The sequence below is a fragment of the Corythoichthys intestinalis genome, chromosome 5 (genome assembly GCF_030265065.1).
Source record: "Corythoichthys intestinalis isolate RoL2023-P3 chromosome 5, ASM3026506v1, whole genome shotgun sequence".
Lineage (NCBI taxonomy): Eukaryota > Metazoa > Chordata > Actinopteri > Syngnathiformes > Syngnathidae > Corythoichthys > Corythoichthys intestinalis.
In genome coordinates, this window is record NC_080399.1 from 6,223,967 (window position 1) to 6,368,145 (window position 144,179).

The following is a 144,179-nucleotide window of genomic DNA, read 5'->3' on the forward strand; positions in this document are numbered from 1 at the left end:
ATGTTTTCCTTCTACAAAATAACATAAACAACAAGACAAATAGAGCTTTTGATAGCAAAGTAACAATTTATTTACACATAACTAAACTATTGAAATAAGAGATGACGCTGTTGTGACCGCGACAGCCGGGGTAAACTTTTCCCTCATCACCAACTGTCTCATCAAAATGGATTTTTTTGAGTATTTCTTTGTGGTGACCAATGCCTCGTGGCGGAGTTCGCCTGGGGAACTCGTGTTCCTGGAGGGGAACTGGTTTGGTTTCGTTTCCAGCTGAGTCGCAGGACACGGGACGCGAGCGGCCAAGCACGGCGGCGCGGGATCTGGTCGACGAGCAGCACTGACTCAACGGTATCGTCCGCTGCACTGGTGGTCCTGGTCGTTTTGCTCGGTCGTCCAGCGCCTGGCATTCCCGGACGTTCTCCCAGTTGTTCTGCTCGGTCGTCCGCCACCTGGCATCCTGGACGTCCATTTGGTCATCTTCCGCTGGCGCCCCGGCCGTTCATTCCGTTGAATTGGGTTGCACGTCTTACCAAATGCCCTACTGCCCTCCAGTGGCCAATTTTATGCTTTAAAATTGATTTTCAGCATTGTGCTTTGGAGCTAATTTGCATCAGAAACTAGAGATGTCTCTTGTGAAAAAAAAAAAACGTAAAAGACGTATAAATGCGTCTTTGGGACACTGAAACAATTAAAAATTGAACGTATTTGTCCGTTTTTGGGAGCAGATTAGTTAAAGTGCGTATGACAGGATAAAAAAAGTCTTAAATAACATTATTATGTGAATTACAATCATATTTTGAGACGATTTGACTATATACAACAATTTGGCAAAGCGCAGATGATGAGAAATTAGTCTTTTAATCCGCTGTTTAGCCACGCCTACCATTAAAGGTCGGCCGAGTGGCATTTTTGGTGGACAATCAGCCACAAAATGCAAGCCACCTCCGTATTAAAACATGTGCCATGATCCCAGTATTTGACATAATACAAAACACGATGTTTACTCACTTCTTCGTAAGTCCAATAGTCCCACAGTAGTAGGGCTTGTTTTGACCAATATCCGCAGTGAACGAGAACCTTTTGAAACCCAAAAATGCTCCCACGCCTTTCCCTGGTGCAGCAACAATTTTCAGCTGGCTTGATGCAAAAAAAACAAAAAACGAATTAATCCACAAAATCAGTTGAATCCGCAGTCCTTCTGCATGCTATAAAGCAATGATGTATTGTGAGATGCTGACATGGGTGACATCACATTTGCATTCGTCCTAAACCCGAGACTGAAGCCGGATGTCACTCATTTTCATAGTGCGGAATTCAAAAATTGAATATACCGTATTGGCTCGAATATAAGACGGCCCTGATTATAAGACGACCCTCTTTTTTCAAGACTCAAGTTTGAAAAAAGACTTTTTGAACACTAATTTTTATACATAAAATGATTACAGTACATCTATAACAAATGATTATAACAATATATTTGAGAGAAAAAGCATGTTATTTTGCCTCATTCAAATCTTAATATCTGAACATTTAAATATGTAAACTAAAGTGCAATCACATTCGTAAATGAATGGCTTCTGGTTTTTGAAATGTAAATAAACCAATCTATTGTGATAAAACAACAAAATTGCAATAACTGCATTAACCATCCAAGTGAAGTCTAACTGTAACTGTAGTCTTGAAACAAATTTGAATAAGGAAAAACATTGCAATAAAATAATGCAAACTGGTTAAACTTGAGAGTAGCTGAGCTCTGTCATGACAGAATATCGCTTCAATGATATCCGGCGCCATCTAGCGTTGTGAATGGGTATAATGTCTATACCGCGAATATAAGACGACCCCCACTTTTTCAGTCTGATTTCAATGCAAAAAAAAAAAAAAAAAAAACGTCTTATATTTGAGCTAATACGGTATAAAGCGATCGCTTCCACACGCATCCAAGCGGTCCATTTCATTCAGGAGCATAAAACACCGCGTGAAATATGAAATAATCATGCTTTTTGGTGCCATACGCACTTTAATGTGCGTATTTCACAAATATGGCAGGAAGCCACGCTACCCGGAGAGAGGCCAAGCTAGGCCACTATAAAATCAGCTTGGAAAAATTAAGGACAAAATTACCCATTTAAAATTTACGTTAGTAATGCTGTAGCATGTCTTTTTAATGTGTGTAATTATATGTTAAGCCCAAGATTCATACTGGGGAAAACACTTGAGGTTTTTTAGCAACTAAATTAAACCATCCATGACTGTAGACAAGCTCATTTTCCCCAACTACAAACATCCATATTTTAAGCCACTCATAAATCCAGTAAAGAGGGCAACCCAGACAGTGAGAAGTTGAGTAGTCGTTTCACAGCTTTCAAGTATCTGCAAAAGCCACTCGTGAAGAATGCATCGTATAAATATTTCATTGAGGAACATTAAAATGTTATACCAGCCTTATTGTTCAAGTCATTTGGGGGAAAAGTCTCAGTTTTTTTATACTGGATAATAGAAACGTCTCTAAGAAAATATTTGAAGGTAATTATGTTCACAATTACACATACAACAAGCAGCAGTGTAACTGCGGTTGTGATGCAATTACCAAACTGAAGCAGTCAACATGTTTTCAAGTACAACATAATTACTGTTTTATTTCCTCCAATTGTCCTGTAAAGTCACATCACGACAGTTTTGACATTTTGCAAGTCAATATAGACTCTGAAAATAACATAAAGAAGACCTATGAGTCACCGTGGTTGCACCCTGTAAAGTTAAAAAGCCAGCGGTTTGTATTGATTCGACACTTTATTATTCTGTTTTTGTACTCTTTTTGTTTGCTGACCGCCCAGAAGTAACCACAATGAGGGATACATTGTGAGTCCTGTCACGAATTACTATAGAGTAAATGTTGATTACCATGTGGGATTTTAAACAATGATATTATGCAAGTTTTTTTTTTTTTTTTTGGGGGGGGTTTGGCGGGCAAAAATTGGCAGTATAGTTGACTAATCGAGGCATGAGCTAGCGATTGGTCAATACCATCTGTTTCCAGTTGTTGCTTAACGTGCCTGTGACAGCATTAACAAATCTTAAATAGCATTATTATGTGAATTAGAATCATATTTTGAGACGATTCGACGATATACAACAATTTGGCAAAGCGTAGATGACGAGAAATTAGTCTTTTAATCTGCGTTTTACACTCGCCTGTCATTATAGCGCTTTAGCATCCCCAGCTGGATGATGACGTCGGGCAGGGTCACGATTTCATCTGATTTTGAATTCAGCCCGTTGATGGGGGAAGATTCAGAACGAGGAAAATACGACAGAGAGGAGCAAAATGTCATGAATGTTTCAATCTCTCTCTCACAGTGGGTATGAGGTGCTTTTCAGCATGCGCATCTTTCGTGGCACGCCAGACCCACTGTGAAGTATGGGGGTGGGTCAGTGATGCTGTGGGGCTGTTTCGCTTCCAAAGGCCCTGGGAACCTTGTTAGGGTGCATGGCATCATGAATGCTTTGAAATACCAGGACATTTTCAATCAAAATCTGTTGCCCGAAAGCTGAAGATGGGTCGTCACTGGGTCTTTCAGCAAGACAATGACCCTAAACATATGGCCAAATCTACACAGAAATGGTTCACCAGACACAAAATCAAGCTCCTCCCAAGGCCATCTCAGTCCCCAGACCTTGTTTTGTTGGCAAAAGGGGGTTGTACAAAGTATTAACACCAGGGGTGTGACATACATTATTTGATGTCAAATCATTTTTTCTTTATGTGGGATTTTTTCCCCACTGAATGAATGCACTTGTATTGAAGGTTGGATTTGTCTCTTTTTTTCCATTAAGGTCCCATATTATTTGAATTAAAAAAAATATATATATATATTAGAAGCTAAAAAACACATCTTTTTCAGGGGTGCCAATAATTATGGAGGGCACTGTAACATACTTTAATATAAAACACATAGTTTACTCCCCTCACAATGGTCCCACAGTTGTCGGACTTGTTTAGGCCGTTATCAGTTATGAATAGGCACTTTTTGAAACCAAAAAAGGCTCACACGCCTCTCCCTGGTGCAGCAACAAAAGCCTGCAGCACACTGGGCTGGGGTGATGCAAAAAATTAAGCTAGCGCGAGTCATTGGTGCCTACTTAGCATATCAACAATAAACAAAATATGCACTTATGATAATCATCGATGACCCATGCAAACAATAGTGTTGGCTATGTTTTCAGGATAAAGTTATTTCAATTTAACATTGCGTGTCAATAATTTGTGTATTACGAGCAACATTTGTAGGGAACAAGCTGTTTAGGCAAGCAGGGTGGAGTAAACTTAAAATGAATAAAAACATAAATACACTCTGGGTGATGGCCTGCAAAAACACTGTAAAGTTGACTTTTGTTTTTTAAATGTCATAGTATTTAACTCATTGCCTGCCATTAACAACATCCAATTCATTTCTAGTGGGAGGACTGGCTGTGAATTCTCATCTTTCAATGCCCTTGACGTCAATGGCAGTTAAAAAACGGTTAATCTGTGTGGAAACTGCACTTCATAATACCGGGACAAAATTGTATTGATTGTCTCTGAGTATTGATTCTTGCATGACAGATGGAATAGGTCAGGCATGAAGTTGAGCCGATTCGTTTCCGCTTATCAAACCGCTTAGCGAGTTCATTTTGCATCCATCTTGGCTCTAAGACCTGTGAGAACGAGTCACTACACAATGTTGTAGTTTTTCACGTCACGATATTATGAAATTTCCTGCAGTGTCATACTTAGTATCAATTTGTTTGTCGACACTTTGCAACAGAATCCCTGCCAACTGAAAACAATTAGGGCTGTCAAATGATTAAAATTTTTAATCGAGTTAATCACAGCTTAAAAATTGATTAATCGTAATTAATCGCAATTCAAACCATCTATAAAATATGCCATATTTTTCTGTGAATTATTGTTGGAATGGAAAGATAAGACGCAAGACGGATATATACAGTACATTCAACATACTGTACATAAGTACTGTATTTGTTTATTATGACAATAAATCAACACGATGGCATTAATATTAACATTCTGTTAAAGCGATCCATGGATAGAAAGACTTGTCGTTCTTAAAAGATAAATGTTAGTACAAGTTATAGAAATGTTATATTAAAACCCCTCAATGTTTTCATTTTCATAAAATTTGTAAAATTTTCAATCAAAAAATAAACTAGTAGCTCGCCATTGTTGATGTCAATAATTACACAATTCTCATGGTGCTGAACCCATAAAATCGCACCCAAGCGTCAGCAGAGGGCGACAAAACTCCCAAAAACACAAGTAACTGTCACGCCTGGGTGAGGGTTGTCATGTGCTGGTATTTTCTCTTCCTGCCTTATTTTGAAGAATCACTCACCCTTCCTGCCGTCTCACCTGTCACTGATTATGATTACCTATTGTTCCCACCTGTGCCCCATTCCTCATGTGCTTAAATTGTTTGTCACTCCCTAGTCTTGTGCCAAAGTGTCTTCGTCCTTCGTCTTCACTACAGCCCATATTCATAGTCCAAGACATTCTACGTTGTGAGTTTATTCATAGTATTCAACAGTTTGTTTTTTATGCTTAATGCAAAGTTCTTTGTTATAGTATTCTACTCCAGTGCATTTTTTGCCTGGCTCTCTTGTTTCCCGTTTGTACCATTTTATTTCATAGCTTGTTATTTCCTCCTTCTGGAGCGCCCTCAGTTTGTTATTGCTTCTGATTATTTGTGTTCATTAAAAGACTGAATTCTGCACTTGAGTCCACTCCATTCCGTCCAAGTGTGACAGTAACAAGTGCATATGACCTTGTGCTGTCATTTTAATCTGTTTCAGCGGGGCATGTGCGTTATTTGCGTCAAATATTTTAACGTGATTAATTTAAAAAATTAATCACCGCCCGTTAATGCAATAATTTTGTCAGCCCTAAAAACAATTTAACCCTGAGTAACAGTAGGCGGTTAAATCATACGTCAGAGGTTTTTGCGCAAAGGTTCCACTGTACTACTAAAGGATGGGCTCACACACGCTTGTTATTTCTCACCAAGCTAATGGAGCGAAGGTGTCATGGGTCAATCTTAAGAGTGCATGTCAGACATGTTTGGTCTGTCAGGGAGGTGTTTGGCTGCCCTCCGGGTCCCTCAGCTGTTGGGCTAAATGGAATAACGCTAAACATTTGTGTTTGATTCGCATTCGATCCTTTGAGATGGAAAACGTGAACATGAAAACAACGCAGAAGACATTAATTACTTGGAATAACCCAATAAATGTCCTGTTTTGGGCAATGATTCAAGGTTGGGGAAACCCTCAGCTTAGCCAATGTGTTTTGTCTTTCTGGATATGACCTGGAGGAACGCAAGTGAGCACATGTCTTTAGTAGAAGAGCTGGTGTGACTTTAAGGTAACAAAAGAGTTAAATGACTTTAACTTATTGTCTGCCTTTGACGGTGATGAATGTCCAATTCAGTTGAAGTGGGAGGTCGGCAGCACATTTAAACACACAGAATGATTTCAGTGGGGAACCTTCGTGTTGCTCTACTCTCAGCATGTGCCGGTATAAGATTTTGACATGGACAACCTTAAGCAAAAATATTGCTTTTTCACAGTATTGCATTAACACCTCTAAAATGTGTTATTTGAGTTGTATGGGTTAAAAAAAAAAAAAAAAATCAAAAAACTTTTCTGTTGAAAACAGGATTTTTAAAAATATTTCACAGCATATTTGCTAATTGGAACATTGACATGAATATAATGTTAAATGAATACAAAAAGCAAAAATTAAAAACTGAATTTTAAATAAAATTGAAATAAACAGATGTTATAGACTAAACCCACAGCCACAGCTCAAGTTGCTCAACATTAGAACAAGTACAAAAATAAGTAAATAAAAGTGGACTTTTCCTGTTGAAAATTCATGTGAATAAATGCTTAAATCCCTGACTTCTTTATAGATATGGATGTAAAAGAGTCTCGATTCTTGGTAAAAAGCCAAAAAAAAAAAAAAAAAAGTGCAGACAGCATGTTTTTTACGTATATATTTCGAACTATGAGGCTAGTCAGTACGGAATTAGCTGCATATGTTAACAAAGAGCTTTTTCCGTTTAAAACCCTTGGGTATAAATGCTTAAATCAGGGGTCCCCAAACTACGGCCCGCGGGCCGGATACAGCCCGCCTCCACATTTGGTCCGGACCCCTGAACAATGTTTTTTTTTTTCTTCCCAATAGTGTTATTTATTTCCTGGCTTTTTTCTGTGAAGAACCCAGAGAGGGTTATTTGGTTATTATCTATTTAATTAAAAGTGTTATTATATTATGTTATATTATATTATATTTTGGGCTGTCAAACGATTAACATTTTTAATTGAGTTAATCACAGCTTAAAAATTAATTAATCGTAATTAATCGCAATTCAAACCATCTATAAAATATGCCATATTTTTCTGTAAATTATTGTTGGAATGGAAAGATAAGACACAAGACGGATATATACATTCAACATACTGTACATAAGTACTGTTTTTGTTTATCATAACAATAAATCAACAAAATGGCATTAACATGTTTAACATTCTGTTAAAGCGATCCATGGATAGAAAGACTTGTAGTTCTTAAAAGATAAATGTTTGTACAAGTTATAGAAATTTTATATTAAAACCCCTCTTAATGTTTTCGTTTTAATTAGTGTTGCACCGATACCATTTTTCGGGCCCGATACCAATACAGATACCTGGCTGTGCAGTATCGGCCGATACCGATACCATTTCGATACCACTCTGTTTGCAAAAAAAAAAATATATGGACTTACAAGGGATACAATGATACAGTTAAGTCACGGTTCGGTACGATTTTCGATACAATTCAATACATTTAATGCTCTGAAACAGAAAGTACAACTGTTATTATTATCATTTTTTTTATTTGCTAACAAGCAAAAATAACAGTGCCATCATATAAACAAGCATTTTAGTGCATAATATTTATGTGCTTACTTCTTACTGAGCTGAAGAAATTTTGTATATAAGTGCTGAGAACAATTTTTACTGTTTGTAAAGTAGGGCACACTGTTGATTGCTGCAGCTCTCTAAGCAGCTATATTTACCATATAAGCAAAACATCCTATTTGTGGTCCGAGTCCATCTGTAACATGTACTGAATTAACAGTATTTGCAGCATTATCTATAGTCACTGGTATGGATTGATTTGGCCTGCTTAACTTCCATTCAGTCATGGCGGTTTCTAATTCGTCAATGTAGTATATGGACTACGCGTCGCTCTGGGCTCACGCAGCTAATGGCATGGGATCTAATGTTGCACATCTAGGTGTTTATTTGATGATATCTAGTGTGTACGTGCGAGAGTTGGCATGGGATCTAACATAGGACATCTAGGTTGCTATTTGACGATATCTAGTGTGCGCGCTGCGCCGCTAGAGTGTTTTCTGGCCATAGAAGTCACTCCTTTCATTACTGCACAACACCAGCATATTACAATCGACTTTCATAAACAGAACGAGTTTGAAGTACGGCGCTCTTAATTTGCCACTCATTGTTCATCATGAAACCATGAGTTTGCTTAGTCTCCCATGGTCTTAACCTTTCTGATCCCATCGGCGCTACAACAACAGGCGTTAGCTTACGCATGCTACTCGTTTGTGAATGCCATGTTAAATGAGCAGCGTAACATCGTGAATATGCATAGTAGTTAACATCCTTAATATTGAAGATGAAGGTGTTAATTTCGTATGGTAATTTCGAGACAAAGAAATACAAATGTCATGCATCGGGATTTGGGAAGTGGGGAGGACAGTACATTTGCGTTCAAGTGATGCCAGTAGATGGTATCGGCGCCCTAAATGTTGGTACTCGTCGATACCGATACCACCAATTCGGGCCGGATCGGCACCTCCTGCCGATACTGGTATCGGTATCGGTGCAACTTTAGTTTTAATAAAATTTGTAAAATTTTCAAACAAAAACTAAACTAGTAGCTCGCCATTGTTGATGTCAATAATTACACAATGCTCATGGTGCTGAAACCCATAAAATCAGTCGCACCCAAGCACCAGCAGAGGGTGACAAAACACCAAAAAACAGAAGTCACAAATGGACATGACACAGTGCTGTCATTTTAATCTGTTTGAACGGGGCATGTGCATTAAATGCATCAAATATTTTAACGTGATTAATTTAAACAAATTAATTACTGCCCGTTAACGCAATAATTTTGACAGCTATATATGTTATATTATATTATATTATATTATATTATATATATATATATTTTTATTTTATTTACTTTTGTTCCTTGAAGAATTCAGAAAGAGTTATTTGATTGTGGCTTTCTGAAAAACAATACATTTTTTCATTTAGGCACTCTTGCAATTGTCACACTTTTTCTGTTACAAACTGACCCGGCCCCTCATCAGAAAAGGAAAAAGTTATGTGGCCCTCACAGGAAAAGGTTTGGGGCCCCCTAGGCCATATAGATTATCTTTTGTCAGGGACTGTATGTTCCACAAAACCAATGTTCTCTATGCTTGATGTTCGTAAAAAAAAAAAAAAAAAAAAAAAAAAGAGGTCGTTTTATTAAATCGTTGAGTCTCAAGTATGATATGGTGGGTTGCAGTTGTGTCTAATTCATTATGCTTGCTACGTCGATGTATTGTTTTGGCAGTGATAGCGGAGTTGAAGGCCTACTTGTAATGCTCACAGTTTGCCACTAAAGTTTTCACTGTTGAAATGGATTAATCCATTCCGCTAAATTTATATCCAGTGAATAATTTTTGAGTGATGGCGTTATGAAGAGCTCAAATGTGAATTTTCTGGACATGGTTGACAGTGCATCTGGAACCAATTTGATGACATTAGCAGCTCAAAATGGAGACAGACTTCAATATCTTTCCATTTTTGGAAAGTTGTCTGGTTACTCGCGACCAAGAGGTATATTTTATATGGTTATATTTTTTAATACTTTTTGGGGTGGGGGGCACAACCTCGGAGTTTTTCACTGCTCGCGGCGGGTTCTGGTCCCCAATCAATAACGAAAAACAAGGGATCACTGTATCGAGCACAACTAATCTCCCAGTATCCCCCGACCGCATCATCCACCCAAAATTTATTTGTATAGCACAATTCAACAAAAGGGAGTTCTAAGTGCTTTACATCACATGAAGGTCATAAAAATCCCATTAAATCAAAACAACGTTAAAACAAAGGCAATCGAAACATGAAATACAACTATACATGTAAATAACTTTAAATTGAAATCAAAAATGAAAATTAAGCAAAAAAAGCAAATAGGTTGAAATTTGAATTATGTAGACAGTTATGGACATGCTGTGATAAACAAAGGCGTTTTTAACTCTGATTTAAAGGAGCGTCAGACCTTCAGGTAATTTGTTCCAGAGGTGAGGAGCAAGATAACTAAACGCTGCCTCACCCTGCTTGGTTCTTGGAACATACAAACCGGTTCCAGACTACCTTAGGGGCCTAGATGTTTCACAGGGATTCAAGAAATCAAGCATGTATTTTGGTCCAAGGTCATTAAGTGTCTATTCTTTGACTCACTTGAAGCCAGTGTAACGATTTCAAAATCAATGTAATGTGGTCCAATTTCCTTGTATTTGTAAGGACTCTGGCAGCAGCATTCTGTAGTAGCTGCTGCTTCCTGACTGATTTTTTATCAAGACCTGTAAATATACTGTTGCAATAGTCCAATCTACTGAAAATGAATGCATGTATAAGTTTTTCTTAGGGCTGTCAAATTTGTCGCGTTACCGGGCGGTAATTAATTTTTTAAAATTAATCACATTAAAATATTTAACCCACTCACGCATTGCCGCAAACAGACTACAATGGCACCGTTTAATGTACATTGAGAGTTAAGAGGCAGAGACAAGCGAGTGGAGTGGACACAAGCATTCATTTTGACCGTGCTATTTATTGGCAAAAGCTTTAGCATCTCTTTCACAACAATTATATCTATTGTGGCGAGTGTCGTGGGGCAGAATGACAGGAGATGATCTTTTTCTTAACACACTGTCTTGAACACAACGCAGAGAAGATATACCATTTGCAGCCACCACTGACAGTCATGCTTGCCCAACTTCCCATCATGCATTTGGGCAGAACAGTTAAGTCGCTACAGTATCATTTACTGAAAGCACAACAAAAATAATATTCCTATCTCTCTCAAAAAAAAAAAAAAATGTTCACAAAAAGAAAAGTGCTCAATGCAAAGAGAACTAGCATTCCCAATCAAAATAGCTATGCAAAATAATACTCAGACTTTGGTAAAACTCTATTCAAACATTTTGTTTAGCTCAACAAATACACTAGATGGCAATATTTAGTCACAATATACAAACTTCCATTTATCCATTAAGAATTACATGTCTTTCTATCCGTGGATCCCTTTCACAGAAAGAATGTTAATAATATTAACCATTAGATGCACAAGTTACTGGACCCTACACTCTTCCATAAGTGGGTCAAAAATGACTCATATTAGAACCAATGTGTTTTTATGCCATTTTGGTGAAGAATAATCACTTGTATATTAATTCGTATTATATTTAGGGCCACACAAGAATGATTTCATGCTTGAAATATCTTTATGAATCAATTAACATTATTTGAAAAAAAAGAAGAAGAAAAAAACAGCAAAAGACTTTATCCTTCCTTGTATTTTATCATCAGTGATGAAGAGCTCCCATGCATCTTTTTGGTGAGACAGCGGTGCTAAGCCATTGTGGAGGCACTGACCGATTTCTGAGGATATTGTGGTTCCGTGTTCTGCCCTGGGTAGGAGGTAATTCTCTCTAGTAAGAGCCCTACCAACTCTTCCTGTTGGCCATGATTTGGACACTTTCTTCTTCAGAGGACACATAAGTGGAATCTTATGAGTCAGATTGATCCTGTTCAGTTGGATTTCCAGGTGGACAACTGCCACTGCCACCTGAAAAATAGTCTGGGTCCTCATTATTAGAAATTTTGTACACTTGAGTCCAACCCCGTCACTGCCTCTCCATCATCCAACATCTGTTGGACCATTTCAGCTGTAAATCTAGCAGCTATGACATTTTGGATAAGGAAACATAATAGTAGTGTTTTCAATAGATCATTATGTAGCTGTATAAATAAATACACACACACACACACTATATGTATACAATAATGTTAGCTAACCTAGGCTAGGTTCGAATCCGATTTTTTCGTGTTTTTCCGACTCGACTGAACAGGAAAAGTCGCATAAAAGTGGACCATTTTAAATTCGATCAAGGTCACTTTCCTATGTGGTTAAAATCCCATCCGGGCCACATTTTTACGGCAAAAAAAAAATAGATATGACCAAAAAAATCGGAATTGTGCATTAGGATCTGCGGTATGAACCTAGCCTTAGTTAGCTAGCTAGTTATGAAGTAGGTTAATTTGTTGATAAATAATAATAAAAAGAGTCATGAAAGACACACACACAAAATAGTATATGGACATAATACTTACAGTACATGTATCAGCTCTTGCCGTGTAAAATAATCTTCTTAAGGGATGTCACTTTTTACATACCTAGTCTGTGTGGTCCATGGTAAATTTATTCCTGACAGCCAAAGTTGATAAGAATGAAAGATTCCCATTGAATTCCATAGAAAATGCATGTGGATCATTTTTGACCCACTTGTGGAAGCTTAGGGTAGTAATACAAAAATGACAATTGCTTTAAATGTATTTTAAAAAATCATCGAAAATTTGAATGGCATTATATCAAAAACATGTTTTTTGAGGAATACCTGGAATATGAATTGATAACAATTTTTCATTCCGAAGATATTTTGAGAAAACAACCTCACCAGGTAATTTTTGACCCACTTGTGCATCTAAAGGTTAATGCCATCTTGCGGATTTATTGTTATAATAAACAAATACAGTACTTATGTGCAGTATGTTGAATGTATATAGCCGTCCTATCTTTCCATTCCAACAATAATTTACAGAAAAATATGGCATATTTTAGAGATGGTTTGAATTGCGATTAATTACGATTAATTATTTTTTAAGCTCTGATTAACTCAATTAAAATTTTTAATCGTTTGGCAGCCCTAGTTTTTCTATGTCTTGTATAGTCAGAAGCCCCTAAATTCTGGCTATACGTTTTAGATGGTAATAAGCAGATTTAGTGACGGCTATCAATTTTTTTTCAATAATTACGCCAAGATCTGACTTGATTTGTAGCTGTGGGTGATATTGTGCTAAGGTGCACGCATATCTTTGACCTTTCCGTTTTTGGCCCAAAAATGATCACTTCTGTCTTCACCACATTTAGCTGGAGAAAATTCTGGGACATCCATTCATTGATTTGATGAATGCATTTACTCAGGGAGACTAAGGGACTATAATCATGTGGGGACAAAGAAATGTACAGTTGTGTGTCATCTGCATAGGTGTGATAGGAGCTGTCATACTGTTCCATAATCTGAGCTAGGGGAAGCATAAAAATGTTAAATAAGAGTGGTCCAAGAATTGACCCTTGAGGGACTCCACACATGAATTTGGTTTGTTCTGACTGATGTTTTTTGATTGACTCAAAGAAATCCCTATCATGTAATTAAGATGTGAAGCACTGAAGAACAGTGTCAGTGAGCCCTACCCACTGTTCCAATCTGCTGAGTAGTATGTTGTGATCAACCGTGTCGAATGCGGCACTGCGATCCAATAGTAGCAGAAAAGATTTGCCTGCATCTGTATTCCGACTGAAATCAGTTAAAAAGATTGTTTTGCATCGTAAAAACCTGGATCTGTTCGAACACAACCCTCTCGATAATTTTCCCCAGGAATGTCAAAGATGATATTTGCCTATAACTACTAATGGTTGAGGCATCTAGATTAGGTTGGTTTTTTTTTTTTAGAAGAGGTTTTATTACTGCAGTTTTTAAAGTCTCTCCTGTTTGGAGAGAACTATTTATAATCTGAAGTATGTCTGGGGCTATGCAATTAACAACAATTTTGAAAAAGTTTGAAGGAAGGATGTCAAGGCGGGATGTTGTGGGCTTTAATTTTGACATAACTTGTGTTAAAGTGGCATAGTCCAAGAGGGTAAACTGTCCAAGATTGGCGTGGGGGACAGTTTGGGAGGCATTTGGTGTAACAATTGTTAATCTGGAGTTGCACAAAGTCTGTCTAATCTTTAGTACTTTGTGTTTAAAGCATGCTGCAAAATCATTACAGGATACTTCAGATCCCAATTCCTGTGGTACTGATTCTTGTGGGTTTGTCAGTTTGTCAACAACAGAAAATAGTGTGCGCGTATTACGGTAGTGGCCCGAATATAAGACGGCCCTGATTATAAGACGACCCCCTCTTCTTCAAGACTCAAGTTTGAAAAAAGTCTTTTTGAACACCAAATTATTTTTTATACAGAGAATAATTACAGTACATCCGAAACAAATGATTATAACATAACAATATCTTTGAGAGAAAAAGCATGTTATTTTGCCTCATTCAAATCTTAATATCTGAACATTTAAATATGTCAACTAAAGTGCAATCACACTCGTAAATGAATGGCTTCTGGTTTTTGAAATGTAAACAAACCAATCTATTGTGATAAAACAACAAAATTGCAATAACTGCATTCACCATCAACGTGAAGTGTAACTGTAGCTGTAGTCTTGAGACAAATCTGAATAAGGAAAAACATTGCAATAAAATAATGCAATGCAATGATACAGCTGAGATCTGTCATGACAGAACATGGCTTCAATGATATCTGGCGCCATCTGGCGTCGTGAATGGTATAACGTCTAGACCGCGAATATAAGACGACCCCCACTTTTTCAGTCTTATTTCAATGCAAAAACACTTTCTTATATTCGGGCCAATACGGTATTAATGTTTATACTAATGATCTCTGAAAAATATGACTGTCTTGCATTTTTCAGTTCCTAGTCGTATTTGTGAAGACTCCCTTTGTAGATATCATAATAAACCTGGAGTCGTTTTTTTTTTTTCACCACCAGCGTTCTGCTCGTCTGCAATCTTGCTTTACAACGTGCCAACATAAGATCCGCCGGTGAATTCTGTTATAACTCGTTACACGGTAATACTTCACTCTGATTGGTCGAATGATTTCGTCTGTGTTAAATTATGCTTTTTTCACTCTTAATAAAGCACAGAATTTAGTTTCTTGAACTCATTTGAGTCAACGCTTATTGCAGCTCCGCAACTCGGACCATATCAAACGTAACAACACAGACTTCCTTTGTCCGTCAACTATCTCTGTCCATCGGGAAACTCAAACCCAAATAACAACTCTTGTTAGTCTACAGCGATGCGTGCTTTCGGTTTTCCGACTTCTAGCCTCACTTTTATTTTACCTTATCTATCCATGGAAGAAACATTTATTCATCATGATGAAATGAGCAAGTTATACAGCAGCCTTTAAAATTATGCCACATCTGTTTTGTTTTCTCCTGGATTCTGGTAAGTTGGAGAAGTTGTCAAATCATATTACTACCGTATATATTGTCAGTTTACGGTAATGTTTTGAACTACCAATGTGCTATGTTTCACCAGTCAGTAAAATGACATTTCTGTATCTGTACACGAGCTCTGTTTTCTTGTATTCTTCTATTTATAAGTGCTAAAATTAGGGTGCGCGTTATATATGGGTACAATAATTTTCCCTAGATTTTACAAGTAAATTTGGGGTGCGCGTTATACATAGGGTTGGCAATCTCTCACATGAAGCCGATTCGATATGTATCTAGATACACAGTTTACGATTCGATTAAAAAACAATACATTTTTAAGGCCGAGCGATTCGATACGATTTGATACAGTTTAAGAACGATACGGTCTGATACAGAGTGAAAACGATACGATAGTAAACATTTGCTGTGTGTGTTCGTACAGTATTTTAAACATGTGAAAAAGACCACATTTCTGATAGCGGAATTAAGCAACAAAATTTCATACCAATGTTATGTTTTATTTTTTTAATGAAAAAAAAAGGCTTACTATATGACCGTCATTTTGTTGGATGGGATTGATTTAAAAATAAAACTCCAGTGACAGACAACAATAAAGTGCAGTAATTCAATTACGGTATTTCCTGGTGTTTTTTTTAATACAAAAGGTAAGTCATTTAAGTGCAAACTTTCAACGTAAACATCTTACAAACAAAAAATATTAATTATTTGCAGCAGCTCTAGAAAAAAAAACAATTTAACCTGCTAGTGTTATCATAAATAAATAATAAATTATGCTTTACCACTGGTATAAGTGGGGGAATAAAAACATGGCATTTTAGACAGACAGGTCAATAATCATTACTTTAACCTTATACACAGCAAAGTCATTCCCTTATGCCTGTGCTTCCACATTTTTTATTCCTCATCACTGTCCATATCTTTTTTTGAAGGGCAGATTTTTCTTGAGGAAGATCAACTAATCCACATGTTCATGTTTAAGTAGACTGCGTTTCGTGGAAACAATATCTACAGCAGGTCGTGCCATTGTAGTGGGTTATTAATCAGGGTTAAAAACTCACAATCTCTGTACCGCTCCACACTTCACACGAGCTCTGACCCATGCGAACAGATCTGGCTGCCTTCATCACTTCAAAGTCCGACTTTTGTTTTCCTGGGTGCGTTGAAAATCAATCGCTGCACGTCGCTGGCGTCGGTGCTCAGACTGTCCATTGTTTTAGCATGTTGCTTCCTTGCCACTTCTAGTTTCTAGTGCGTTATAGTGGTTTTGTTAGCTCTCGCGTTGTTATGACATGCCCGTGACGATCGGGTAATGACGGCGACTAGTAGCGGTTCTGCCGAAATGCATGGGAAGTTGAGGCAACTACGACTGTGAGTAGTGCTTCTCCATATTATATCATGCGTGTGGTCTCAATCTAAGTGCGCTGTGTGGTGAATGACACAAGCGCAGCATGTAAAGTAAAAGCTAAATGATTATCCTATTAACTAGGCAAAAGAAGCCGAATCTTGTGCTCGTGATAGCCGAATTCTATCTCTTCTATCAGTTCATTGAATATTTAATGGCTACTTACTGTCGAATGGTAACTTTACTATCGATACAGCCAGAGGCGTCGCGTCCCATTAGGCAAACCAGGCAATTGCCTAGGGCCCCCAGCCAGCAGGGGCCCCCAGAGGGGCAACAGATTTAGCACATGCAGCTTTACTGCACTGTCGCAGCGACAGTGTAGGGAGTGTTTCAATACTAAGGAATCATTTGGCAGATTATCTAACAATTCTGTTTTCAATCCCAACCAGCACTAATCATGTCTCATAGATTATACATGTTTAAATCCAATCAGCTATTAAGAGCTCATGATTATTTAAAGAGTGACTCACCAAGTACTCTCTGGAAAGTCCTTGCTGAGTTGTTCTACGTTGATTTTCACAGGCCACCTCATTATTCATGTGACTACTTAAAGAAATGGGGATTTTTCCCAAAAAGTCTGTTAATGGGTCTATCGTATTCCTCGTCGAATAATCTATAAGAAAAATATAACATATATGCATCTATAATAATCCTAAACAATTTCATTAGAAAATTTAATAAAATTTGGTCATTTGGTCATTTTGGTTTTGGTTGATTTACTCATTTTGGTCGGTAGTCCACCAATTAGTGGTTTTTACGGAATAATTTGAATTTGGTGGGTCGTAGGGCCAATCTGACTACTGATTTCACACAGAGATATATACCTCAGCATCAGATGGTGGTATTTTTGTGTTGCTACTCTTTTTTCTATTGCTCCAAGTCCAACTGTCCCCCTTACTTTCACACGCTCGAAGGGCCCCATGTTGCTTGTTGCCTGGGGCCCCCGGGGACCCTTGCTACGCCTTTGGATACAGCTGTATCTCTCACTTGTAAAACCGGATATCCGGTCGTATCGGTTTTTCGTTCTCAAGCTTAGTTATACACGGGTGCGCCTTATATTCGGGACACTACGGTATTTGGGCCTACAATTCTTTATGCCAGTTGATCCCTTTAAAATTGGTTTATCTAATGGCTCAACAGCGAACTCTTTCAATCTTGTGGCTATAAATAGTATCACAAGTACCACCAATTGAAGTGGATTGGAGTCTATCACCGTCATAGACAGCCAAAGGGTTACCTAAGGATTTTTGTGCTTGCTGAATTGCTGTCTAATATCCTGCCTGATTAAGTGTATTCGTGTTAATGGAAGCAAATTAATCCTACCTTGTGATATCCATGCCGGATCAGCGACAAATATTGCTTTGTACTTGTAGAGGCGTCACTAACATCACATGCAGAATTCAGTTTTTTTCCCCCCATTAGTGACTCACACATGGCACAGTCAAGGATTCTTTGTTTTTATAAGCCTTTTCTAATGTGTTACCCAGCACTCCACCATACAAACATCGTCAAGATCCTGCATGAGTATCATAGCAATAACATAAATAAGAATGTCAGGGACTAATTCCTAATCTTGGAATGTGAATCACTTGTTCCACTGGTATTCGAGTTCACTCATCCATTTTTTCCCCCATTCTGCATTTAGAGGTGTGGCACACTGTTATTGACCACTAGAGTGCGGTTGTGTTATGCGGTACTAAAAATCAATCTTGCACAAAAATAAACGGACTTGTACTGCTCCATAACAACCACTAGAGAGCGATATTGCAGCATAGTGGAAGCGTATTCTTCATGATTAACTAGGCGCTGATGCAGTGGTTTATTGCGCACTTTTGAACTGTTTGGTTCTTTGTGATAAAGAGTGAAAAAGAAAAAAAAAATACGTACATGCTTTTTTTTTTGTCTTGTCTTACGTATAAACATACAGTCGTGTGTCTTCTACCTAGTACATTTTTTTGTTGTCCACATTTAGAGAACTTGTAAATATATGATTTATGGTAGGATCAAGCATATTTTGATGACACTGTAAATCACAAGTGTCAAACTAGCAGGGCGGTGACCAGATCTGACCCGCAATATCATTTTGTGTGGCCCAGGAACAAGGGCGTAGGTTTGGTCCCAACATTGGTAGGGATGATGTAACATCATAACCTGCATGTACACTTTTTGCTGGGGAAGGGACATAAATAAGATCAAACAGATTGGGTGAACAGGGGTCAAGGATACATTTTTCACGAATATGAACCTAATTGATTGATAGGCTAAATGATCACTATAAAATAAATCTGTATTGACTTATACTTACGTTCATATGTATTAGTCCAAGTGATACATTTTTTTATTCAAACCTTTGTTTTCAAAAAACTACCAAAGAAACATTTCGAAAACTTCCAGAATAAATGACTGGATTTTTTTTTTGTTTAGCAAATTTAAATTGCAATATTTGAAGAGAATTTAAATTATATTAACATACACAATAATCTCGAACTATCCAGGAATGCAAAAATAGACAATTGTCTTAAGACCACTCAACATTGTCTAAATAAAGAAATTAAATACAACTGAAAAACACTTAGTTTGGGAATACAAAAAAATATATAAAAATTGAACCTTCCTTCAGCTTAAACAATACTGCTTTTTAGTGGCGCCACCAGGGGCCACCCCTATAAATTGGTTGGCCACCCCACTGGCCACAGGAGCAGCGGGAGGAGGGGTGGGCCACGTTCACTCCCCCTCCAATTGGTTGGGATGGTGCCGGGGCTCTGGGGCTCGGCACTGGGGCTCTGGCGCCACCCACCCGCACAGCCTTTCTCTTTTTCTGGAGGACCTTCACATTTCTGAGTGGGTTCACACATGGCTGGGTGCAATTAGACACACTCAGGTAGAAAGACTTTCGGTGCCAGGATTAGCGATCACACAGCATAGAATAGGATGTCAATTTATCCACACTAACATGTGATTTACATAATACTGGGTTTCCAACCTCACATTGCTTAAGTGTGTATGCTTCACCCGACCTAATCACGTATCCTTTAGACTCACCTCCCCTCTTTCTCTTCGGTTATGAGTCACCCCACATGGTGTCCACTGGTAAATATAATTAACAAATGATAGCACTACTACAGTGGTATGAAAAAGTATCTGAACCTTTTAGAATTTCTTACATTTCTGCATAAAATCGCAATCAAATGTGATCAAATCTTTGTCAAAATCACACAGATGAAAAAACAGTGTCTGCTTTAATTAAAACCACCCAAACATTCATAGGTTTTGAATGAATGAAATGTTTATTGTCATCATCATCGGTATCATTGACAGTTACAAATGTGGAATAATTTGCCCAAAGAAAGAAATCTTTGACAGTCACATAATGTGGAATAATTTGCCCTGAGAAAGAAAGGAAACCGAAGACAGATAAAGGCAGACGGGAAAAGCATATGCTTATCAATACCCATCCCCCTACAGCCAGGGACGCACAGTCAAACATGGTAGAGTTGCATACATCGCATTACATGAGCTATTCTTTTTCGGTTTTTTTTGTTTGTTTTTGTCCTTTTTCACTTATATAATCTTCCCAAAAGTTATTGATTTCCATGCCACTTGCAATATTGTCGATAGGAGTAGGTTACATGGCCGTTGGTTTGGTGTAGGTCGCATTGTAGAGAAGATTCTGTCCAATGAGCTTAGCGTCCAGTCAAGCAGCTCCATTTCGAGCAAATGTTAAAAGCACACAGCGGGCACTTACACTTGCAGATTTGTAATCTGAGTTTGCTACAGGGCATATCTTCAGGGCGTACAATGTTATGTCTTAGTCTCTGTCCCTGACATTCAATCATCTTTTTGTTGTGGGAACATTTTGTTGTGGATGTGTGTGTGCCAGTGGAGTTATGTATTATTTTGGTTCGAGTAGCGACTCAGAAGGGATTCCTTATAGATCTTTTTGAAGTAACTAAATGATTCTATACTCGTAAGCGCTGCATCACATGTATTCCATAGGCGAGCCCCAATGTTCGTAATCGAGAAAGATTTTAAGGTTCTCCTAATTGTCCGATAGGAAAACAATCTGATTCCTCTTAGGTCGTGATTTGGTTCCCTCAGTTGGAATCGAGCTTGTAGGTTAGGCGGGAGAGAGTTTGCGTGGGCCTTGTACTGTATATCATTTGAACAGTTTTGAAGTTTATCAGGTCATAAAATTTTAATAGCTTGGATTTGATATAGAGCTCATTTGTGTGTGCTCTGAATGGTGCGTTGTGAATGATCCGAATTGCTTTTTTTTGAAGAATAAAAAGAGGATAAAGGTGAGTAGTGTGTGTGTGTGTCCAAATTTCCGAACAGTAACTAAGGTGCGGCAAGACAAGTGCACTGTAAAGAGTTTGGAGAGCTTTCTCATCTAGCATATTTTGGGCTCTAAAGAGAATGGAAATGCTCCTGGCTTTCCTGGTTTTCATGTTTTAATGGGAATAGTATGCAAACAATGACAGAAGGGGGGAAAATAAGTAAGTTAACCATCACATTTAATATTTTGTGGCCCCTCCTTTAGCAGCAATAACTTCAACCAGATGTTTCCTGTCGCTCCAAACCAGTTTGGCACATCGATCAGGACTAATCTTGGCCCATTCTTCTCTACAAAACTGCTGTTCAGTCAGATTCCTGGGATGTCTAGCATGATTCGCTGTCTTTAGGTCATGCCACAGCATATCAATGGGGTTCAAGTCTAAACTTTGACTTGGCCACTCTAGAACGTGTATTTCGTTTTACTGAAACCATTCTGAAGTTGATTTACTTCTGTGGTTTTCATTGTCTTGTTGAAGCATCCATCCTCTTTTTAGCTTCAACTGTCTGACATCTGGCCTCAGGTTTTCCTGCAAAACATCTTTTGAATTCATTCTTCCATTAATGATTGCAAGTCGTCCAGGCCCTGATGTTGCAAAACAGCCCCAAACCATGATGCTCCCTCCACCATGCTTCATGGTGGGGATGAGGTGTTGATGTTGGTGAGGTGGTCTATTTTTCCTCCACACATGACATTGTGTGTTACTCCCAAACAATTCAACTTTGGTTTCAGCAGTCCACAAAATATTTTGCCAAAACTTCTTTGGAGTGTAAAAGTGCCTTTTTGTGAACATGAAACTTTTTTTTTTTTTTTTTGAAACAGTATTGGCTTCTTCCGTGGAGTCCTACCATGAACACCTTTCTTGGCCATAGTTTTACATATATTTGACGTGTGCACAGAGATATTAGAGTGTGCTAGTGATTTCTGTAAGTCTTTAGCAGACACTCTAGGCTTCTTGTTTTACTTCTCTGAGTATTCTGCGCTGAACTCTTTGCGTCATCTTTGGTGGACGACTCCTTGGAGAGAAGCGACAGTGCCAAAACTCTCTCCATTTGTAGACAACTTCTCTGAATGTCAATTGATGAACATCCAGACTTTTAGAGATGGCTTTGTGTCCTTTCCCAGCTTTATACAAATCAACAATCCTTCAGACAGCTCTTTTGACCGAGCCATGACGTACATCAAAAAATGCTTCTAATCAAGACATTTCTTACTAGGTGTGTGTTTTATAGTGGGCAGGGCAGCTTTAAACCACTCATCAGTGATTGGACACACACCATACTTAAAATGTGTGATTTCAATTGCCCTTTAAGTCTCCTTAGGCAGAGGGTTCACTTCCTTATTTTTCCCCTTTCTCTCATTGTTTGCATGCTATCCTCATTCAAATATGAAAACCTATAACTGTTTCGGTGGTTTTGGTTAAAGCAGACACTGTATTTTCATCTCTGTGATTTTGACAAAGATCAGATCACATTTGATGGTGATTTCATGCAGAAATGTGAAAAATTCCAAAAGGTTCAGATACTTTTTCATATCACTGTATGTTCATAGGTAGCATAGGCTTGAAGCAATGTATTTCTTGTTGTTGTTTGTACTTCTCCTCTTCTGTCTGCTTCCTTCCCTTCTGTCCCCACATAACCCATTCCTGCTCACTGCTTTCTCAATAAACAAAACATAATGAAAAACCACAACGGGAGTACAAATTCTCATGTGATACATTAAAGCTGTTCAGACCATAAGGACACTCAGATTCCTATTCTGTGCGTCTAAGTAGCTAAACAGGACAGGTAAAAATTAAAAAATATTTGTATGAAAATCATAACTATGATGTGGCTCGAAACAAAGATGAGTTTGACACCCCCTGCTGTAAATAATAATAATAATAATGATAATAAAAACACACTTACACATTAACAGCTTTATTTTATGAAGAGACATTTATCGGAACAGTACAATACATTACCATGCCAAAACAGCAGCAGAGCTTGATTTCCATACTTGGAAACATATATTACCTCTTTATGAACATTATTTTACCCCATTGGCAGAACTGTAATTAGTTACATTGCTAATGTTGTTTCTCATCTGACATGGCTACTATAAAGCTTAGCAATACTCCAAAGATGGAATACTGAGGTGTTGCACTTGAGTTCCTCACATTGTTGTGTGTCATGATGTGTGTATAGTCAGCTAATTACACACTCAAGAAATTGTATTTACATCGTTAACGTGTACTGTGAAATGGGAAAAGTACAATAGTAGTCACATGCACTAGCATGTTTTGTCATCAAATGGCGTCTGTATTTACATCATGTTCACAGCTACATTCCAGTTTATGTGTGTGCTTCGTAGAAACAGAAGATATTTAATTAAGCGATACATAGGAAGGGATATTGCTATTGCTCAGTGCGTCCTCGTTGACTGATATCTCCTTTGTTTCCAGTTCCGAAGTACAGTATTTTCAGTAATACGCTTGGTCCAATAAAACAAAGCCTGTTGTTGTAATATAAAAGCATTTCCACAATGCACATAGGAGTATAAGCAATAAATACTCAGGTAGCAGAAGGATATATTAAATGTTGATATAACTTGTCGCGTTTCATGCACGGAGACGACGTGTTGGAAGAATCTTAAAGAACGCTGGCAAGAATCTGCTGAGATTGACAAAACACAAGTACAGGGAGTCCTCGGGTTACGATGTCCTCGACTTACGACGTTTCGTTGTTACGATGGATGTCCCCAGCGTCATTTTCTGCTTTGCTACTGCATTAGTACTTGTCTGTTTTTGTGCGTCAGCAGTAGGCATGTGCCAGTTATCGGTTTCAAGGTTTACCGTGGTATGAAAACATCACGGTTTCAAAACCACTAACATTTTCCGTCAAACCGTAATACGGTATTACGTATTTTTTATGTCCCAAAATAGCAGCGGGAAATCCGTGGCTTGAAGCGGCAGCGCTCACCCCTCCCCCTCCGGTTGTTGCTCTGTACCGTCTCTTTCGGTGACACTACACCTGAGCTTTTTCCCCCTCAAAAAAGACAAAGTCGTTAGTATGGGAATACTTCGGCTACAGAAAAGAAACAGATGGCCGCAGTTTAGAGGAGGAAGGACAGCAGGACCTCCAACATGATTTCACATTTACGTGACCATCATCCGTCACGTTACACAAAATTTAATGTAAGTAAACCCTGTCATGGGTGTTTCCCACAGGATATGAGAGTTGACTCCATTGTGTTTAGTGTGTCTAGCGATGGTAAAACAAATACTATAATGTAAGCTAGTTATCGGGGCAGATAAAGTGGCTAGTTAATGCATTTATTTTTTGTTATTTTATTTATTTTAACATTATATTCATGTTGATGTTCCAATTAGCAAATAGGTTGTAAATAATATTTAAAAAAAACACACACTCACTTATTACTAGGCAGTGTTGGGCACGTTACTTTAAAAAAGTAATTAGTTACATTACTCACTACTTCTTCCAAAATGTAACTGAGTTAGTAACTGAATTACTCTATAGTAAAAGTAACTAGTTACCAGGGAACGTAACTATTTCCGTTACTTTAAAAAGAACTTGTTGTGTGTCAAAGAATTTGAAATTTTCTGAGCAGTATTGTGCGTCACCTTTGGAATAGAGAAGAGCAGACAGGTAGTTAACTTGTTAGGTGCTTCAGCAGATTTGAATTGCTTACCACAGATGTCGACAAAAGCTTTGCCCCGGGACATAAATTACATAAATTGTCCCTACTTAGCAATAGTAGCTAATGTCATGAATATTAATGAGCGGAAGTGACGTGTTGCTTGCGGTACGCATAGGAACAGAACTCATTCGTAACTCGAAGACTCCCTGTGTACAACATGTCCTTTGCTTGTGAAGCTTATCTATGGCACAGACACAGACTAGTACAAAATGACCTCTTAAATAAATCTCTATCAGAGGAAACGACATGGAAAAAATGTGAAACACTCCCTTTTAGCATGTCATACAATATTTACATATTTTTTAGCTACATGTTTGCGGTGTCGTTGCGTCGCTCCCGATGCCGTTCAGTGCTCGGTCTGACATCTTGTGCTCTGTCGGTTTAGTCGCAACGGTGAATTATCAGTTTTGTAAACCCACAAAACCACCGGGTGTCTATGAGGCGGGTTTGTGCGGTTACTTTTTGTGCTATTTGATACTGTCCCAATGCAGCTGCGATAACACCCCACCGACAGTCCGCCGTGACACAACTTGGCAGATCCGCTGGTGTATGCCATGTAGCAGAAGGCGTTTTGGGGAGGAAGAAATACGCATTTGAGAAATAAGGAGTCTGTAGCTCAGTTCACGCGAACAGCCATGAGGGAGAATGAGATTCTGGGATGTGCTTTTAGACAGTGTTTTCGGGTCAGACACTGCGGGGGGCCCGCTCCAGCTCGTGGGTCCTGCGGTTACGCCCCTTTTGCCGTTCTTGCAGGTGTTTCCACTTGACCGACAGGCCTTGATTGTGCGGGTGGTTGTGGACGTTCAGCGTCGATTTCTGCTGTACCAAGTGAGCTTTCTGTTTCTTGTGCTTGCGCTCCCGCTTCCAAACCTGCTCGCAGAACTCGTCCACACTGTTCAGAGTCGGGTGGTTAACCAAAGATAAGAAGTCTCGGTACCAAAGTTTGGGATTGGCCCCGTCCCGGAGCGGTAGGAGTTCCTGGACCGATGCGTTGGCGGCGGTTTCGTCGTCGCCGTGCAGCAGATTTTCCAGGCGCTCAGCGTCGATCACGTCTAAAGTCACTTTCAGGAGTGTCTGCATGAAGCCGTGCTCCACCGCCTGGCATAGATAAATGCCAGAATCTTTTTTGTTGAGCGTGCGGATCAGAAGACCTTGCTCTGTGCGGACAAAACGGTCTTCTGATTTCATCTGAGAATGAAAAAAAAAGCACGTTTAAACTAGAAAATGCGGTTGCCGGAGAAATTGCAGATGCTAGTTTGGCTGTGATGGTTGGTATATCTGTCATTTTTGTTGATCTTAGGATATTTTGGAAACACTTCCTGTTCATAATAATAATAATAATCACTTGGTACTGATTGGACATTTCATGTCAATTTCTATTTATATCTGTTCACTTTATTTGAGGGATTTTGGGGTCACGTTCTATTATTATTGGGTCATTTCCTGTGTTGTCCGGGGTCATTTTAGAGTCACTTCCTCTTGGTATCGGGTCACTTTCTGCTGATTTTTGGGCATTTTGGGAGTCACTTCCTGTTGTAATGAGTCATGTACATGGCCAGTGTAGCTACACAATCCATAGGAACCATAAAGAGACAAACTAATTTTAAAATATACTCAGCAACATGTTAAAGCCTTTCATGCATGAAGTCTTAAAGGGTATTAAAACTCTAAGGAGTTGTGAGATATCAATAGAACCGTTATGTGGCAAGAGAACAAATATTAATAAAATTAACAAAAAAAATAAATCGCATTCATGAGCAATTATCCAAAATAAATCGAAAATTACGAACATTTCCGAAAGTATTCCAGAAACAGCCAAATGGGGCGGAGATGTCATAACAAGCAAACGAAAGGTCGAGGCAGGTGCAATCATTGTTTATCGACGAGAGAGTTGCATTCGTGTTTTATCAAAAAATCGCTAAAATGGTTCAAACCTGCCATGCTATGTGGTCTACAAATAGCCATTTGTCGCAATGTAGTACCCATGAGTTCCCGAACGTGAGAAAAAGAGCTGGACTACGCAGACAATGAGTAAAGTTCGTCCGTGCTAAGAGGGCTAATTTTGCAGACCCAGCCTCCGGCACAGTTTTGTGTGGTGCGCTTTTTACACCTGAAAGCTATTCGAACTATGGACAAATGAAATCAGGTTTTGCTAAGAAATTGCTGATGAAAGCAGCCACCAAACACGCGCAGCCACCTAAATGTCCCGAGATATCAAGAAAGAGGACGACTGGCTGTGATGAGACCACCCCAGGCTAACCAAAGGAGCGGAGCAGCCAAGCTCGAAATGGCCAGAGTGAGTACTCTTTTATAATGAAAACATATCACTCATTGGATATAGTACTGGACACGTGTATAAATTATCGCTCGTAAAATATATAGAACAAATCCTCGAATCCCATTCATATTTGTGTCTGTTGGCAGACCGAAAACCTATGATAGCACACAATAAATGATAATTATGCTATACATTACATTATTTTGCGGTCACGGTGTATCAGCTTCACAAAAAGAAACGCAAAACAAACCATTCGGTGTTTCCCATACGATGTTGCCGGTGTTTCATCAGTGTGATTGCTCCTCTCAATGATCCTTTCATTAGGCTGCATTGGCTTTCGTTTGGGCTCAAATTGATAACCCAAAACACCAAAGAAAGGTTCATAACTCTCCTCGTCACCATTAAAAGAATGTTCGTTACGTCGGATTCGTCGCTGCAACTAGAAACGAAACTGTCCGCTATCATCGCCGCCATTCAGTACTAAGCACTGAGCCGGTTGTTTCCTTGTCGTGACGTCACGCACACAATATGCTAGATTTCCGGGATCTCGTGGGCGGGTCCTTTTAGCTTGACAATCGATCCAAATTTCTATCATTTTCTTGGTGTTGCGATGTGTGTAATTACACGAAGTGGCATGATATGAATCCAAAAGGCATGCGTTTATGGATAAATGATGGAATATTAGCATTTCCCCAGGTGTTGTCATACCCTTTAAGGTGTTTGACAATGTCAACAAAATAAAAAGACAAAAGATAATGTTCAATTTAAAAAAAGGTGACAGATAGACAAACAAGACAGCCATTGCTTTAAAAGTTATTAGCCAGAAAAATAAGTCTGTCCACAGTATCAAGCTTTAATGCCTCTACAAAAAAAACAAAAACCTTTAAGCCCTCTCAGAGCTAGCGTTTTTAGCGTTTACGTCGCAACAGCGTCCCCCTTCTCGGTGTTCGAGTGGTGTAATTACGTTTTAAATTTCTGTTGACGAAAGTTATATGATGATAATTATTGTTATTATTTTTATCGCCCAGGGTTAACCTAAACTGTCATTAGAAAGGCCATTGATAGGTGTCAATGGCATGGCCAGTTGAACGTCAATGGTTTTATTGGAAAGTTTTTGATCAAAAATGACAAGCAGAAAAGGATTGCAATTACAAATGCTTTGGTAGGAATATCTTCATTTATTTAGTTTGCAATGAAAAAACACAACAGAGAATGGGAATTAAAAAAAAAAAAAAAATCATTATTAGGGCTGTTAAACGATTAAAATTTTTAATCGAGCTTAAAAATTATTTATTCGTAATTAATCGCAATTCAAACCATCTATAAAATATGCCATATTTTTCTGTAAATTATTGTTGGAATGGAAAGATAAGACACAAGACGGATATATACATTCAACATACTGTACATAAGCAGGGGTGAAAGTGGGCCAGAACGGTCAGGAACGCAGTTCCGGTATAAGATTCAGGGCAGGAACGCAGTTCTGGTATAAGAGTCAGGGCCTGAATGCTGTACAAGGTCCTTTGATTCCAAAAATATGACGGCAACTATCAAAACGCTATGTAAAAAAAAAATGCTAAGCTGCCAGACATGCATTTCATCTACCTACTAACATCAGATTTACATACAAAAGTGTTAACAACAAGCATAGTAAAGTGCTTGTGTCGCGTAATCCGTTTCCACCAATATTTATTATTTACTTTATTCCACGGACGGCATGGAGGTTTCCCCAGCTGCTTCAGTTATCAGAGTCGGAGGATGATCAGTCACGTCAAAATGCCAATGCACGCAGCAAACGCCTGGACTAATTTATCCGTTCAATTGGCTGACATACTGACATGTAATCAGCAGAGATAGTTAGCTCTGATTGGTTCAAAAGTGCATGTTTTCTGGAACAGCAAAAAAAAAAAAAAAAAGTTGAATTGATGCGACAAAAAAAGGGCAAGGCAACAGAAAATAGATCAAATCTTTAAGAGCAAGGAAAGAGTTGAGGAGGCTTATCATATTTAGTTTTATTTGCTATGATGGGGAGGTTCTGAACATCTTAGCTGTCAATGTGCACTTTGGACTTTTATTTGTTCATTTATGTTAGGGTACTTATTCATTTCCTTATGATTTAAAAAAGTCAATGTTTGCGCGATCTTCAAAATATATTCCAATTCACTCTGCATGATATAAGTCATTTGTACTTATTTTTTTGAATGTATGTTACCTATATCTTTCTTTTTTTAATAATAATAATAATAAAGTAAAAGTAAATGTTTACATTAACTTCAATTTTAATATACTAGTACATCCTATGTTCTTAAGTAGTTAAAATTGAGATTTGGCATTTAGTATGTGAGGAAAAGAGGGAAAATAAAAATTAGGAGATGGAGGTTGGGGTTGTTGCTGTTTTTGTTTAGTTTGCAAATCATTGAAAAAATACAATTTTGAATGAAAATCAGTTTTTGTATGTGTTATAGAAATAACTGTGCCAAAACAGTTTTCTTTGCATTTCAGCTCCGTGGCGACCTTCACGTCGAGGAGTTCCGGCAAGAAATTCTAGCCACCTTCACCCCTGTACATAAGTACTGTATTTGTTATTAAGACAATACATCAACAAGATGGCATTAACATTAACATTCTGTTCAAGCGATCCATGGATAGAAAGACTTGTAGTTCTTAAAAGATAAATGTTAGTACAAGTTATAGAAATTTTATAGTAAAACCCCTCTTAATGTTTTCGTTTTAATAAAATTTGTAAAAATTTTCAATCAAAAAATAAACTAGTAGGTCGCCATTGTTGATGTCAATAATTACTTACACAATGCTCATGGATGCTGAAGTCTATAAAATCAGTCGCACCCAAGCTCCAACAGAGGGCAACAAAACACCAAAAAACAAAAGTAACAAGTTGACATTACAGTGTGCTGTCATTTTAATCTGTTTGAGCGGGGTATGTGCGTTAATTGCGTCAAATATTTTAACGTGATTAATTTAAAACATTAATTACCGCCCGTTAACGTGATAATTTTGACAGCCCTATATATTATATTATATTATTATTTTTATTTCATTTACTTTTGTTCCTTGAAGAATCCAGAATGGGTGATTTGATTGTGGCTTTCTGAAAAACAATCATTTTTTACATTTAGGCACTCCTGCAATCGTCACACTTTTTCAGTTACAAACTGACCCCGGCCCCTCATCATAGAGGGGAAAAGTTATGTGGCCCTCACACGAAAAAGTTTGGGGACCCCTGCTTTGGATATTGGAAATGAATGATTTGTTTTTTGGCAAATTTTCCCCAAATTGGGGGTAAATAGGAAATATTGTAAATTGTAGCTTTTGCATGACATGCAAAGCTACCGATAATAAGCAACGGCAGTATCATTTGACTCTAAATTCCAAATTACTCACCTCCTGTTTTCGCTCATCAGAAGAGCGCTGAAACTGCCAGTAAGTTAACGCTCGCTGCGACTTGGGGCTGCACTCCAGGAAGGTGCTGCTGTTCTCCACGCCGTAGACGCTCTTGTCTTCCAGGGTTTTCTGCTCGCTAAGTTCATCTGAGACAAATAAACATAGCGTGTACTGTAAGTCACGCATGTTTAGACTTCACTTAGTAGCTCGTAACTCACTCGACTGACAGGCGTGGAAATGTATGAAGACATTCAAGCTAATGATGGAAATGTACTCCGATTTAGTACAATAGGAACCATGTGTTGCAGGGTCAATTAATCTCTTGTGATGTAATCAGCTCATCCAATCAAGCTAATTTGGTGTTAAAACAAGCTAACAAGGGTTCTTTAACTTGTTCGATCTGTACAAAATTGACCAGATCAGACCTCCAACAATCGACTCAATTGTTGATTCTCTTTGACAGTTTTGGGTTTTCCAAAAAAAGCATTTTTGACATACCGTGCTGTTGCAGATCTGAACATTGTGTAAGAGGGTCTCCGTTCCTGATATCTTGTCTCCTGGTTCTCCTATTGAAACACAAAGCGCAGTCAGCAGTGACCTTTACGCTCGCGCTGCTTACAAATCCCGAGGTCGGTGCTTGACTTGGCTTCGTTAGTAACGAAGACAGATTTTTCAACCTCACAGGGCTTTGCGTGGGAGTAAAACTTACAAAAGAAACAGTTTTCCACTTCACACTGACCCCAAACATCACTCACATTGGGTATTGTAAACACTCAGCACCAGACTGCATTGTAAATCTATTTTTGCAATATAAAGCTATGAAAATAACGATGCTGGAATTCTCATTACTGCATCTCTAATTAAATCGTTCTCATTAAATTCTTCACCGTGATCAAAACAAAGCCGTTGCAGTTGCTTCTGGGCAAAAATAAACCTTCCATCTGGTAGTTACGAACTAATATAAAGATAAACATTCTGAATATCTTGGCAGAGGATGTTGTAGCGACCTGGGCGGTACTAACTAAACTCCCTACAGTGTTAATGAAATAAATATAATAACATTGTGATTGATTATTTTAATTGACCAGGAAGCAAAAGCTATGACTTGTGCCTGAAAATGTGCTTTGTCTTAATGTCTTAATCATCGTTAAATGGTACAGAGTCTAAAATGTGTTGTGGCAACTCATTGTGTAAGTGAGATGTTGTTCTCTGTGCCATGAGCTTCAGAGCAAAAAAAAAAAAAATACATATATATACAGTGCTGCTCGAAAGTTTGTGAACCCCACAGCGATGGTCAGATTTTTTGTAAAAAAAACTAAAATAACCTTATTAAATGTTAAGTTATACCCAAATCCACAATACTGACATTCCAAATAATGGACTGAAACAAAAGAAATAGTTATATTGTCATTCTTTATTTAACAAAAGTGGTTGATTTAAGAAAAACTCAGATATCATGTGTGCAAAAGTATGTGAACTCCTTCAGTTAATAGGATATTGCGCCTCCTTTTGCAGAGATTACCTCAACCAAACGGTTTCTGTAGTGACTAATCAGCCTCTCACATCTACTTTGGGGGATTTTTGCCCATTCTTCCTTGCAGAACGCAGTCAGTTGAGAGAGGTTTGATGGGCGTCTGGCATGAACTGCTCGCTTCAGGTCCCGCCACAGCATTTCAATGGGATTTAGGTCAGGACTTTGACTGGGCCAGTCCAGAACACGAATCTTCTTCTTTTTCAGCCATTCCTTGGTTGTATTGCTGGAATGCTTTGGATCATTATCATGTTGCATGATCCACCTTCTGCCAAGCTTTAACTTCAAAACAGATGGCGTCAGGTTATGTTCTAGGATTTGACAATATTCCTCAGAATTCATGATTCCCTGGACTATGTGGAGTTGTCCAGGTCCTGAGGATGAAAAGCAAGCCCAGATCTTGACATTCCCACCTCCATGCTTCACTGTTGGGAGAAGGTTCTTTTGGTGGTATGCAGTGTTGACTTTTCGCCAGACATGGCGGTTTTGGTTGTGACCAAACAGTTCAATTTTGCACCTACATCAGTTGATGAAAACTCTTTTTAATTTAGTCTCGACAACACAACTGTTAAAAAAACAAAAAAAAAACTACTGAATTGATTGATTAGGAAATCAGGTTGAAATAATAGAAAATTCCAAAATGTTGAGGGGGTTCACAAACTTTTGAGCAGCACTGTATATATATATATATATATTAAAAAATTAAGTAACGCCCGTTAACGCGATAATTTTGACAGCCCTTATATATATGTATATATTTTTGTATTGGATTGGGACTCAGTATCGGTAGACTCTCAAAATCAGATGACTTGGGTGCAAAAATATGCAATCGGGACAACCCTAGTATTCTTATAATACCGCTTAATCCAGGCTAAAGAGGTTTATCTGTGAATGATGAAAATTGGTGTATATAAAAGGGATCCATCCATATTGCTGCTTTAATGAAGAAAAACAAAAGTTTATATTATTAGAAAAATAAAAAAACAATCGCACATCCTGCAATGCGACTATTGTACATGTGCATAATGCAATGGCGATGGCGGGCCTATCATTTACTAAATTGGGGGTGGCTGGGTAAACTCCTAAACGGTGTCCATATTAGAGGTTGACCGATATAGTATTTTCAAAGGCTGATAAAAGTTTTTTTTTTTTTTTTAAAGTCAGACGATTGCTAAAGTCTAAAGCCAATTTTGTCGGCACATAGATGATAAAAGGCAATTATAACACTTATTAAATTAATGTACATACAGTTTTAGAATTTTTCTTCTGTTACGTTCTTTTGTGACACTGGCCACTCGGTGGTGCGAAATCACAAAGTGACCATAACAGTTTGTTAACTGCTTAGTAGTGAAGGTGAGAGGCTGTACGAGCATAAAGCAGAAAGACATAAAGCCTGAGCCTTTTCACACAATTCCGATCCTCTGAGAAATTGCGCGATTAGCCCGATTTCCGATGATGTGATCAGATCGGGACATCTGTAATGAATACAATGTGGTCATAGTAAGTCAGCTAAAGTTTTCCCAAACAGAGCTACAGTGCCTTGCAAAAGTATTCGGCCCCCTTGAATCTTGCAACCTTTCGCCACATTTCAGGCTTCAAACATAAAGATATGAAATTTAATTTTTTTGTCAAGGATCAACAACAAGTGGGACACAATCGTGAAGTGGAACAACATTTATTGCATAATTTAAACTTTTTTAACAAATAAAAAACTGAAAAGTGGGGCGTGCAATATTATTCGGCCCTTTTACTTTCAGTGCAGCAAACTCACTCCAGAAGTTCAGTGAGGATCTCTGAATGATCCAATGTTGTCCTAAATGACCGATGATGATAAATAGAATCCACCCGTGTGTAATCAAGTCTCCGTATAAATGTGGCCGTCCTTCCAAACTTTCTTCTCAAACAAGGAGAAAAATGATCAGAGATGCAGCCAAGAGGCCCATGATCACTCTGGATGAACTGCAGAGATCTACAGCTGAGGTGGGAGAGTCTGTCCATTGGACAACAATCAGTTGTACACTGCACAAATCTGGCCTTTATGGAAGAGTGGCAAGAAGAAAGCCATTTCTCAAAGATATCCATAAAAAGTCTCGTTTAAAGTTTGCCACAAGCCACCTGGGAGACACACCAAACATGTGGAAGAAGTTGCTCTGGTCAGATGAAATCAAAATTGAACTTTTTGGCCACAATGCAAAACGATATGTTTGGCGTAAAAGCAACACAGCTCATCACCCTGAACACACCATCCCCACTGTCAAACATGGTGGTGGCAGCATCATGGTTTGGGCCTGCTCTTCTTCAGCAGGGACAGGGAAGATGGTTAGAATTGACGGGAAGATGGATGCAGCCAAATACAGGAACATTCTGGAAGAAAACCTGTTGGTATCTGCACAAGACCTGAGACTGGGACGGAGATTTATCTTCCAACAGGACAATGATCCAAAACATAAAGCCAAATCTACAATGGAATTGTTCAAAAATAAACGTATCCAGGTGTTAGAATGGCCAAGTCAAAGTCCAGACCTGAATCCAATCGAGAATCTGTGGAAAGAGCTGAAGACTGCTGTTCACAAACACTCTCCATCCAACCTCACTGAGCTCGAGCTGTTTTGCAAGGAAGAATGGGCAAGAATGTCAGTCTCTTGATGTGCAAAACTAATAGAAACATACCCCAAGCGACTTGCAGCTGTAATTGAAGCAAAAAGTGGCGCTACAAAGTATTAACGCAAGGGGGCCGAATAATATTGCACGCCCCACTTTTCAGTTTTTTTATTTGTTAAAAAAGTTTAAATTATCCAATAAATTTTGTTCCACTTCACGATTGTGTCCCACTTGTCGTTGATTCTTGACAAAAAAGATTTTTAAAATTTTATATCTTTATGTTTGAAGCCTGAAATGTGGCGAAAGGTTGCAAGGTTCAAGGGGGCCGAATACTTTTGCAAGGCACTGTATTTAAGTCATCTAGTGAAAAATTTTCTAGTTTTAATACGCAATATATCACGAACCCCCAAAAAGTCGCAATGTGAGTTTTTTCCAGTATTGTTCAGCCCTAGTAGATGATCACAAATGGCTTGTCCAGTACCTTTTTGCCATGGGAAAATATCTGGAGCACTCGGTACCATCCCATGCACAGTAGGGGTCCCTTGCTAGACAGCATTCAGCGCAGGCCTTTCCATAAACCTCACAGCGATGCAAAGGCATCTGGGACACACCCATGTCTGAGCCCAGGTACAATTGTTGCTGCACAGATAGATGATGGGATACACTTATTTTATATAAATATTTTGTTTCCAGAGCAAAAAACAAACAAACAAAGTGACGAATGGTTCGTTTAAAGGTCTGTTCATTACTCATCGATGGCAAACAATTCTGACCTTTATGTGGAAGCAGTTTAGCTCTAGGCATCCAAACTGCTGATGGGTTTAATGCTAACTGGTCCAATGAATAAAAGGCTTAGTCAAATGTTTTGACTACTCCTACAAAAGTGCATGTTTTCTGAATGCATTATAAAGTGAAACGGCTTATTAGAATCCAATGACACGAATAATTCCCTGACATCTTAGCTCCCTTTGTAGCATGCTCTTTTCCAAATAATGGACCGTTTGTTTAGAAAACCTCTGTGTGGCATGATTATCTCTCAGTTGATCAAGAAAAATACCTGTTTTGTTGAAAGCTCCATCACTGTAATGGCTGTTGGCTTCTGCAAAACACAGTACTAAACTCTTAGAACACAGTGATAATGGTAATAAAAGTCACAAGAGAACATCTTACCCTGAAGACAGTCATTTCCTCCAGAAGAACTTCTTCCAGGTCATGCCACGAGCCTCTTGGGATGGCTACCACTTTCAGAATCGTTCCTATATCTGAGACATAACAACAGTAAACAGTACATTACTTTGAGTCTATCCATAAACCTCCCCCTGAAACCTCCCCCTGAACTCAGTAGGTTGTCATACCGGTTCCAATGAACATGACGTCATACTGGCCATCTTCTGCTTCGACTTTATCCACCACAATCTGAGTAAACTGATAGTCCACGTCGGTTCGAACTATGATCGGTCTGTTGTTAATCGGGTAGACGGGATTAAACATGGCCGGGTGGCTTCGGGCAAAGACTACAACTTCATCGGGAAGGTCTTTGGTTGTGCCGAATCCTCCGAACGTTTTGCTGGGACACTGCGAACAAAGGGAGTCATTATCACAAATGCCGTTAATAAAAGTGCAATTATTTTATTCGGATGAACTTACTGTGCCTGGCCGTGGATAAGGCACTCGCCCCTGGTAGGGCACCCACTGATAGTTAGGTCCGTCTCTATGAGCGTAAGGACCCAGAAAGACTCTGCGGATGTCAGTCATGCTGTACATGCATACAGCGGAACCTTTGAAGATGTTGCTAATGGTAAGGAAAGAATATGTTCAGCTGTGAAATCAGTAATTAGAGCCATAATCCATTTGATTCCACAGTCAGACAAGAGTACCTGGATGTGGTGAAAACCGCATAGATGATTGGGCTCTTGGGATCCTTGGTGCTGATGAGAAAAACATCCTCTGAAATCCAAAATGAGAGCAGCATATTGTCAGACTGCACGGAATGCTGCATTTTTTTTTAGCTAGTTAGCGGTAACTCACGTAGTTCATCGAAATGTGTCTCAATCCCATTATTTCCTGGCACTGAGCAGACGAGACGAGCCTTTAAGAAGGTGGTCCACTTATTTACCAGACTCCTGTGCCCCCCGAGGTCATTCTGGGTAATTAAGAACAGTATTTCAAATGTCATCCCCAGGTGCTAGTGGATGTACTGTACTTGGACTCTGCGCTTCGGATCTCTGCATAATAAAGCCCAATCTACCTTATTATCTAAATATAACTGTTTCCAGATTCCAAACAATTGCTTTGTTTCCATGGTAATCATTCATAGGGTTGCTTCATCTTCGTATCTCATGTGACAAATGCAACGTATCCTGAGCTTAGTCAATGTAGCGTCATGGTAGGTCGTGTACTGTACACTAAGGAAGTTAGTCTGGTAGATGCCAGTAACGCGATTCGACCCCCTCGACCAGGTCAGAACACGGCGTGGCATAGAATGACAACCACTAGGATAAAGGCCCAGGTTAGCAGCTCCAGCGTGTTCTTTTGATGGCATCGGGAGGGAGTTTCCTCGGCATACAACGCACCTACTTGCACCCGTTACACTCACATCCCAAAACCTTCACTGCCGATCCGGGTCACGGCACCACTGTTACCCGGTCTGACCCCTTGACCAGATCAGGACTCGAACCTGCTCCGCCAGTGCAGCAGAAGAGCATAATAACCTCGAGGCCAGTGGTTCTTAACCTCGGTTCCATCGAACCCTATGCGAGTTGGTCTTAGGGGTTTGGTAGAGCCTCTGCCACTGAGTTCAAGACACACCGACTCATCATGTCTACACGCGATGGCATGCCCCGCTTGGCCATCACTGGCTGCAGATGATCACGTGACATTGCTTGGCCAATCAGTGCTGCGAGGAAATTAGTGCACTTTGGAGTGATCCAAAGTGTGAATATCATCGAAGTACGTTGTGCAATTACTTTCTTCATATTTTAATCCAAACTATGTCGCATGAAAAAAGAAAGTGGTCGGATGAATATGTACAATATGGATTCTCATGTATCCTGGAACGGGATGGGAATCAGCGTCCTATCGGCAAGATTTGCAATGCCAACTTGAGCAACAGTCTCGCACCGGCAAAATTAAAGGAACACTTCAAGAAACTGCATGGAGATGCTGAATATAAGAACACAACACTTTCTGAATTCAAGGTGAAGAGAGTCAGATTCGATGATCAGGCCACTCTGCCTGCTCTTGGATTTGTATCCATTAACAAACCGATCCTCACAGCATCATATGAAGTTGCGTACCTGATCGCAAAGCAGGCCAAGCCACACACCATTGGTGAAACAATTATAATTCCAGCTGCGATGACTTGGCGAATCTGATACTCGGAATACGATGTTGATTTTGTTCTGCAGGGTTAATTTTGTGCCCTAATAGAAAAAGTATGTCTTGAATTTGATTGATTGATTTAAAAAATCATATTTTCATTTACGCTAAAATAGGGTTCAGTGGATGCGCATAATAAACTGGTGGGGCTTGGTAGCTCCAACAAGGTTAAGAACTACTGCTCTAGGCTAAAAGCCTATGCTAGCTAACTAAAAAAGACTGGAGACAAAATGATTAGACGAGACTCGTAAAGTCGAAATCGCGTAAGTTGAGTACGTCGTAACCCGGGGTTTACCTGTATTTCAAGTTTGCTTGATGTGTATTGCCACCGTTAATGTGCAATTAAGCTAATGCACTTATTGTTTAGTAGTTGCACTCATCTGCTGTTCAAACTAAACTCTCCAGCTAACAACCCCTGAGAGAAGCCATTTTGCAAAACCTCTCAGAAACCAGTCAAGTGTTCCCCTCCCCACCGGCTCCTACATACAATATGATGTAGTATGTTGTAGAACGATTGTTCATACTTTGCACAGCTGGCCAATTCGAGCGTGTGTGGCTTTCCCGGCGTGCTCTCCATCAATGGCGTTCTCTCTGAAGAACAGGTAGATTTTATCGTCCTCGGGGTTGTCGCTCTCTGGAATCAGATGGACACCTACGAACCTGGGATCTACCCAGCATGAAGAGAGACACATTAAGCCCATACATATTGGTACTGCAACGGTTAATCGAGTAACTGGAGTAGTTCGATTAAAAAAGAAGCTTCAAATCAAATTTTGCTGCTTTGGTTTTCCGTTTGATTTGAGTGGCGTGGTAATGGTTTGTTTTGAAAGTGTTTGCATTTAGTGATCTGGGTGGTTAAACTGCCATCTAGTGGCAACAGTGAACATGACATAACTCATGTAACGTAGCTGAATCCAGCTGTTCCCTGTTAAGACCAACATATTAATTAATAATATTTTTTTAATGCATTCCTAATTTAGTTTAGAGATAGATTTTTTTTTTTTTTTTTTTGTGGGAATATGAGTTTGAACCATTTATTAACTCATTCACTCCCAGCCATTTTCACCGGTGCAACCCCCTTCGCTCCTGGCTGTTTTACTGGACTTTGACTGATTTTGCAAGGCCCACAGAAAATTCTGTTCTATTGCTATATATAAACATGGAACCCACCAAAAGAAATATTAGACTGTCTTCTTTCAGCAGGAAAAAATAGTTTATATATTTTTCCATTCTTTAGAAATCGGCACTAGAAAATAGCTACAGATAACAGAGAAATTGAGCTTTTGGTAAACACATACATTTCAAACATAAGTTTGACTTTAACACAGCTATTTTTTGCTTTAATTACATCTGAATAATGTTTTCCTTTTTGCAAAATAACATAAACAACAAGACAAATAGAGCTTTTGATAGCAAAGTAACAATTTATTTACACATAACTAACTGAGAGATGACGCTGTTGTGGCCGCGACAGCCGGGGTAAACTTGTCCCTCATCGCTGCCTGTCTCATAAAGATGGATTTTTTTTAGTCTTTCTTTTGTGGTGACCACTGCCTCGTGGCTGGGGAACTTGTGTTCCTGGGGGGGAACTAATTCGGCTGTGCGCGTTTCCGTGTGGGACACTGGAGGGTGCGGGGGATGCCAGCGGCCTAGCACGGCGGCGCGGGCTCTGCTCAGCGAGCAGCACGGACTCAACGGCATCATCCGCTGCACTGGTGGTCCCGGTTGTTCTGCTCGGTCGTCCAGCGCCTGGCATCCTCCCGGTTGTTCTGCTCAGTCGTCCGCTGCCTGGCATCCTGGACGTCCATTCGGTCATCTTCCGCCGGCGCCCCAGCCGTGCTACCCAGCCGTTCTTTCCGTTAAATCGGGTTGGGAGTCTTATCAAATGCGCTACTGCCCTCCAGTGGCCAATTTTATTGCTTTAAAATGGATTTTCAGCACTGTGCTTTGGAGCTAGTTTGAATCAGAACCTAGAGATGTCTCTTGTGAAAAAACGTAAAAGACGTATAAATACATCTTTGAGACACTGAAACAATTAAAAATAGAACATATTTATACATTTTTTGGAACAAATGAGTTAAGAGCATGTTAAAAAAAAAAAAGTTTATAGCATTTAAGCTACCAGACTTTTGCTATGCAAGTTAGCCAATTGTTCTTTTGTTGTACTTGGATCGCCATGTATTTATTATTTAATTTATTTATTTCTACCATTTGAGGTTAAGATCATGTATTTTATTTTTAAATAAAAGTGCAATTCTGCATAGTGTGAAGAAACGCATTAAATGTTCCTAATCCTATTATTCGAAGTAATTAGTTGATAGATTAATCGACTACTAAAATAATTGATAACTGCAGCCCAAATACCCAGTTTTATTGCGTTGAAATGAATTTTCAGCATTGTGCTTTGGAGCAAGGTTGAAACAGAACCTAGAGATGTCTCTTGTGAAAAAAAAACAACAACGTAAAAGACGTATAAATACGTCTTTGGGACACTGAAACAATTAAAAATAGAACATATTTATATATTTTTGGGAGCAAATGAGTTAAGAGCATGTAAAGAAAAAAAGTTTATAGCATTTAAGCTAGCAGACTTTTGCTATGCAAGTTAGCCAATTGTTCTTTTGTGGTACTTAGATCACCATTTATTTATTATTTTTAGGGCTGTCAAACGATTAAAATTTTTAATCGAGTTAATTACAGCTTAAACATTAATTAATCGTAATTAATCGCAGTTCAACACATCGATAAAATATGCCATATTTTTCTGTAAATTATTGTCGGAATGGAAAGATAAGACACAAGACGGATATATACATTCAACATGCGGTATATAAGTACTGTATTTGTTTATTATAACAATAATTCTACAAGATGGCATTAACATTATTAACATTTTCTTAAAGCGATCCATGGATAGAGAGACTTGTCGTTCTTAAAAGATAAATGTTAGTACAAAATGTAAAAATTTTATATTAAAACCCCTCTTAATGTTTTCGTTTTATTGAAATGTGTAAAATTTTCAATCAAAAAATAAACTAGTAGCTCGCCATTGTTGATGTCAATAATTACACCATGGTAATGGTACTCATGGCTCATGGTACTAACCTATAAAATCAATTGGACCCAAGTGCCAGCAGAGGGCGCCTAACACCAAAAAACAAGTAACAAGCGGAGATTACACTGTACTGTCATTTTAATCTGTTTGAGCGGGGCATGTGTGTTAATTGCATCAAATATTTTAATGTGATTAATTTAAAAAATTGATTACCACCCGTTAACGCGATAATTTTGACATCCCTAATTATTTTATTTATTTATTTATTTCCATCATATGAAGTTAAGATCATGTATTTTATTTTATTTTTAAATGAAAGTGTAATTCTGCATAGTTCTAAGAAACACATTAAATGTTCCTAATCCGATTATTAGAACTATTTAGTTGATAGATTACTCAACTACTAAAATAATTGATAGCTGCAGCCCAAATACCTATAACTAACAACACTAAAGTACCCTTTTACTCAGCAAGACATTTGAACGATTCTCGCTTCTTAGGTTGTGGGAAAATCCAAGGGAAGATAACATTCTGTTGCAGCATGATCGTTCACAAATTAACTTCAACAGGGAACTTTTGTGTCTCACCATTGAGCCAGCGGGAATCATGCTGCTCTGTCCTGATTGGATGATGTTTTCCAAGGGTGCGGAATATGGCAAAGTCACGTCCCATGAAATCAGCCGATGTACCGGCGTACAATTCCCCATCTGAATGTCCAGAAAAACAAGTGCATGTCAACACGGTCTTCTCTTTGAAGGTGACGTTTTACTTCAAGAGATGTTATATTGACATTGGAGGGACAAGAACAGTGTCCTTAATCAGGCAGTACAAAAGTAGAGATGACAGGCCGTCATTTTTCAAGTGAAATGGTGTGATGTCGCAACCAGTGACAGGCAATCACTGGCGACAGATTGCTGCCTGGCTCTTCTTTTCACGAAAGATTGACCACTTATCACAAGACAATATCTGTGAATGTCATCTGTAACACACAACCTTCTCTTAAAACGAGACATATAGATTGAAATCATTTGCAGTTCTGCCAATGATGGGTTCTCAGTCACTCAATAACAACTACAAAGCATATCTACTCAGAGTGAATGAAAGACTAGTCTTGTACAGTGGGGCAAATAAGTATTTAGTCAACCACTAATTGTGCAAGTTCTCCCACTTGAAAATATTAGAGAGGGACAGAATGTGAAAAAAAAACAGAAAATGACATTGTTTGATTTTTAAAGAAATCCTGGTGGTATTTGCTCAATACCAAAAGTTCATCTCAATACTTTGTTGGCAATAACGGAAGCCAAACGTTTTGTGTAGCTCTTCACAAGCCTTTCACACAGTTGCTGGTATTTTGGCCCATTCCTCCATGCAGATCTCCTCTAGAGAGTGATGTTTTGGGGCTGTCGTTGGGCAACACGGACTTTCAACTCCCTCCACAGATTTTCAATGGGGTTGAGATCTGGAGACTGGTGAGGCCACTCCAGCACCTTGAAATGCTTCTTACGAAGCCACTCTTTTGTTTCCCTGGCTGTGTGTTTGGGATCATTGTCATGCTGAAAGACCCAGCCACGTCTCATGTTCAATGCCCTTGCTGATGGAAAGAGATTTTTACTCATAATCTCTCGATACATGGCCCCATTCATTCTTTCCTTTACACAGATCAGTCGTCCTAGTCCCTTGGCAGAAAAACAGCCCCATAGAATGATGTTTCCAACCCCATGCTTCACAGTGGGTATGGTGTTCTTCGGATAAAATTCAGTGTTCTTTCTCCTCCAAACACGAGAACCTGTGTTTTTACCAAAAAGTTCTATTTTGGTTTCATCTGACCATAACACATTCTCCTAGTCCTCTTCTGGATCATCCAAATGCTCTCTAGCGAACCGCAGACGGGCCTGGACATGTACTGGCTTCAGCAGGGGGACACGTCTGGCGGTGCAGGATTTGAGTCCCTGGCGGCGCATTGTGGTACTGATAGTAGCCTTTGTTACTGTGGTCCCAGCTCTCTGTAGGTCATTCACTAGGTCCCTCCGTGTGGTTCTGGGATTTTTGCTCACCATTCTTGTTATCATTTTGACGCCACGGTGTGAGATCTTGCATGGAGCCCCAGATCGACGGAGATTATCTGTGTTCTTGTATGTCTTCCATTTTCTAATATTTGCTCCAACGTTGATTTCTTTACACCAAGCATTTTACCTATTGCAGATTCAGTCTTCCCTGCCTGGTGCAGGTCTACAATATTGTCTCTGGTGTCCTTCAACAGCTCTTTGATCTTGGCCATAGTGGAGTTTGGAGCGTGACTGACTGAGGGTGTGGACAGGTGTCTTTTATACCGATAATGAGTGCCATTAATACAGGTAACAAGTGGAGCCTAGTTAGAAGACGTTAGACCTCTTTGACAGCCAGAAATCTTGCTTGTTTGTAGGTGACCAAATACTTATTTTCCACTCTAATTTGGAAATAAATTCTTTAAAAATCAAACAATGTGATTTTCTGGTTTTTCCACATTCTGTCTCTCATGGTTGAGGTTTACCCATGTTGACAATTACAGGCCTCTCTAATCTTTTCAGATAGGAGAACTTGCACATTTGGTGGTTGACTAAATACTTATTTGCCCCACTGTATGTTCATTCTTAACATCTGTGAAAAAGAAGAGTAGAGGGTGCTTGAGGACTCCCATGTTTTTGTAGGAGTCAAAGGAACTCACCAATCAGCATGGACGCGGTGAGCAGCTTTGGATCGTAAGGACTTTTTCCTCTACCGTTCTCAGTGTGAGGCAGGAGTCTGAAAATGTTGTCCTGAGAGAAGAAAAGGTTGAAATGTTTATTATCTTACTCGTGCAATTATTGGGAGTTAACCTGGCACGCCAAATTGATTGTTCCATATCTCTGTTATAAAATTACATGTATCAATCTGGGCAAGATCAAATTGAGACGTTTTTCATGGGAGCAACCTTATGGAGATGGATTAGATGTCTTTATCAGGGTCTCTGCAGGGTTCAACAAGCCAAATTTAAGACTTTTAAAGACTTTTTAAAGACCAAAATGAATCATATCTAAGACCCATTCCACATCGATTCCGGCACAAAACGTACAAAAGATTGTTATGACCTTTCAAAATTGTATTTAAGACCTTTATTAAGATTCTAGGAGAATTTTTGTCAACTACCTTGCGTAGAACAACAACATTTGGCCATGGCTAATCGTCTGTCATCTTGCCATTGTTGATTTTGAACAGTGTCCACGCAGCACTTCCACTTCTAAGGAAGCCCTGTGTGTAGCGTCACCAATAACACTCAACAGCTGGTTAACAGCATTTGCTAACGAAAAAAAATTGTAATCGATTGGTGACACCACAAGCGATGATGAGGAATGTTTTTTTACGGAGTGTGAAGCTTTTGGTTTGCGGTTTAGCGAACGTACCTCTGGTGAACATTTTAAAATAAAAGCACGTCATGTTCATCATATAAATAACGATTTCTGGTGTTATTCGCACATACTTCAGAATTAATATTATAATATGTTGAGTAAATAATACAGAATACAGATTCTACACTAAGAATACCTTTCAAATAACACTCTTTATGACACATATGATTGACAATGAATAATTATTATAATTATTATACTACTATTATGTATAGTAGTATACTATAATAATAATGCTAGAATTTTTTTTAAAGAATTGTTTTGAATAATGTTGGAAAGGCAAAGTCAGAGTTCTGAATCAGTTTACTTTCCATTCTTTTGCACTAGTAAATGCTATCAGCATTTAACCTCATTGTTTATTTGTGATTAATTATTGTTATTTACTTGATTATCTGTACTTTAATAAATAATTTAAGTGTTCCAAAATGGTTTTGTGAATTAATGAGCGTCAACAAAAAATTCTTTGCTAAATTAGTAAAAAGAAAGAAAATTATTAGGTTAGTCGACTAATCGTAAAACTAGTCGGCTGACTAATCAGGAGAAAATTTGTCGTTTAGGACAGCCCTAGTGTACGGGAACATATTTTCTCCACACCCTTCTCACCTTTTTAACCCCTGACCCATGAAGAGGGCCCCTGGATATGTTTGCCTTAGGCCCCAAAATTGCCAAGTCTGCCACTGACGAGTAGACTACTTACTAAACTTTTAAACAGGGGTGAAAGTGGCTAGAATTTCTTGCCGGAACTCCCCGATGTGAAGGTTGCCATGGAGGCAGAAATTCAGTTTATTCATTTATTTTAGTGCTGGAACGATTAATCGATTTACTCAAGTATTTGATTAGAAAAAAATATTCAAATTAAATTTTGTTGCTTCGAGTATTCATTTAATTAGCGTTGTAACGGTTAATTTTGAAAGTGTTTGCATGTAGTTTTATTGATTAGGGTGGATACACTGCCGTCTGGTCTGCCTCTTTTCACATGGATGAATCCAACTGCTCCCTGGTAAGACCAACATAAGATTAGTTTTTGTTTGAGCTAATGTTTTTTAATGCATTCATAATTTAGTTTAAAGGTATATTTAGACCTTTTTTGCGGGAATATGTGTCTGAACCATTTGTTAAGAGGATTGTAAAAAAAAAAAAAAAAAAAAACTAGCATTTTATAGCATCTAAGCTAGTGGACGTTTTCTAGGTAAGTTAGCCAATTGTTCTTTTGTTGCACATAGATCATTTAAAAAAAAAAAAAAAAAAAATCATACCGCTACTGAAATGCAAAGAAAACTGTTTTGGCACAGTTATTTCTATAACACCTACAGAAACTGATTTTCATTCAAAATCTTATTTTTTCAATGATTTGCAAAATAAAAGTTAACAAAAACAGCAATAATCCCAACCTCCATCTCCTAATTTTTATTTTTCCTCATTTCCTCACATACTAAATGTCATATCTCAATTTTAACTACTTAAGAACATAGGATGTATATTAAAATTGAAATTAATGTAAACATTTACTTTTGCTTTTTGTTGTTGTTGTTTTTTTTAGAATAATAAAGATATATGTAACATACATTCAGAAAAATAAGTAGAAATGACTTATATTATGCAGAGTGAAATAGAAGATATTTCGAAGATTGCGCAAACATTGAAGTTTTTAAATCATAAGGAAATGAATAAGTAGCCTAACATAAATGAACAAATATAAATCCAAAGTGCACATTGACAGCTAAGATGTTCTGAACCTCCCCATCAGAGCAAATAAAACTAAATATGATAAATAAGCCTCCTCAACTCTATCCTTGCTTTGAAAGATTTGATCCTTTTTATGTTGCATTGCCCTTTTTTGTCGCATCAATTCAATTTTTTTTTCTTTTTTTTCATCAATTTTTTTTTTCATCATTGTCAGATTCAGATAACTGCAGCAGCTGGGGAAACCTCCATGCCGTCTGCGGAATAAAATAAATAATAAATATCGGTGAAAACGGATTACGCTACACAAGCACTTTATGATGCTTGTTAAAACTTGTGTATGTAAACATGATGTTGGTAGATTGTTTTCTTCTTGGAGATGAAATGCATGTGTGGCAGATTAGCATTTTTTTTGTTTTTGTTTACATAACGTTTTGACAGTTGCCGTCTTATTTTTGGAATCAAAGCATGGTGTACCGGAGCAGCGTTCCGGCCCGTAATCTTATACCAGAACTGCGTTCCTGACCGTTCTGGCCCACTTTCACCCCTACTTTTAAGGCTTCAAGAACTGTGAAAACATACCTCTAATTTCTTGCCGACCTCCAGGTAGGAACATACAGGGTGAAATGCTCCCGTTCCACACACGTAAAGGTGAGTCTGGTTGAACGGCTGCAGCACTTTGACAAAGTTGGCGCACTCTCTCTGAGGGATCAAAAAACAAAAGAAAAGAGATCATTTCACACTGGTCAGGGGCTCATCCGGGTGTGTTACGGTTGATCTGGGGAACAAATAAACACGCGGCCCAACACAAGAGGAAAATCCAATAATCTGAGATCACGCACAACTGTAATCTAGCGTAATCCCACAAAGAGTTGCAATTGTGAAGCTCTTAAACCGGATTGCACACAAACATGTTTCTAACTTTTCCGAAACAATGTGCTTGATTGCTTTAACCATAAATTACACAATTAAAATCTTAAAATAAGTAACCAGGGTTTGAAAAGAAGTAGCTCATCGCTCTTATCACTTCAAACCCTCATTTTGCAGACAGATACTTTGATTAGTTACTTCACTGCTTGTATGTGACATTTGTGGATGTTTGTATCTACTGCGCAACTGCCATATGGCGTATTTGTTTCCTTGCGCACTCTCGCTGCACATGGCAAGCAGACCTGACCTCAAATGAAACAAACTGTGTCATCGCATATTTAAAAGGAGGGAAAAAAATGAGAATGTCACAAATTATGCATAACCAAGCTCATCTGGCTTTAATGGGCCCTACGCAGACAGCCACTGAGTTTTGCAGCAGTCAAAGCCAAGGATTTATGACGTGTGTTTGTGCAAGTAAGGCAATGTGTTACAAGTTTCGTAATTGTCATCCAAAGTGTGGTACACACACTTCGAATACAAAGGGTGAGAATGAAAAATTTGACCTGATATTAAAGGGGCAGTATGCAAGATGTGCAGTTATTCATTAAATGGTCCGGATATTTCAATAGACATTAAAGATAAATGATTTTTGGAAATACTTATAACACGGTTCTCAAATTTTCAATTTCAATTTTAAAAGTCGAAACTCAGACGGATGTACCACCCTCCGCCAATTACGAGATAGTTTTGTCTTTGTTTAGGTTTTCAGAGGTCCGTAGGCTTAGTAAGGATATGAATGCACGTCGTGCCCTTGTACCACAAATAGGCCTGAAGGATTTTGGAAAAAACTATTGCAGCGATTTTTGGGGGGGTTTGCAATATATTGCGATATTATATTCCGATATTAAAAAAATAATAGTAATAATAAATAAATAAATATATATATCTATATATATATCTATATATATATAGATGTTAGGTCCTCTTCCCCTTCCTTTTGAGACATGCCCACCTCCAGCAGGTGTGCATGTTTTTACTTGATTACAGGTCAGACGAGTGGAGCGGCCACACCTGAGGGCAATTAACATCAGCCAGCCTTAAAAGCCAAGCAGACGCTCCACCTCGTCGCCCGATCAACTCGTCTGGTTCCACCGTCAGTTGTTTCTCGCATTGCTTAGATACGTTCCTCTGATCACCGGCTCACGACTTGTTTTTTTCTCTCGCTCCAGGACCTGTTCTCTGCGCGCCCCTTGTCGGATTCCACGCCTGTCTCCCTCCGAGCTCCCTTGCCTCACGCCAGCTCAACTACCCCGAGCCAAGTCACCAGCCCTCGCCACACTTTTGTGATCACTAATAAAAAGAGCACGCATCTCACCCCTGTGTGTCTGCTCCGGGATCCTCTCTTGCTCACGCAACCCTAACAGTTTGATCGGGCCATAATGGATCTCGCAGACAACCTCGCCAGCTCGCCTACATCACTCATTGACCACCACCAGGCCATAGAATCGCTCTTCCATAAGGTAACGGACATCACTCATTCACTCCAAGCCATACAAAAGCAGCTCACACCACTGCCTCAAGCCCGCTTAGCCGAGCCAGCACCACGTTACGCCGCTACTCCTCCGTTCCACATACCCACAAATAACCCGGCGTCATCGTTGACTTTCCGAGAGCCTCACGTGCCCGCACCGGCGCCTTACGACGGCAATCTCGGCACTTGTCGCGCCTTTTTGGTGCAATGTAGCTTAGTTTTTGAGCAACAGCCGTCCACATACCACGAAGACAGAGCAAAAATCGCCTACCTCATTGGCTGTTTGCGGGGCACCGCGTTGGATTGGGCGTGCTCAGTGTGGCAGAGTGGTTCGCCGGTATGTGCCACGTATCCTCGTTTCACGGAGGAAATGAGGAAAATATTCGATCATCCAGTCCGTGGAAAAGAAGCCGCCAAGCGGCTCTTGTCTGCTCACCAGGGGACTCGGAGCGTCGCCGAGTTCGCAGTTGAGTTCCGGACGTTAGCGGCTGAAAGCCGCTTTAATGACGAGGCGCTGCAGGAGGTGTTCGTCCGCGGTCTTAATGAACGCCTCAAAGATGAATTGGCAGCCCGTGATGCACAATCTTCCTTGGACGCTGTCATAAAACTTTCCATCAATATTGACAATCGTTTACGCGAACGTCAGAGAGAGCATAGCACACAGTTAACCACCATGCCTCCCCCCTCCACTGTCTTCCGTCGGCCAGCTCCACGTCAACTTCCTCTCCAGGCCACAGGCGCTGCACCCGCGATATCGCCCCCTGCTGTAGACGCCGAGCAACTGCAACTGGGGCGCATCAGGCTGTCTCGGGAGGAGCGCATGCGTAGGTTTGACGCACGCTTGTGTATTTACTGTGGGAAAAGTGGTCATTTTCTGCGTAGCTGCCCAGTGCGTCCAGGTTCACCAGTAGAGACGCTACTTGTAAGCCACATGTCACACAACTCCTCGGGTCGGTTGCAGCTCACAGCTACCCTCTCTTTGCGGGGCCAGTCACGCTCGGTAGATGCCCTAGTTGATTGCGGTTCAGACGAGAACTTTATTGATCAAGAGCTCGTGGCACAACTAGGGCTGATTACGCACCCGCTCCCCGTGCCATTGAGGACCACTGCACTCGACGGGCAGCTCCTCTTCAGTGTGGATCAGAAAACTGAGGCCATCAAGCTGCTCCTGTCAGGCAACCACCAAGAGGTGAGCACTTTCCTAGTCTTTGTGAGTCCCCGCACACCCTTGGTCCTTGGGTTACCTTGGCTCAAGAAACATAATCCCACCATAGACTGGTCCCTTCCCAAGGTAACCGCTTGGAGTCCGTTCTGCCACATTAACTGTCTCAAATCTGCTCTAGTGCCATCCTGTCCCGCTCAGAAGCTGGAGCAACCAGACCTCTCAACTGTCCCGGAATGCTACCACGAGCTCTGGCAGGTTTTTAGTAAGGATCGTGCGATGTCGCTCCCTCCGCATCGTCCGTACGACTGCGCCATCGACCTCCTTCCTGGTGCTGCTCTGCCCAAGGGTCGGCTATTCAACATCTCACAACCGGAGAGGGAGGCGATGGAGAAGTACATCTCCGAATCCCTGGCCACTGGCACCATCCGTCCCTCCTCCTCCCCGGTCGGCGCAGGCTTCTTTTTCATAGGCAAGAAGGATGGTGGCCTGCGGCCCTGCATCGACTACCGAGCCCTAAACGACATCACCATCAAGAATAGGTACCCTCTTCCACTCATGGACTCCGCTTTCACCCCCCTCCATAGTGCTACGATTTTCACAAAGCTCGACCTGCGCAGCGCTTATCACCTCGTCCGCATCAGAGAGGGGGACGAGTGGAAAACTGCATTTAATACGCCCCTGGGGCATTATGAATATTTGGTCATGCCTTTTGGCCTCACTAACGCCCCTGCAGTTTTTCAGAACTTGGTTAATGACGTCCTCCGAGACTTCATCAACAGATTTGTGGTGGTCTACCTTGATGACATCCTGATATTCTCACGCACCCCCTCTGAACACAAAGATCATGTCCATAAAGTTCTCCAACGTCTTCTCGAGAACAGACTCTTTGTAAAGGCTGAGAAATGTGAGTTTCATGTCAACGAGACCACATTTCTTGGCTACATCGTTGGCAAGGGCCAATTGCGAATGGACCCAGCGAAAGTTAAGGCAGTCCTGGAATGGCCACGCCCCTCTGACAGAAAGCAGCTCCAGCGCTTTCTCGGCTTCGCCAATTATTACAGAAGGTTCATCCGAAATTACAGCAGGATTGCAGCTCCCCTCACAGCCCTCACCTCTACCGCCACACAATTCCATTGGTCTGATCCTGCCGGCTCCGCTTTCAGTGACCTCAAGGCCCGTTTCACTTCGGCACCTATATTGGCCCCTCCTAACCCATCGCTTCAGTTCATTGTAGAGGTTGACGCTTCAGAGACGGGCGTGGGGGCAGTGCTGTCACAACGGAGGCCTGCCGATGGTAAGGTTCACCCATGCGCCTTCTTCTCCCGCAAACTGTCTCCTGCAGAGCGCAATTACACCATCGGAGACAGAGAACTCCTGGCAGTCAAGTTGGCCTTGGAGGAATGGCGCCACCATCTGGAGGGAACATCGCAACCCTTCCTTGTGTTAACTGATCACAAGAACCTCGAATACCTGAAGTCAGCCAAGCGACTAAATCCACGACAGGCGAGGTGGGCCATGTTTTTCTCCCGTTTCAACTTTACTCTGTCTTACATCCCAGGTTCAAAAAACACCAAGCCAGATGCCCTTTCACGTCAGTTCCAGGCCAGCGAACCAAGGGAAGAGCCCGCACCCATCCTCCCACAGACCTGTTTCCTTGCTTCGATGGAGTGGGAGATCGAGGGAATGGTGAAGGAAGCCCACGGTGAGCACCCGGACCCCCGAGAGGGCCCTCAGTCTGATCTCTTTGTTCCCGAGTCCCTACGTTCCCAGGTGCTGGAGTGGGCACACTCGTCCCGCCTCTTCTGCCACCCCGGCATCAGACGGACACTCGCCGTGCTGCGCCAGCGGTTTTGGTGGCCATCCATGTCGGAAGACACAAGGTCATTTGTCCTCGCCTGTACAGTTTGCGCCCGCAGCAAAACTTCCACCAAGCCCAGCTCTGGACTCCTCCGCCCCTTACCAATTCCAAGCCGCCCTTGGTCACACATCGCTCTGGATTTTGTCACCGGTCTCCCCCCTTCCAGAGGTAACACAGTCATTCTCACCGTGGTAGACAGATTCTCCAAGGCAGCCCATTTCATCCCCCTTCGCAAGCTTCCCTCGGCCAAGGAAACTTCAGACTTGCTCACTCACCATGTATTCCGCTTACACGGCATCCCAGCAGACATTGTCTCCGACCGAGGACCGCAATTCACATCTCAGGTCTGGAGAGCATTTTGCACTGCACTGGGTATCGGGGTGAGTCTGTCGTCGGGGTACCACCCTCAAACAAACGGGCAATGCGAGCGCACGAACCAGCAGCTCGAAGCGGCCCTCCGCTGTACCACACAGGCCCGTCCTAACACCTGGAGCGACCAGCTTCCGTGGATAGAATATGCGCACAACTCTCTGCCAAACGCCTCCTCCGGTATGTCCCCATTCCTCTGCTCCTTGGGCTACCAACCTCCATTGTTTCCCACGCAGGAACAAGACATTGCGGTTCCGTCGGTCCAGACGCATATCAATCGTTGCTCCAGGGTTTGGGAACAGGCACGCTCCGCGCTCCTACGGGCCTCCGAGAAGTCATGCGCCCAATCTGACCGCCGCCGCACACCTGCGCCGGCCTATACGGTTGGTCAAAAGGTGTGGCTCTCTTCGAAGTCCTTGCCGCTGAAGACTGAGTCGGCGAAGCTCACCCCCCGGTTCGTAGGCCCCTTTGAGGTCATCAAGGTGGTAAACCCCAACGCAGTGCGTCTTCGGCTCCCTGCTCATTACCGGGTGCACCCCACGTTCCATGTCTCCCACGTCAAGCCGGTTTCCACAAGTCCGTTGGCCCCCCCTGTTCCGCCCCCTCCACCGCCTCTGTCGGTCGACGGGCATCCGGCCTACAGGGTGGAGCGGCTTCTGGATGTTCGCCGCCGTGGCCGGGGGCTCCAGTACCTGGTTGACTGGGAGGGCTATGGCCCGGAGGAGCGGTCCTGGATCCCGGCCCGGTGGGTGTTGTCCCGCGTGCTCATCCGGGATTTCCACCGTGCCCATCCCGGGGCTCTTCGTCGTGCGCCAGGTGGCGCCCGTAGGGGGGGGGGTCCTGTTAGGTCCTCTTCCCCTTCCTTTTGAGACATGCCCACCTCCAGCAGGTGTGCATGTTTTTACTTGATTACAGGTCAGACGAGTGGAGCGGCCACACCTGAGGGCAATTAACATCAGCCAGCCTTAAAAGCCAAGCAGACGCTCCACCTCGTCGCCCGATCAACTCGTCTGGTTCCACCGTCAGTTGTTTCTCGCATTGCTTAGATACGTTCCTCTGATCACCGGCTCACGACTTGTTTTTTTCTCTCGCTCCAGGACCTGTTCTCTGCGCGCCCCTTGTCGGATTCCACGCCTGTCTCCCTCCGAGCTCCCTTGCCTCACGCCAGCTCAACTACCCCGAGCCAAGTCACCAGCCCTCGCCACACTTTTGTGATCACTAATAAAAAGAGCACGCATCTCACCCCTGTGTGTCTGCTCCGGGATCCTCTCTTGCTCACGCAACCCTAACATATAGATATATATATATAATTTTTTAAAAAGAAAATTTTACTAGATGACTTGAATAGCTGTTTGGAAAGACTTTGGATGACTCATCATGACCACAGTGTACAGTCTTCCATCGTTTTTCGCGGTTAATAGCCACGATAAGTGAAAAACCGCGAAGTAGCGCATACGACACCCCCCCTCAATTTTTTTTTTTTTTTGGGGTGTGTGTGTGCTCAATGTATTTATTCAGATCTAGCACTGGAAAGAGATACATATATGACATGTTTTTTCTCACTATTTTTCCCAAAAGTATGATAAAAAAAAAATATATATATATATATATATACATACTGCATATATATATATATATTAGGGCTGTCAAAATTAGCGCGTTAACGGGCGATAATTAATTTTTTAAATTAATCACTTTAAAATATTTGACGCAATTAACGCACATGCCCCGCTCAAACAGATTAAAATGGCAGTACAGTGTAATGTCCACTTGTTACTTGTTTTTTGGTGTTTGGCGCCCTCTGCTGGCGCTTGGGTCCAATTGATTTCATGGGTTAGTAACATGAGTGAGCATGGTGTAATTATTGACATCAACAATGGCGAGCTACTAGTTTAATTTTTGATTGAAAATTTTAGAAATTTTAATAAAACGAAAACATTAAGAGAGGTTTTGATATAAAATTTCTATAACTTGTACTAACATTTATCTTTTAAGAAGTACGAGTCTTTCCATCCATTGATCGCTTTAAGAGAATGTTAATAATGTTAGTGCCATCTTGTTGATTTATTGTTATTATAAGCAAATACAGTACTTATGTACCGTATGTTGGATGTATATATTCGTCTTGAATATATTCCCCCCCCACAGATACACACATTCCTTCCAGCCCACGCTTCCTTGCAGAAACTGGTTTAACAAGTTAAATGATGATTGACAGATTGCTGCCTGTGTGAAGTCGGCTTCTTTGGCCAGATCAAAGCTATCGTTAACTTTAATAAGCAAGTGCCGCAATGACTGAGAGCTGGGAGAGGGGGTGAGGGAGGCTGTGCGAGCGAATGGAGCAGAACAAAGGTTTGTGGATTGGGAAAAAAACCAAAAAACTATCACATGTCCTTGCGATGGGACTATCGCGCATGTGCACATCGCGATGGCGATGTTTAAACTATATACTGTATCGTTCGGGCTTAACGTGTACTACAAGTACGTGTACCTACAGTGGGGAGAACAAGTATTTGATACACTGCCAATGGGTTCTCCCATTGACTGTGTGTCAAATACTTGTTCTCCCCACTGTATGTGTATCTGTCATGGTCTCAGCCCCTGCTGCAGCATTGCCTAATTGCCTTCGATTATCCTCACCTGTCCTCAGTTCACCTACTCACAGCCCAGCCAATAGCACTGCTTCATTCAGCAATCAACCTGTGTATTTAAAGCCTTGATTTTCCACTTCCACTCTGTCAGACTGTCTGAAAAGCCTGCCTGTTACCTGCCTGCCTAGCTCTCTGAATCTGACTGTAGTTGCCGAATCTGAACCTGTTAGACTGCTGCCTTCTCTCCTGCCCTGGTAACTCGACCCGCCTTTTGCTTTTGAAAACCTGACTTCTGCCGAGCCGTTGTCTGTACTGCTGCCATCCTTTTCACCTGCCCTGCTGGTCCTGTCAATAAATTGTTGAAAACGTGACGCATTTGTGGTCCTCCTCTATCGGGTCCGTGACAGTATCTGTACTACAAGCACGTGTACGTACCTACGTGTACCTGTACTACAAGTACGTGTAACCTGTATGTACCTGTACAAGTCCGTGTACCTACGTGTACTCCAAGTATGTGAACCTACAGGCTCGTGTACTTCAAGTACGCGTACCTACGTGTACTTGTACTACAAGTACGTGTACCTACGTGTACTTGCACTACAAGTACGTGTACCTACGTGTACTTGCACTACAAGTACGTGTACCTACGTGTACTTGCACTACAAGTACGTGTACCTACGTGTACTTGCACTACAAGTATGTGTACCTACGTGTACTTGCACTACAAGTACGTGTACCTGCGTGTACTTGCACTACAAGTACGTGTACCTGCGTGTACTTGCACTACAAGTACGTGTACCTGCGTGTACTTGCACTACAAGTACGTGTACCTGCGTGTACTTGCACTACAAGTACGTGTACCTGCGTGTACTTGCACTACAAGTACGTGTAACTGCGTGTACTTGCACTACAAGTACGTGTAACTGCGTGTACCTGCACTACAAGTATGTGTACCTACGTGCTCGTGTACTACAAGTATGTGTACCTATGTGTACCTGTACTACAAGTATGTGTACCTGTACTACAAGTATGTGTACCTGTACTACAAGTATGTGTACCTACATGTACTTCTGTGTTCTAAAAGTACGTGTACTTGCGTGTCCTACAAGTGTGGGTACTTGCATATACAGTACTTGTACTACAAGTATACTGACCAGCACAAAAAAGCTACCCACGCAATTTTTCCAGAAATTGCCTTTTCTAGTTTCTGATTGAAATGCAACATTGGTATGATTGCACAATTCTGTATTGTGAAGCACTTACAGTATCTATCAGGGCAAAGGGGAGGGAGGTGGATGTTGTGCGCTTCAATATTTTGATCCTGGTTGCAGTACTATTTTTGTCCACCAATCTTAAATATTGTCCCTTTAATGTAATGGTATATATCCTGCAATATTCATCCACTCTTGTGTACAAAACTGTCACATCTTTCGCTCAACTGTTTAGCTTTCACTACATCCTACATCTTTCCGTTATTCTCAGCGTTCTTCATCCACAAGGAAATAAAAACACCCTTCAGGCCACTCTATTCATATGTGCGCTAATGTTTACAGATACCACACAAAGAAGTTCATGGTCCTTCAAATCCTCTGTACAAGAGTCTTGTCTTGGCCAATCTCCAAACTGAATTCAGGCACAAACAGCAACGTGGCCTGAGGCATATCTTCTCAGAGTTCTAACATAAAGCCTCAACTATGCCACAAATGAAGTAAGCTAGAGACTGATGTCAGTCTTGGCTACTGCAAGAGTGTTTGTTTTGACGGTTACACCCGTACGATTGCAGTGACTGACTCATGACAAGATACGCAGACTTGCAATAATATTTCCAACAGGTTAGCTGAGAGGGTTCCTCCAGGTCAATGCAAGTTCAATTTTCAATTTATTATGCCATTTTAAATTCAATTTAAGACCAACTTGACCAATCAAAACACAGTATACCAAGTAGTTCAAGAGAGCCGCAAAATGTCATTGTTTCAGTCTCTCTACTCCAATATTTTTACAGGATATTGTTTTTCATTCATTCATTTTCCATGCCGCTTATTCCTCACGAGGGTCGCGGGGGTGCTGGAGCCTATCATCGAAGCATTTTTCCCCAATTGCTAAATAAATGGTATGGTCAAGACAAATGTCTTGTGCTCAATTGAATATGAAATAATAAAAATGTATTTATTCAGTACGACATGGCAAAATTACTCCATAATAGTCAAAACTGTCGACGCCACCTTTACTGTCGCACCCTCCGAACGATATTTTATGCCACCGTTGTTAGTCAGGCCTTTGTCATTTCCCTGCCCCGGCTTTGGAGAATGTAAGCAAACCAAGAGGCGTGACAGCTAGCCAACATGCTAACCCGAGCCGAGTGACGCCTCAGTCTTATTTTCGCTTTTCGAAGCGAAAAATCACATAAAACTAGCCCGGTTTATTTCACACGGCGGCTGGGTTGTGGCAATCCACGCGAGCAAGTTACAGCTTGTTCCCCTACTACGGACAGGAGAGCTCGCCGGGGAAGCAGCTGGAGGGTACCGCCGGAAAAACCAGCCGACATCGGAGGAGCGCATAGCTGGCACATGGTCAACCTGAGTACGGCGTAAAATAATGCTTTACTACATGGTGAAGACGTAAACAGACAGCGGCGTGCAGTTTTTGTGCAGCTAACATGGCAGGATGTGTCTTGAGGAGAACTTTGTTACATTTCCTTCCACGATCAAACGTAAGAAAATAGTCCTTTATTCAAAGAAAATTTGTAGTGTTTACTTTGTAATTGCTATATTCGCGGCCATTTTTAACACAAACTTGCCAATATCTGATGGGGTTGAAAATTTGACAGAACACCGTGCGCACGAAGAGGGCAATAAGCCGAGTATAGCGCTCTCCCAGCGGGGGTGTGTGTGCGTCAAGAAGCCGGTTTTCGGCTAAGTGGCATTTTAGGTGGACAATCAGCCACAAAATGCAAGCCACCTCTGTATTAAAACGTGTGCCATGATCCCAGTATTTGACAAAAAAATGCCAAAATATGATGTTTACTCACTTCCAAGTAAGTCCAATTGTGCTACAGTAGTAGGGCTTGTTTTGACCAATATCTGGACGGGAACCTTTTGAAATCCACAAAAGCTCACACGCCTCTCCCTGGTGTAGCAACAATTTTCTGCAGCCGTTTGGCTGGCGTGATGTGAAAAATAAATGAATTCATCCGCAAAATCAGCTGAATCTGCAGTCCATCTGCACGCTATAAAGCAATGCTGTATTGTGAGATGCTGACCCAGGTGACTTCACATTCGCATTCGTCCTAAACCCGAGAGTTAAGCCGGAAGTCACTTATTTTCATGGCGCGGCTTTCAATAATTGAATATATAAAACGATCGCTTCCACACACATCTGAGTGGTACATTTCATTCAGGAGCATCAAGCACCGCGTGAAATATGAAATAAACATGCTTTTTGGTGTCATACGCACTTTAAAGCAGGACTCTTACATATAACATAGTACACATCTGATGAACAACTAGATTTTGGTCTTTTTATTTTAAGTGGACCATAGCAATTATATTAAAGGTAAACTAATGCAAATTGCTGCTGTTATATCATCTTTTTAATAAGCCATGTAACTTGCTATGATCCACAGCTTTGCTGATATCGGTGTGTTGCCACTGTGTACACATCTGATGTTGCTCACTGTGGTCCGCAGTGTGCTCAGGGAGCGTGTGTGTCTGCTCAGACACATGAAAAATTAGAGGAAATATTGGACTAGAATAAAACAAAAATGTTTTCAGGAAAATTAAGGTGTCTGCAGGGCAAAGATGCAGACTTGGAAACAGGGGCGCTACCAGGTGGGGGCGGAGGTGGGCAGTGCCCACCCACGGACACGCTCTGCCCACCCAAAGAAAACTGGATGTAGTACTAACGGCAGTCTGGGCACTGCGTATGGTATCCCATTCATATAGTACTGACGTGTTCTAAGTTTTAACCTTTCCGTTCTTACCACCTCTTTCACCGTAAAAAAAAAAAATAAAGAAATTTTTAAAAATTAAATGTTGTTCTTGTTCCTTGAGGGCGCTAAACACATTTACACATATTTTGATTTTTTTTTTTTTTTTTTTTTTTTTTTTACATTTTATCAAAGTTTTCACCAGTGTTCACCTGGCCATTGAGTTTGGTTAGTTTTGAAGCATTCTGAGGTGGTCAAAGTCAGTGTTGTTAATAACGGCGTTAGAATATAACGGCGTTACTAACGGCGTAATACCCCTGTGTCTAGGTAAGGGTAAAGAATTGGGCTAGGGCCAATTGTCCCAAAAACCCTTTAAACTTCACATTGTGTGACCTGTTTTGTTGTTGTTTTTTTTTAAACATGAAAATTATCACCAGTTACTTTGCCAAGTCACTAATTACTCTTACATTCAGGTAACTGAGTTACTAACGCAATTACTTTTTGGGAGAAGTCATTTGTAACTGTAATTAATTACTTTTTTAGAGTAAGATTAACAACACTGGTCAAAGTAGGGCTCAAAGCGTCGGCGGGACAAAGAATGACTGCTAGGGGGCGCTACATAGTGTATTTGGAATTCATCTTTACACGGTATCAAAGATTGCACCTGTCTTGACCTGCCAGCCGATTCTGGTGCATTTTGAAGCATTCTAAGGGGGTCAAATTGAGCTCAAAGGGGCTGCAGAACAAAGAATAACTGTAATAGTAATAATAAAATCGAGGAACCACAATAGGTTACCTAAAAACAACATTGTCACCTGTATGTCCATACTGTTCAGTTATGGATGTGTTCTAAGTCAAAATCAAATCAACTTTTATTTGTTTAGACCAAATCACAACATTTATTTCAAGGAGAAAACAAAAATGTTTTACGGTGCAGTAGCCCTACACTGTATTTTTCTTTTTTTTTTCCGCCCCCCCCCCCCCCCCCCCCCCCCCCGCCAGGTAAGACTAAATCCCACCCATACCTGGCATCCTGGTAACGCCACTGCTCGGAAATATGACTATTTATTGTTCATGGTTTGTATTCGTAGATTTTACTGAGTAATTTACAAAAATAATAAAGATACTCTAGCTCCTGAAAGCATTAGCATTAGCACTCAGTGAGTTAAGGTCAAAGATTTGTCTGCTCAGTGGTTCACATCCTATTTACATGATAGGGATTTCTTTGTGTCAATCGGAAACCATCAGTCAGAACGAACCAAATTCACGTGTGGAGTCCCTCAAGGGTCAATTCTTGGACCACTCTTATTTAGCATCTATATGCTTCCCTTAGCTCAGTTTATGGAACAGTATGACCTCTCCTATCACACCTATGCAGATGACACACAACTGTATATTTTTGTGTCCCCACATGATTATAGTCCCTTAGTCTCCCTGAGTAAATGCATTCATCAAATCAATGAATGGATGTGCCAGAATTTTCTCCAGTTAAATGTGGAGAAGACAGAAGTGATCATTTTTGGGCCAAAAAAGGAAAGGTCAAAGATAAGCAGGCACCTTAGCACAATATCACTTACAGCTACAAATCAAGTCAGAAACCTTGGCGTAATTATTGACTCAGACCTAAAATTTGATAGCCATCTAAAGTCCATCACTAAATCTGCTTATTACCACCTAAAAAATATAGCAAGAATTAAGGGGCTTCTGACTCAACAAGACATGGAAAAACTTATGCATGCATTCATTTTCAGCAGATTGGACTATTGCAACGGTATATTTACGGGTCTTGATAAAAAAAAATCAGTCAGGAAGCTGCAGCTAGTACAGAATGCTGCAGCCAGAGTCCTCACAAATACAAGGAAGCTGGATCACATTACACCGGTTTTGAAATCGCTACACTGGCTTCCAGTGAGTCAAGGGATAGACTATAAAATACTACTGCTCGTCTACAAAGCACTTAATGGCCTTGGACCAAAATACATGCTTGTTTTGTTAGATTCCTATGAGACATCTAGACCCCTAAGGTCGTCTGGAACCGGTCTCCTGCATGTTCCAAGAACAAGAACCAAGCAGGGTGAGGCAGCATTTAGTTATTATGCTCCTCACCTCTGGAACAAGTTACCTGAAGGTCTGAAGTATGCTCAAACTGTTAGCTCTTTTAAATCAGGGCTAAAAACGCTTTTGTTTAGCACTGCATATCCATAACTGTCAATATATTTCAATCTACTTGCTTTCTATTCCTCTTGTGCTTACCTCCATTGCTGATTTCAATTATTAGTAGTAGTAGTAGTACAGTGGGGCAAATAAGTATTTAGTCAACCACTAATTGTGCAAGTTCTCCCACTTGAAAATATTAGAGAGGCCTATAATTGTCAACATGGGTAAATCTCAACCATGAGAGACAGAATGTGGAAAAAAAACAGAAAATCACATTGTTTGATTTTTAAATAATTTATTTGCAAATCATGGTGGAAAATAAGTATTTGGTCGATACCAAAAGTTCATCTCAATATTTTGTTATGTACCCTTTGTTGGCAATAACTGAGGCCAAACGTTTTCTGTAACTCTTCACAAGCTTTTCACACACTATTGCTGGTATTTTGGCCCATTCCTCAATGCAGATCTCCTCTAGAGCAGTGATGTTTTGGGGCTGTCGTTGGGCAACGCAGACTTTCAACTCCCTCCGCAGATTTTCTATGGGGTTGAGACCTGGAGACTGGCTAGGCCACTCCAGGACCTTGAAATACTTCCTACGAAGCCACTCCTTTGTTGCCCTGGCTGTGTGTTTGGGATCATTGTCATGCTGAAAGACCCAGCCACGTCTCATCTTCAATCCCCTTGCTGATGGAAGGAGATTTTCACTCAAAATCTCTCGATACATGGCCCCATTCATTCTTTCCTTTACACAGATCAGTCGTCCTGTTCCATTTGCAGAAAAACAGCCCCAAAGCATGATGTTTCCACCCCCATGCTTCACGGTGGGTATGGTGCAATTCAGTATTCTTTTTCCTCCAAACAAGAGAACCTGTGTTTCTACCAAAAAGTTCTATTTTGGTTTCATCTGACCATAACACATTCTTCCAGTCCTCTTCTGGATCAAATGCTCTCTAGCGAACCGCAGACAGGCCTGGACGTGTACTTTCTTCAGCAGGGAGACACATCTGGCAGTGCAGGATTTGAGTCCCTGGCGGCGCATTGTGGTACTTATAGTAGCCTTTGTCACTGTAGTCCCAGCTCTCTGTAGGTCATTCACTAGGTCCCCCCGAGTGGTTCTGGGATTTTTGCTCACCGTTCTTGTTATCATTTTGACGCCACGAGGTGAGGAGGGAGTTGAAAGTCTGTGTTGCCCAACGACAGCCCCAAAACATCACTGCTCTAGAGGACATCTGCATGGAGGAATGGGCCAAAATACCAGCAACGGTGTGTGAAAAGCTTGTGAAGAGTTACAGAAAACATTTGGCCTCCGTTATTGCCAACAAAGGGTACATAACAAAGTATTGAGATGAACTTTTGGTATTGACCAAATACTTCTTTTCCTCCATGATTTGCAAATAAATTCTTTAAAAATAATTACAGGCCTCTCTAATATTTTCAAGTGGGAGGTCTTGCACAATTAGTGGTTGACTAAATACTTATTTGCCCCACTGGAGTTTCTGTTTTATTTTTATTTAGGGCTCTCAAAATGATCGCGTTAACGGGCGGTAATTAATTTTTAGAATTAATCACGTTAAAATATTTGATGCAATTAACGCACATGTCCCGCTCAGACAGATTTAAATGTCAGTAGAGTTAAATGCCCACTTGTTAATTGTGTTTTATGGAGTTTTGCCGCCCTCTGCTGGCGCTTGGGTGCGACTGAATTTATAGGCTTCAGCAGCCATGACCATTGTGTAAGTAATTATTGACATCAACAATGGCGGGCTACTTGTTTATTTTTCGATTGAAAATTTTTCAAATTTTATTAAAACGAAAACAGTAAGAGGGGTTTTATTATAAAATTTCTATAACTTGTACTAACATTTATCTTTTAAGAACTACAAGTCTTTCTATCCATGGATCGCTTTAACAGAATGTTAATAATGTTAATGCCGTCTTGTTGATTTATTATTATAATAAACAAATACAGTCCTTATGTACCTTATGTACCGTATGTTGAGTATCCATCTTGTGTCTTATCTTTCCATTCCAACAATTTATTTTACAGAATATATATATAATTTACAGAAAAATATGGCATATTATATAGATGGTTTGAATTGCGATTAATTGCGATTAATTACGATTAATTAATTTTTAAGCTGTAATTAACTCGATTAAAAATTGTAATCGTTGGACAGCCCTATTTTTATCCTATTTGTGATTAAATGCGATTTTTATGTATAATTCTATTTCCTATTTTGATTGTCTTGGTTTTTACGTTGTATTGATTTAAATGTGATTTTTATGATCTTCATGTGATGTAAAGCACCTTGAATTGCCTTGTGTTGAATTGTGCTATATAAATAAACTTGCCTTGCCTTGCCTTGCTAAGTTAACCATCAGACCTGAGGCAAATCAACCAGTGTGTTCTCCGCATGATAGCTGAAAATATGAATAGTACTATTATGCTTTGTCAAAAACTAGACTGTAGTAAAGTATTATCGACGTTTTTTGAAGGTTATTGCCCTTTGGAGAAAATTAATCATCAATTAATTGAACTTGTAGAGAATCGACAAATTGATTTAATTATCATGCCCAATTTGAAAAAAAATGAAGTTAATTACCGAGAGATCTTTTCCAGCCCACTTGCATTCGTCCCTCTTGATGGGAGATGCCAGCCAAGGGATCTGAAAGCACAAACCAAACAGACCAAAAGAATCATTCCTTCAGTGTGCATTCATGCGTGAACGTATAGGTTGAAAGGGTCACAACTGCGATTTGTTCCCCACTTTGTTTCAGTTGACTCTATTATTCATCCAGGTGAACATACAGCGTGCGACCGCGGTGCCTTGTAATATTAATGAGACACTTTCCAGTCCAAAATGAACAGAAGGGCCCGGGCTACATTAGCCTCTAAATTGCAGGAAGTCGGCTAGACATGACCCTGAAGGGTTTGTTTTACCTGTACAATGTCTTTGCTGATGTTTAGGAGGTTGAAGGAGAAAATGTGGTCTTTGGCTCCCACCACCAGTCTTCCTTTCTCTTCGTCCAGGAGGAAGGTGTGGTAAGATGAACTGTTGAGCAGACCTTCGAACGTCTCTAGGTTGTTGGACTCTAGCATTTCTGTGGGTGAAGCAGGATGGTTTTAATGCGACCATTCTGAAAACATGTTTGATTATAACTAGGGCTGTCAAAATTATCGCGTTAACGGGCGGTAATTAATTTTTTAAATTAATCACGTCAAAATATTTGATGCAATTAACGCACATGCCCCGCTCAAACAGATTAAAATGACAGCACAGTGCAATGCCAATTTGTTGCTGGCGCTTGGGTGCGACTGATTTTATGGGCTTAGGCACCCATGAGCATTGTGTAATTATTGACATCAACAATGGTGGGCTACTAGTTTATTTTTTGATTGAAAATTTTACAAATTTTATTACAACGAAATCATTAAGAGGGGTTTTAATATAAAATTTCTATAACTTGTAATAACATTTATCTTTTAAGAACTACAAGTCTTTCTATCCATGGATCGCTTTAACAGAATGTTAATAATGTTAATGCCATCTTGTTGATTTATTGTTATAATAAACAAATACAGTACTTATGTACCGTATGTTGAATGTATATATCCATCTTGTGTCTTATCTTTACATTCCAACAATAATTTACAGAAAAATATGGCATATTTTATAGATGGTTTGAATTGCGATTAATTGTGATTAATTACGATTAATTAATTTTTAAGCTGTAATTAACTCGATTAAAAATGTTAATCGTTTGACAGCCCTAATTATAACGGTAGTATGTAAGTTTATTTGCTTGGTATCATACAGTTTTCTTTGCTCGTCTGTTTTACGTACATCTGTGGAGTGTACTAGTTGATCATAAACGGGATATTGGGGACCACTCAATTTAGTAGGGATCGGCATTTTGAGTACATTTAGTTAAACCACTGAAAAAAATATAAAGCAATGTTAAATTGTTACTAGATCAATTTTGACTGGAAGGGTAAGCTAGCTTCGCAGTTTAGCTGACCAATGTTTAATCGAATGTTATTTAAAGCTAAATTTCCAGTTTTGGTCAATTTTAGCGACTCCGGTGGACAAAAGCGGTAGTGTTTTGCCTTAAATAAGACAGCATTTCCCATGAGGAACAACGCATAACCGTACAGTGTCATAAAAATAATTATCGCCCAGTCACCTGCAGATGTATTAAACAACATTTCTGTTCCCAGCGGCTTAGCTAGACTAAGCCACACGGTTGCTAATCGTCACATGCTATTGTTTCGCCACAACTGGATTCATTACCTTACTACTATTTATCCTGCACACAGCCGCTGGATACAGAAATATTGTTTAATCCATTGTCCACCAGTGTCGTTAAAATCGACCAAAACTGAAAAGTTACCTCGTGTTGCTTCAAAGTTCCAAGTCCGTTTCCATTTAACTCATTAGCTGCCATTAATTAACTAGAAGGGGAGGGGTTTGGGGGTGTCTATAAGCTAAGTGATTGGGAGGGGTGGAGTGTACACAAATCAGCTCTGTGATCTTTAAACCAGTAATCGTGTGACACCCTTGTGAGTGTAAGCCCGTCGGCAACCGACCCTGCGCCGCCCCATCGCCAATCCCGGCACCGGGGCCCCCCACCCGAGCGCGCTCAATCACATCCAGCCACGCGCGAGCCCCACCAAACACGCAGACGAGCGGAGACGCCCCACGGGTGCCACCCCAGGGCCATGGCCCCCACGCAGTCAGCCCGGGGAGCCAGTGCGGCCCATCCCTCCTCCCGTAGCCCAGCAAAGGAACCATCATCACCCCCCCTAGGATCCAGGGTGGTCCCCCGCGTCACCTGTGCCCCCATCAACTGGCCTTCAGGGAGGGGAAGACGGGACGTACCACAAACCCCACGCCCACCTTCACCACCGTCCGCTCACCCTGCCCACGAGCCACAGCCCCCCAACTGGCACGGCACGGCACGGGACCCCCAACGGCCCATCAAGCCCAGGGCAGGGCAGGGTCCCCCGCCAGAGTAGGCGACAACCAGCTGATACACCGGCTGGGTGTCACCACTATAGGAACTTGCGTATCTGTAGTCCACCAATGGGAGCGCATCCGGCGCACCAATAGGAGCGTCGCAATGTATCGGCATTGACTCTACAATATATATATAGCGGAAAACACAGACAAGACTGAAAAAGCAGTTTCTGCTCTTGCACTCCTCTTTAAAAGAAACTGCTGTATTTTAAGCCAAAGCAACTGTTGTGTTCGATAGAACAATATGCCTATATGCTGCCATAGCAGATTCATGGCCCATTAAGCCCCCGAACTATTTTTAATTTGTCCGTTTTTCCCTGAAAACCCCCGTTTACAGACATCGCGCAACTGCTTTTGTTTCAACCTAGCCATAAAAAGAAGGTAAGCAATTATATTTATTATTCGAAATGTCTGTCATTTTGAGCTTAAAATCATTAATTGATGTCTAATATTTAGTTTAAAAAAAGAAAACGACTTTAAAAAATTATTCACTCGCATATTTAAAACTTTTAAACAAATTACGTCACAATGAAAAAATTTGCGTCTGTAAAAAAGTCACGGATTTCTACCTCATAACTATCGCTTAGTTGTATTTTTTTTTTCTCACATTTTCTCTGATATGTTAGATGATAAATAATCGATCTAAACAAAGAAAATTTGAAAAATAATGTTTAAAAGGGTAACTATGTGAAAAAGAAAATCTCAACCACTCCTTGTTGTCTGTGATTTCTGCATCGCGACCCTTGTTATAGCACCTAAAATCCCCAAAAAATCCAGCTGTGGCCATTCACAGCTGTGTCGTGACACTTGGTGATACATGCTACATGGAGTTTTTGGATCGAAACAAGGTAAATACGCGATAATATCTCGTTAAAATCGTGGCGTCTTTAATTCTGCTCTTGCGTGCGCTCGCCTCCAGTTAGGGAATTGCTGTTTAAAATGTTTAAAAAAAATTTTTTTTTTTAAAACATGCCCTACTGCTCAAAATGTTTCTTCCCCCAGAAAATTTAGATTTTAAGCTTTCCAATGGTGTATCACACATGCATCTCGAACAACTTTTAAATTTAGCCAAATTGGGGGTCTCAGAGCGGAATTTCAAGTCACCCGAGTGTTTTCCCCCATATATATCTTAAACAAAGGGACATTGGGTAATTTCTCGTGTCACACCTGTCAATCTGTCATGGCACGGTTGAAAAGCACTGCACGAAGCCATTAATACAAGTCACCTATTGTCTTACAAAACTAGTCAAACCTTTGCTTCATGTGTAGACAGTTTAGACAGTATACGTAGGTTAATCCACAAAAAAAGGTAATATTTTCCAATGTGGAAGCATATACGAATAGAACACCTATTAATATGTTATTTCTGGCATTGAATTTTTCGATCCTGTCAATTTTGCCATTGCCCTGCGGTTTTCTTCATTTTTCATAGACACCGTCATACTTCAAAAGAGTTGACACTAGAAATTATAAAAACTGGGCCAAGGAGCACAGGCACTGCCAAGCTTAACTGGACTGCCCAGGTGATGCCAGCGCTAGGAGCCAATGCGTGGTGAGGGTCACCTCCTTGAGACAAGCCAAAAAGAGCTCTTTGCGCTTGCAGTGGAAAACTAGGAGGAATATATAACATCGGAATATAGTCTACTGCCCAAACTGCAGTATTAGCAGTATTACTCCAAACCACAGCTGTTATTAAGACACATTAAGTATGGTCTGCAGCTCACGTTTTGCAGTGTAATCGGAGGATCTGCCAAGGCAACATTTGCTTTCGCAGTGGAAAGCTAAACTGGTCTAACTGACGATGAAAACCTTCATCTCTGTATACAATTATCACATTAGAGTGTCTTTTTGCATCATGCAAACAGAGAACATGCTCAACTCTCGAGTGTGTGGGAACCCAACAGCATTATCAGTGATGAAAAAAATAGAAAAAACGAAAATAGTTTGTGAGGAGCAGATCCTGTTTCCCACTAAGATATCTTTCATCGGTACATGTATTCAGGTACCCTTTATGGAATTTGCTGTTCAAAGCAAGCGCGTAGGTTTTCCATAGGCGGAGTTTGACTTTTGGGGCAGGGAGGGCACAACATGTTGATTGTGTCAGCAATAAAATGAACTTACAAGAATATTTATAATAATAAGTTGACAATAAGCATTTTTTTGTTTCCCATCATTCTTGAGGGCAATTCTAAATCAGGCTGCTTAGGCAATACTATTCGCCAAGATTGTCATCCATTGAATATGGTATGGCCGCCGGTGTTGTGCCAATGTAGTTACCCCAGTCCAAAATTGTATTCCCTGGGCTGAGCTATATGAAGGTAGATTTATGTCTTTATTATTCAATCAAAAAAAAAAAGTTGGTTCAATCAAAAAAAAAAAAAAGTTGGTTCAATCAAAATATATATTTTCAACCAAAAAAAAAAGTCGCTTCAATCAAAAGAAAAATGTGTTTGAATGCAAAAATAAATTTGAAACAAAAAACAAAAAAAAATGCATTTGAAAGCTATTTTACTTTGATTTTTTTTTTTTTTTTTTTTGGATTGAAGCAACTTTTTTGATTGAAGTAACGTTGATTTGTATTTGGGCCACATTTATGCTATGACATTTTTGTCTTTATTATTCAAAAAATAAGTTGCTTTAAAATATATATATATATATATTCCAAAACAAAAATCACTTCAATCAAAAAAAAAAAAAAAAAAAAAAAAAAAAAATTTCAATCATAGAAAAAGTTTTTGAATTTGAAAAAATATTTGAGATTAAAACATTTGCATTTGAACATTTTTTTCTATATATATATATATATATATATATATATATATATATATATATATATATGTATTAGGGCTGTCAAACGATTACAATTTTTAATCGAGTTAATTACAGCTTAAAAATTAATTCATTGTAATTAATCGCAATTAATCGCAATTCAAACTATCTATAAAATGTGCCATATTTTTCTGTAAATTATTGTTGGAATGGAATGATAAGACACAAGATGGATATATACATTCAACATACGGTACATAAGGACTATTTGTTTATTATAACAATAAATCAACAAGATTATTATTCTGTTATTCTGTTAAAGCGATCCATGGATAGAAAGACTTGTAGTTCTTAAAAAAAAAATGTTAGTACAAGTTAGAGAAATTTTATATTAAAACCCCTCTTAATGTTTTCGTTTTAATAAAATTTGTAAAATTTTCAATCAAAAAATAAACTAGTAGCCCGCCATTGTTGATGTCAATAATTACTTACACAATGCTCATGGACGTTGAAGCCTATAAAATCAGTCGCACCCAAGCGCCAGCAGAGGGCGGCAAAACTCCATAAAACACAACAACTGAGCGTTTCACTGTGTACTGTCATTTAAATCTCTCTGAGCGGGGCATCTGCGTTAATTGCGTCAAATATTTTAACGTGATTAATTTAAAAAATTAATTAACGCCTGTTAACGCGATAATTTTGACAGCCCTAATGTAATATATGTATATATATATATATATATATATATATATATATATATATATATGTATGTGTATATATATATATATATATATATATATATATATATATATAAATACATACATTTGTATATATACATATGTATATTCTATGAGAAGCAAATGACCGTCTAAGATGCTCGAAAAATAATTATGACCCATTTAAAAAATATATTTTTTTGCTCATTTCATTCATTTTTCTTGCAGTTTTATTGCTTTACAACTTTTATATATAGGAAAGTAATGACACTTTTTGGCCACTGAGGGGGCTGGCCCCCCCTTAAAATTCGCTTATGATAGGGACGGTAGGGATATACCACTATCAACTTTTCGGGATGGTCAAATTGTCCCCACCAACTTTTAGGCAACCTTATTTGCATTATATAATGACTTAAGTTTTATAGGTAATTTAGATTGTCTTCCCATATGTTGTAAGGATAGAATTGATCGTACCATAATTAGGTGAATTTTTTTCATTACTTCCATTTACCCCTTTTCACTTGCTGAATGTGCCAGTCCTTTTTTTCCCCCTAAAACGCACATTTGATTGGCTGATGACTTGACCCCCACCGCCCCCCCCTCCCACACACACACACACACGCTACACACACTAACTGAGAGATGACGCTGTTTTGGCTGTGACAGCCGGGTAAACTTTTCCCTCGTCGCTGCCTGTCTCATAAAGATTTTTTTTTTTTTTTAGTCTCTGCGGGGTTTGTTCGGCAAGCAACACAGACTCAACGGCATCGTCCGCTGCACTGGTGGTCCCAGTCGTTCTCCTCGGTGGTCCAGCGCCTGGCATGTTGCGGGTCTTACCAAATGCGCTACTGCCCTCCAGTGGCCAGTTTTATTTCTTTAAAATGGATTTTCAGCTTTGTGCTTTGGAGCTAAATTGAATCAGAACCCAGAGATGTCTCATGTAAAAAAAAAAATAAATAAATAAAATAAAAAAAACCCGTAAAAGACGTATAAGTACGTCTTTGGGACACTCAAACAATTAAAAATACAACGTATTTATACGTTTTTGGGAGCAAATGAGTTAACAAGTTTGTATTTTTTGTGTATGTTATTAAAATAAATCATGTTCAAACATTGCAATTTAAATATACTAATGAAATCTAGACATTTATTTTGGAAGTTTTCAAAATATTTCTCTAGTCGTTTCTGAAAACAAAGGTTTGAATCGAACGGTATATCACCTGAACCAATACATATGAAAGTTAGTTTAAGTGAATACAGATTTATTTTGCATTGATCATTTAATTCATTCATTCAATTAATTATTAAGGTGCATATGTGTGAGAAATGTAGCCCTGACCCCCCATTCACCCAATTTGTTTGGTCTTATTAATGTTTCGTCCGCAGCAAAAAGTGCACATGCAGGTTATGCTGTTATAACGTCCCTACCAATGTTGAGAACAAACCTACGCCCTTGATGCAAAGCATGCTCATGTTTACCCTCCGATCGTATTGCTTTGATTTAGTTGGTTTCCGGTGCCTCAGCAATAGGGTAGGATTTAGACAGTCTCCGAAATGTGAAGCCAGCACACTATGTTAACCCTAAGCCCCCAGCTACGGACTCCTACACTCCCATCATTCTCTGAGAACCTGATATGTAAAGCCAAGCTCACAAATCCTGAGGGATTTTTAAAAATTCTTCAAGTTGTGAAGTTAAAGAACGCCACAAAAATAAAGCATGGTTAAAAGTCCAATCATTCCGTCAGATAGCTATCCTGATATCATTAATCATTTGATGCTAACAGTTAGCCACCATGCATCGAAGGGGAGATTTTAGCTAGGGATGATTGATCATCCATAAAAGTTGTTCCTCCATCAAATTTTAGTAGAATGCCAGATTTATGTTCTTCTCTAGTCATGGTGATCAATTATATATTGTAAGTCTTTTTTCTGACAGCACCTTAACACTCCCTTGATTCATTTTCACCTCCGCCGAGGTTGCGGTTGGAAAGATGGATTGAAATATCTTTTACATATACAATACATTAATGCTATATAAACCTCGGTTGCTTCCTTTAAGGCAGTGTTTTTGGCCGCCCATTTAATTTTCGTCCTAGTCTAAGTGTTTTGGATTAATTATAGTCTCAGTCATATTTTTTTTATTTTAAAATGTGTATGTCTTCGTCTTGTTTTTTGTTGATGAAAACTCAAAATTTGGAACTGTAGGTTCATAGACTTCATAATGATATTAAAGGGTCAGATTCGACCTTCATTGCGCCACGCCTTCCAGTAGGGGGCCATCCAACAATCCGCTTCAGTTATTAGCAGTCGGTCGCACCGACACATGCAGAGATCCAACGCCGGATTTAGGTCGAAAAAGTACGAAAGCTGCACCGCATACAAACAGGAAGGACTGTCTCAGGAGTGATTTGTTCGAGGAGTCAAGGTCATTATTATATTTTTGTTTTTTCACAAGAATTTTCAATGTAAAATCTCTTTGCTGTAAGGCTGCCGCCATATTGTCTAACAGACTTGCATCATTCTTCGACATATTTACATAAAATAAATGCTAACTGTCCGGTTTTTTGCTCTTTTAACAAAGAATCGAGACTGTTTTACGTCGATATCTATAAGGAATTCGGGGATTTAAGCATTTATTCACAAGAATTTTCAACGTAAAAAGCTCTGTTTACACATGGCGGCTGCCACATTGACTAACAGACTAGCATCGTACTTCGACATATTGAAGTAAAATAAATGCTAACTGCACTTTTTTTGTTTTGTTTTTAACCAAGAATAGAGACTGTTTTACGTCCATATCTATAAAGAATTGAGAGATTTAAGCATTTATTCAAAAGAATTGTTTACAAATGGCGGCCGCCACATTGACTAACAGACTAGCATTGTACTTCGACATATTTAAGTAAAATAAATGCTAACTGCACCTTTTTTTTTTTTTTTTTTGCTTTTAACCAAGAATCGAGACTGTTTTATGTCTGTATCTATAAAGAGTTCAGGGATTTAAGCATTTATTCACATGATTTTCACCAGAAAAGCTGTTTACAAATGGCGGCCGCCACATTGACTAACAGACTAGCATCGTACTTCGACATATTGAAGTAAAATAAATGCAAACTGCCTTTTATTTTTTCGGCTTTTAACCAAGAATTGAACCTGTTGTACATCCATGTCTAGAAGGAATTCAGGGATGTCAGCATTTATTAACAATAATTTTCAACAAAAACAACTCTTGGTCTGTGATTCCACTCGGTCAGCTTTGACGGCCACGCCAACAATGCAGGCCCTCTATTAATCGGCCCCGCGCACAGTGTCCCGTCAATATCATTATGAAGTCGAAAAATGCTGTACAAGTATAACATCATTTACCATATATATATTTTCTTTTATAAAGGTGAATTTTTCTATCCAGACGGAGGAGGCACACTTTGAATATCCATCCATCCATCCATCCATGCCAGTCTCTAGATCTCAACCCCACAGAAAATCTGTGGAGGGATTTGAAAGTCTGTGTAGCCCAACGACTGCCCTAAAACATCACTGCTCTAGAGGAGATCTGCATGGAGAAATGGGCCAAAATACCAGAAACAGTGTGTGAAAAGCTTGTGAAGAGTCACAGAAAACATTTGGCCTCTGTTATTGCCAACAAAGGGTACATAACAAAGTATTGATATGAACTTTTGGTATTGACCAAATACTCATTTTCCACCGTGATTTGCAAATAAATTCTTTAAAAATCAAAAAATGTGATTTTCTGTTTTTTCCCCCCACATTCTGTCTCTCATGGTTGAGGTTTACCTATGTTGACAATTACAGGCCTCTCTAATATTTTCAAGTAGGAGAACTTGCACAATTGGTGGTTGACTAAATACTTATTTGCCCCACTGTAACTCGGCCTTAAGTCTATAATTCTGCTATAAGTTACGCTACAAGTTACATAAAGTCATTAATGATTTGGTAACATCAACAAAATCTTAAAGCAGTGTGAAGTACTGAAACCAAAAATTGGGGTCTTGAGATTATCAGTTTGTTTTCAATTTGTCATTTGTGTAATCACATACCAGCATCAAGACTGCAATGCTACCTGCATGCTATGTGCTGCCGAGGACATCACTCCCATGGAAGGTTATTCTGGATCCGCTGATGTTTACGTGGCATAGGATGCAGGTAGCAACATAGTTTTGATACAAGTATCTCAAAGCTAACTATCTAGAGAGACTGGTATGTCTCTTGATGGAGCCCACTGGGATGTGTGTTATTGGAAAGAACCGGGATGTTTGTCCCACGAGGTGCGGGTCTCGACATGTTGGAACCAGTGTGTCCTCTCTGGTTTGCTAAAAACACCTATTTCCTGTTGTTCAAATGACACACATTTTTACGCATTCAGCAGGGTAACAACGAAAAGCAGGTGGTTGCGGACGATGCGCCACTTTCAACAGGTGTCAGTTGCCCCAGTCCTAGAAGTTAACTGTTTTCTCTGATCTTCCCACCTGCCATTATTGCTTTTTAGCAGCTGCTTTGCCCTCACTTTCTCTATCCTTCACTTTAAGTGTTTTAACAGCTGCCCACCTTCGCGCTCTCACTTAGTCTGACTTTCTCTTCTGCCACAAAGAATTCGTGATGAAAAGATACCAACGGGAAGGCACATGGAATGGATGCAAGGAATCAACAGTCCCATGTGAGACTGATAAAAATAAACTCTTTTACCCTACATTCTTTCTCCTTCTTGACTGGGGGCAGTGGTTGTGTTATCTAAGTGCTTCCAAAGAAACAGCAGAAACGCAATTTGACAAAAGCCCAAGTGTATTGGTATTGTATTTGTGAAAACGGAAGCATCGCTCACTCTACTGGTTGTGTGATCGCACACATTGAAAAAAACGGCGTAGAGTTAAGCAACGCCTGCGGAAATGCTCCACAAAGCTTCATTAGTGGAGTATGTTCTCCTGCAGAAAACATCGCTGCTGCCTATTTTTACGTATTGCACGCCGGTTGGTCTGTTACTAATCCGAGGGCGCAAGGGAATGTTGTGGATGTCGTCATTATCATTCTGCGGGCCTCAGCAATAGACGCTATTATGTGTCCTGAGTTGCTTCCAATCATGTGACGTGGAAACATTTCTGTAGTTTTTCTCTCATGACTCTTTCAGCCCAGTCATACACAGGTGCTTTTTAATGGAAAATAATTCAATATTTTTGTTCTGATGGTAATAATGTTGAGCTGAGGCTGTACGTTTACACTCACCTAAAGGACTGCATTTATTTGAATTTTATTTCGAATATTTCAATTATTCATTTTTATTTATTTTAGCTTAAATTATTATTATGTTCCAATTTGCTAATGTTTTGAAAAATAAAACGTTTTTTTAAAATGTTTTTTTTTAAACCCAGATATCTCAAAGTAACACAATTGCAATACCGTGAAACTGATATTTTTGCTTAAGATTATCATACCATCAGAATCTCATACCGGCACATGCTTATGGTTCAGTGTAGCTTATTTATGAATTTTTACAGGCTAATGAGCTGTACTGTATGTATTTTGGTGTAAGTATCTCATAATGCAATGTAAAACCTTCGGCTTATAGACCAATGCAGTTTATATAAGGGCTGTCAAACGATTAAAATTTTTAATCGAGTTAATCACAGCTTAAAGTGATCCTCTGATTTAAATACATGTAGGCGCTAATAAACCACAATTGTTCTCTTGTACTAAAATATGTTGTTAGAAACACATAAAATGTTAAATCAATGGCAATATTTTATAATATTTAGTCCATATTTTGACCGTTATTTGGCGCCATGGTTTGCGGGCTCGCAGTGATGACGTAATTGGTATCTTTCCAAATGTGTAGCGTGTTCAACAATTGCTTATTGCTGCCTAAACTCGCGAAGTAAAATGCCACGATGTGCTGCTTTTGGATGCAATTTCCAGTCAAATGGAAAAAAGGGGAGTGAAGTGAGTGGTCAAGGTGGAATTATTATTTTTTGTGAATAAATGTGCATAAGTGGAAGCTTCTCCCCCATTTTGGTCCCTGTATGCATGTATCCTACCCACCACGCGTTGTAACTGGCGCCCGAACATTTTTCCTGGATCCTCAGTCAAGTAAGGGTCCCATCGCGTCTGCAATAATGGTTTTGGATCTGTCCATTTATTTTTATTCGTCGGTCCCACAGCGGCTTTTCGGATCAGTCTATTTTGTGGAATCGACGGCCTAATCACGGCTGCGATATTGCCATGGGATCGGTCTAATTCCTGGATCTTCGAGTGAGTGAAAAAACGCGGATTTGGATTACTATTGCAAACTTTTTTGTTGACTATTCTTCGTGGGAGTTTTCCCCAAATCATACCAAATAGTTAAAGCACTATGGCACGCTACAGTGACGACAGTGACTCTGACATGGTCTTTACTTTTATGTTGGAGTTCGTCTGGGAACGCGTGTGCGTACTGCTGAGCTCCCGAGTGACGAGTGGTCAAGGTGAAAATATTATTTTTTTTGTGAATAAATGTGCATAAGTGGACGCTTCTCCCCTTTTTGGTACTTTTATGCACGTATCCTACCTACCACGCGTTACAATGTACAAGACACGGATTACACTCGATTCCAGGATTTGTTCCTGTCAAACTGTTGGCTTGTACTGTATGTAAAGCATACGACAGCACTGGACACTAACAATCTAGATAATTATACTGGGATAGGTTTGAAAACGCAATATCTTACCTTGAAGATCTGCCAACAAAAAACGGAGTTCTCAACAGCATACACTCTCTGCTCCGTTATCATTGAGACACGCTTGCAGCGAGTAAATCACCAGTTTTGCCCAATTCTTCTCTTATAAGGTACTGTATTTCCTGTTCTCATTTTATCTTTGCTGCTCGTCTTGTGAACGACCGACAGTGCTGTCCTGCTCTTCACTTTTCCGATCTGGTTCAAATTGGAAGGGCAGAACCGACGACATGTTGGGGTAGCTAAGAGTTTTTGTTTTTGTTTTTTTTGTTGTTGTTATTTTTTATTTACACAAAAAAACAACTACAAAGAATGGGCGAACAATTCACATACAATCAACAGACTTAAAACAACAACAACAAAATAATAAATAAAATGTTCAGAGTTATTTTTAACACAAGCCGTACTGTTTGCAGAGTCTTTTGGTCCTTATAGCTATAGATATAGGGGTGGCGTGGCTCAGTGGTAGAGTAGTTGTCCCCCAACCCAGAGGTTGTGGGTTCGATTCTTCGCCCTGATGAACTCGCCTAAGTATCCTTGAGCTAGATACCGAACCCCACATTGCTCCTGGTGCTGTGTCACCAGTAGGTGAATGGCGAGATAGTGTAAAGCGCTTTGAGCGCCTTGAAAGGTGGAAAAGCGCTATATAAGTATAACACCATTTACCATAGCTTTGGGGTTCAAAGAGAAACTTAAATTGTCCAAATATAAAGAAAACTTTTTCCCAAAAACATGAAAATTTGGTCTTTGATTAGCATATTTTACACAGTGAATGTGAAATTTTGCCAATATTAAAATAAGATTTACAACATATCTTTCATCCATTTCTGGTTCTTCAACGTTGGATAGGCCAAACAAAATATGTCTAAAAAACAATTTTCAATTATGGCACAACTTTGGAATTAATATAATTGTTCAGGTAACCCAAAAGATGTGGGAGTAAGTACATTCCCAAAACAAATGGGAAATAGTTTCCTCTGCATTTGCACAAAAGGAACATAGGGTAGCTAAGAGTGACATGCTGGAAGTTCGGCACTGCGACGTAACAAGAATGGCGACCTATCACTTAAAATAATTTTACAAATTTTATTACATTAAGAGGGGTTTTAATATCAAATTATTATAACTCATACTAATATTTATCTTTTAAGAATTACTTGTCTTAAAGATCGAGGATCACTTTAAAATTATCATACCATCAGAATCTCATACCGGCACATGCCAATAGTTCAGTGTAGCTTATTTATGATTTTTTTTACAGGCTAATGAGCTGTACTGTATGTGTTTTGGTGTAAATATCCCATAATGCAATGTAAAACCTGTGGCTTACAGACCAAGGCAGTTCATATGTGAACAAATGTTTTTTGTGAAAATGTGGGTGCGCCTTATAGTTTGTCTGAAAAATAAGGCATTTATTTATTATAAATCGTACAATTTAACTAATTTCCTGCTGTTGACAAGCATCTGAATGTTCATTTTGACTGGCAACTCACAATCAAAATAGATCGGACGTCTAGCACAGTCAATGGCAGCCAATGAGTTAAATGACAGCCCCTACAAAGGCTTAATCCTGTCACTGACCTTAGGTGCCTGACACCACCTAGCATCACGATTGTTGATACAGTTGGACCGTAGCTTGTGTTTAGGTAGCCCTAGGGTACTTTTGTTATCTTTCCTCCTACGCCACTGACCTCTGGCCTTCAGCCCTCACTTCTAAAGATCAGTCGGAATCTCATGGGGTTCAGCTGTTGTGTATATTCGGGAGAAAATTCAATGTTTTGTCAAGAACTCATACTATGGAGGCAGCGGGCGCTTTGAGATACATATCTTAATGCTACATGAGGGAGGCCTTTGGAGTCGTATGTGGTTGTCTGCGCACACATTTCTTGAGACCCACACCACGTTTAGACATCTAGAGGTCAGAGTTCTTTAAGTTCAGTGCCCACGTGCTGCTGATAATGCAGGATTTGGCCATATGTCACTGTCAAGGAAAAAGTAATGATCTCTAATGCTTCACTGTTATTTCGAGAGAGTCAAATAATTGCAAATACTTTGTAAAAAGTTGTTTACATGTTATATACAGGTTGTCCCCAAGTTCTGACACACTTGACTAATGCGATTTCGACTTTATGACGCCGGAGTCTTGTCCGCCATTTTTTTTTTTTTTTTTTGCCGTCTAAACAGCACTTTATTGTACCTTTTACTTTACCGTAATTTTCGCACTATAAGGTGCACCCGACTATAGGCCACCCACCAAATTTGACACGAAAACTGCATTTGTATATAGATAAGCCAAACTAGACTATAAACCGCAGCTGTTCTCTTTGTATTATGGGATATTTATACCATAAAATATAAACCGGTAACACTTTACTTGACAGTGGCATCATATGACCAAATGAACCGCCATGAAGCTTTGAACCAATTTGCTGCAAATCTTTATTGCTTCATGAAGCTTCATTTGGCCATCACTGTTCTCTTGGGGGAGACAGCCAACCTCTGCTGTCAGCACTGTTGTTATCCAACATGCCTCCTAGCATACAAAGCAGCGCTACAGATGTAAATAAAAAATCAAAATTCATGTTCTGTGCTAATTATTTCTTCAGTTACTGTTCTAATTGTTTCATTAATTGCTAGTCATGGAATTTGGTAACGCTTTATTTGACAATGGCGCCATCAGACTGTCATAAGACCGTCATAATTATGACATGACACTGCCATGAGCATTAACAAATGCTTATGACAGATTTCATTTTGTGTCATCCGGCAAATTATCTCCCTTTTGAATGGATGTAAAAGAAACGAGCTGGACATAAATGGAGTTAGTGAAATAATTTGCCGGGTGACACATAATGACATCTGATATAAGCATTTATAAACCGCACTGGACTATAAACCGCAGGATTAAAAATGAGGGGGAAAAGCAGACATTGAACAGACATGTCATCTTGAAAGGCAATTTCAAATAAAAATACAATTGAGAACAACATGCTGAATAAGTGTACAGTATGATAATGTTACATGTAGGGCTGTCAAAATTATCGCGTTAACGGGCGTTAATTAATTTTTTAAATTAATCACGTTAAAATATTTGAAACAATTAACGCAGATGCTCCGCTCAGACAAATTGAAATGACAGTCCAGTGAAACGCTCATTTGTTAATTGTGTTTTATGGAGTTTTGCCGCCCTCTGCTGGCGCTTGGGTGCGACTGATTTTATGGGCTTCAGCACCCATGAGCATTGTGTAAGTAATTATTGACATCAACAATGGCGGGCTACTAGTTTATTTTTTTATTTAAAATTTTACAAATTGTATTAAAACGAAAACATGAACAGGGTTTTTTAATATAAAATTTCTATAACTTGTACTCACATTTTTCTTTTAAGAACTACAAGTCTTTCTATCCATGGATTGCTTTAACAGAATGTTAATAATGTTAATGCCATCTTGTTGATTTTTTTGTTATAAATAAATACAGTCCTTATGTACCGTGTTTTGAATGTATATATCCATCTTGTGTCTTTCCATTCCAACAATAATTTACAGAAAAATATGGCATATTTTATAGATGGTTTGAATTGCGATTAATTGCGATTAATTACGATTAATTAATTTTTAAGCTGTAATTAACTCAATTAAAATTTTTAATCGTTTGACAGCCCTAGTTACATGATGCATGAACAACGAAATGCGAACGTAGCTGGTATGTTAACGTAACATAGCTATTAAGAGTTTACCAAACCATCAGTGTCACACCAAAATAACAAGTGAAATGATATAATAATGTGTTAATTATTTCACACATAAGTCGCTCCAGAGTATAAGTCGCACCCCCAGCTAAACTATGAAAAAAACTGTGATTTATAGTCCGAAAAATGCGGTAGTTGTTTTGTAGAATGATTTCCTGACGAATGTTCGATAATCGATGTATTGCCATTCGAGGAGTGCGAAATTTCCGATTTTTAGATTATTCGCGATTCGGCCGTAGAAGATTCGCGAACGATTCACAAACATCCAAATTCCGATTGTAGGATTATACCAGGTAAAGTGGAACTAAAACACAGTCAGCGCAGTCTTCGGGACGCAATGAGGAATGGACCAAGAGTAAATATCATTTACAACTCATGCTGCTAGATTAAAAAAAACAACAACAACAAAAAAAACAATAATACCTGACTGCGGCCGACAGCCGCTACGAACAACACCCAGTTGCTAGTTGCTACAAAACTACAGCCACATAAGGCTACGGTAGATATGACATTCAGTGGGGCAAATATGTATTTAGTCAACCACTAATTGTGAAAGTTCTCCCACTTGAAAATAATACAGAGGCCTGTAATTGTCAACATGGGTAAACCTCAACCATGAGAGACAGAATGTGGGGGAAAAAAAACAGAAAATCACATTGTTTGATTTTCAATACTTTGTTATGTACCCTTTGTTGGTAATAACGGAGGCCAAACATTTTCTGTAACTCTTCACAAGCTTTTCACACACTGTTGCTTGTATTTTGGCCCATTCCTCCATGCAGATCTCCTCTAGAGCAGTGATGTTTTGGGGTTGTCATTGGGCAATACGGACTTTCAACTCCCTCCTCACCCCGTGGCGTCAAAATGATAACAAGAAGGGGGAGCAAAAATCCCAGAACCACACGGGGGGACCTAGTGCATGACCTACTGAGAGCTGGGACCACAGTAACAAAGGCTACTATCAGTAACACAATGCGCTGCCAGGGACTCAAATCCTGCACTGCCAGACGTGTCCCCCTGCTGAAGAAAGTACACGTCCAGGCCCATCTGTGGTTCGCTGGAGAGCATTTGGATGATCCAGAAGAGGACTGGGAGAATGTGTTATGGTCAGATGAAACCAAAATAGAACTTTTTGGTAGAAACACAGGTTCTCTTGTTTGGAGGAAAAAGGACACTGAATTGCACTATACCCACTGTGAAGCATGGGGGTGGAAACATCATGCTTTGGGGCTGTTTTTCTGCAAAGGGACCAGGACGACTGATCTGTGTAAAGGAAAGAATGAATGGGGCCATGTATTGAGAGAATTTGATGTAAAAAATGTCCTTCCATCAGGAAGGGCATTAAAGATGAGACGTGGCTGGGTCTTTCAGCATGACAATGATCCCACACACAGCCAGGGCAACAAAGGAGTGGCTTCGTAAGAAGCATTTCAAGGTCCTGGAGTGGCCAAGCCAGTCTCGAGGTCTCAACCCCATAGAAAATCTGCGGAGGGAGTGTTGCCCAACGACAGCCTCAAAACCTCACTGCTCTAGAGGAGATCTGCATGGAGCAATGGGCCAAAATACCAGCAACTGTGTGTGAAAAGCTTGTGAAGAGTTACAGAAAAAGTTTGGCCTCCGTTATTGCCAACAAAGTTTACATAACAAAGTATTGAGATGAACTTTTGGAATTGACCAAATACTTATTTTCCACCATGATTTGCAAATAAATTCTTTAAAAATCAAACAATGTGATTTTCTTGGTTTTTTTCCACGTTCTGTCTCTCATGGCTGAGGTTTAACCATGTTGACAATTACAGGTCTCTCTAATATTTTCAAGTGGGAGAACTTGCAAAATTAGTGGTTGACTAAATACTTATTTGCCCCACTGTATATGTAGAACTAGATGCAAAATGACAGATGGCAGTGGCGTTAGAACAAGTATTAGAGAACTAAATGCGAACTGACAGACTTGCCGGCGTTAGTAAACAGCCGCCATCTTGAAGTAGTAGACTTCTCTAGAAGGCTCTGTTGCAGCGAACCTCATTAACTTTTTATCTAAAATACTCCTAAATCGGCAACATCTTGACTTGAATCTGTCTTTAAATGATGACACAGTTTAAAAACTTTGACATGTCGAAAGTATACAGAAGGGAAATTATGGAATAAGCATTTTTAAGAATTTGAGCATTTTAAAAAACTTCAACGGTTGTTTCAAAACAGTAAAATAATTGACTGCAGTTTAAAGCTGCTGATACAGAATGGGGACTTGAGTATTTTATTTACTGTTGTTAACTGCTAAATTGATACAGAAATCGTCGTTTGGTTTAGCCTGAAAAGATTTTTGAACAATTTTGGAACTAATGTACAAAACATTAAAAGCGGAGGGCTGGTGCATCAATAATGGATTTATAATGGAATCGGAGCCTCTGAATCGTAATCATAATCAAATCGTTAGGTGCCCAATGATTCCCACCTCTAATCACCATGTTCTAAGCTTATCGTTATCGTGAGCTTTGTATCGCAAATCATATCGTGAGGTACCAAGAGGTTCCCACCCCTAATGTACAGTGCCCTCCATAATTATTGGCACCCCTGGATAAGATGTGTTTTTTAGCTTCTAATATTTTTTTTTCTTCAAATAATTTGTGACCTTAATGGAAAAAAAGAGAAAAATCCAACCTTCAATACAAGTGCATTTATTCAGTGGGGAAAAAATCCCACATAAAGAAATAATTATTTGACATCAAATAATGTGTGTCACAATTATTAGCACCCCTGGTGTTAATACTTTGTACCACCCCCTTTTTGCCAACAAAACAGCACCTAATCTTCTATAATGTTTCACAAGATGGGAAAAGACAGAAAGAGGGATCTTCAGCCATTCCTCTTTGCAAAATCCCTCTAAATCCTCCAGAGACCTGGGTCCTCTCCTCTGTATTCTCCTCTTCAGCTCACCCAGCAACAGATTATTAGCTGGGATAGGCTCCAGCACCTCCGCGACCCTCGTGAGGAAAAAGCGGCATGGAAAAGGAATGAATGAATGTCCTAGTATTTCAAAGCATTCATGACGTCAAGATGGGAAAAGACAAAAAGAGGGATCTTTAGCCATTCCTCTTTGCAGAATCTCTCTAAATCATCCAGAGACCTGGGTCCTCTCCTCTGTATTCTTCTCTTCAGCTCACCCAGCAACAGATTTTGATTTAAAATGTCCTGGTATTTCAAAGCATTCATGATGTCATGCACCCTAACACGGTTCCCAGGGCCTTTGGAAGCGAAACAGCCCCCTAGCATCACTGACCCACCCCCATACTTCACAGTGGGTATGAGGTGCTTTTCAGCATGCGCATCTTTCGTGGCACGCCAGACCAACTCAGAGTGTTTGTTGCCAAAAAGCTCAATCTTGGTCTCCCAGGCTTTCCCAGGCTTCAACTGGGACCATGTGCTTTGGTCAGATGAGACCAAGATTGAGCTTTTTGGCAACAAAAACTCTAAGTGGGTCTGGCGTGCCACAAAAGATGCGCATGCTGAAAAGCACCTCATACCCACTGTGAAGTATGGGGGTGGGTCAGTGATGCTGTGGGGCGGTTTCGCTTCCAAAGGCCCTGGGAACCTTGTTAAGGTGCATGACATCATGAATGCTTTGAAATACCAGGACATTTTAAATCAAAATCTGTTGCTGGGTGAGCTGAAGAGAAGAGTACAGAGGAGAGGACCCAGGTCTCTGGATGATTTAGAGAGATTCTGCAAAGAGGAATGGCTAAATATCCCTCTTTTTGTCTTTTCCCATCTTGTGAAACATTATAGGAGAAGATTAGGTGCTGTTTTGTTGGCAAAATGGGGTTGTACAAAGTATTAACACCAGGGGTGCTAATAATGGCGTACCGCACAAAGGCTATTTTTAGACCGTGACGTCTCATCATAAAGCGGAAGTAAAGCCGAAGTGGGACATTATAGACCCGCCCTCGCATAGACACAACGCAATTTTGTAGTAGTATGCTACTTTTTCCCAGTAATCTTTCAAAAACAAACTTGCTGATCACGCATTGCTTTTTTGGAACTAGTAGAAACGACTCTAGACATTACGACACATGAAGGATGTTTTCTTCATACGTTTCCGAAAAACAAAAACTCGGGAGGAAAAAATGTGAAAACTGAATCAACTTGCGCGGACTTTAACACCAGCTCGGTGAATCCATTCACATTTCATATGCATAAAACATTATTTTGGGTTGGCATGGTCTTTCAGAGGACAAAGAGGTAAGCCATTTTTATATACCGTTTCTGTTATATATATATACAGTGCCTTGCAAAAGTATTCGGCCCCCTTGAATCTTGCAACCTTTCGCCACATTTCAGGCTTCAAACATAAAGATATGAAATTTAATTTTTTTGTCAAGAGTCAACAACAAGTGGGACACAATCGTGAAGTGGAACAACATTTATTGGATAATTTCAACTTTTTTAACAAATAAAAAACTGAAAAGTGGGGCGTGCAATATTATTTGGCCCCTTTACTTTCAGTGCAGCAAACTCACTCCAGAAGTTCAGTGAGGATCTCTGAATGATCCAATGTTGTCCTAAATGACCGATGATGATAAATAGAATCCGCCTGTGTGCAATCAAGTCTCCGTATAAATGTACCTGCTCTGTGATAATCTCAGGGTTCTGTTTAAAGTGCAGAGAGCATTATGAAAACCAAGGAACACACCAGGCAGGTCCGAGATACTGTTGTGGAGAAGTTTAAAGCCGGATTTGGATACAAAAAGATTTCCCAAGCTTTAAACATCTCAAGGAGCACTGTGCAAGCCATCATATTGAAATGGAAGGAGCATCAGACCACTGCAAATCTGCCAAGACCCGGCCGTCCTTCCAAACTTTCTTCTCAAACAAGGAGAAAACTGATCAGAGATGCAGCCAAGAGGCCCATGATCACTCTGGATGAACTGCAGAGATCTACAGCTGAGGTGGGAGAGTCTGTCCATAGGACAACAATCAGTCGTACACTGCACAAATCTGGCCTTTATGGAAGAGTGGCAAGAAGAAAGCCATTTCTCAAAGATATCCATAGAAAGTCTCGTTTAAAGTTTGCCACAAGCCACCCCGGAGACACACCAAACATGTGGAAGAAGGTGCTCTGGTCAGATGAAACCAAAATTGAACTTTTTGGCCACAATGCAAAACGATATGTTTGGCGTAAAAACAACACAGCTCATCACCCTGAACACACCATCCCCACTGTCAAACATGGTGGTGGCAGCATCATGGTTTGGGCCTGCTTTTCTTCAGCAGGGACAGGGAAGATGGTTAAAATTGACGGGAAGATGGATGCAGCCAAATCCAGGAATATTCTGGAAGAAAACCTGTTGGTATCTGCACAAGACCTGAGACTGGGACGGAGATTTATCTTCCAACAGGACAATGATCCAAAACATAAAGCCAAATCTACAATGAAATGCTTCAAAAATAAACGTATCCAGGTGTTAGAATGGCCAAGTCAAAGTCCAGACCTGAATCCAATCGAGAATCTGTGGAAAGAGCTGAAGACTGCTGTTCACAAACACTCTCCATCCAACCTCACTGAGCTCGAGCTGTTTTGCAAGGAAGAATGGGCAAGAATGTCAGTCTCTCGATGTGCAAAACTGATAGAAACATACCCCAAGCGACTTGCAGCTGTAATTGGAGCAAAAGGTGGCGCTACAAAGTATTAACGCAAGGGGGCCGAATAATATTGCACGCCCCACTTTTCAGTTTTTTATTTGTTAAAAAAGTTTAAATTATCCAATAAATTTGGTTCCACTTCACGATTGTGTCCCACTTGTTGTTGATTCTTGACAAAAAATTAAAATTTTATATCTTTATGTTTGAAGCCTGAAATGTGGCGAAAGGTTGCAAGTTTCAAGGGGGCCGAATGCTTTTGCAAGGCACTGTATATATAAAGAACTTTAGTAAGGGGGAAGTGTAAATAAATTATAGAATTAATGTGTTATCAATGAAAAAATTAAAAGTGTTCGTTGGCTGTCACTGAGTAGCATTTGCAATCGCTACACAAAGCTAACTAAATTACCCCCAAGAATGGTAAGAGACGTAGGACAACCAGAGGATATATAAGAAAGACAGGGCTGATGGTAAAGGGTAGCTTGTTGAACCAGGATAATGTCATTGTCAGTCACGTCGATAAAAAAGCTAGAGCTATGCTTAGGTCGGCTCGGTTTTTTTCGTCTTTTTCAGCCTTCGACACTCAAGCCATCTCTTTAACTGAACATTTTTATGTTCTTCCACATCTTTGCCAGTGAATTTGGCACCAGGCACATCATTTTCGGAAAGAACTGGTAGGTTTAGCCCTGTAGACATCTCCTTCGTACACGATTTCCATTCATTTCCTATTAGGGACAAACGGTGGCTTGTCCCTACTTAGCAACAGTAGCTAATGTCATGAATATTAATGAGCGGAAGTGACGTGTTGCTTGCGGTACGCCATTGTGACACACATTATTTGATGTCAAATAATTATTTCTTTATGTGGGATTTTTTTCCCCACTGAATAAATTCACTTGTATTGAAGGTTGGATTTTTCTCTTTTTTTTCCATTATGGTCCCATATTATTTGAATTAAAAAAAAGATATTAGAAGCTAAAAAACACATCTTAACCAGGGGTGCCAACAATTATATTGCACGTGCATGTCTCGATGTTTGAAATTTAAATGGGCTTTGAGCAAACTACATTGTTTTGCTTCTGATTTTTAAACAGGAATCCCTACTGCAAGACTTCTCCTCTTTTGTATTTTCCATTCTGTTCTACTTTATTCTTGCTTACCACCATTGAAACCGAGTCAACTTTAACTACCGCAAGGGTAATACATAATGTATTTGATAGTATGAATGATTCATAATGCGATAATCAGATTTTTCTTTTCGTCAAATACAAACTGATGATTGAAGACTAGCACCGCATTAAGGTAGGTTACACCTGCTGGTACTCTTTGCTTTTCATGTTTGCTAAATAGTGCCCCCCCCCAGAGGGCCTAATGCAAATGAGAGACTCATTGACAAGTACACAATTAAATAAGCAAGTAGGCTTCCGCTTTAATGGAGATATCGCCACGTGTGGGCGGGATTCTACCAACTGACAGCATGTACTTTTTAACTAACTGATATGCTCACAGGTATCATTAGCTATCTACAGATGGCAAAGTCAATGTGCGTGTGTGTAATTATGGATCTCCCAGTGCTGAGTGAGGACTATTTCTCTTCGGGGGTAAAGCCATCTGCTTAAACAGACCTGCACCATTCATTCCCGGCATAATTGCCGCACGTTGAAGAACAGAGGGGGGAGAATGACACATGGGGAGAAAAGAAATAAATGACACTTGGCTGGCAGGAAGTCGGCATCTGGCATCGCTTTTTGTCACACGTACACAAGGACCAACGGCGCTTCGTTATAATTTAGGCGAAAATGAACCGATTAGAGTGGATCGCAGACAATGAACCGATGAGTCGGGCTGTCACGGGATTGAATTGGGAAAATGACCGGACTGATTTCATTCGCAATTTTGGGTGACAATCGTGTTCAACTTGAGGATTTTTCCCTAGCTGGTGATCTGTTTTGATTAAATATCTGACGATTTTCCAAGGAATTGTACTCTACTTTGCGCTCGTGAACATTAACAGAGGGACTTTGCATCCCTTAAGTGAGCAGAGAAGTCAGGCTAACTTTTATGTGGGTTTTTTTCAACCGAACACACTCCACCTATTTACAGACAAAACTACTTACAGTCGTGGTGTCACTTCACCCACAAGTCTTTACGCCTGCTTTGTTTTCTGACACGTGCACCTAAACTGGGTGTGGCTTATTAACTCTGCCAGAGATGTCTGTGTTCACTTAATTGACACCACGCCAAGAGCGATCTTAACACTCTTAACACCAATCAATTCCAAAATAATTTACACCAGAAAATCAACTCCATAGATTTTGCTGTATACGGCAACCTCAGAGGGACAAAAGTAATACAATTCATACAATCACGGTACATATATCATAAGTTTCACACACGGCTTAAAGTCAGGCGCGCCTGACTATAAGCCGCCCACCAAATTTGACACAAAAACGGCATTTGTTCATAGATATGCCGCACTGGACTATAAACCGCAGCTGTACTCACTGTATTATACAGTGGGGCAAATAAGTATTTAGTCAACCACCAATTGTGCAAGTTCTTCTACTTGAAAAGATCAAAGAGGCCTGTAATTGTCAACATGGGTAAACCTCAACCATGAGAGACAGAATGTGGGAGGAAAAAAAAACAGAAAATCACATTGTTTGATTTTGAAAGAATTTATTTCCAAATTAGAGCGGAAAATACGTATTTGGTCACCTACAAACAAGCATGATTTCTGGCTGTCAAAGAGGTCTAACTTCTTCTTACGAGGTCTAACGAGGCTGTATTAATGGCACCTGTTTTAATTCATGAACGGTATAAAAGACACCTGTCCACAATCTCCGTCAGTCACACTCCAAACACCACTATGGCCAAGACCAAAGAGCTGTCGAAGGACACCAGAGACAAAATTGCAGACCTGCACCAGGCTGGGAAGACTGAATCTGCAATAGGTAAAACACTTGGTGTAAAAAAAATCAACTGTGGGAGCAATTATTAGAAAATGGAAAACATACAAGACCACCTCGAGCTGGGGCTCCATGCAAGATCTCACCCCGTGGCTTCAAAATGATTACAAGAATGGTGAGCAAAAATCCCAGAACCACACAGGGGGACCTAGTGAATGACCTTCAGAGAGCTGGGACCACAGTAACAAAGGTTACTATCAGTAACAATGCGCCGCCATGGACTCAAATCCTGCACTGCCAGACGTGTCTCCCTGCTGAAGCCAGTGCACGTCCAGGCCCGTCTGCCTAGAGAGCATTTGGATGATCCAGAAGAGGACTGGGAGAATGTGTTATGGTCAGATGAAACCAAAATAGAACTTTTTGGTAAAAACACAGGTTCTCGTGTTTGGAGGAGAAAGAATACTGAATTGCATCCGAAGAACACCATACCCACTGTGAAGCATGGGGGTGGAAACATCATGCTTTGGGGCTGTTTTTCTGCAAAGGGACCAGGACGACTGATCTGTGTGTAAGAAAGACTGAATGGGGCCATGTATCGAGAGATTTTAAGTGAAAATCTCGTTCCATCAGCAAGGGTATTGAAGATGAGACGTGGCTGGGTCTTTTAGCATGACAATGATCCCAACCACACAGCCAGGGCAACAAAGAAGTGGCTTCGTAGGAAGCATTTCAAGGTCCTGGAGTGGCCTAGCCAGTCTCCAGATCTCAACCCCATAGAAAATCTGTGGAGGGAGTTGAAAGTCCGTGTTGCCCAACGACAGCCCCAAAACATCACTGCTCTAGAGGAGATCTGCATGGAGGAATGGGCCAAAATACCAGCAACATTGTGTGAAAAGCGTGTGAAGAGTTACAGAAAACGTTTGGCCTTCGTTATTGCCAACATAGGGTACATAACAAAGTATTGAGATGAACTATTGGTATTGACCAAAGACTTATTTTCCACCGTGATTTGCAAAAAAAATCTTTAAAAATCAAACAATGTGATTTTTTTTTTCACATTCTGTCTCTCATGGTTGAGGTTTACCTATGTTGACAATTACAGGCCTCTCTAATATTTTCAAGTGGGAGTACTTGCACGATTAGTGGTTGACTAAAAACTTATTTGCCCCACGGTAAGTGTCTGTCATTAAACCAAATGAACCACCATGAAGCTTTGTAATAAATGGATGCAAAGCTTCATTGCTTCAAGAAGCTTCGTTTGGCCATAACTGCTCCCTTGCTTTTGCCATCTGCTTTCAATACTGTTGTTGTCCAACATGCCTCCTAGCATGCATTACAGCGCTACAGATGTAAATAACAATCAAAATTCATGTTCTATGCTCATTATTTCTTCAGTTAATGTTCCAGTTGTTTCATTAATTGCTAGATATGTTATTTGGTAACACTTTACTTGACATTTGCAGCATAAAACTGCCATTAGACAATCATTATAATGACATGGCACTGTCACGAGCATTAATGAATGCTTATAACAGATGTCATTTAGTGTTATCCGGCAAATTATCTCACTTTTGAATGGATGTAGAAGATCCAAACTCAACATAAATGGAGCTTGTTACATAATTTGGCGGATGACACTTAATGACATCTGTGATAATCATTCAGAAATGCCCATGATAGTGTCATGTCATAATTATGACAGTCTTCATAAATGAACAAATTAGGCGCACTGCACTATAAGCCGCATAATTCAAAATGAAGGGGAAAAGTGTGGCTTTTAGTCCGAAAATTACATATATTAAGCAATGCTTTTTCATAAGTGTTTTAATAGCTGTATAGACAATGAAAAACACCTATTTAAAACGTTTTTTTTTTTTTTTTTTAATTTAATAACGTTACATATATATTAAGCAATGCGTTTTCATAAGTGTTTTAATTGACTTTCTTAATTAATACAACAATGGATTCAGTAATGTGTAAAAACACAACACTAATGTGTATATACAATGGAAAAACACCTATTTAAAAGTTAAAATCACATTACATATAATAAGCAATGCTTATTCATAAGTGATTTAATTTACTCTTACATGATAAATACAACAATGGATTTAGTAATATGTAAAAACACAAAACTAATGTGTATGTACAAACCAATTTAAAAGTTAAATCGCGCATCTGCATTTTTTTTTGTGGGAATGCTGTTTTTATTTATTTATTTATTTTTATTTATTTATTTTTTTAACGATCCAAATAACCAACAATAACAGTAAATCCTGTTTGATTTTTGATTGCTAGCTTCTTTTTTCCCCTCCTTAGCTATTATTCATTCATTATTTTTACGTTTTTTTCCCGGCGGTCTGGATGTTCTGAGGCACAGACTTGTCCTTCATTGGTACTACGATAGAAAATGTTGAGTGAGGTACCTTATCTATCATCTTGACTACACCAGACACCACAAGAGCAGTAAGATCAGATGTAGTGATCGACATGACATGGGAGGTCTATTCAAAATCAGTTAAAATGTAGGGAGGGAAAAAGTTATTGTGTGTAACTTGCATCCATTAAAATTCTCATGAGATGCAGTCATAAGGCAAATAATGACCTAATTAAAATACTGAGTAACAAGAAACTTATCCAGATGCTAATTCAAATACTGTTGCTCTCAAATGAAAACAATGTAATCTTCTTTTTAATATTTATTTTTAATTGCAGATATGAACAAAATACAAGACTATCAAACATGGAGAGTGTCAGACAAGGGCGTACGTTTGCATAGGGAATGTAGGGACATAGGGGGCAGGTATATATTTCTTACCTAAAAATGTTATTCCGCTTGATAACACACATGACTTAAAAGTTTGGTGTTTTTCCTACGTGTTTCAATTGAATTTTCACTTGTGTAAAGCTAAGTTCAAGTTAAGTTTTAAGTTGGTCTAAACTGTAAGTCCTGATAGGATTTTGAGTTTTTGCAGTGTTCAAAATAAATGCTGTGCTATTTTTTTCATTTTTACATAGCAACCAGCTATTTGTGAGAAATTTACCCAATCAATTTTTCATTTTTACATAGCAACCACCTATTTGTGAGAAATTTACCTGATCAATTTTTCATTTTTACATAGCACCCAGCTATTTTTGAGAAATTTACCCAATCAATTTTTCATTTTTACATAGCAACCAGTTATTTCTGAGAAATTTACCCAATCTGTTTGGTCTTATTAATGTCCCATCCCCAGCAAAAAGCGTACATGCAGCTTATGCAGTTATAGTGTCCCAACGAATGTTGAGACCAAACCTACACCCTTGATGTCAGAAACATTTTAAAATTGAAGAGTGACAAAGTCCACAGAACTCACCTTTATAAGAGAGTTTTAGCCTGGGAACATTAGCCTTGATCTGCTGTGCTCCTTCACCCCCTTTCCGAAGCAGAATCAGTCCGCAGGCCAGCGCAAAGCTGACCCAAAGAAGAGACCTCATGGTCCTGAGGTGAGCGAGGGCAGCACCGTCTGTCCTCTGCACACCTTCAGTACACGTCTACAGATCCACTTCTAAAGGTCTCCTCTGACTTTAGTGTGTCAGTCTAGACTGAAAAAGCCAGTCCAAGTGATGACTTTGGCAGGGGAGGGTTACGGGTCACCGTCACTGCCTGAGATCCTGTCCCGGCAGAAAGCCCAAGGTGAACTTTCTAATGCAGAGTGGAGAAACAGCAAGGTAAATCTGCCATCTGTCCTTGTCGTTTTAAATCACCATCCACACCCACAGAGGAAAAACACAGTCCTGTTTGTTTTCTGATCTTAATCCTTAGTCATCTGTTCGGAGTTGTCCCTTTTTATCCACTTGTTCTCCCTGAAATCTCCTCTTAAGTTAGCACAGCTCTGCCCTGTCCACGCTGCACAGTGCAATGAGCGCAGCTGAGACAGTCAGCATGCACACAGACTAAAAGGCAGAGTGAGGAAGCGTAGTGAAAGGAGGAGAGAGAGAGAGGAAGTGCAAGTTAATGTTAGAGCAGGAAACACTAAAAACAGGAGTTTTCTATATATATGGCGGAAAACACAGACAAAGCTGAAAAAGCAGTTTCTGCTCTTGCACTCCTCTTTAAAAGAAACTACGGTATTTTAAGCCAAAAGAACTGTTGTGTTTGATAGAACAATATGTCTATATGCTGCCATAGCAGATTCATGGCGCATTAGGCCCCCAAATTATTTTTAATTTGTCCGTTTTACCAAGGAAGCCCCCGTTTACAGACGTCGCGCAACCGCTTTTGTTTCAACCCAGCCATAAAACAAATGTAATTAATTATATTTATTATTCAAAACAGTGGTGTTACCAGGATGTCAGGTGTAGGTGGGCATTAGTCTTATCTGGGGGGCGGGGGTACAATGCTCAAGTAGGTCGAAATCCAGCGTAGGGCTAATGTATTGTTTTCTTCTTGAAATAACTGTTGTTGTGATTTGGTCTAAACAAATGAAATTTGAATTTATTTTATTTGACTTAGAACACATCCATAACTGAACCGTATGGACATGCAGGTGACAATGTTTTTTTTAGGTAACCTATTGTGGTTCCTCGGTTTTATAATTATTGCTATAGTTATTCTTTGTTCCGCAGCCCCTTTGAGCTCAATTTAACCCCCTTAGAATTCTTCATAATGCACCAAAATCGGCAGGCAGGTCAAGACAGGTGCAATCTTTGATACCGTGTAAAGACAAATTCCAAATACACTATGCCCCCTACCAGTCATTCTTTGTCCCACCGATGCTTTGAGCCCTACTTTGACCCCCTCAGAAGGCTTTAAAACTCATCAAACTCAACGACCAGGTGAACACTGGTGAAAACTTTAATAAAATGTAAAATAAATAAATAAATAAATAAATCTAAATATGCGTAAATGTGTGTAGCGCCCCCTAGGAACAAAACCAAAATTTCATTTCATTTTTTTTTTAAGGTGAAAGAGGAGGTAACAACGCAAAGGTTAAAACTTAGAACACATCAGTACTATATGTAATGGTGCCGAGACTGATGTTAGTACTACACCCAGTTTTCTTTGGGTGGTAAATGGTGTTACACTTATATAGCACTTTTCCACCTTTCAAGGCGCTCAAAGCGCTTTACACTATCTCACCATCCACCTACTGGTGACACAGCACCAGGAGCAACGTGGGGTTCAGTATCTTGCTCAAGGACACTTAGGTGTGTTCATCAGGGCGGAGAATTGAACCCACAACCTCTGGGTTTGGGGGACAACTACTCTACCACTGAGCCACGCCACCCCACAGAGCTTGGGCAGAGCTTGTCTGTGGGTGGGCAAAAAGTCACAGATATCTACCTCGTAGCTATCGCTTAATTGTATTTTTTTTTTTTTTTTCTCCGATATCTTCGATGGTAAATAATCGATAAAAACAAAGAAAAATTGAAAAACATTTTTCAAAGGGTAAATATATGAAAATGAAAATCTCGACGACACCTTGATGTTTGCGATTTCTGCATCACGACCCTTGTTATATTACCATGTTTCACCCATAAAATCCCCCAAAAATTCAGTTGTGGCCATTCACAGCTGTGTCTTGACACTCGGTGATACATGCTACATGGAGTTTTTGGATCGAAACAAGGTAAGCATACGATAGTATCGCGTTAAAGTCATGGCGTCTTTAATTCTGCTCTTTCATGTTCTCACCTCCAAATAGGGTATTGCTGTTTAATTTTTTTTTTTTTTTTTTTTTTAAATGCCCTCCTGTTCAAAATTTTTCCACCCCCAGAAAATGGAGATTTTAAGCTTTCCAATGATGTATCACACATGCATATCGGCCAATTTTGAAAGTTGGCCATATTGGGGGTTTCAGAGCGGAACTTCAAGTCACCTGAGTGTTTTCCGCCATATCCCAAGTGTGCCTCTGGAGAACCAACATTTTAAGTGTCACTTTATAAATAAAGGTAGCTGTAATTTATGGTGGTTGTGGTTTGAAATGGTTTATAAATTGCTCTGCATCAATGAATACAAGATCATTTTAACAGTATTATAGCCATTTGTATTCAATAATGCTTGCCTAAATGCAGGCATCCCAAGTTTCAAAAACCTATTTTAGGGAAATGTTTATCAACCCAATCTAACACCCCAGAAAAAAAAAAATATTTATACAACGGAACCTCTACATACGAAGTTTTTTCGTTCCAAGACCTTGTTCGTAAGTCGAAATGGTCGGATGTCGAGCAGGATTTTCCCCTAAGAGTACATTATATTTCCATTAATTCGTTCCACAGCCCGAAAACCTACTCTAAATCCCTAAAAAAAAAAAAACTGCTGGTACTATTACAAATGGAAATTACACATAGCAAAGCAAATTTAAATATAAGTAAAAATCTGAATAATAATTGTTTTATAATAACAATAATTCCTGTCATAATATAACAAATCGGGTTCTAGTGTGGGGGATGTGTTTTGCGTGCTGTACCTGAATGCACCGCGTGGCTGACGTGACAGAGTGAGAAATGTGCGGTAGAGATTTTACTTTCTTTTAATTTTCTTTTGTTGTTGACGTTAACTGCGGCGGATGATAGGTGTGCTATGTTGCACAAGTTCTGAAACAACGTATTCAAAACCTGTCACAGATGGCGATTTTTTGGCGATGTTACCACAATAGTAATAATTGTCGCCTTAACTTATAAAGACTGGCGAACGGAGGTTGGGGCAGGACCGTCAGAATCCTACTATTCTACGGACCTATTGTTGAGCCAGTTCACAGACGCGCACCCCACCCTAAAAGTTTTCTACCATTTCCATCTTCATTTCAATGGTAAGCGTCACATTTTTCCTTTTTTCCCAATCTAATCTTCTTGGAACCCATGTTGATTTCTCTCACAAGAAAATCTGCCGTGCATCTGTCTAGCGGGAAAACAAAGAAACTGCGACGCTGTTATAAATCATCGTATTTCGAGTATGTCGTCGGGTGTAGAAACAAATTGCGAGTAAAATTTTACGTCGGGTGTCGAAAAGATCATATGTGGAACCAATCGAATTATCGGATGATCGAAAAACAAAAATGAGCTCCGTCTCAGGATTACAAGATTCATTATTAGCTGAAAGCTGGAGTCACAAACTCGTGTAGTTGGGTTGTTGATCTAGCGTTAATGTGAGGTTGAGGACTGGTTTAAGTAAGCAGCTGACGATGATCAACGGAACCTGGTGTTAGGCTCACCCTTCTGTCCAATCCTTGCAATTAAGGCAGTGACATACATACACAAAAACAAGGAGGAAGAGCGGGGCTCAGCGGCCAGGGGTCCTAAAGTATTCCAACATTAAAACATTTACAGCAATACAGAGTAAATGCAGTCTCCCTTCCCTATGTTTTTCTGCTACAAATTATGAATTACTTCCTTGCAGACATGTCAGATCACTTGAATACACCGGCACCTTCAATGAATGGTCTGTTTTAAAACTTTTGACAAATAGGGTGCACCTCATTATAAGGAAAGTACTAGTAGTAGTAGTAGGAGTTGGGATTGTGTTATGCATCCACTAAATAGAGCTGCGCTAATGGGAATGTCATACTATTATTAACCAATGTTGAGCCATATATAAGGCACATCGGATTATAGGGCACATTGTCTGCTTTCGACAACATTGAAGGCTTTTAGGTGCGCCTTATAGTGCGGAAAATATAGTAGGTTAGCCTACGTTTTTAACCTGCAGCAATAAAATGCAGGTGAATGCGTGTTATACTTAGCCTATCTTAACATTTGTTTTACAATCACTAAGATCGCAGTGGGCAATGCTCAAGTCACTGCTGCACTCGGTGCACCTCGCCACAGTGTCATCATTCATCATCTTAGCTCCATGCTGCGGTCCCACTGCCCCAAGCCAAGCTCTCCTATTTTAATGCATACATTGCACTACCCTCCCCTCACACCCCCATCACGGTGCTGGGTGATGGCTGCCAGTCGGGAACCTGGCAGCCACAGTAATAGGTTGGTAGGTGGGTCCCACACTTTTTCTATATGGCGTGGCTCCTGGGGTGTGGCCTCCCCTCTGCCTCGGCTGCCGGCCGCGGGAGTAGGTTGGGGGGTCGGGTCTCCGATCTTGCATCGCCCCGTGGCGTTCTCCTGCCTCCGCCTTCCCCTCTCTTCTCTGGCTGGGCATCCGCCCTGCGTTCCGTCACGGGTCGCTGGCTGGGCGCCGGTGTATCACCGGGGTGTCGCCTGCACCGGCGGGGGACCCTGCCTTGCCTGGGGCTTGGTGGGCCGCTGGGGGTCCCGTGGCGTGTCGTGCCGGTTGGGGGGCTGCGACTGTGGCTCGTGGCCCGGGTGGGCGGGTGGGTGTAGGCGTGGAGTTGGTGATGCGTCCTCTCCTGCCATCCCTGAAGGCCGGTTGATGGGTGCACGGGTGGCCCGGGGGACCACCCTGGGTCCCGGGGGGGGGACGATGGCTCCTTTGCTGGGCTGCGGGAGGAGGGATGGGCTGCGCATGGCCCCCGGCCCCCCCGCCCGCCCTCCCTCCCCGGGCTGGCTGGGTGGGGGCCGTGGCCCTGGGTTGGCGCCCGTGCGGCTTCTCCGCCCGTCTGCGTGGCTGTCGCGCGCCCGGTGGGGCCTGCGTGCTGCTGGATGTGGTAGGGCATGCTCTGGTTGGGGGTCCCGGTGCCGGGATTGGCGATGCGGCGGCGTAGGGTTGGTCGCCAACGGGCTTACACTCATAAGAGATTCACACGATTACTGTGTTCTAGATCACAGAACTGATTTGTGTACACTCTACCCCTTTCAATCACTTAGCTTATAGACACCCCCATTCTCCTCTTTCACTGGCCAATAGGCCCCCACATGGTGTAAAGGCACGGCAAGGCAAGGCAAATTTATTTACCGGAAATACATCTCGCTGACGATAGCACCAGCATATTAGTAACTAGTTTAGATGTTCAATGTATTTCTAGTTGTTGTTTGTGTATGTGTTTCTTTTCCTTCTTCTCTTGTATTTCTTTTCTTCTGTCCCCCCATAATCCCTTCCTGTTCGCTGCTTTGTCATAATAAAAACGTACTTTGAATGATCACAATGTGAGTATGTCAGACTCTCAATGTGAAACATTAAAACTGTTCAGAATCCGGGCACTTAGACTTCCATTCTCTGTGTCAAACAGCTGAACAGGACAGGTTAAAAAAAAAAAAAAAAATCATTCATCATCTTTACACAGGGATAGTATACAGTACTCTGATGTAAAGTGAATGTTTAAATTTTGTGTTTCTTACTGGAGGATTTGTCCTCTGCCGTCTTGTGGGCTGCCCTGACTCAGTAAAACTTCAGTCTACCCATACTAAAAGCTTATTGCCTAATTTTGGTTTCTAAACCAATCAGCTTGCTTTCTGTCAAGTAGAGTTGTTATTACTGTGCCTGCACTCCCACACTCGCTGAATCCGGGATATTTTTTCCGACTCGCGGGCATCAGGGAGCCACTGTCAATATCAGGTAGACTCCCGGAACTTCCGGGAGACTTGTGACGTCTGATAATGAAGCAAAGTTTTTCCAGGAGGCATAAAGGTCAGAAATCAAGCAGCTATTATTTGGGACTCACAATGTTACCAGCTGATCCTGAACTCATTGGATGCCATGCCAATAGATATCCAATCCATCTGAACTCGCTAGCCCTCCCGGTTCAAATGTTTTTGAGGTATGTCGCTGTCAATGAAACATAATTGATGCATGATTGTTCTCTGTGGAGATCCAAGACAGATTCCATGCGATCGTGCACAACTGGGTTATTGACGATAGTCCGATTATGAAAGGGTTACTAACTGCTATGTTAAAGTAGCTACTGTTTCAGTTGTGCTAGTGCAGATAAGTCTTGCATAATCATTTATAATAAATGAACGGCCTTAAATTTGATCAAAAGTGGGCTTCAAAAGACTAGCTTTTAATCATGAATCATTTTAATTTCTCAATCATGTGCTTTTAATGCGTCACCAATTGTTGATTTGCCACAGAATATGCCTTCTACCAATTTCCAGGAAGGCACACTGGTTTAAACCACTGGCATTCAGATGAAATAAAGACTTTTCCATTCATTTTTGGGAATATCGTAGTCTGTTATTTGGAATTTGACAAATTGACCTGCGTGTGCCTGTCATCACACCCTCACTAGGTCCATCAAATTCCACTGGCTTCAACGTGTCACAAACTACTTCCAAGGCAAACAATTAAGTTCATTTTGACTGATAACCAAAACAAGGTTTCTAGGGTAGTTGACGTCACTGATTAAGTCAGTGCGCAATGAAAACTGACAGAGCAAAAAACTTGTTTACAACAATACGGCTAACGTTGATCAAACCAGTTATTGTCCTTCCAAAAATCCCAAAATTGTTGCCTAGTCTGAGAGCAACGTTAACTAACGCTGTTAAATACTGACAGAGTGCATGTGAGTCAGGAGTCCAGACCAGTTGCATGCTACAAGTATTTCACAGTTCTGACATGATAAGTCACCTGAGACTGATGGATTAATAGCTGAGTTTAACAAATCAATGACGCAACTCCTTTGAGTCCAACCGATCTTATCAGCCATTGTCATCTGACTGGTGATGACACCAGTTAACCTCTCGACTATCACATGGGTGAACGCAAGAGTTCTAAAAATTTGCCTAAGACATTTTCAACCGTTAGTACTGTATGTGGAAGATTGACTTGACATTGTAAATTCAAGATTTGGACACAGGTCTAATTAAAATTTGTGATCCACTAAACCAACTCATTTATCCCTATTTAAAACAATACACGCTATTAGCATACCAGATGAACAGTCTTAGGTAGTGAAGACAGATTGACTAGCTACTCCATCATAGTCAAAGGGGGAGTTTCCTCATCTATTCTCTCCGAGCATGCCAAATGTGATGTCAATCTCCCTGCAAACAGTGAGCCCATTGCTCCTGGTGGTGCATGATAATGACTCTGGCGACCACAGTGGTGTTTAGGACCCTTTACTGGGGTGGATCTTTGTGGATAAAGAACCATCAGACAGTGGGAGGAGAGCAGAACTAATCCAGCAGAGAGCGGATGAGGCCTGGCCCTTATGCTAATGTCCGTTGAGAGCCAGCGTCACGCCACAGTCTCTGCTCACCAACTCCCTTTTGTGGGATTTTCATCTCTATGCCAGGGATCTTGTAACGCAATCTGCCATTGCTGAGGAGCAATTGTTAGAGATGAATTCCGACTCAATAGGATGCGTGAGAATTTACCCCACACTTCCCCTTGACATACACTTTGCATGCTAACTATACAGCAGGTCTTTAATTTATGATCGAGTTTTCTTGTTACGTGAACAAAGTAAGCTGAATTTGTCCACGTGTCAGAACACGCTGTACACAGAAACGAAAAATTGTTATCGTCAATGTTCTCACAATATAGCGTGATGCCCGATTCGTAATTTTTTTGGGTGATATTTCCTAGTTTTTGTGTAGTTGTTTCTACTGCAAAGAAATATGCGAAATACAGTGTGAAAGAAATGCGTCTGTGATGTCAAACTGAAACATGTCGTCACATGTCGCAGTGTTTATGGAAACACGGTGAGGTCTTGATTCTAGGATTCTATCCCACTGGAAATGCTACAGAATTTTTATTTTTGTTTTTAAACTGATAGCTTCAAGTACGGTATCAAGAAAGAAAAGGTATTTGGTTGGTCTTTATCTGCCACTACTCATTTTAGTCTATTGTATGTTTTGTCGAACAGTGGTGACGTACTGTATATCGGATCCCCAACCACCGGGCCGGGAACCGGTACAGGTCTGTGGCGTATTTGCTACTGGACCGCAGAGAAATTATAAATCATTTGTTAACGACGACAATGGCTTTTGCCTCTTGACACATCATAATGCCTGCCTACTCTATTGACAAATCCCAGTAGAGGTTTGTGGACGTCGCCATCACTGGGGTGTTTGTACACCTATAGCAGCTCAATGTCAGTCAGTGTAAACAGTAATGTTAGCTGCTGTTGGCTGTGGGCGCCGACATCTTTGGACACCTTTTCAGGGCCACCTGCTGAGCCAGAAAAGGAGCCTACAACCAAGTCCATTTTGCATTATATGTGGCTAAAAGCCAGCAAACAAGGCAACAAAAGCAAATGCAGTGAGAGCATCATACCTCGTGGCAAACCGTATTGCTAAAGCCAAGAAACCTTTCACGATTCCAGAAGAACTCATTATGCCTGCAATCAAGGATATATGCCAATATATGCCAGAATCCCCGCCTCCTCCAGCAGCGTCGTCACCGTCCTGCAGTTCCTGACGGTGTCAAGTACCATTCATTTTCTTGTTTTCATGCTGCTGCTGCTACCCTCCAGCGCGGCCTCGTCTTGCGAGTACCGATCCAGTTTTTTTAGTTCGGACAGCGGGCTCGCTTTAACAGAGGGGACGCTGTCGACCTGAGAGGCCATGGTATCCCTCTTCTCTCGCCTCCCTACTGTTTCCACAGCGCCCTTTTCTCTCACCAAGGCGACTCACTCGCGAGTAAAGCCCGAGTAGTTTTTTTGCTTTTTTTTTTTTAAAGCCCGAATAGTCATTGAATTTAACAGCATTTAACACAACGTACCTCACAGTGTCTTATTTTTTACTTTATCTTATTAATATGATGTATACTAAATGTTTTTGGACAGTTTTTTTTGAGGTTCAGAGGGTATCTTGGGGTACTTAAAGGATTAATTCCGACTGATGTGAAAATTTGGGTTACATCGCCAGCCATTGGCACGGAACTCGTTCGTAACCCTGGATTACCTGTAAATACATTTCTCCTGCACTTAATGTTCGTTTTTAGGCCTGTGATGTTATTTTAATATAAAGTGTAGGGCAGTCAAATGATTAAAATTATGAATCGAGTTAATCACAGCTAAAAAAATAATTAACCGGGATTAATTGCAATTCAAACCATCTCTAAAATATGCCATATTTGTCTGTAAATTATTGTTGGAATGGAAAGATTAGAAACAAGACGGATATATACATTCAACATACTGTACATAAGTACTGCATTTGTTTATTATAACAATAAATCCACAAGATGGCATTAAAATGATTTGCATTCTTTCTGTTAAAGGGATCCACGGATAGAAAGACTTGTAGTTCTTAAAAGATAAATGTGAGCACAAGTTATAGTAATTTTTAGGGCTGTCAAAATTATCGCGTTAACGGGCGTTAATTAATTTTTAAAATTAATCACGTTAAAATATTTGACGCAATTAACGCAGATGTCCCGCTCAGACAGATTTAAATGACAGTACAGTGAAACGCCCCATTGTTGTTATGGAGTTTTGCCACCCTCTGCTGGTGCTTGGGTGAATGACCATCTCGCATATTGCCTCAAACAGATTACAATGAGGCTGTTTATGGACATTAAGAGTGAAGAGAATGCCACCGGCCGCTTGGGGGCAGCGCCGTTCCATACTCATGTTATTTCTTCTCAACGTGGGAGAATTAGTAGTTGAGAGACATTTATGCTGTATTCACAATGCAATGCAAATTGCTATTTGTGCTCCACACATATTTCGGTAAGTTTTCTTTCTTTTAGTGGCAATTATGTGTCTCTTGTTGTATTTTGGGTAGCATATGTGCAGATATATATCTTATAAAGACGAGTGGACACAGCCGTTCTTTGGACCGCGCCGTTTATTGGCAACTCCTTCACAACAAACATACAGTGGGGAGAACAAGTATTTGATACACTGCCAATGGGCACAACAAAAATAATATTCCTATCTCTCCAGAAAAAAAATAATGTTTACATAAAGAAAAGCACTTCAGTCTATAGTAATGAGGCCCTATTCTGACACACAGTTAAACAACAATGCAAAATGAACTGGCATTCCATATCAAAATAGCTATGCAAATACACGTAAAACTTAGACTTTGGTCACTCTATTTTTATTATTGTTATTTTTATTCTTCTTATTATTATATTAACTCTACTTTTGATTGAACATTTTACAAATTTTATTAAAACGAAAACATGAAGAGGGGTTTTAATATATAGTTACTATAACTTGTAACTATAACATTTATCGTTTAAGAACTACAAGTCTTTCTATCTGTGGATCACTTTAACAGAAAGAATGTTAATGCCACTTGTGGATTTATTGTTACAATAAACAAATACAGTACTTATGTACAGTATGTTGTATGTATATATCTGTCGTGTGTCTTTCCATTCCAACAATAATTTACAGAAAAATATGGCATATTTTAGAGATGGTTTGAATTGCGATTAATTGTGATCAATTACGATGAATTAATTTATAAGCTGTAATTAACTCGATTAAAAATTTTAATCGTTTGACAGCCCTAGTAATTTTATATTAAAACCCCTCTTAATGTTTTCATTTTAATAAGATTTTTAACATTTTCAGTCAAAAAAATTAACTAGTGGCTCGCCATTGTTGACGTCGCCGAGCGGTGACGTTACACGGGCTCCCTGCCGTTCTTCCACAGTGTCTTCAACTACGTAAGGTAGTGATTGAAATACACCACAAGGTGTCAATGGCGAGTTTTAAATTACTTAGAAATCAAGCCAATAAGTGTTTTGTCCCTCGACTCACGCCATAGTTCCCTGTTTACTGGTCCATCCACGTCATTTGAGTGCTGGCTTTACAACGTATGAGACCTCTAATAGTTTGTATATTGTGACTAAATATTGCCATCCAGTGTATTTGTTAAGCTAAACGAAATGTTTGAATAGAGTTTGACCAAAGTCTGAGTAAGTTTTATGTGTATTTTGCATAGCTATTTTGATTGGGAATTCCAGTTCTCTCTGCACAACGGTTGTTCCGATCATGTTTTTTTGCTCCTGATCCGATCCCGATCGTTTTAGTTTGAGTATCTGCCGATCCCGATATTTCCCGATTCGATTGCTTTTTTTTTTTTTTTTTTGCTCCCGATTCAATTCCAATCATTCCCGATAATTTTTCCCGATCATATACATTTTGGCAATGCATTAAGAAAAAAATGAATTCGGACGAATATATATACATTCAACATACAGTACATAAGTACTGTATTTGTTTATTATGAAAATAATTCCTCAAGATGGCATTTACATTATTAACATTCTTTCTGTGAGAGGGATTCACAGATTGAAAGACTTGTAATTCTTAAAGGATAAATGTGACTTTGTAAATTGTGACTAAATATTGCCATCTAGTGTATTTGTTGAGCTTTCAGTAAATGATACCGTAGCCATTTAACTGTTCTGCCCAAATGCATGATGGGAAGTGCAACCATGACTGTGCGTAGTGGCACCAATTAATATATCTTCTCTGCGTTGGGAAAAACCATAGGGTGTTAAGAAAAAGATCAACTACTACCTCTCTTCCCCATATTGTTTACCACGATAATTCTATTTGTTGAGAGAGGGATTTTAAGGCTTTAGCTAACTAAAAAAAGGCTCCAATGACTGCCAGAATTCTCTCGACTCATTTTACGCTGCCTTTTAGCTCTATATATAGGTAAAACGGCGCCATTATAGATTGAACACGACAATGCGTGAGTGGAATGTGTGGCGCATGCGTTAATTGCGTTAAATATTTTAACGTGATTAATCTAAAAAAAAATTAATTACCGCCATTCACGCGATAAATTTGATAGCCCAACTTTAAGCCAAAACTAAAGACTCTGGATGAGTTAAATACATTAAATACAATTAGAAAACAATGTAATTAAAAAATATATATATATATATTTAAAAAAGGCATGTCCAATATTTTTTTGCCGATTCCGATACTTTAAAAATGGTGTGATCGGACCCTATCGATCGGAACATCTTTATTGAGCGCTTTTGTTTTTGTGAACATTTTTTTTTTTTTTGAGAGATAGGAATATTATTTTTGTTGTGCTTTCACTAAAAGATACTTATGTTTGTGCCAATAAACGGCGCGGTCCAGTGAACGCCTGTGTCCACTCGCCTTTCTCTGCCTCTTAGCTCTCAATGTGCAAAAAAACGGCGTCATTGTAATCTGTTTGAGGCAATACATGAGTGGGCCATTCCGCGCATGCGTTAAATGCGTCAAATAATTTAACGTGATTAATTAAAAAAATCAATTACCGCCCGTTAACGCGATAAATTTGACAGCACTAATTAAGTGTAATTTTTTTCCACACATTGCTGGTCCGTGAAAAAAAATGCCCATATTACAACAGTCCTTAGTGCAAAAAAGGTTTAGACCACTGCTGTATGTCATTCATTGCTGACGTATGGGTCACATAAAATACAATATTCTTACTGCTAGCATCGGACAAAATTGCTATGTGCACAAATTTGGCTGATTTAATGTTTCTACAAATTGCTACCATTTTTCAGTCCATTGTTTTTGTTAATTGTTCATCCCGAGTGGGAACAATGGCTCACTCGCCTTGATGTTGGAAAGTTAACAACTCAACAAGTATGCTTTGTTTTAATTTGCACGTCTTAGTTTTCTAACCGACACTAGCGATCAAACATCAGTTTGACCAAAAAGTTCTTCTAAATTCACTGTCTATCAGAGCCAAGATTTTTAAACCTTCAACTCGGCCCACCCTGTTGCACTTGTATCTCTCCTAAGAATAACTGAATAGGTCTGCTCTTATCAAAGGTTAGACATGCCCTTGACTATCTTCTAGGTTATTCACAGCTCAAAGAAAGTGAAGTGCTTCAACGGAGAGGATGGCCTCTATTAGAAGCACTATCTAAACATATGGTCGGAACTCTCTTGGCCATCATCCAAGTATGTTTCAAAGCGCGGCTTGTCAATACCATGACAAACTTGAGCCCCCCTAACCAACTCACTTTACTTCAACAATGCAGTGCCCTACTCACCACACCTCTTGACCACACAAGTGTTCCCTAATCCTCAGATGTTTCCTCTTCACCTCCCCCAACTAGCATATACAGTACACACTATTCTCCAGCACTAAAAAGCCACTTTCTCCATTCCACCTTTTCTATGGCACGGCCCCTCTGACCTCCACCTACATAAGCACGGGAACATAATCCTCTAAATGAAAGGATTTGGCTCAGCAAAATGAACCACAAGCATCTAGACAAGCAAATTAACCACATTGGCCGCCCACATACCCTTTAGAAAAACCAACCCACGGAGCTTACCCCGCACATCCACCCACCCAGCTGGAGCTCAGCTTAGCCTCGCGGTGGGGCACTTCGATTGCGGCAGGTAAAACACATGAATCACATTTATCAAGCTCCAAAACAACTTTCCGGTTGGTTAAAGACTGGTCTTAGACAAAAGCATCTGATGGGGGAAAATATTACATTATGCTTTTGGGATGTATGATTGCTTCTGTGACATAGATTGTAACAACTTCTATTGTTTTTCACCTTGTTCCCATAGTTAGGAGACGCGCTTGAGAATCTCACGAGATAACTTGTTTATCACCATAGTACACGCCTGGGTCCCATAGAGATAACTTGTTTTGCACCAATAATATTTACCATTTGTTGCATCTGTTGCAGCACAGCTCATTTGCCCCATGTGAAAAGCCCTTTTTCAAGGGGACTGAACTAAAAGTAGCTTAAATGTTTGTGATTGGACGGGTCTGCGCCGCTTGGGGGCGTGAGTTGGCCTCTCCGCCTCCGGGGGGCGCGTCCCTACAAAAACCCAACATATCCGGGCGACCCGTGAGGTCCATCAGTGGGTCACGTACGGATTGCCTGGCTTTGTCCTTTTGCCGCTTTACTGGAGTGTTGCTGGCTTCCCACTCACTTGTCACGGTAAGCGATTTTCATTGCTAAAGGGACATTTTGTTTTGCTGTGACGGTGACGCGGGGATTCTGGGGTTGACAAACTCAAATCTAGCGTCATCGTTGACATTTGTTTGTTTACATTTGGGATTGTAATCAATAAATCTCATTTATTCTGCATTTTCTAATCAATAAACATTGTCTATTGAGCAGAAGTGTGCCTGTTACTGATTCACCGCGAACCTGGAAATTTCGGAAAACAGCATCTCTCATATTTATGTAAAAAATATCATTGTCACGTGTGTAGGGGGTCTTCGGTCTACCAATTTCAATTCCGATGGTGACGATCTTAACTCATTCACTCCCAGCCATTTTCACCGGTGCAACCAGCTTAGCTTCTCGCCGTTTTGCTGGATTTTTACAGATTTTGCAAGGCCCACAGAAAATTCTGTTAAACATGGAACCCACCAAAAGAAAGAGTAGACTCCCTTCTTTCAGCAGGAAAAAAAGTTAGTTCATATCTTTTTCCATTCTTTAGAAATCAGCATGACAAAATAGCTTAGTTTGAGCAATTTTCCAATTTCTGATGAAAAAACAGAAATTTGAGCTTTTTGTGAAAGCATACATTTTGTTGAAATCCGCCTCCCCAGTCAAGCCGCACGGAAACAGCGACAGCCAAACAAAGTGCCGCTCTGCCGATGCTGCCTTGCGCGCGCCAACCGGGAAGGCGGAATTTCGCGCGTCCATCTCTGATGTTAACCCTTTGTACTGACTCCATGTTCCAAAAGTTTGAAAAAGACTCGCCGAAAGCAGGTTGACAATTTATTCGTCGACAATGGTCAAAAACAAGGCAAAAACAGACAACGGAGGGACAATTCTGGATCCAAAAAAAAGGCTACATGTTTCCGAGCAGCAAAATCGGTCTTATCTCAGTGTTCAGTGTTTTTTAAGTCCGTGGCGTAGTGGGCTGGCCGAAGGTGTGTCCGGGCGCCGCTTCGGGACCATCCCTCTTTGGCCGGCTTCGGGCCGCCTAGGCTCGTGCGTGGATGGGACGCGGTTGCCACAGCGACCGACGCTGGTCTTGACGTCACAAGCGCCTGCTATCAACTTTGTTATCCGGGCTGGCGCTACTTGTTTTACGACAAAGCGCGCTGGTCTTTGTCCTTGTTCGTTTGTCGGGAGAACTGATTGCCCGAGTTGGTGCGTCAATTTTGCTCGTGGTGCACACGTTGGGCTTCTGTGATAAGATGGCATTGTGTATCTATTCTGTTTCTTTAAACTATGGTGTGCTATTTATTTTACATTAGGTGTGTTAGAGTAGTGCAGTCCTACAGTGAATATGAGAAATGATACTATTGCCTGATTTATTATATTACGTGTGTGTGAGTAATGCAAACAGTTGGACGGTGTCTACGAGAAACGGTACCATTTTTCCTTTTCCCCCTCATCAGCGCCGATAAGGTGATTCACGTTACTGTGTTCAAGGCCACTGAGTGAAGTCTGCCTAAACTATAGTTAAATGAATGTGTTATACTAATGCAAACAATTATATGGTGTGTGCGAGAACGGTACATTTTCCCTTCAATTTCAAACATAACTTTGACTTTAACACAGCTATTTTTTTGCTTTAGTTACATCCCAAACATCTGAATGTTTTCCTTTTACAAAATTACATCAACAACAAGACAAATAGAGCTTTTGATAGCAAAGTAACAATTTATTTACACATAACTAATTGAGAGATGACGCTGTTGTAGCCGTGACAGCTGGGGTAAACTTTTCCTTCATTGCCGCCTGTCTCTGCTCGGCGAGCAGCACGGACTCAACTATATCATCCGCTGCACTGGTGGCCCCGGTCGTTCTGCTCGGTCGTCCAGCGCCTGGCATCCTGGGCGTCCTCCCGGTTGTTCTGCTCGGTCGTCCGCCGCCTGGCATCCTGGACGTCAATTCGGTCGTCTTCCGTCGGCGCCTCGGCCGTGCGGCCGGCCGTTTGTTCAGTTGAATTGTGTTGCAGGTCTTACCAAATGCGCTACTGCCCACCAGTGGCCAGTTTTATTGCTTTAAAATGGATTTTCATTGTTGTGCTTTGGAGCTAAGTTGAATCAGAACCCAGAGATGTCTTTTGTGGAAAAAAAAAAAATGTAAAAGATGTATAAATACGTCTTTGGGACACTGAAACAATTAAAAATAGAATGTATTTATACGTTTTTGGGAGTAAATTAGTTAACTGTTTTCCACATATTTAAAAAAAAAAAAATCTAGCTTATCTTACAAGAAAATGCCATTTCTGGAGAAATTGCAATGGTAGCTTTGCTTTTGCAGGTCAACTCCTTGGGGTCACGTCATGCTGATTTCAGGTCACTTCCTTTTGACTTGGAGACATTATATGATCACTTCCTGTTGATATCAGGTCATTTCCTGGTAATGTTTAAATGTACATAGACTTTACAATTGTTTTGACGGGGCGCGGGGCCGATTAATAGGGGGCCTATCTCCGTCAAACCTGACCAAGTGGAAAAACAGAGCTTTTTGCGTTAGAATTTCTTGTGAATAAATGCGTAAATCCCTCAATTTTTTATACATATGGACGTAAAACAGTCTCGATTCCCAGTTAAAAGCAAAAAACCCAAAAGCAAAAAACCGGGCAGTATAATTTATTTTGCGTAAATATGACGAATGTGCTGCTCGTCTTTGAGTCACTGTGGCGCCTCCTTACCACAACAAATAGCTTTTTATGTTGAAATTCTTGTGAATAAATGCTTAAATCCCTGATTTCTTTATAGATATAAACGTAAAACAGTCTTGATCCTTGGTTAAAAGCAAAAAAAAAAAAAACCATGCAATTAGCATTCATTTTACGTAAATATGTTGCAGTACCATGCTAGTCTGTCAGTCAATGTGGTGGCCGCCATATGTAAACAGAGCTTTTCTGGTGAAAATTCTTGTGAATAAATGCTTTAATCCCTGAATTCATTATAGCTATGCACTTAAAACAATCTCGATTCTTGGTTAAAAGCAAAAAAAAAAAAAAACTGCGCAGTTAGCATTTATTTTGCGTACTGTAGATATTGCAAAATATGAGGCTAATCAGGAAGGAAATTAGCGGCCGCCATATGAAAACAAAGAGCTTTTTCCGTTGAAAATTCTTGCGAATGAATGCTTAAAGCCCTGAATTCCTTATAAATATGGCTGTAAAAGAGCCTCGATTCTTGGTTAAGAGCAACAACAACAAAAATCGTGCAGGTAGCATTTATGTTACGTAAATATTGCGAACTATGATGCCAATGCTGTCGCGGCTAATTTCTCCCATCGATTTTTTTTTACACAACGTTTTAAAATCCATGCATAGTACGAAAACTATAATAATTACCTTGAATCCTTGCACAAATCACTCCTGAGACAATCCTTCCTGTTTGTATGCGGTACAGCTTTCGTGCTTTTATCCTAAATCCGGCGTTGAATCGCTGCAATGGGAAAATTTTGGGCGAATTTTTGGGGAGCCGTAGGTGTTTGGCATATTCTGTAGACAACTTTTATGCCCCTTACCATTCTGACATTTTGGATGAATTATTTAAGTGAATTGGATAAAAACTTTAGGACTACATCTACTTTGAAAAAAAAAAAAAATCCCAAAAAACACAGATTTTTGCACCACCGGTATTTTTTTTGGGGGGGGGGGGGGGTCATTCGAAAGATTTCCTGTGTCGAACGAGAATTCACATCATTTTGGGAAAACTTCAGCCAAAAACCTTTGACCTAACTGACACCGAGCATACACCAAAACGACCGGAATTCTAATGGGACGCGGTTCTCGCTTTCATTTGTCATTCCAAAAACGACCGTTTGCCCCCCCCAAAAAAACAAAACAAAACAAAAAATCTAAAATTTCAAAAAGCTACTTGTCCAACAATTATTTTCCAAATCACATCATTTATACACCCAAAAATTCTGGACGCTAAGGGGCACAAAATTCGATAGTTTTTTTGCTAAAAACGTATGGTGCGGCCAAAATTTGCCAAAAACATACCCATTCAGTCCTAATGGCCCAAATTTCCTATACATTTCTAACGGCCCTATTCACCATTAATTTCAATTGCACAAAAACTTCCATTCACTCCTATTGATGCCCATGCCATTGACGGCTATTTACATCAGTTCCATTCTTGACCTGTGAAATCAAAATGAGTTATCTAACATGGAAAGAAACAGCAAAAGGCAAAATTATTTAGTTTCAAAGTGTTGCATTAAATTTTGTGTCAAGATTTATTTCTTTTTTCTTTGAACACAAATAAAATACAGTGTATATCATTGAATGAAATGACTAAAGGCCAGCTAGTGCCAAATGTATGTTTCAGGTATCAACAGGAAGTGATTTGAAGAGTTAAGGTAGTCAATGTATGACTTAATTTTAATATTAGTTTGCTAGCTTAGCTAAACAGATTTTACATTTAGAAAATGTGCCTTTTTATCTAATTCTAAAGGGTTTGGTGAATTTATATGTGAAATTCATGGGGTTCGGTAACTCCAGCAAAGTTAAGAACCACTGAACTGTTCTACACCACAGTCGAGCACGTGATTATGTCACACATAACATGAAGAATGGTTATTTTTACATTAGGGTGTGATTGTTATGCTACACATAGCTGGGAAAATGAGTGTTTTGATAATACAAGTGTGTGATTGTTATGCCATACCTAGCTTTGAAAATGATTATTTTGACGATGCAGGTGTGTGATTGTTATGCCTTGCATAGCTTTGAGTGATTATTTTCATCGCATGAGCGTGTGATTGTCAGGCCACAATTTTATGGTATGCCTTACATAAAATCTAATAGACCACACAAACGTTTCATACGCCACAAATAACTTTGACCATCTTTTAGTGTTTCTGAATGCTAAAGATTTGCACTTTTGAACTAATTCATTATTTTTTTCAAGCTTTTTATCTGAGTTTGTTCTACATGATAAAATGTCTAAGTGAGTGCTCGTCAGAGACTGGTGATTCCATATTTTTTTTGCTAGGGGTTGTATTACAAAGTATTGGATCTACACAATTCTTGACTCAGAAAGTAAAAATTGTTTGTCATTGCCGAAACGATTTGTCGCACAATGCTGATGCAGCAAGTCGGCTGGCAGGGCAAACCCCACGCGTTTACCCTAGCGTTAACCCTTTGTGCTGACTCCATTTTGAACGGTTTAAAGAAGGCTCACAGAAAACAGGTTGACAATTTATTCGTCGTCAATGGTCAAAAACAAGACAAAAACAGACGACAGAGAAGCAATGTTAGAGCCAAGGTCCGCAAAACAACGGATACATCGGAATGTCCCCAAGAAGCAACCGTTGTTCGTTAAAATGTTCAGTTTTTTGAAAGCTGCGGCGGAGTGGGCTGGGCGAAGGGCGTGCCCGGGCGTTGTCTTGGGATCATCCCTCTGTGGCAGGTTTGGGCGGTCAAGTTCGTGCGTCATCTTTCATGGCTGGGACGTGGTTGCCACTGCAACCGACACATGTCTTGACGTCCAAGGCGCCGCGCTATCAAGTTGTTGTCTTGGTAGGGCGAGAGCGTTCTGACCCCACCGACGCGTCCCTGACGTCTACTCCTTACCGTATCAGGCGAGGGCTGATAAGTTGGTCCCCTTTACTGTGTCAAAGGATATTGAGTGAAGTCTGCCTAAACTATGGTTAAATGTTTTACGAAGGCTAGGTTCATACTACAGGTCTTAATGCACGAATCAGATTTTTTCGGTTTTTTTGGACTCGAGTCGGGCATTAACTTGACGGTCTGAACGGGACAAGTCTCATAGAAGTGGACCATTTCAAATCCGATCTGAGTCACTTTCATATGTGGTTCAAATCCGATCTGGGCCACATTTTTTCAGAACGTGACTGGCGGTCTGAACTGTCAAGACTACGAAATCGGAAATAATGCAGCAATTACGCCCACAAAGAAAAAGAAGCACAGAGGACGGCAGCCATGCAGGCATTAGCGCCTAGTTTGAACTCTGCTTTTAAGCACAAAGCGGCCTTGATCACAGTCATAAAAAAAATAAAATGAAAAAAAGAATAAGCCTTACAATTTTCAATTATCATTCTGTGCGCCGAATGAGCAATATTTCATTATTGCACGCATGGCCGAGTCGGGGCAAACTGACGCACCCACGTCATTTCACGCACACACGTCAAGGCTCATGTGTGTGCATGTATGCGTTCTATCAGTCCATATAAACTTTGAATACAAGACTTAACGGGGATTATTCATGTCTGTTATTTGTGTCCTCTTTTTGGAAATCAAAATATGATCACTCTGGAATGACATAAAGCTAGCATGTGTAATTTGTTTTGATGCTTCTCCGCATGCGGGTCTGTTTGCTGTTCGCTGACTGCGAATTAGTGCGCATGCGTGAGACTTGAACGGTCTCAATGGACAAAGGCAGTCTGAACGGGCACGCCCAAAAAAAAAAACAGATATGGAAAAAAATTGGATTTGTACATTAAGACCTGTAGTATGAACCTAGCCTATAATGAATGTGTTCGACTAATGCAAACAGTTTTACAGCGTCTGCGAGAAAGGTAACTATTCTCTTCACATGTGTTCATACAGTTGTGGTCAAAAGTTTACATACACTTGTGAAGAACATAATGTCATGGCTCTCTTGAGTTTCCAGTTATTTCTACAACTCTGATTTTTCTCTGATAGAGTGATTGGAACAGATACTTCTTTGTCAAAAAAAAAAAAAAAAACATTCATGACGTTTGGTTCTTTTATGACTTTATTATGGGTGAACAGAAAAAAGTGATCAAATCTGCTGGGTCAATAATATACATACAGCAGCGCTAATATTTGGTAACATGTCCCTTGGCCATTTTCATTTCAATTAGGCGCTTTTAGTAGCCATCCACAAGCTTCTGGCAAGCTTCTGGTTGAATCATTGACCACTCCTCTTGACAGAATCGGTGCAGTTCAGTTAAATTTGATGGCTTTCTGACATGGACTTGTTTCCTTAGCATTGTCCACAAGTTCTCAATGGGGTTTAAGTCAGGACTTTGGGAAGGACATTCGAAAACCTTAATTCTAGCCTGATTTAGCCATTCCATTACCACTTTTGATGTGTGTTTGGGGTCATTGTCCTGTTGGAACACCCAACTGCGCCCAAGACCCAATCTTCGGGCTGATGACGTTAGGTTATCTTGAAGAATTTGAAAGTAATCCTCCTTCTTCATTATCCCATTTACTCTTTGTAAAGCACCAGTTCCATTGGCAGAAAAACAGCCCCACAGCATAATACTACCACCACCGTGCTTGACGGTAGGCATGGTGTGCTTGGGGTTAAAGGCCTCACCTTTTCTCCTCCAAACATATTGCTGGGCATTGTGGCCAAACAGCTTGATTTTTGTTTCGTCTGACCACAGAACTTTCCTCCAGAAGGTCTTATCTTTGTCCATATGATCAGCAGCAAACTTCAGTCGAGCCTTAAGGTGCCGCTTTTGGAGCAAGGGCTTCCTTCTCCTTCTTGCACGGCAGCCTCTCAGTCCATGGAGATGCAAAACACGCTTGACTGTGGACACTGACACCTGTGTTCCAGCAGCTTCTAATTCTTGGCAGATCTGCTTTTTGGTGATTCTCGGTTGAATCTTCACCCTCCTGACCAATTTTCTCTCAGCAGCAGGTGATAGCTTGCATTTTCTTCCTGATCGGGGCAGTGACAAAACAGTGCCATGCACTTTATACTTACAAACAATTGTTTGCACTGTTGCTCTTGGGACCTGCAGCTGCTTTGAAATGGCTCCAAGTGACTTTCCTGACTTGTTCAAGTCAATGATTTGCTTTTTCAGATCCATGTATGTATATTTTTGACCCAGCAGATTTGATCACTTTTTCTGTTAACCCATAATAAAGTGATAAAAGAACCAAACTTCATGAATGTTTTTTGTGACAAAGAAGTATCTGTTCCAATCACTCTATCGGAGAATAATCAGAGTTGTAGAAATAACTGGAAACTCAAGAGAGCCATGACATTATGTTCTTCACAAGTGTATGTAAACTTTGACCACAACTGTATCTCATAATTAAAAAAATAAAAAGCTTGCTCAGATAATGTCCTGCCTTAGTCAAGTAAATTCTTAAACATTGAAAAATTGTACCCCTATTCCATGCTGGGGCAGTCCATCCAGAAAAGAAGGCACTAAACAAGAACAAAGTGCCCCACTCTCTGGATATTGTATTCCACTAAATGACAGAAATGATGTAGTGTATGTATATTCTATGCATTATTTGCTCAAGTAAACCTGCAGTGATGGAAGACAGCTGTGTGTGCAGGCATGGATGAAAAAAGAGTGCATGTCTATTCCTTGTTAACTGCTAACCCTCGCCAGGCCTGACCAGCCCGCCTCGGGCAATCTTGACAACATACGACAAGAGAAACACGTGCATCTTTTGCCGCAAAAGCCACCACGTAGCATTAACTGGGACAAAACAAAGCCATAACTTATCTGACATTGCTGCCGTTAAAAACAAATTGCGGCGAACTCCTTTCCACACTAGCTCTTCGATTTGAGACGACACGCGAGAGTGGCACATGCACAATTCATGACTACATAAACCACACGCTGTTGGTTATTTACTGTTTCGTAATAAAAAATGGATGAAAACGCAGCAAAGACCTCAAAGCCATGAATTAATTACCGCCAACATTCTACTGGATGAACTCCAACGGTGAACTAACCGAAACACGCCCTCGTCATGGTGGAAACCTGCTCCACGATAGCGTGAGAAGATGCAGGCACACATGTTAACCCAAAATTTTAACCATACTCGACATTTTATATTTCCAGGCCATGTACCAGCGTCATCCATCAATATTTCAAACCATGAGACTACCTGATTGTCGTCTCCATGGGGATATAAAAAAAAAAAAAAAAAACACGCAGGCTTTTTTTGACGCACTTGCGCCAGTACCCGCAGACTGGCTCTACTCCATTCTCAATACTGTTAGCTGTATTCCATTTAGTCAACATTCAAACCACCTAATATGCAACTTCATTGATACCCTGAAGATAAGTTGATGGTAGGAAATTGCCAAACCCTTTCTGGTTGTGCTTACATCACCACAAGGCAAAAATATTCAGTGTTTTATCATACCACCGAATAAGTGAGACCACCAGTTTTCACGACGCATCCATTGAATCATAACCGAGTTACCCAAAGATACGAAATTAATTCGTTCCGGAGTGGTTTTCGCATCATTTTTTTTTTTCCGTTTAACACTGGAAGTCCCGGGGATTTTTTGGGGCAAGGAAAAAAAAAAACAGAAAGCTGTCAAATGACCCTGATGCCAAACAGACTACTTGGCTTTGTCAAACAATAGAACGCTCAAACAAGCAATCAAACAGCCTAGGTATGAAGGGGGCGTTTCACTCTGGATAGCTGCAATAAGCATCTTGAATATTTGCAAATCCAGACATGTTAACTCCTGGGTTAGTGTAAAAATGATGAGAAGGCCATGTGGCATGAAACTCTGACTAGCATCCAGAACTGTAGCTAAACCAGACTGTCATTTTAGAAACATTTTAGAAAATGGAGTGTTAGAACATCTGGGACAAATCCCATCAAGCACCTCTAGTTTGCCTTGACGAGTCCAACATTCAATTGTCAAGGTTCACAGTTTATTATGTTGAAGTACACAATTACCAAAGAACTTTCCACAGCAGCTGTTTTGTCACATCAAACACAAGCTTCAGTATACATTACATACGGTAGGCAAACTGCAGATTTGAAATATGTAAAAAGGTTGTCCACCTGACTGCCTGCCTGAGCAGTCCACTGTCCAACAAAGCCAAGGCAACCCTGCCCTGCAAACACTCAAGGAGTAATTGGAGCAATCCAACCCTGTGGTTTTGCGAGTGTGAATGGAAATAGCTAATGAGGACCTCAGTGCTCACAAAAGATATGTTGATTAGGGTCACATGACCCTTCTCTGGTTACAAAAGTGATTTGTATCAACTGCTCCACCCTTGGTAGTTCTAGTGTTAATTAACAGCGTATTACATATAAATAGGCGTGTGCCAGTTACTGGTTTCAAGGTTTACCGTGGTATGAAAATGTCAGGGTTTCAAAACCACTAAAATTTTCTGTCATACCGTTCTGTTAATACTGAATGGCCTCCGTTATTGCCAACAAAGGGTACATATCAAAGTATTGAGATGAACGTTTGGTATTGACCAAATACTTATTTTTCACCATGATTAGCAAATTAATTCTTTAAAAATCAAACAATGTGATTTTCCGTTTTTTTTCCCCACATTCTGTCTCTCATGATTGAGGTAAACCCATGTTGACAATTACAGGCCTCTCTAATATTTTCAAGTGGGAGAACTTGCACAATTAGTGGTTGATTAAATACTTATTTGCCCCACTGTATAACCAAGCACCTAAAAAACCAAAACGAAATGACATTTCAGTGAACCGTTGGTGCACCCATAGAGATACAGAATGTTCCAATACAAACTTCAATCAGCCACTTCAACTCATTGGTTAGTCTATCTATAGATATCATAGGCTCAACACTGTCTAGCTGTAACACCATCTATTTTACACAGCAGAATATGGATCCCGGGTTCATTTTTAAAGGGATACATTTTCCAGAGGGGCTCGGTTACCGACAGAATTCCATCCTGAATTTGTATCCATGTACAGAAAAAAACATGGCGTCAACATGGAGGGGTAGCCTGATTCAGACGATGCCTTATACTCTGGTATGTCTCGCTGGCACTGACTTGCTCTGATCATGAGCAGCAGGTCAGAACTGTGGGGTGTAGGCTCAAAGGGGGTCATGCACTAGAATAGAAAGACTGCGGATGTCGGTGTTCTTTGCTTTCTTTTGTTTTGTTTGGAGTGCAAAGAGGCAGTGTCATTACAATACGTCTGCTCAGTGGAAACAAAAGCTCTCTTCATGTTTCACCACCTGTATAGCTCACTTAAAACTCCCTAGGTGCCATAATGAGGCAGCGAAAGCCAAACATGACAGGTTCTTTGATGACTAGATTAAGGACAGGATTGGTAAATTATACCAGAGAAGTATATTTTGGTAATTTAGCAGTGATGATTGGTCTAAGACTGCAAGAGAAGCTCAACTTCCTTAAATTACTTACTGTTTTGTGTACGTGTCATTAACTAAATATGCGCTACAAGGCGCTCAACTTTTGTTCAGATTTAGCTTCTTATGAAAGTCCTAAATGATATCTGTCTAAATAGTGATGCAGGCAAATCATCTGTTCTGCTACTATTGGCTCTCAGTGCCGCATTCGACCTGTGGATCACAACATACTACTCAGCAGATTGGAACGGTGGGTAGGGCTCACTGATACTGTTCTTCAGTGGTTCCCACCTTATTTACATGACAGGGATTTCTTTGTGTCAATCGGAAATCATCAGTCAGAACGAACCAAATTCACGTGTGGAGTCCCTCAAGGGTCCATTCTTGGACCACTCTTATTTACCATCTAAATGCTTCCTCTAGCTCAGATCATGGAACAGTATGACATCTCCTATCACTCCTATGCAGATGACACACAACTCTACATTTCTGTGCCCCCACATGATTATAATCCCTAAGTCTCCCTGAGTAAATGCATTCATCAAATCAATGACTAGATGAGCCATAATTTTCTCCAGCCAAATGTGGAGAAGGCAGAAGTGATCATTTTTGGGACAAAAAAAGAAAGTTTAAAGATAAGCGCGCACCTTAGCACAATGTCACTTACAGCTACAAATCAAGTCAGAAATCTTGGCGTAATTATTGATTCAATTCAATTTTATTTGTATAGCCCTCAATCACAACAGAAGTCTCAAAGGGCTTTACAGAGGCAATATGATACACAATTAGAAATGAAGCAACAAAGATGAATAGATGCAGTTCAAGTCCTGGGTATCCCCTATCCTTAAGACCCTCCATGCCGGCAAGGAAAAACTCCAAAAACTCCAGAGTCAATTGGGAGAAAAATGAGAAACCTTGGGGAGTACCACAGTCAGGAGAGATCCACTCCCAGGACAGATAGACAGGAACCCCAGAACGACTAATGGGAATTAGCGAGCGAAATTATAGTCCGTAAAAATATAGTGGAGTAAAGGAGCAAGAAGAAGTCCCTCTAGTCAGATGAGACGGGGGTAGCAGCGAGGACGTCTATCCAGCCAGGGGTCCGGACAGTCAGGAGGCTGCAGCTGAAAAATAGCCCCTCCCCAGAGGGGAGGGGGGAAAGGGGACACCGGGTGACTAGTGATGAAGAGACTAGACAACTAGATATTAACATTGGAAAATAGAAATAAAGTAAGACAAGTGGTAGGTAGAGTAAGAAAAGGAGATAGAACTCAGCGGCTGTACTGCCCCTAGCATTATAGATTCTAGTACAGCTTAGACTAAACTGTGAGTCTACTCCGACTTCAACTAGCCTAACCATAAACTTTGTCGAATGGGAACGTTTTTAATCTAATCTTAAATGTGCAGACTGTCTCGGCTTCTTTAATACTAGCTGGAAGCTGATTACATAAAACAGGGGCTTGGTGGCTAAAGGCTCAAGCTCTTGATTCAGACCTAAAATCTGATAGCCAACTTAAGTCAGTCATTAAATCTGCTTAATACCACCTAAAAACTATAGCCAGAATTACGGGGCTTCTGACTGATAAGACATGGAAAAACTTGTGCATGCATTCATTTTCAGTAGATTGGACTATGCAACGGTATATTTAGAGGTCTTGATAAAAAAATAAAATAAAATAAAAATCAGTCAGGAAGCTGCAGCTAGTACAAAACACTGCTGCCAGAGTCCTTACAAATACAAGGAAATTGGACCACATTACACCAGTTTTGAAATCGTTACACTGGCGTCCAGTGAGTCAAGGGATAGACTATAAAATACTACTGCTCGTCTACAAAACACTTAATGGCCTTGGACCAAAATACATGCTTGATGTTTTGGATCCCTATGAAACATTCTAGACCCCTAAGGTCATCTGGAACCCAAAACCAAGAACTGTCTACATATTTCAAACTTCAAGCGATTTGCTTTTTATTCCTTTAGTGCTTTATTTCCATTTCTGATTTCAATTTAGTGGGATTTTTATGTATAATTTTATTTCCTGTTTCGATTGCCTTTAACGTTCTTTTGATTTAATGTGATTTTTATGACCTTCATGTGATGTAAAGCACTTTGGATTGCCTTTTGTTGAATTGTGCAAATACAAATAAATTTACTTACTTTTTACCATTTCGCGCAGCTTCATAGTCCTTTAAACAGTGTGGACACTGGTGCGTCTCCAGAGTTGAGAGTGCATTATTCCACTACAGCGAAACAAGACGAGTCATTGGCTAAAGGCTGTGTTTATCCTGCCTATCGGACGCTGTCCGTCTCTGGGCTGGCACGGATGCTGGCTTCTCTGCATGATGATTGCATGATCTGACTCAGGCTAAATCCCCTTTTTGATTGTCGTATTAACCTCCACGGGATCATTTCTCAATTTTCATTCTGTTCTGAGTTGAACCGAAGACTTCATAATCATCGTAGCGACACTTGCTTTGTTAAAAATGACTAGCGAAAAATTGAGCTTCTATTTATTTTTTTATTGTAGCTGCTTGTATTTGGTAACTTGACTCCTGGCACTCTAGTTTCTTTCCCTTACCACGTACCGGCTGACGCTGAGACCCTCCACCGTCACAAAGCACTCACATACTTTGAGCTTTCCCTCACTGAAAGACCAACAGTCTATGCAGTCTATTCTTTGTGTTGTCCTCTTGTCCAGTTCAGTGAGTTAAAGCTAGTGTGCTAGCTATGACAGCCTAAGGCTACACAAAGATGAGTGGGTTTATGTGTGAGTCAAGGCTCTAGGTTAGGGTATACATCTTGGTTGACACATGGATCTCCTTCTGTTTTGACCTCACTTTAACACCGAGAACAACATTAGAAAAGATGACCACGAATCAATTGGATCATGTCACTCAGGCTCCACAACTGTGGACAAGGTCGCTAGTAATGTGCCCATTTCAGGTCAGGTAGGTAATATCAATGCCATTAAAATGCATGGCGAAGGCACTCGATATTAGCGATTTGAGAATACAAATAGGAGAAGTATGTCGAACAGAGATGCTAACATCGACATGCTAGTTGCTGTCAAGTGGCGACACTCAGACTGGACTCGGTCTATGTGCAATTTAAAAGGGAGAATGTACTTGTATATGTGAGAGTGGAGGAACAGTAGCTGCTGTTAGTCTTCCACTGTACCACAAAGTTGAGAGGGGGGAACATGTGGTCAATTATGTTTGCAGCGAAGTTAGTGTTATGTCTACTTCTCGAAGGAATACCATTGCATGGAAGGGCTGCGTTTTTCAGGACTTTATGATTCATTTCCGTACGCTGTTTCCAAAACCCAGAGTTAAATATGGTTGCTTGGGTGAAGCTCCAAGAGCGTGAAACAGACATGGAAAGTGGAGTGTTGAGTGTATAGACTGTGTATGTCAGGTCTCAATTAGATTATTGGTGGCAGCTTTGCATGTAATGCAAAAGCAAACATCTATGTTATTCTTTTTAGTTTTTTTTTTCAGTGGCGTTTCTGTGGCGTGCCGCACAGCCCAAACTGTTTGGCCCATCGACACCGTTCGAACAGCAAAATGACCGGAATTCTCGTGCGACGCAGGGTATCTTTCAAATAACCCCCCAAAAAATACCGTTCATGACAAAAAGCATGTTTTTGAAAAAAAAAATAAAAAAAAAAAAGTTTTTTAAATGTATCTAGTTCTAAAACTTTTTTCCAAATTTTCATAAATCAAAAATTGCAGGAAGGTAAGGGTCATAAACCTTGCATACAGAATTTGCCATAAACCTACGGTTCCACCAAAATTTGCCCAAACTTTCCCATTCATTTCTAATGGCCAATATTTCCCCTTTATTTTCAATGGCAGAAAAACATGGGAGGTTGTGATTTTTTTACCAAAAACATACCATTACTTGCCTGGCTCTGCCAGACTATTCTCCCTGTATTTTTCAAACACTGAGAGTATAGTCTGGGAACCATCCCATTAACGGCCTCTCGAGCAGGTACAAAATCAATCGACGAATCAGATTTGTTTATTTGCGTGACGTGTTCTTAACGAGCAACGTCACTCTTGCGTGTCGGAAATCGTTTCCACAACACACAGATTGTGAACAGCAGAGCCGAGAATATGTTCCAATCCAAGGTAATATCAGTTTTAAATGACCAAAAACACATCGACACGAGTCATTGACAACAGTCTGTCTCGCGCTAGCCATGTTGAATAAACTCCACTCTCTTCGTATGTTTACTTACGCGCTCAAGTCCCTCGTCCTTCCCTCGTCATTTTACTAACGTCACGTCTGCCCGTTGCTGATTGGTCCACTCCGCTGTCTGTTTGCTGTGGCTTGCTCCGCCCTGGAAATTGTATCCGCGTGAATGGTGGCCAGACTCAATAGCTGGAACAGCAGTGAGTCTGGTGTACCATGCAATACCATTACAGCTCATTGGCATTCAACTGGCGCCCAAGTGAGTGGATGGCATTGACAGCCATGCAGGTCCATGCCAATCTTTGCCAATGACGGCCATGTACGTCAATGCTATTTACAGCCATGGTTGTCAATTCTATTGATGCCAACTCCAATAGCAGGTGACTCCATGCCGGATCTAGCCCTCAGCTTGCCAGATTCACATAGCAATCACACTTGGTGAACGTCAGTGTGCCAGATGCAGCCCAGATCATCAATTTGACAGTCCAAATGATAGGTTACGCACTGTTTTGCGGCGGACTGTGCAGACCGGATGTGCTCGAAATCAGAAATTTAACGGTCGAAGTGTGACGTCACAACAGCGCGCACCCTGAAGGCAGGCATCCACTGCGACACTAAACAGCACAACACACAGGAATCAGGACACGTCATCTCGGGATACGAAAATTTTTATGGTAAGAGCTTTATTCAAAGTCATAATAGCGTTTTGAAGTCGGTTCTTGACTGGTAATCAAGTTATTCAATCGAGCGTTAATCAAATGGCCGTGTAATCAAGTGATCTGCCATTTCTGCAAGTTAAGTAATTCAAAATTTGTTGAATAACAACAAATAGAGGGAGAAGGCATTTACTTTGTGTTGCTGTAAATGTTTCAATGTTCGAATACTATTATACAAACTGAGCATCTTCTCCTTGTGTTTGTGCATTTGGGTCACTGCCTTGATTGCACAGATGGGCGAGCCTGGGACCAGGTGCCGCTGATCATCGTCAGCAGCTTACTTAAACTGGCCTTTGGCCTCACATCATCGCCAGATCAACAACTCACCAACGTAACTTTCAGGTAACCAAGAATCTTGTAATCCTGGTACTGAGCTCTTTGCCCCCCCCCAGAACATGTACTGCTTGCCTGCTCGTTCACCTGTTCCATCCCCAAACTGCCAACCGGATTCTTCAGACACTATCTGCCACTCCTTCTCATCGTCAATGGACTCATGTTACCACTGCCAGTTTGTCTCTGTCTCTTAGGTCCCCCGTTACCTTAACACAGGGGTTCCCAACCTATTCCACTAAGGCACACTGTGGGTGCAGGATTTCATTCTTACCAAACAAGATGACAACACTTTTTCCCCAATCTGGTGTTTTACAAGTGCAATCAGTTGATTGCTGTCAGGTGTGGCTTGTTTTAGCAGAAGCCTCATTGGTTCAACTGTCTCTGCTGGATCGGCTGGAACAAAAACCAGGACCCACAGTGTGCCTTGAGGACTGGGTTGAAAACCCCTGCCTTAACAAATACAAGATGTTGTTTACAATCAAAAAATGGTCCATCTTTAATGTGGAGTTGCTTGTTTCAATTAAAATATTTTGTGAATAACAATATGTTAGCATTAATAAATGGGATGAAAAAGAAGTGTCATTGTTTTTAATTGACAAATTTTATTTGCAATACAAACACATTACAGTATGATACATTGAACAAAATGGACCTCAAATTTAATACTGAAAGCAGTTTTACAGTATGATACATTAAACAAAATGGACCCCAAATTTAATACTGAAAGCAGTTTTTTGATACAAATCTGGCCCAGATTGGGTAACATGTCTGCCACATCCGCACCATATATTAATGTAATGTCTGCCACTTTGGACCAGTTCTGGCCCAAAACTAGTTGCTGATCCCGCAAGTGACTCCCTACTAAGTTTGATCCATTGTTCAAAAAGACACTGGGGCGGATTCGTTTTACGAAATCGGGCCAAATTTGCAGTACATCTGGCCCATGTCTGCTCCAGTTATATTTTGCTATCTGGGAATGTACTCGGATTCCATTGGCAGCCATGTACATCTGTGCCATTCGCACCAATGTACGTCGGTACCATTGACCGCCATTATGTTGGTTCTATTGATGCCAATGTACTTGGATTCCATTGACGCATATGTACCGTAAGTTGATGCCATTGACGGCCCTGATATGCCCCCAAATCAATAGGAAGTGACTTGATACCAACAAAACGTGACCTGAAATCAGCTGGACGTGACCCCAATGGGCTTACCTGGGAAAGCAACGCTACCATTGCAATTTCTACAGAAATTGCATTTCCTAGTATATATTTTTAAAAATATTAATCTATATTTTTAATGGGAAAAAAATACAATTATAAATGAGTAAAATGTCAAGAAAACCACTTAAAATGAATTTAAAAAAAAAAAAAAAAAAACATTAATAAACACTGGTTATAACCCCAAACACACTCTAAAATCGATAAATAATAAAATAGTGTTAACTCGTGTTTATTTGCTGCAACCCACCTTTTTTAAAATTGAATGGACGTCTAATAGTGACAAACTCATTTAAATTTACAGCAGAAAGATAAAAACAGCCACAGGATTGGACATCTATCATCGTCAATGGCACTGAAAGACTGAATCACATATCGGATAAAAAAAAATAATAAATAAATACTAGTTTTGTTTTTCATTGAAAGAAATATTTTTTAAATTGAGTAAGAAAAATAAAGGCAGTGTTTGCACTTTTCTTTTATGCGTAAGCTGTTTTCTAAAGATTAGTTTCTGTTTTTTTTTTGTTTTTTTTTTAAAGAATAGTTACTGTAAAACAAACAACACCACAAAAAAAAAAGGTTAAAAATGGGTAAATCAGAATATTTACTGTTAACTCATCACTTGCCATTGACAACAATATAAGTCATTGTAATTTAAATTGGTTGGGAATGCTCATCTTTCAGTGCCGTTGATGGGGTTAGACATCCAATCCAGTTTTACTTGGAGAGGCCCTCCCAGTCAAAACGGATTGGACGTCGAGCGCTGTAAACGGCAGCCAATGAGTTAAATGGAAACTGACTTAAAGTTAAATAGCCAAATTGAGGAAAGTAGCCAAACCTGCAGCATTTTATCCTCACCCTAAGCGCTGTCTGGCTTTATGTGGTATGCGGTATACCAGCAACTGTATAATGTATTGCGTTATGTTGCTCTAGCGCTAAATGAAAACAGTACCTAGACGTGTCGGCAAAGTTGTCGTCGAAGCTCAAGCTCACAGAGCAAAACATTGTTTTTTTTTAGTAAAAAGTCATTTCTCCGAGTTATGCAATTCTGTTTTTTATAGTTGTTGTTTTCCTCACTCGTTCTATGTCACTTCCCTTCTGTAAACTGTTGATGACAAATGATCATTTCGTGCTTGTCGCACACACAAAGCCAATCCTATTATGGCCCTCCCTTTTCTGCGCTCCCCCTCGGGAAGGTAGTTAGCTCGGTGAGGGGGTTGGTTGAGTGACAAATAATAGCACACTTGAAAGAGTCCTCCTCAAACAAAGTGAAACTCACCCAAGGCAATTAGAGCATTTATGACACCCTGGTCGACAAAGTTCTCAAAGTAAATCCCAAAGGACGGATTATAGACCAGTTGGGATGAGGGCTAACTAGTAGTTTGTCGGGCTGCTAAGAAATCTTTCCATCATAGGTAAATGTAGTAGGTTAGGTTGTCTTATAGCCTTGGTTCAGAGCGCAGGTCTTAATTTTTTCGTGTTTTTTGGACTTGTGTAAGGCATTAACTTGACGGTCTGAACGGGATAAGTCGCATATAAGTGGACCATTTCGAATCCGATCTGGGTCAGTAGAGGTGTGCGAAATTTCCGATTCTTAGATTACTCGCGATTCGGCCGTGGAAGATTCGAGAACGATTCACAAATATCCAAATTCTGATTATTGAAATATGTCAAGTAAAGCGGAAGTAAAACACACTCAGCGGCGCGGTCTTCGGGACGCAATGCGGAACGGAGCGAGAGTAGCTAAACATCATGCTTGTCATTACCCGGCCCCTCGGGTAATGCCAATGCTCAACTCACGGCTCTAGCTCAACTCATGCCGCGAGATAAAAAAAAAAAAACATCAACATACCTGACTGCTGCTACAAAGTACGTCCACATAATGGGACGGTAGATATCATATTTATATGGGACTAGATGCAAAATAGACTCGGTGGCGTTAGCAGCACATGTACAGAAAGCTAGATGCGGGCGTTAGTAAATGGCCGCCATTTTAAAGCAGTAGACTTCCCTGCAAGGCTGTTGTAGCGAACCTTCCAAGCAAACCTAATTAACTTTTTATCTAAAAAACTCCTAAATCGGTAAAATATTGACTTGAATCTATCCTTAAAATAGTTTTAAAACTTTCACATGTCGAAAGTAGGAAAAAATGGAAATTATGGAATAACGGGAGCAATTTTAACAACTTTAACGGTTGATTCACAACATTAAATTAATTTAATGTAGTTTAAAGCTGCTGATACAGAATGGGGATTTGAGTATATTATTTATTGTTTTTAACTGTTAACTTGATACTGAAATAGTCATTTATTTAAGCCTGCGAGGCTTTTTGTTTTTCTTTTTTTTTTTTTTTAACAGTTTTTGTAACTAATGTACAAAACATTAAAAGCAGATAATAGCGGGGGGTCAATAATCGATTTATAATCGAATCGTAGCCTCTGAATCGTAATCGAATCTTTAGGTGCCCAAAGATTCCCACCTCTATGGGTCATTATGTGGTTTAAATACAATCTGGGTCACATTAGACAGATTTACAGTTCTACTTGAAAATCTCTTTAATGGTAGTTGTACGTGGTGGGATTTAATGAATTATGTTGCTGTAAAACACTTTCACTTTTGTTTTTCCATGTGACGTTTCCATTGGACGGAGACAAAAGTTAAATGTTGACTCTTCTGGAGGCAGTTTGACAGCCTCCAATTACATGATGAATAATGGTTTGATCCGTTCCATAATACTGTTAGGAGAATTCATCATTATGTGACCTGACAAGGATCCCTGTCAGATCCAGGACATTGTTTTTTGTCTCTGTCAGATTCTGGCAATGTCACAGAATTTTGGCCCCGTCATGCAGTTTTATTCTTTGCATAAGAATCTACATACTGCTTCAATTCTCATCCTGATAAAAAAAAATGCCATTGTAGTGATGCTTTGCAAAGCATAGCTCCGCATTTGTAATATTGGTATTTATTTTTTTCCTTCCATTTTTTTTTTTTCAGTGTGGCGCTCAGCCCACGCGCTTTGACCGATTCTCACCATTTGAAACGTTCCAAACATTCACACGATGCAGGCTCTCTTTCGATTTCATCATTTATGGTTGTGGCAAAATTCCCCCAAATTAATAGGTGGTGACTAAAAATATACAGGAAGTAACCCACGGGAGGGAGAGCAAACAATTCCAATGCAGTTTCTACAGAAATTGCATTTTCTAGTCATCTATAAAAGTTTTGAGAAGATGGAGAACACAAACTTCCCTCAAAGTCAGTATATAGTGTAATGCAATGGCAATATATCGCAGTAAAAACTGACAAGTGTGTGATAACCAGACGGGATTAGATAACGTGCTAATGGTTCCCCAAGACATGACAATTCATCGTGACTTAATTAGCCTTACCTTCATTAACTTTATCTTAATAACACCCTCCTCAAAATTAATGACTCATTCAGCTAATTAGGATGTTTTAAGTGAGGACGAAGACAGACTGTTTGGCAAGTTATGCAAATGCCAAATAACGACTCTTGGGCTTTGTCCTTCAGCTTTTTGCAGATGATGTGAAATTGGCCCTCTATCAGATGCAAATTTGTGTAAAAAATATGTCGATCGTTTGTGCTACGTTTGTGCGGCTATCGTTTTTGAGATAAAGTGAAGAAAATAAGTATTTGAACACCCTGCTATTTTGCAAGTTCTCCCACTTAGAAATCATGGAGGGGTCTAAGGGGCAGTTTACATGGCGACTCTGCGACACAAAGACGCAATGACTGAGTAGCGATCTCACCCTTGGCATTAGGCTTAATGGTAACACTTTATAATAACTATCAGTTTTACTAGTTAATAGATCATTAGTAAACTGTTGATAAATGATTTATTGTTGATTTGTGAAGTATTTGTTAACAGTTTGTTAAGCATTTACAGGGTGTTCTAATATGGTTGACCCCATTCTAAATGTCCATGCTAGGTGTTGGAGCTTAATAAAACTATATACACTTTATATTGATTTGATTATATTGATTGATTGACATTTTATTGGTTAAATATACAAAGAAAAGTACAAATATTTGTTTGTTCTATGGCAGATTTTCATAAATGTGCAACATGAGCGCTGCCTGCAAAACGCCTTATCAAAATGCCTTTTCTTTTGAAGTGAACGGCATTTCTTAACCTGAAAAGAGAAATGCCAAACGTTACACACAAAAACTTGAAACGTTTTGTACACAAACTGTGTTTCAGGTTAAGAACACCTTGTAAATGCTTAACACACTGTTAGTAAATACTTCACCAATCAACAATAAATCATTTATTAACAGCTTACTAATTATCTATTAACTAGTAAAACGGATAGTTATTATAAACCGGCTTAATCTTAGAGTTAGCGGGGTTTAATTGGTTGGTGGAGTTGATTTCAACAAATTCCAAGCACTTTGTCAGATATTTGTTGGTTTCAGGGCTCAGGAGTGGCTAAGCTAGCGCAAAATTCTGATATTCCCCTTTAAATTCAATCATCGGAAAGTCAGTTACATGTGATGACATTTTTCTGTTGTCATTCTTAGTTTGAGGCGGCATAGGGAGAAAAATGGGTTGAAAAGTAACTGATAGATTACTTTTAAAGTAACTTAGTTACTTTGATAATGACGTAATCAGTAAAGTAACTAGATTACTTTTTTGAGGTGTAATCAGTAATTAAATTACTCTTTCAAGATCTACAAAACCGTAGCAGCATGAACGAAAATTTCAACAGCACAAACGACTGACACCATTTTTTTGCCGATTTACAGTACTGTGGAAACTTTTGCACAGTACTGTATATATATATATATATATATATATATATATATATATATATATATATATATATATATATATATATATATTTATAACCAAAAATAGGCACTTGCCCTAAACTTTTCTTGAATGACGTATATACATATATATGTGTGTGTGTATATATATATATATGTGTGTGTATATAGATAGATAAATTTATTAACAGACTCAAGGTCCAAGCCACAACCACACAGTACAAGGGAACAAACCATACAAAACTAAAAACAACATAACAATAAAAGAAGGTAAACTACAGTGATACAAAAATTAGGCCATCTATTGGCCCAGTATTAAAAGGCACCTATTCCAGTACATCCAGAACAGTGACAAGCAGCGAGTAGAACTATGCGAAATGTTTGTCAGGCCCCACACAATCACATTTTCAGAACATTTCAAACGATGAATAAAATTAAACATTAGCATCCTTAGAAGGGCCTGGAGTGTATTCACCATTCATGTATATATATGTATGTATGTATATATATATGTATATGTGTATATATATGTATGTATATATGTGTTTATGTGTATATGTGTATATATGTATGTATATGTGTATATATGTATATATGTTTATATATGTATATGTGTATATATGTATGTATATGTGTATATATGTTATATGTGTATATATATATGTTATAGGTGTATATATGTGTATATATGTGTATGTATGTATGTATGTATATATATATATGTATATGTGTATGTATGTATGTATATATGTGTATATATATATATATATATATATATATATATATATATATATATATATATATATATATATATATATCAAAATGGCGGGCTAGTTAACCTCAGATTGACCTATTACAAACTTGTAAATATCTTAAAATAGCACAAACCTTGAACAAATGATGGCCATTATTTTTATATAATTTGCCTCTGATGGTGGGGCCAACTTCAAGGAAGTATAATGATTCACATTTAAAGTACTCACTCTGGAATTCATATTCGGGCTGCGTTACATCATGCACAGGCATGCCCACTTGTGTGTGTTTTGTCAGTCGGGTCAGACATGATGGATAACGCAAAGAAAGCATTACCAGATCCTCTGTTCTTCCACTTGCACAAAAAAAAAAAAAAAAAAAAACGATGACACATTTGCAAGCACAAGCATCCGGCGAGACGTTCCGGTTCACCTGTGATGGTTCTGCCAGCTGAATCTATGCACGGGTCTTTGTAAGCTGTCCAAATTGGGAAAAATGAAGATGGAGACTAAAGGATGAGGAGAGAGTAATAGCATCCAGACAGAAGGCATGGAGCAACGAGGAGGAATTGGATCCAGAAATGAGGGGGGGATTAAGGACAAACACATGTTCAAGAACAATATGAGCTGAAATGGTTTTCAAGTCAAAAAGAATCCTTGGAGATTGTTTTGTTCAGCAATTTAACAGAAGCGGCAACAACAATGGACAACGACATCAACAGGCAGATGGATGAAGGATGGAATATTATATTTGATTTTATATGAGATGTTATGTCACTGGCTGCCATTGACAGCGCTCGCCCGTGTCAGTCAAAATGGACTTGGTCGTCTAGCGCCGTCAATGACACCGAAACATTAGCATTACTAAGCAAGATGTTGCATAAATTAAAAAAAAAAAAAAAAAATCCAGAGTTTTGAGATTAATTTTGACATGGAATATCTCGAAAACGATATCGAACACATTAGATATATTCTGAAAAACTTGCAATCTAAAGTTTATGACATGTTGAAAGATTTTCAGTGCGAATACCGTTGGTCACATGGTACACATCAATAGCTACGTGCAAGGGCGTAGCTGTGGTCTCAGCATTGGTAGTCATTAAAAGTCCTTAAAAGTCTTGCTGCTGCGTTCTGGACTAGCTGAAGACCTTTTACAGAACTTTTAGGACAAGCTGCAAGTAAGGAGTTACAGTAATCCAATCTAGATGTAACGAATGCGTGAATTTTTCTGCATCGTTTTTAGACATCATATTTTTAATTTTGGCTAAGTTTAAGAACCAAAAGTCTTTCTATCCATGGATCTTTATAATAAGTTTATTGCATTCTGCATTGCAGTCATTTTCAAGGTTGGTGGAATGTTAGTAACACGAAAAATTCTGAAAATCACAAGAATGAAGTTAAAGGACTGGTCCATAGACTGAGACAAAACCAGTCTTGAGAGTTACTGCACTAACTAGTAACCTACAGTACACAAAACTCCCATCATAGCAATCTCCAGAATTTGTTCCCGCTAAGCAGTATGCCAGAGACCAGTTAGTTAAACAATGAAGCTGTAGTGTGAGAAATATGTGCCGACATTGAAGGATTGTTTCTTGGCAACGTGGCCACAACAACCACTTGACTCCCATTTGCTGTGCACGCTGGTGACAGACTGCGCTGGAAGCCGGCCGACAGCACGTTTGTACTTAGCGAACGTAAGGCTCAATTAGCTCAAATACTTGTAAAAGATGGGAAATCAGTGACACAATGCTTCTCGACATAATTGGATAACTTTTGAAAGCTTGCCCCAATTGTACTTTTAATGTTTGTTTTTGCTTGATATTTGTGTTTGCAAAACAATGATTAGTGCTTTTTTATTCAAATGATCCCAAAATGGCTGACTTGTGTGCATAAGCGGATTTTATTGGGGGGGGGGGGGGGGCCCTGGTGTCCGAAAAGTGTCATTGCATGTAATTGACTTTCCTATATATATAAAAGTTGAAAAGCACTTAAACTGCAACAAAAATGAATGAAATGAACAAAAATATATATTTTTATAATGGGTCAAAATTATTTTTCGAGCACCTTAGACGGTCATTTGCTTTGCATATAATTAAAAAAAAAAATTGGGGGGGGGGGGGGAATATTTAAAAAAATGATTTTTTTCTTTGACCAAAAATTTTTTATTTTTTATTGGAGCAACTTTTTGGGGGATTGAATGATTTAGACACAAATGTCCTAATCATAATATGGCCCAAACACAAAAAGGATTGCTTCAATCAAAGAAAACTTTTTCAATGAAAAATGAAGTGTTTAAATGCAAATTTTTCAGTCTCAAATATCCAATCAAAAAAGTTGCTTCAATCAAAAAAATTTGACTTCAATCAAAAAGAAATGCATAAAAATGAATAAAAAGATAAATAAAATGAAATAAAAAATCAAAGAAAAATAGCTTTCACGTGCATTTTTGGGGGGGGGGGGAGTCTTTTGAGTTTCAAATTTATTTTTGCATTCAAACACATTTTTTTTTAATTGAAGCGACATTTTTTTTTTTGGTTGAATAATAAAGACGAAATTCTACTTCCATATGGCTCTGCCCAGGGGATACAATTTTTGACTGGGGTAACTACATTGGCACGACACCGGCGGGCGTACCATATTCAATGGATGACAATCTTGGCGAAAAGTATTGCCTAAGCAGCCTGATTTAGAATTCCCCTCAAGAATGATGGGAAACAAAAAACGCTCATTGTCAACTTGTTATTATAAATGTTCTCGTACGTTAATTTTTATTGCTGACACTGCGTTTCGGGGTCATCAACATGTTGTGCCCCCACTACCCCAAAAGTCAAACTCCGCCTATGCTTGTGTGCTTTTATTAGAAGTGCACCTTAAAACATGAGTTTAATTTGTTTAGCTAAAGTTGCTAAAGTTAGCCGGTCAATGGTATTTGGCATTGTTTATTAGCATTGAGCTTGATTAACTTTCCCAACGTCATTTTTATGGGGGGTGGGAGTGTGGGTAGTTTTCTTGTATTGTTGTAAACTGGCAATTAAAAGTGGCAATTCACAGTTTGGTCTCAACATTGGTAGGGACGATATGACAGCATAACCTGCATGTACACTTCTTGCTTGGGACAGAACATTAATAAGACCAAACAGATTGGGTGAATGGGGGTCAAGGCTGCATTTCTCTCGAATATGAACCTAATTAATTGATAGGCTAAATGATCAGTACAAAATAAATCTGTATTTACTGATTGTAACTTTCATGTTTATTGGTTCAGGTGATGCACCATGCGATTCGGACTTTGTTTTAAAAAAAATTTAAAAAAAACTACTAAAGAAACTTTTTGAAAACTTCCAGAATAAATGCCTGGATTTTATTCACAAATTTAAATTGCAACATATGAACATACAAATTTTTCAATAATCCCTAACTATCCAGGAATGCAAAAAACTAATCATTTGTCTTAATACGACTTAACATTGTCTAAATAAAGAAAGCTCCTTCGGGCTGCTTTAAGACCATATAAATAAAACAAAAATGAAAATTGGGGAGAAAGGGCTAGACCTCGGTTCACTACATTTCTCACCGTTTTATTATGGTTAACAGTAGAAAAAACATACGAGTTTTGCAGGTTAGATAATTCACACAGTTTAATGTAATGCTAACTGTGATCATAGACTTCATAATATATTGACGGGGCGCGGGGCTGATAAATAGGGGGCCTATCTCCGTCAAAGCTGACCGAGTGGAAACACAAACAAACAGCTTTTTACCTTGAAAATTCTTGTGAATAAATGCTTAAATCCCTGAATTCTTTACATATATGGGTGTAATACAGTCTCAATTTTTGGTTAAAAGCGAGAAAAAAAAACAAAAAACGGGCAGTTAGCATTTATTTTACGTAAATATGTCGAATGTGCTGTTAGTCTTTAAGCCACTGTGGCGTCGCCTTATCACCACAATGACTTTTTATTTTGAAAATTCTTGTAGATAAATGCTTAAATCCGTGAAATCTTTATATAATATATATATATAATATATATATATATATATATATATATATATATATATATATATATATATATATATATATATATATATATATATATATAAACAAAAACAAAACAAAAACAACAACAAAAACGGGCAGTTAACAGGGGTTTCCAGGGTAAAACGGACAAATTAAAATTAGTTCGGGGCCTTAATGTGTTATGAATCTGCTATGGCAGCATATAGACCCCACTCACCAACGTCACACAATGACGTGTCGCTGTATTGTGCCGCCATATTGTCCGTCATTGTGTGTCCGTATTCTCAATGGTCTCAATTTATCGTGCAATTTATAGTGCAATTCATGGAAGCCCCAGTGGTTTCCGACGCTGTAAACTCATTGGATGTGTTGCATAAAAGGCGTTATGTGGAAAAGCTTCGGTCGATCCATTCGCCAGATCCATATTTGACGCCTAAATCGATATTTTTCGACCCGCTGTCTTCGCCTTCTCTGCCTGACATCTGCTACCCTGATATCTACAACTATCTTGTCCACAGAAACTCAGCCTATTCTCACGAAACTTTGAAAAACTGTAAGAGCAGCACTCCAAGCAACATTACCCCATGTGACCCTTTACTTCCAATTTTCTAAAATGGCGACAATCAATAAAAAAAAAGTTGACTGCGATGGCCGACGCTTCAAGGATAGGTGGATATTGGACTATTTCTTCAATAAAATACGCAACAACTGTGTCTGCCTCATTTGCAAAGAGACAGTCCCTGTTTTCAAAGAGTTCGATGTGACGCGATATTACCAAACGACACGCTGGCATGTACGACAACATTACAGGGAAGATACGCAGTGAAGTGAAAGCAACTTGAAGCTAGTTTAATTTCACAGCAGCAGTATTTCGCAAGAGCCCGAGTGTCGAAAGAGAACGCCACAAAGGCGAGATTGTTGAAATTATGAATTTAAAAAAATAATAATAAAGCAAATGTGACTCACAGAAGGGCTTGCTAAAATTTGTTTAAATATATTGTTCTACGTAAATCAGCCAAGGTACCCCCCCACATTTTTACCACACCAAATCTGGCCCCCTTTGCATAAAGTTTGGACACCCCTGTTTAACTGATGATCCGTAGACGAGGCTAGCTTCTTTCACTTGTTACCAGCTAAATATTATTCAAAAACTAATGATGGCGGAAGAAATAAACATCTTGAATTTGAAACTGTATGTTGCCGGCGATTAGCCTCGCAATGATCTTAATTGTGGTTGTCAGCCCAAAACCCTCTAAATATATATTAAATGCATCTTACCAGATATAAAATGACTACTACATAATCTGTGGTGATCGTTTGGTGCCCAGTTTTCTCGTCGAATTGCAGCAGTCCATCTCGCTCTCCTCTCCGGATCTCTCGGAATACGGTAGAACTTCAAGTCTCTCCGTCTATCTTCTCTGTTACTGCAACCAACCGCCACACACGTCTTCACCATTTTGATTATTAATGTTAACGAGCAGAAAAACACGCTATAATAGGAAGAATTTACGTAGCGGTAATGCGTAAACACGACGAGCTGACGGACAATATGGCGCGGAGGCGTGGTTATGATGTCATGTGAGTGGGGTCAATAGACGTATTTTTCTATCAAACACAAGTTGTTTTGGCTTAAAATACAGCATTTTCTTTTAAAGAGGTGTACAAGAGCAGAAACTGCTTTTTCAGTCTTGTCTGTGTTTTCCGCCGTAGACAAACTTGAGATTGAGTATAAATTCATTTCCAATCCATGAGTTATTTGGCCATTGTGATCAAAGCAGTGGATAAACGCCTTTTTCAAGAATTCTTTCAGTTTTTCGTTCAACTGAAACGATTTTCACACTCACGCATGCAAGCAAGCACGTTGGCTTCAGCTTCAATGTTGTCACTTTGACAGACATGCTGACTTTTTGGGAATGCAGTCAAAGGAAAAACTTAAACATGATGTAGGTTTTTTAACAAGACAGTCCATTTTAGTGTGTGCTTTTTTCACAATGTTTTTGATGTCAAAAAATGATTTACATACAGTCACGGTTTTCAATCATTCACTGCCAACCGACTCAGGTTAAATTAATCAAATGTCTATTTATTTCACTTTCTATTGTCAAAAGCAGTCATACTTGAGATTTATTGCGCCTCCAAATTTTAACTCCAATGTTAATATTGCTTTAAAAGACATATTGGTATTCACACCAATGTTTTTTGAATTCCCCGATGAACACTCTCCAATGTTACGAGCTCCTTCAGACTCCATAAAAGCAGCAGGTTTATGAGCAAACATTGAACACTCCATCATTCCATTAAGTGGGCTGATGTCGTGAAGCGCACGCCAGCACACTTGCAGTCCGTCGCTCCTAGTTACTACCTCCGTATTTACCACACGTTTACATCTCGTGATGAGATCATATGACATGTTTCTCGCCTTGAGGTGAATTCTCTCCGACTGTCATGGTGTCTGTTTCCAAGTGCCACAACAATAAAATAACTCACTTTGCTACCATGGACAAGGCAGTCAACGGTGCAGCTTGGCAACATGAGAGCTGGAAAAAGAAAAAAAAATACGATGCGTAATTCATATGAAAACCACATGGGGTTAATTAATATGTTCGTGTATCAAATGAACAGTAAATACCGTGTCAGTAAGTACTGGTTTAAGATTCCAGGCCACTCTACAGTGGTCGTGAAACATTTGATTTATGTACGCGGAAAATTGCGAAATGGTTTCTTAGACAAAATTGAAGGTTGGGGAGCTTAGCTATACTGTAAATTTGGAAACTATTTCATACTTTAATGATATTAGGGCTGCAGCTATCGAATATTTTAATAATCGAGTAATCGACTGAAAATTCTATCGATTAATCGAGTAATCAGATTTTTTTTTTTTAGGTGAAGAGCAATTATAATGTACATAAATATACTCGAGAAAACAAGACATTTCATCCAATATTGAACCATTTTCAGTCAATCAATGTCTTTATGTTCGATGTACATTGTTAAAAACAGCCAACAATTGCATCTCAGATGTGCCTAGAATAAAAAAAGGCTAATTCACTGCTTTCATTAAACAAACAAAAAAAAATTCTAGATCTTATAATATATATATATATATATATATACACACACACACACAGGGGTGCACATAATTTTTTTGCCCAGGTTCTCAGAGGAGGACCTGGAGATGTGACTTGGTCCTCATTGAGCTTGAGAGCCGACCCGCCTGATGCGATACATTTATGACAAGCTTTACTTAGAGCCAATTAACTTTAATTAATTCTATTAACAATTAATGCTTGATTAACATCAACTGGCACAACAAAATTGCCATTACTTTGAAGTGAAATGTAAAGAAATAAAAAGCACCAATTCAAAATAAAGGGCATTATGCGGCTCCCACATTAACTCCAACCCTTTTTAAAAGTGGGATGTCCTCCTCATAAGACCTTATTGAACGTGCATGTTTAGCTTTGTAAAATGCGAGCAAAAACATGTTTGTCAGTGCATGTCGCTGTTCATTACCTTTATTCCGCCACTTGTCCATAGGGCGAGCGGGGTTCTGTTTGACATCGATAGTTTGCTTAATTGCCACATACTGTTTTTTTCGTGCTTTTCAAAGTTTGGATGGCTGAAATTCTTTGACCCTACATAAAATGTGCTGCTCTTATCGGCGACATTGGGATTCTCACAGCATATTTTGTACCGCATTTCCGTGCGAGTATCATTTGCTTCTAGCCATGGTACCTCCTACTTTTCAGCAAAAGTCCTTTTTTTCGGTAGCTCCGGTGACGTCTCTGTCGTCTGTCTGTCTTTTGACGGGGGTGGGGGAACACGGAAGTAATTACTCAGTGTGGCCTGCCTCTGACATTTTGAGAAGTTATTTTCTCGTGTCCGCCGCAAATACGGTGGTCAGCCATCGGTACGCAAAAGCGTATGGAAGTCGTTGAGGGCCAGTGCATTTGTCTACGTCCGGTCCGCATGCGCGCTTGCGGACCACTTATGTGCACCCCTGTATATACATATATATATATATGTATATATATATATAATATATATACAGTGCCTTGCAAAAGTGTTCGGCCCCCTTGAATCTTGCAACCTTTCGCCACATTTCAGGCTTCAAACATAAAGATATGAAATTTAATTTTTTTGTCAAGAATCAACAACAAGTGGGACACAATCGTGAAGTGGAACAACATTTATTGGATAATTTAAACTTTTTTAACAAATAAAAAACTGAAAAGTGGGGCGTGCAATATTATTCGGCCCCTTTACTTTCAGTGCAGCAAACTCACTCCAGAAGTTCAGTGAGGATCTCTGAATGATCCAATGTTGTCCTAAATGACCGATGATGATAAATAGAATCCACCTGTGTGTAATCAAGTCTCCGTATAAATGCACCTGCTCTGTGATAGTCTCAGGGTTCTGTTTAAAGTGCAGATAGCATTATGAAAACCAAGGAACACACCAGGCAGGTCCGAGATACTGTTGTGGAGAAGTTTAAAGCCGGATTTGGATACAAAAAGATTTCCCAAGCTTTAAACATCTCAAGGAGCATTGTGCAAGCCATCATATTGAAATGGAAGGAGCATCAGACCACTGCAAATCTACCAAGACCCGGCCGTCCTTCCAAACTTTCTTCTCAAACAAGGAGAAAACTGATCAGAGATGCAGCCAAGAGGCCCATGATCGCTCTGGATGAACTGCAGAGATCTACAGCTGAGGTGGGAGAGTCTGTCCATAGGACAACAATCAGTCGTACACTGCACAAATCTGGCCTTTATGGAAGAGTGGCAAGAAGAAAGCCATTTCTCAAAGATATCCATAAAAAGTCTCGTTTATCAAAGATATCCATAAAAAGTCTCGTTTAAAGTTTGCCACAAGCCACCTGGGAGACACACCAAACATGTGGAAGAAGGTGCTCTGGTCAGATGAAACCAAAATTGAACTTTTTGGCCACAATGCAAAACGATATGTTTGGCGTAAAAGCAACACAGCTCATCACCCTGAACACACCATCCCCACTGTCAAACATGGTGGTGGCAGCATCATGGTTTGGGCCTGCTTTTCTTCAGCAGGGACAGGGAAGATGGTTAAAATTGACGGGAAGATGGATGCAGCCAAATACAGGAACATTCTGGAAGAAAACCTGTTGGTATCTGCACAAGACCTGAGACTGGGACGGAGATTTATCTTCCAACAGGACAATGATCCAAAACATAAAGCCAAATCTACAATGGAATGGTTCAAAAATAAAAGTATCCAGGTGTTAGAATGGCCAAGTCAAAGTCCAGACCTGAATCCAATCGAGAATCTGTGGAAAGAGCTGAAGACTGCTGTTCACAAACACTCTCCATCCAACCTCACTGAGCTCGAGCTGTTTTGCAAGGAAGAATGGGCAAGAATGTCAGTCTCTCGATGTGCAAAACTGATAGAAACATACCCCAAGCGACTTGCAGCTGTAATAGGAGCAAAAGGTGGCGCTACAAAGTATTAACGCAAGGGGGCCGAATAATATTGCACGCCCCACTTTTCAGTTTTTTATTTGTTAAAAAAGTTTAAATTATCCAATAAATTTTGTTCCACTTCACGATTGTGTCCCACTTGTTGTTGATTCTTGACAAAAAATTAAAATTTTATATCTTTATGTTTGAAGCCTGAAATGTGGCGAAAGGTTGCAAGGTTCAAGGGGGCCAAATACTTTTGCAAGGCACTGTATATATATATATATATATATATATATATATATATATATATATATATATATATATATATATATATATATATATATATAATATTAGGGCTGTCAAAATTATCTCGTTAACGGGCGGTAATTAATTTTTTAAAATTAATCACGTTAAAATATTTGACGCATTTAACGCACAAATGCCCCACTCAAACAGATTAAAATGACAGCACAGTCAAACGTGTACTTATTGTGTTTTTCGGAGGTTTGTCGCCCTCTGCTGGCGCTTGGGTGCGACTGATTTTATAGGTTTCAGCACCCATGAGCATTGTGTAAGAAATTGTTGACATCAACAATGGCGGGCTACTAGTTTATTTTTTGATTGAAAATTTTACAAATTTTAATAAAACGAAAACATTAAGAGGGGTTTTAATATAATATTTCTATAACTTGTACTAACATTTATCTTTTAAGAACTACAAGTCTTTCTATCCATGGATCGCTTTAACAGAATGTTAATAATGGTAATGCCATCTTGTTGTGATTTATTGTTAGAATAAACAATGTTGAATGTTGAATGTATATATCCATCTTGTGTCTTATCTTTTCATTCCAACAATAATTTACAGAAAAATATGGCATATTTTATAGATGGTTTGAATTGTGATTAATTACGATTAATTAATTTTTAAGCTGTAAAATACTCGATTAAAAATTTTAATCGTTTGGCACCCCTAATTATATATATATATATATATATATATATATATATATATATATATATATATATATATATATATATATTTCTTACCTAAAAATGTCATTACGCTTGATAACACGCATCTCTTAAAAGTTAGGTGTTTTTCCCACGTGTTTCAATTGAATTTCCATTTGTGTCAAGCTATTTTTAAGTTCTAGTTAAGTTTTACATTAGTCTAAACTGTAAGTCCTGATAGGATTCCGAGTTTTTGCAGTGTTCAAAATATATGTATGATACCTGCTGTATTGGAGCACATTAGGGACCAGTGCTACTTGTTTTATCCAGCGATGACTACTGAGCTAAAATTGACAGTTAGCATTATTAAATTTTTATTTTATACCATCTCTATCAGCGCTATGTTTTCACAGATTAAATAAAGCCTGTATGTAAGACACGTTAGCCACACATCGACAGTGGTCATAATTAATAGAAACCTAGCCCTCCTCAGGGCTAACGTTACGTGATCGGGTGACAGTCGTTAATCTTATTTATTAGCACTGAAAGTCTACTGTTTTAAGATGGCGGCTGTTTACTAACGTGTCTGTCAGACTAACGAGCCTGTCATTTCGCATCTAGTTCTACATACATGTGATATCTATGAGACGCATCAGACACTAACTGCCACCACCGTAGCATCATGCGGGCGTAGTTTTTAGCAATGTCAGCGTTGTTTATAGTGGCTGTCGGCTGCAGTAGGTTTTTTGTTTTTTTAATTGCTTCTTCCTCTACGCACGTGACGTCAGCACAATGTCCCGCATTAAAAGTATTTCGGGCAAAACGGGATGCTTAGAGCTGGCAAAATTAAACAATTCCTCGAGGTGAATAAAATTACTTGGATCAGTTTTTAAACTCGTGTTACCCGAGTTGCTCGAGTATTCGTTTCAGCTCTAAATGATATGATAACTAATAATTAAACAACCATATTTCATACAAGGGCAATACTTTGAATTGACAATTTTTCCAGGTTACAAGCTTTAATTTGAAGTAGGGCAGTCAAACGATTAAAATTTTTAATCGAGTTAATCACAGCTTAAAAATTAATTAATCGTAATTCATCGCAATTCAAACCATCTCTAAAATATGCCATATTTTTCTGTAAATTATTGTTAGAATGGAAAGATAAGACACAAGACGGATATATACATTCAACATACTGTACAAAAGTACTGTATTTGTTTATTATAACAATATATCAACAAGATGGCATTAACATTAACATTCTGTTAAAGCGATCCATGGATAGAAAGACTTGTGTTTCTTAAAAGATAAATGTTAATACAAGTTATAGAAATTGTATAACAAAACCCCTCTTAATGTTTTCGTTTTAATAAAATTTATAAAATTTTCCATCAAAAAATAAACTAGTAGCTTGCCATTGTTGATGTAAAAAATGTCACAATGCTCTTGGTCCATAAATCAGTCGCACCAAGGCACCAGCAGAGGGAGAAAAAAAACACAAGTAACAAATGGACATGACACTGCTATCATTTTAATCTGTTTGAGCGGGGCATGTACGTTAATTGCGTCAAATATTTTAATGTGATTAATTTAAATAATTAATTACCGCCCGTTAACGCCATAATTTTGACAGCCCTAATTGAAAGACTTGTAGTTCTTAAAAGCTAAATGTTAATACAAGTTATAGAAATTTTATATTAAAACCCCTCTTAATGTTTTCGTTTTAATAACATTTGTAAAATTTTCTATCAAAAAATAAACTAGTAGCTTGCCATTGTTGATGTAAATAATTACAAAATCAGTCGCACCAAAGCGCCAGCAGAAGGAGACAAAAAACACAAGTAACAAGTGACTGTGCTGTCATTTTAATCTGTTTGAGCGGGGCATGTGCGTTAATTGCGTCAAATATTTTAACGTGATTAATTTAAAAAATTAATTACCGCAAACAAAAGTGAGTACACCCCTTAGAAATTACGCACATCCCTAAATGTCCAAATTGAGTACTGCTTGTCATCTACACAAGAAAGCCCGCCCGTCTCATCAGACCATAGAACATGGTTCCAGTAAGCCATGTGCTTTGTTGACATGTCTTCAGTAGGGCTGTCAAAATTATCGCGTTAACGGGCGGTAATTAATTTTTAAAATTAATTACGTTAAAATATTTGACACAATTAACGCACATGCCCCGCTCAAACAGATTAAAATGACAGCAGTGTAATGTCCGCTTGTTACTTGTTTTTTGGTGTTTGGCGCCCTCTGCTGGCGCTTGGGTCCAAATGATTTTATGGGTTTGAGCACAATGAGTGAGCATGGTGTAATTATTGACATCAACAATGGCGAGCTACTGGTTTATTTTTTGATTGAAAATTTTACAAATTTTAAATAAAAGAAAACATTAAGAGGGGTTTTAATATAAAATTTCTATAACTTGTATTAACATTTATCTTTTAAGAACTACAAGTCTTTCTATCCATGGATCGCTTTAAGAGAATGCTAATAATGTTAATGCCATCATGTCGATTTATCGTTATAATAAACAAATACAGTACTTATGTACCGTATGTTGAATCGTTTGAAAGCCCTAGTCTTCAGCAAACTGTTTGCAGGCTTTCTTGAGTACCGTCTCTACAAGAGGCTTCCTCCTGGGGTGACAACTATGCACACCAATTTGATGTAGAGTGCGGCGCATGGTCTGAGCACTAACAGGCTGACCCCCCATCTCTTCAATCTCTGCAGCAATGCTGACAGCAATCCTGTAACGAGTCACATGACATTTTGGAGGGAAAATGACAAGCAGTACTCAATTTGGACATTTAGGGATGTACTTAGTTTCTAAAGGGTGTACTCACTTTTTTTTTTGCCAGGGGTTTAGATATTAATGTCTATATTTGGAGTTATTTTGAGAGGAAAATTAATTAACTCTGTTATATAAGCTGCAAACGGACTACTTTTCATTGTGTCAAAGTGTCATTTTGTCAGTGTTGTCTCATGAAAAGATATACTTAAATGCGAGGGGTGTACTCACTTTTGTGATACATTGTAAAATGATTGGATGTCTGGTGACTAAATAATTAATATTAATTGCTGATTGGTTTAAGCCTAATTGTCAGCACTGCTGTCGGACGCGTTTCATCGTCAACACTCGCCGGACTTGTCAGTGCAGTTGCCATTCCAGTGAAGGTCCGGTTACCGCACGCTGCTTGAAATAATAAGCAGCGAAGGCAGGCCGGGTCAGATCATAGCGGCCGGTGTGTATTTTTATACAGCTGCAGACAAGAGCTACACACTGATGCTGTGCAGATGGTTCAACTCATTTAAACGCGTTAACAGGACATACAAGCAATCCATCGTGGCTATTTGATATGCTGACGCCTGACTAGACTGTCTAACAGGACTATGGAAAATGGCAAAGATACTAGACCGGACAGATATTTGTCACGCGGGATGATAATCTGTTGTAGTTTGACGCATGTCGGAGGTAAAAGACACTTTCATGGATCATGATTTGTAACAAGAGTCCTATTTTAACACTCCTGGTTATTTTCCAGAGGTTGTCTTTTCCTTCAGGTATCCAGTGGAGAGCAAATAACATTTTCCAGAACTTGCGACGATTGCAGATGTTTGCCATTTTTTGACTCGGTTGGCAACCACATACTTTGCAAACGAGCCCAGAGAAAACATGAATATGAATAGAAATGATGCTGAACAATAGAGAAACACGACCTGGAAAGTCACAGAGGATGCACGGCAATGTCCTATTTTCCAATAAAAACACTCATGGACGACTCGGAAAATAATTGTGGTTGTAAAATGATGGCAGATGAAATATTTGCATATTTCTTTCTAGGGTTTATTGTGGTGAAAGGAAGAGTTAAAAAAAGAAAAAAAAACACCTTAATTACTCATTTGATTGATGGAAAAGGATTACTCGCCATTGATTGACTACCTTTTGGGGTCGCAAAATGCGAGAAGAAAGTCATATATTTTAAAATCACGAGATTAAAGTCGTTTTGTTGTTTATTTTTACAATACGTGAACCGGAAGTTGTTCGGTTTCACGGACAAAACTGCTTGCAGCGTGATTGGAGCTGAAACGAATACCGTAATTTTTGACTACAATTCAATTCTATTTTATTTGTATAGCCCTAAATCACAACAAGGTTGTCTCAAAGGGCTTTGCAGAGGCAATATGATACACAGACAGAAACAGCAAATAAGTAAACAAAGATGAATAAATAAAGTTCAAGTCCTGGGCATCCCCCATCCTTGGACCCTCCATGTCGGCAAGGAAAAACTCCAAAAACTCCAAGCTCTTTGGGAGAAAATGAGAAACCTTGTGGAATACCACAGTCTGGAGAGATCCACTCCCAGGACGGATAGACAGGATGGACCAGGACTGCTAATGGGAATTAGCAGACGGAGATACAGTCTGTAAAGATGCAGTAGAGTAAAGGAACAAGAAGAGGTCCATCAAGCCAGATGAGACGGGGGTGGCAACGACGACGTCCATCCAGCCAGGGATCCGGATAGTCAGGAGGCTGCAGCGTAAAAATTGCCTCTTCCCGGAGGGGAGGGGGGAAAGGGGACACTGGGTGACTAGTGATGAAGAGACTAGTTAACTAGATATTAACATTGGAAAATAGATATAAAGTAAGACAAGTGGTAAGTAGCGTGTGAAAAAGGAGATAGAACT

General features: G+C 39.7%; 1 protein-coding gene across 2 annotated transcripts; it reads right to left on the reverse strand.

Annotated features, from left to right (window-relative positions):
• Positions 1-23,150: 23,150 nt before the first annotated feature.
• sema3ab (sema domain, immunoglobulin domain (Ig), short basic domain, secreted, (semaphorin) 3Ab) lies at positions 23,151-92,178 on the reverse strand. 2 transcript variants are annotated; one of them, XM_057837239.1, is made up of 17 exons: positions 91,638-92,178; positions 63,701-63,861; positions 63,363-63,425; positions 46,873-46,992; positions 43,887-43,977; positions 41,770-41,889; positions 38,652-38,794; positions 36,778-36,892; positions 36,627-36,696; positions 36,397-36,541; positions 36,105-36,324; positions 35,920-36,011; positions 35,807-35,848; positions 35,231-35,388; positions 31,116-31,183; positions 30,618-30,763; positions 23,151-26,125 (listed from the first exon to the last, which is right to left on the reverse strand). In XM_057837239.1, the coding sequence occupies exons 1-17, from the start codon at positions 91,756-91,758 to the stop codon at positions 25,622-25,624; spliced, it is 2,379 nt and encodes a 792-aa protein (XP_057693222.1). In that variant the 5' UTR covers positions 91,759-92,178; the 3' UTR covers positions 23,151-25,621. The 2 variants fall into 2 exon arrangements, with proteins under 2 accessions (XP_057693222.1, XP_057693223.1); XM_057837240.1 differs by lacking the exons at positions 63,363-63,425; positions 63,701-63,861; positions 91,638-92,178 and adding an exon at positions 48,963-53,368.
• Between the last annotated feature and the right edge of the window lie 52,001 nt (positions 92,179-144,179).

Coding starts and splice junctions, on each gene's coding strand:
- sema3ab (XM_057837239.1), bottom strand. CDS start 91,758: ATGAGGTCTCTTCTTTGGGTCAGCTTTGCGCTGGCCTGCGGACTGATT. Junction 46,993..63,362: donor GGGCTGGAAAAGATCTCTCG/GTAATTAACTTC, acceptor TTGATCCCTCAG/AGAGAGTGCGCCAACTTTGT. Junction 38,795..41,769: donor TGATTCCCGCTGGCTCAATG/GTGAGACACAAA, acceptor CATGCTGGGTAG/ATCCCAGGTTCGTAGGTGTC.